This window comes from Phalacrocorax carbo, chromosome 18, assembly GCF_963921805.1.
Source record: "Phalacrocorax carbo chromosome 18, bPhaCar2.1, whole genome shotgun sequence".
Lineage (NCBI taxonomy): Eukaryota > Metazoa > Chordata > Aves > Suliformes > Phalacrocoracidae > Phalacrocorax > Phalacrocorax carbo.
The window spans coordinates 5,533,349-5,677,527 of NC_087530.1; the positions used below are offsets into that span (position 1 = coordinate 5,533,349).

The 144,179-nt window shown below is 41.7% G+C and overlaps 1 protein-coding gene and 1 long non-coding RNA gene across 3 annotated transcripts; both read left to right on the forward strand.

Annotated features, from left to right (window-relative positions):
- The first annotated feature begins 24,473 nt into the window (after positions 1 to 24,473).
- On the forward strand, positions 24,474 to 119,597 carry MED27 (mediator complex subunit 27). 2 transcript variants are annotated; one of them, XM_064468624.1, is made up of 8 exons: positions 24,475 to 24,713; positions 27,402 to 27,546; positions 62,271 to 62,401; positions 90,539 to 90,632; positions 100,759 to 100,866; positions 107,786 to 107,827; positions 116,442 to 116,519; positions 119,094 to 119,597. In XM_064468624.1, exons 1-8 carry the CDS (start codon positions 24,508 to 24,510, stop codon positions 119,226 to 119,228), a joined length of 939 nt encoding a protein of 312 aa, XP_064324694.1. In that variant the 5' UTR covers positions 24,475 to 24,507; the 3' UTR covers positions 119,229 to 119,597. The 2 variants fall into 2 exon arrangements, with proteins under 2 accessions (XP_064324695.1, XP_064324694.1); XM_064468625.1 differs by lacking the exon at positions 107,786 to 107,827 and having other exon boundaries at positions 24,474 to 24,713.
- LOC135316214 (uncharacterized) lies at positions 69,429 to 71,000 on the forward strand. Its single transcript, XR_010375649.1, has 3 exons — positions 69,429 to 69,620; positions 69,762 to 69,813; positions 70,657 to 71,000. It is a non-coding gene; the product is annotated as an uncharacterized LOC135316214 (long non-coding RNA).
- Positions 119,598 to 144,179: the final 24,582 nt, after the last annotated feature.

A 144,179-nucleotide genomic window follows, 5' to 3' on the forward strand; every position in this document is an offset into this window, starting at 1 on the left:
CTTCCACAAACGCTTTTTAACCTGAGGAAGGAACGTGTCACTTCTAATGGAGCTCACAGCAGCAGGGAGGGTTTTTAGGTTAGTGGTTGAAGAACACACTTGTAATGAGTGAAGTAATTGAATAAATGCTGACAATTTGATGCGGAAAATGCATAATCAGCTAGCTCTGGAAGGTTGACTTGTTCTTTTTTCTCCCTTTCCCTAGCACTGGGATAAACACGTTTATTCTCTTCCAAGCAGGTGATCTGTTTAGCAGCACAAAACCAGCAGACAGATGAACATGCTTCCCTCCCAGGCACACATGTGCTGATTGCCAAATAATTGACCCAGTTATGCTAATATGCTGTTTGCATCACTGGAACTTAATAAATACATATATAATCAATCTCAGCACTTAACTTTTTCTTGAGTCATGTGCTGGTTGAATACTCCCTTCAGTAGTTTCGCTGGCTGCAGCCCAGATTACCGTAGCTGTACCTGTACAAGGGAGAAAGGTTGCAGTCCCTTGGGTAGACACAAATGAGGCCACACCACGTAGCACTAAGAGCTGATCATGCAGGAATAGCTGAGTCTAACTGGCTTTTCAGATCCCGAACACAGCTAATAAATTGTGGATGTAGACAGTGGAGCTGGCATATTCCAGTGCAGTGACTTTCCTTATCCAACCATCATCTCAGCTTTATGGAGATGGAAACGCAGTGAATTTCTTGTCATCAAGCCCCCAGTTTCAGTCTGACAATGGGAACAGCATCATCTGTGTCATGTATGTTGGGAGCAATGAATAGAGAGCTGAGCTCACTGATCTATTTGCATATTGAAGATATGGAAAAAACCTCTCTTCTTGCTTACTCTCCTGCCTCCTCAAATATCTGTGAAGAAAGCAGGAGAGCATGGGCCCTCTTTGTACTTCACATCTCAGTGCCCTTGAATAAAGGAGCGGTTGCTCAAACCAGCCTTCTGGGATCAGCGTGAGACTCAGAACTAGTTACAGTGACAAAAGCTCTCCATATCTGCAGGCTGGTGGACAAAAGGCAGTTCCTGGATTAAGAACACTCATCAAGATGGATACTTTGACTTTATGTCATCAGGACAATGACTCCGCTCCACATCCAAATCAGGACTTGCCTATCTCGGGCACGGAGGTTGGACCTGCCAACTGTTAAATGAATTGCGGCGTACTTCCCTCAAACCATTAGCATGGAACGGCACACATCCGCGGGAGAGACAAGCTAAGGAGCCAGCGGTTCACGAGAACAATGAGCCATGGGAGCTTTTCCTTTTGGATAGAGCTGAAAGAGTTATTACAGAAAAAGGTGAAATAGCAGCATTTAGCCGTCCATCCATATCCTATGGAGGCACTGGGCTATGACTCCATGTTCAAGGCTGAGCTAAAGTTTCGGCTTGAGTCTCCATTCAGCAGCTCAGGGTTATCTTCTTTTTGACTTGAACAGATAGTCCTCCTCTAGATTATAGCTGTCTTAAGCAGTAGAAGTGAGATCTAGATCAGGCTTTAAGGGTTGGAATTTACATGCTTTTTCTTGTGCTTCTGGAATAAATTTCATATGCAGTGGAAAAGTAATATCCTGTCTGTCACTAGAGAGGAAGAGATGTGCGTGCGTGTATACGCACAGTCATTGCTAACTGTTGAGCTTCTTCACTCAAATTTCGTTTTTGTGAAAATTTCTAAATTAAAATGAAAATCAGCTGCAGAAACGATGAATGTGAAATACCAATAAGGCAAAAGCATGAGATGTTTTCTCTTGTTTTTGTAACTCGTGGTCTTTGTGTGTAAGAGTGTATTGCATGGCAACTGCATTCACACTTCTCTTTAATAAAAGATCCTAGCAGATGGACCCACTATTAACGTGTATCCCCCAGATTTGCATATTTCATATTCATGCCAAGATGGCACTAAGCACACATGGGATGAACGAGGCTGATACAAACACAATTGCACCCGATTAATGCAGTGATCAAAGGGTATTGTCCTAGCATCCTCATTAGGAATCCAGTTTGATATTAGTTATTAATATTGTTAAACTCCTACTGGAGTCAAATTAGGGTCTTCCAAATGCAGTCAGACAGGGCTCTTAGGTACTACAAGTTGATGAATGTGTTACGAATTCCTGAGAGAGAGGGCTAAGAAACAGCATTTGCATCTGCGCTGTGAAGAATGCAGCGCTGGAAATGTGCAGACCTCGAGGTTTGGTCCAGCGTGCTGTGTAATTAGGACTCACTTGAAATTCAGATCTTACCCAAGATCTATATCTGAGTTTGTCAGAATTCAAGTGCAATCACATCTAGGCAGAAGACAAGCCTATCTGCACTATCTTATCAAATATTAGGCATTACAAAGTGGTATTCTGGAGCCCAAAATACATTTGATCCTATTGTTCCAGCCCATTAATCAAACACTGCGCTGCACATACTAATAGGATCGAGTATTAGGAAATATTTATGAATGAGCATTGTTGGGACTGCAAAAATTAAACACAGCAGGTTTTAAATACTCAAGACCTCAAAAAGGAAAACTTGAACATCTCCTACGTATCTGGTGCCAAATTCAGAGTGAATTTTAAGTGAATCTTAGGTAGCCTGTGCTTGAGTAATTTACACCTTCTTCCAGCTCCCTTCAGCGTGTAAATTATACCCACTTCCACCTATATTGAATCTGACCCATTGCACCAGGGACACTAATGAAATGATGTAGCACCAGATAATGTCGTTTCAGAGAGGCAGGGGCCTGCATGCGCACAACGCGATGGCACGCCAGGTGTGCAAAGCTCAAACCCATGTATGATATCCCGGTACGATGTTCTGCATCTGCAGCTTTCAGTGGAAATAAACCATTGCTTACCCACGTGAGCACTAGCACAACAGTATCCCCACTGCTTCTGCATGCCGGGTGGAATGTGGACATGGTAAAGTCCTTCCTGGATGCTGGGAGTTTTGTCCCTTACTTCAACGGGAACAGAATTGGGCTCGCTAGATCCAAAGGCAAGGCTTCGGCATAAGGTGTACAATAGCCCCACAGGCTGTGGTTCTGTCAAGAATAAATCGTGTGAAACCAATCTAATTTTCCTGTGACAGGGCAGCAGGTCTCAGAGTGGGGAGAAGCTGGAGATGTGATACATCTCGACTGCAGTAAGGCTTTTGACACTGTTTCTTATGGCATTCCCAGGAGCAACGTGGGGGAATATGGTTGAGGGCAAATGCTGTAAGGTACCAGACTGGCTGGGAAAGCATACTGAAAAGCTATCGCCTGTTTACTGTTGAAGTGGAAGGATGGCTTGAGTATGGCGCTGCAGGGGTCTGTGCAGGGTCTGGTATGACTCAATATTTTCATTAGTGACTTGGGTAATGGAATATGGAGTAGACTTATTGCATCTGCTGACAATATCAAGCTGAGAGGGGCTGCAAGTGCTCTCAGAGAGCAGGAGAAAGATTAAAAAATCTTAACAAACTGAAGAAACAGGCTGGAAAGAATAGATTGATGTTCGAAAAGGACAAGAGCAAAGCAGAATGTACGAGAACTATCGAAATGTGTGTCAGGAAATGGCTGCATAGGCAGCATTTCTAAGGAAAACGGGTAATATCATGGGCAAGAAATGAACCCTGAGCCAACTGTGGTACCCTGGTCTGAGAAAAGCAAACGGACACTGTGGTACGACAAGAGAGCGTGGTATGGTACATCTCCCTAAATGTAAAAGATGCCACAAGGGTAATAAACTGTTGCCCACATCCACAGAGGTGGGACAGAGTGGTGGGATTAAACTGCAGCAAACCAAATTTGGGTTAGACTTTGGAGAAAATGTTCCCTCTATAAGACTATCTGCCACCCAGAACAGGCTGTCTGGAGAGCTTGTGGAACCTCCTTAAAAACCTCTGGGAATGAACAGGTTAGAGAAACTCCTGTCAAGACTGATTTAGGCAGGGTTGGTCCTACCCTGGGGGAAGGAGATGGACTAGGTGACCTCTCAAGATCTCTTTTCCTCTTATTCCGTGTGGTTCTGTGTGTATTTCATGTGGCGGTGATATTGTGAGAGCGGAGAGCTTGATTCTGCGTATTGGGTAAACATTTTACATTTAAATTGGGAAGCCTTGTTTACTTGTCAGTCTGTTGTTCTTTCAGTCTAAATCTTACTAATTTAAGTTGAATGCTGAATTATAAATTACAGTGATGGGTGTATGAGGAATATCCGAGGAGACAGATACTGAAACCTATTAATCTATCGATCACATTGATTGGAGTGTTTAATTTAGAATAGCGTATTCCTATTTTTAAATATGTTTTAAAAGACTCCTTTAAAAACCACTTTGTTTTATCACAGTGCAGGAATTCTCCTGCTCTCTGATAGGTGTGTATCCTTCAGCAGGCACACAGTAAAAATTGATGTCGGCATATACAAAAGACACGGGATGAAACCTCGCACTACCACAATAAAAGGAAACCATCGGTTTTTGAAATGAAGTCAGGCAGCGGTCTGGCTGCCAATTAATGAATACATTATTGTTAAGTGATAGCTTTAAAAAAAGTTCCTGAGTTCTCATAATGGTTTTTGCTCCCCTGTCCTCCAAGGATTATACCAACGGCTCTTTTATGGGAAGCGGAGCCCCTCTTGCAGCGGGATACAGTAGCTCAGGGCCGGGCAATGAATAAGGTCCTGTCCTGTAACTGTAAGGGGGGGGATCTACAGCAGCAGAATGTAATTCCACGAATTAATTTGTTCAAGACCCGGGGGTTAGCACTAATTTTGCACTAAGTACCAAGAGAGCTTTAATGACTGCAAATAGCAAACACTTCAATTTTTACTTCGTCCCACTCGGAAGCCAAAACTGCCAGGTTTACAGTGCCCTCTAGTATCGCAGCGGAGCATTAGCTTTCATGTGCCACCTACTGAACTGGCACATCGCAGAAGCATTGCTCACTACAGCAGATTTTTCCTTCAGTACTTTTGCAGCGTAACTGTACCCGGTGCGAGAGCGGGAGCCTGGGCTGGCTGGAGCTGTGCTCAGAGCACCGCCTGAGCCTCTGCTGGCAGGCAAACAAGGTTCCTGACTTTTATCCTTATGCACCACTGTTTTAGGATAAAAATGCATGTGAAGATAAAAATGCATGCTCTGCTTAGAGGGTTGCAGTGACCAGGCTGCTTGGGAGAATGATATTCAATAGTTTGTGGCAATTTGGCAGAGGGATATTAATAATAATTTGCCTTAAAATGGTACTTTGCAGCTGTTGCTGCATAACCGCTAACTAGCAAAATGCACTCTGGTGAAGGAGAGGGAAGGACAAAGGAGAAAATCCTGAGTCATATGAAACCCATTAGACATTACCCGGTACCACATCCTAGCCAGCTGAGGTCACTTAATGCAAGGACTTCTCAGAGCTGTGACCTTGAGCCTCGCATGGACCTCTCTGTGGAGCAGATGCAGGAAAATTCCTTGGTGGAATAGGACGAGGCACCTGCTGTAAGAGTGGGCATATTTACAAAGCACCTCTAAAGATTTCCAGCTGCTGAAGTAGCCTTGGGAGGTTGCCTGTCTAAGACTGAGCCGATGTTGTGCAGTGCTATTGCTGCTCTGAACGGCGCTGTGGGAAAGGCACTGTTCCCATGGAGTCCCGGAGGCAGAAGGAAATCTTAAATTCCTGCTTGCCTCCAAAGCAGAGCGGTGCCGTACCCGGGAGTTCTTCCCCAGGAAACACTTTTCACATTGAACTTACACTGGTCTGTAAAAAAGCTGCCCAGATCATTGTTATTCTAAGAAATCTTGCCATTTCCTGGCAGTGAATGGGTTGGTTCAGATGATGCCCATGGTACCCAGAGATTTTTCTTATCGGGAGAGCTGGCGAACTCTAGCAGGCACAGTCAAGCTCTTGGTACATGGAAATTATTAAGTTACATTAACAAAGCCAATTTAGAAAATGAGTTGTTAACATCCATTTTCAGATTTTTCACATCACCTTATATGGCTGCTGCTGAGAAACTGTCATGGACAACAACTGGCATAAAGATGGAGCTCTTCTAGTACCCAGCATAACTGGTGTAGGCACTCCACATGTCAATGGAGTGCTCTCCTTTGAAATACATAATCACAGGAGAAAGCTGCCTGTCAACTTAGGCATCGACTTCTGGTTACCTCAGTTCCTGGGTTAGAAGATACTTGAGCCACCCTTTCTTGACTGCGCAGCAGAGACCAGAATCTGGTTAATAGCAACCACTGTTATTTTATGAAGCAAATAATTCTTCCTGCTTTTAAACCATGCGTGAGGGCATAACACATATTAAAGTGAAAATATTATGTGGAATAGTAATCAGTGTGTCTAACAGGTAGAAGTTAGGAAAAGTGTTAGTAAAGTGAAATAATAGTAAAAGTAGGAAGTGTAAAATGTAAACAGGAATCATGAGATGAAACCATTGGTATGTATCTAAGGGCCGGGTATCTTCTTATTCTTACTGACTTTCAGAAATCAGCCATTTGTGAAAGTTTTCTCTCCTTTGTATTGTAGATATGTACGGTACTTACAATTGTATTAATTTTCCTAAGTGTCACTGCTGAACAGCAAGACAAAGGATGCATGGGGATAAGCTGCATCCCAAACAAGCCTCGTCCCCTCACCCCCCCGCCCCCAAACTCGTAGCAGGCTAACAATTTCTGAAGCACGGGTTGGAAACGTTGTCGTATCTAGCCAGATTCTTTTTCATCAGAATATTTTCATGCCCTCTCATGTACTATGCATTCAATGTAAATGCTGAACTTCCATATTGCCAATGTCATTTCCGCACATGGAGCCACAAGAGTCTGAAATAAGAGGTCTAGAGCCCTTCTGCTTTAAATTCTAACTTCTGCAACTAGTGTGCTAGAAATGAAGAGCTATCTCATTGTATATGCAATATGTAAGTAGTTTGACAAGGATGCCTCTTTACAGCTTGAGTGTCAGCTCTGAATAGATGGATTGAGGGTCTTGAAAGACACGCTACACATCTCTGCATCATCGTTCGTAAAAACTTCAGTAAGTATCTTAAATTCCTTGCACAGCAATATAAGCAACTGTCTCGGCTTCTCAAGGGCACTATACCTTTGATAATGAATATATTTAAACAAAAGGGGGAAAAAAACCTTTGCTGAATATAATAGAATGCAGCTTTCTACTTTCATATTTCATGGGACATGAAGGTTCATCATTTATTGAAAATAAGATGTGGACCATGAGTAACATCCTGTCTAGATTTCATTTTCAGAGTAAAACGCCTTTCCTGTAAAATTACAAGAAACTGCTTTTCTCAGACAAAACCCTCGTGTTCAAGCTGTGTTGCAGTATTCTCTAGACTATTTTCTCCCTTTTTCTGTGCTCTCTGTTACAGCTTGTTTTGCCAGCTGAGAAACTTCTTTTGCAAATCCATTTTCTCCTTTATATTTAAAAATTATATGCTCCATGTGGGCAAATTTCCATAAGCCTTCAGGACTTCAGATTTACTGTTATTCCTCACCAGCCAAAAGACAAATTAATTTGACTAGAGCTCAACCCTCAGGAGAGAATTTTGAAGGAAGCAGAGTCCAAGCAAGCAGTACTTGGGGTCAGCTACCGAGCGAACACCCCCTCGGTAGTATATCCTCCCTCTTTCATGAGGTGAACTCACTGCACATGGGCAACATCTCCAGCTCCAGATGTTACAGGACATCTTCATTGCAGCAGAAGACCAGGGTGTCTGCTGCTGGAGAGGTCCCAGCCTACAGCAATGGGCGCTGCTGACCAAACCCCGCAGCGGGTATCGGTGAGCTGGGGTGGGTGAGGCAACTGAATGTCAAACCCCAGGCACAAACACCCAAGGAAGAGGGGTAAATGTGACCAACTGATGCCAAACAATAGGAAGGACTGGAGACTTTGGATGAGGCATAGAAATGGCAAATAGCATTTTCTAGCAATAGAAAAAACCAAATCAATGGGCTGCACCCGCATCACCTTGCAATGTGATATTTGCAGCTCTCACAGACTAACAGGACTGCTGGGTCAGGGGCTTGAGGACAGATCTCAATGGAAACCTTCTGTGCTGTAAAAAATTGTTTGGGTGGCTCTGTTTGGGAAGCTCTGTTTTCTTAGAATCAATATTGGATTAATGCAGAGGTATTAGATTGGAGGCACCATGCTCTGGGAGACGCTAGCTGTAAGATGAGATATGGAACTGAAGTGTACTTGTCATACCTACTTGTAATATTTTAACAATTCAGCAACAACTTTGTAGGGCAGGTTATTAGCTGGACTGCGTGAAGCAATTCTAGCCAGAGCAACTGAGTTCTCTCACTATGAACCTTGCCCCTGCATTTTTATTTCTGTATAACATTCCGGACTTGAGTTCTTGCATGGTGTTGCTATACATTATTAAACTCCCACTATTTTCCACTCCAGAAATGGCTGCGTTTGGATTTAGGTGAACTTTTGGTGGAGAGGTTAATCTGCAAAAATGCTATATAAGTGCAAACTATTAATTACTACTTCTGTATTTTTACGCTGAGAACCCATGGCTGGAGGGATAAAGTTGGGGCATTGGCTCACGAAGTTACTGAACACTCATACCCTCCTTTTGAAAGAGCAGTGCGCTCTCCGTCTTTTCTCTGTTTCTTTTCCTTCCCTCTCTCCCCGAAGAAATGCAATGACCAGATTGTTTATCCTTTTTCTCATTGTGAATGGTCTCCCAAACACTGAAAGAATGGCTTCAGGGGTTTGTTCAGAAGATTAGCATCTCTTCTCAGAGCTGGTCCCCAACTGTAATCACATTTATGAATCCATACAAAGAACCCTGAAGAGTAATATATAACCCGATGATGCAACAAACCAGGAGACAAAAAAAATAGCCCATTAAGAGGACAAAGCTAATCAATACTAATAGCAAAGACTAAGATTTTAAAAGCCTCTCAATGAAGTCAGGCACAATCTTACCAGTCAGTCAATGAAAAATGAAGTGTGCCTGGGGGAAGGCTGGGGTGCAGGTCAGAGAGAGAGGAGACCATTTTTTAGGAGAGGCTCGGATGGTGTGGTTCCCCGGGATGGTACAGCATGTCCTGGCTGCAGCTGGGTGAGGTGGAAGGAACAGCAGGGCTTGAAGGGTAAAATGCTGACAGCACATGGGAGAGGTCAGCCTGGTCTCCTCTTTAGTTCCTCCTGCCTCTCCTCCTTAACTCTTCCAGGTGCAGTTAGGATCTGAGCAGCAGGATTACAGACCCTGTGTCAATGCAGCTGTACTCAGCCTCTCTCTTCTGTTCCCCGATCTGCTCACTTTTCAAGACAGGAGGTATTGTGCTTTCATTCCCTACCTGGCAATAATTAATTCACCCAAGGAAACTAGCAGATTAGAGTGGTTCCTTCTCATTGCTCATCTCCATGATGAAGGTTGTAGATTCAGTATTTCCCGGTTGTGGAAAAAACATCTCAAATGGGCTTTTTTTTTTTTTTTTTTGCTTATTTTGACTATATTTGTTTGTTTTGACTTCCAGAATTCTTTGAAAATTTTCCTAGCCCCTTCTTGCTCTAGTTAGGCTCTTTGATACGTTTCCTGTACAAGTTCCCTTTCATGCCATTGAAAGCTCATCTGGTGTTCCCATAACGCAAATACCACAGACTTTCCTTCATCAGCCATGCCAATCCTTCACTGAAGCCTGCCACAGTGCCCCATCCGCCTTGCATCTCCCACCCTGTCCTCAACTCCAGTTTAGATCGTACAGATTTTTTCTGTGTAGCATCTCTAAAATGTAGCCTCTGATATTCATCCACAGAGATGAAATCCAGGCCTAGACTTCATCCTGTGGTTTGTATTCCTGTGTGTTGGTAACGCCAACATCCTTTCTCTCGGCCATGGCTGGCTCAGCCTTCTCCTCACGTGCTCTTACAGAAGCTGCTGGTAGAAGTGTTTTCCTACCTTTCTTTGCACCCTTCTCTGCCTTCCCAGTGTATCCCCAAGAGGGAAATTCCTCCATGAGTGTTTGAGAAACCACCTCATGCTCTTTACACACCCATTTTCTATCCTGCTCCTGCCCACCACGCTGATGAGTTGCCTTGTATCCTCTCTGCTGTGTATTGCACTGCTCTCTCCAATACTGCAGCTGGAGGTAATCCCCACCCAGCAGCACCCTCTGCCTCTCACCCCAGCCCTGCTAGACAGCCACTGGCCCTGTGAACATCCTTCCCTCACCCCTTGCCAGCAGGCAAGCTGGCGAACAGGAGGGAAAGCAGTGTCCTTCTGCAGGGATGGGCTTCCAAACACAGCTGCCACATCAGCCAGCCCAACTGCTTCCAGAGCTGATCGTGTAAGCAAGTCCTTAACTCGCAGAGGTAAACTCTTTGCCCCACGATTGTGTGGTGCACGGCAGAGCAGAGCCCAGGTCTAGGCAGAGGCGCTACAGAATTAGCAAGGTAAAATGGCAACCAAAGCTTCCCACCCCGTGCGTCAGCACTGGTGCCTGGCTGTGAGCTGCCTGCGAAGAAGAGGAAGGTTGCTCAGCTGCTGTAGTTCTGCCAGTCCTTGGTCCCTCTACTGAAACTGCTACAAAGGCAGAAAATCACTTCAGCTAAGACTAAAGGAAGCAGCAGTGCTACGGAGTTGCACTGGGATCATTAAGGTGGTTAATATTCAGCAGGCATATCGCTAAAAAGACAGTGCGTGCTAAGAAAAAAAAGCAACAAAACCCAACACTGCACATAGGTCTTTCTGCCGGATATATTAACAGTGACGGTGTTTTTTTGTACAACAGGCAACTAGTATCCATTAAGACCGGAACCACTGCTCTACCACATCTCACTGAGGTCATCGTGGAGCAGTTGTGAAAACAGTCCTGAGTATCGTGGGCTGTATGTAAGCCCATGAATTAGAGATTAAATGCTTTTTACTGCTTTACTGGTCCTCCAAAGATGACTTCTCTTCTTTGGCACAACATATTCCTGTCAAACTGACACCGTGGCTTTGGTCAGGGGTCCAAAATAAATGGCTCTAAACAGTACCCAAGGTTGCATGCACACATACAGATATATATTTTGCAAGAAATCTCATTTAATTCATTTAAAAAAAATCAGAACTCAAGGAACTCTTTGAAAAGGCCCTCAACTGGAGATAAAGGCTGTCTGTCATCTTAAACGCAATGTAGGTATAAAAGGAATTTTCAGTGTATATAGAGACTGTGTAGTCCAAAATGTGTTATCAGCCAGAAAAACCAAATCCCTGTAAAGGGCCACCTCTCGCTATAATGCAGGTCTTTTCTATAATAGAGTCAGCTCTGATACAGGACTATTGCTGCACTGCAAGCTGTAATAAATATTAATGTGTCAAACCGTACGCTACCTCTATTTCAGGATGGAGGCAAAAGACAGCCTTACAGAGGATGAGTCGCAGCCCTGCCAGGGAGTTAGTGCATTCCCAGGGCTTTTGGCAAGGAATTTTTCTCTTTGCAGTGGTTGCATCCTGCATTTCTCTCAAGAATCACCAAAACCTCCATTTTACTCTGTCAGAAAGGCATGATTCTGCCTGTGCTTGGGGCTATACCTTGGGGGAGTGATATTTGCACTTCATACTGTGTTCATTGAAAATCTGCCCTCATGCCAGTCCAGCATTTTGTAACGCAGCCCCCCAAGGTCATCCCCTACCAACTGACAAGTCGTATGTTAGAAACCCAGCATCTACTGCCTTGCAAAGAGATGCTGATATTTACATTGCATTTGTTTCTTGTAGTGCAATTACTCTTCAAAGAAAACTGAATTTGCTTATAGTTGTGTGCCTGTGTATATATCTTATAAACTAATCCTTTCATTTTCTTGCATGCATCATGACACTGTATTAAATACCTTACCCAAGCACATATCTATGAGTAGTATTAACAGACCAAACATTGGAATGTATACTTGTCTTTAGACACAATATTATTCTGAACATAGGATATAAATGTAAATAAATATTATACTAAATATTTATGTTTACTATCCCATGCAACAATAGTTTATCAAATATTTACTAGCCTGCTTACCTGTGCTCTTGTGGGCATAGCTGCGTAACTACTTATGCTACAGAGTGTGTTTGTGGTTGATTAAAATGCATTTGTATGTACATCTGCAACGTTTGGTAGGCCCAGTTAAACAGCCACTTACAGAAGCAAGCAGAGAATGCTACTCCTTTTAAAAAACTGGAGCTTCTTGTTACAGATTCTGCAACATCCCTTATATCAAGCTCTTATTAGCATCATGCTAGGTACCAGTGGAGCAGCAGGTTATTTTTAAAGTGTCGGGATGCCACACACAGTGTTACTCTGCATAAAAATGAAAGGAGAAGCAGCCTCTGTTTGTAATGAGCCCATGTCAGATCATTAGTTCCAGCTCACAACACGTTGCTGAAAGAGAACTATTTTCCCTTCATAGAATGTGTGTTTCTGTCCAGGAATAATCCTGTTAGGTTAGGAGACAGGAGAGATTCGGAAGAGTATCCCAATGTTTTCTTCAGCAGAAAATGGGGTAACATTAAGAATGGGATGACGATCCCACTGTCCCATATCACAGGCTGAAGAGGAAAGGAGGGTACGTACTTCCACTGCAGGAGGATTCAGGCAGCATTTATGTTTATTCCACCCTTGTCGAACTCACTGCTCTCCAGGCAAACACTGTTGCTGCTGTTCACTCAACACACATTCCTGCAGGAGCAATTTGCCTGCAATTAGTCAGCAATGAAACTCAGTTTCTCAGGCAGCCTCAGGTGGCAGCAATCACAGTTCTTCCTCCCCCCGTTCTCTCTCTAAGCAAAGTTTCACATTCTCATGATGTGAAAGGACTGCATTTGCCAACAGGAGATGACCAGCCCTGCTTTTTGAGAAGTCATCGTGTAAGACTCCCAACAGAAATGACTGCTTTGGTTCAAATTTAATGGTAAAAAGGTACTTTGAAACCTTGCTCATGAAGCTCATTGCTAGCTAAGTTATTCACAGAAATACAACAGGGATGAGGAAGAAGCACAAGTCTTTGCTTTTTATGGTAGATTCTAAGCAAATAACCTTGAAGGTGATAGGCCAATGTGGTTGCAATTTCATTAATTTCAAAGAAATTAGCTTTTCTGGGTCACGTTATAAGCTGATGGCAGGTTGTTACACTGGAGAAAATCTGGCCAACTACTCCACACCCACGTAGTAGCAGCCAGCAGGGCTGAGGGAGGTGAACTCTGTAAGGAAGAAGAGACTGCAACGAACACGAAAAAAAAAGAAGACCTCAAAAGAAAGCCATTAAGTGCTTTTTCATCCTAACTAAGTTCATTGTGAAGGGTGGTTGGGAAAAGGGGTAATATGAGACTTTCTTATTGAAAAAAATATTGATTGTTAGGAATCAATAGCATTAAAAAGCTGTGTCTTAAGCACCAAGCTTTGAAGGACTCCACAAGCTTTTCCGTTCCTTGTCTGTTCTCCTGCCAGAACTTTGATAGCTTTAGCCTGCAAACCAGCAAATGCAGTGATTTGATGGTGACCAATATATATTAAAAAAAATTAAGGTGTCAAGCATGAATTTTATTACATCTGCAATCAGATGAACTTCCTTCAGTCAGCTCATTTGCAATTAAGTCCAGCTGTTCTCAGTGGAAAGGACTCGTCCAAGGAAATTGCTGTAAAATTTAAGGGGAGGATTTTCCTTGGGGCTCTGTTGTAAATATTGTTTTCCTAACAGGATTGTAAGGGGCTTTGCTTTTTTATTCAATGGGAAGGAGAAGATCTGTAATTTTTCAAGCATTAGAAAATTAATAAGTCACTGATAGAGCTCATAAAACTTAAACAAATATTCTCATTGTATAGCAACAGAAAGAGCTTTAATAACTCAAAGAAGAGGAAGTTTTTGAAGATTTTTTTGGTCTGCGTGTTTTTTTTTGTTCACATTTGAAGGGCTATTTTTTAACTGACACATCAGACAGAGTTTGATCATGTGCTTTATTGGGTTCCTTCTGTCTAGTATCAGGTGTGACAGCCAGAGAGGGGCACCAGATTGCAGACTTCAGAGTATGATCCTCCATTTCAATATTGCAATATAACACCCCACAAGGGCCAAAATATTGCACCATGAACTCATGCTAGTGCAGTGCTTTGGTTTGCTGGGCTTTAAGCAAATGATGAACATTAGAAACTTTTTAATCTCCTTGCTACTGTGTCCAAAGAGCATCTCTTTCCTTTTTACCACTTAGGCAAAGCTTAGATGTGTTTTTTCTATCTTCCAGCAATCTTTTCAGCAACATTTTCAATCTGTGTGCTTCTGTCACTCCGGGAGAACAGCACCTAAAATAAACCAGTGAGATTTGTAATTATTGACATTATTTTAAGATGTAATGCTGAAACCTTAAATATAACAAAATGTAACTATTTTGAGGGGGAATGTTGAGACATGAATGATAGCAAATACTGTTACTGTGGATTTATTTTCACCCAAGCAAAAATCAGACTCCTTCTCTAATGGTGATATATGACCTGGCTCTTGCAGAGAGAGTAATTTGCTAATTTGTTTAACGTTGTTATCTCTGCAGGAGAGCTTTGCAAGAAAAAGAATTCAGAATGGATCAAAAGTGCAGGTTATTTTGGGGAACAGAATTAAGCCACTTTTTATTCTTTAAGAGAGGGATCATATTCCTTTTTTGGCAGCTGTGAATACTGAGGACAAAACAACTTGTCCTGGTCAAAAGCTGCGTTATTGTTGCTGTATTGGTTTGAAATGCAAGAGGTGAAACTTAATTCCTATCAATAAAACCCTTCTGCTGAGGCAGTGGAAGTCCTTCTACTAGTACAGTCTATTTGGAGAACGGGAATGAGCTATACAGCAGGAGAGATATCCTTTTGCTAGTATACTCATATAGCTACCTTGGCAAATCCTCGTGGTTTAGAATCCCATCTCCCATGTCTGCAAATAGCAAGAGTTAGCTGGCACAGTTTGGAACAGTTCTCCAAAATAGTGTGGCGGAGAAAGTTATACAGGAAATATCTGCTGAACATGTATGTTCCTGTGTACGGGCTTCAGAACAGATTGATAAACCTGTTAAGAGATGATTAATCAAAAGGGTTTGGATCAGGAAATGACAAGGGAGTCAGAGCTAGCTGCAGAGGAGTGTAAAAAGATTAGGTCTCTGTAGGAGAAGAATGTCTTTCGTAGAAGTGATTAGAAAATGAACCTCAGCGCGTGATTAACAAGGAAGGAGAGAAGGGCTAAAACATCGGAAAGTTCATACTTGGGGTGAACCTATGTATGTGGTTTATCTGTATAGCTTGCTTGGTTTTGGTTAAGTCACTGCCTCTGGAATAAAGTATGTGATTTTCATCTCGAGACTGTTCCTGCAGTTACAATGTTTGAGGCCTTTTGCTGTTGTATGAATTAATCTGCTGGGTCTCTCCAGCAGGAGTGGAAGGAAAAAGCAGGGAACGCAAGGAACAGAATAGGTCTCCCTGCCCAGGCAGCGGCCAGTGCTTGCCTCTCCCTTTTCTAATCCATGTGGGCAATATCCAAAAAGGGAGCGACGCAAAGTCACAGTGGGGGCTGTGGATAAACGGCGTCGCTTGGATGAGAAAGCTGCGAATAGTACTGAGGTGCCGTGGTGTGTTCATTCACTGAAGTTCTTGGTATGCCATTTTCCAGCCTATATTCAAAACTTACACCTGACATATAGATATTTTAAAGTGTCTGGGTCACATTTCAGCTAGTACCTGGTAAGAGAAACAAACGCAAACACACCTTTTAGCTCCATAACAGAGCAACTGCTGTAGGAAGCTGAAGATCTGGTGCTGACTGCTCCCCACATTAAGTGCATTTATGGTTTGTGAGCTGTGATCCATCAGGGAGATGCATGACAGCTTCTAGAGAAAGCTTTCTTGGTCTCTTAAGGATTCCCGCAAGCATTATTTAGCCATCAAATTCACAGCCTCTGTATCAGCACTTACCGATGTATTTGGCTTAAGCGAAGAAGAGCGTATACAGAAGTCTGGCTCTGTTTGAAATAGAAGATGTGTTTGAGAATGGGAGTCTAGGATCCAATATTGTATTGCTTGAGAAAAGCAGGTTCTAACCTGCATCTAAATGTTTTGGGTCTTTTTCTCCTTCAGCTTCACACTAAACTCAGAAGGTGACCTGAACTAATCCCCGTGTCTTAAGTATAAAATTTGTTCACGGAGCATTGGAGTGCTCCAGACCCTCAGGATACTACTTTCCATTCTCTGTGGGCTTCAAAAGGCAGAAGGAATCTTTCCATGATCCTCTTGAGAGTACAAGAGAGCATCTTCACCACAGGAGGTCACAGGAGGTTTGCTTTAGGGACCCAACTGGCAGTCCCTACTTTTCACAAAACACCTGCCCCTCCAATACCCGAGTTTTCATTTGCATCTCGTTTCTTGATCCCAGTTCCCTGGGACACCTTGAGACTGAGCCACACAGGGAAACTACGTCTGGATGCTGTTCCTTTTGTCTGGCAGGGACTGCCCGTAAACAAATTATCTTCTAGCAGCTTATCTCACCACTTAAAGGGAGGTAATTAAACAGTTTTAGAATGAAAATAAGATTGTTCGTTCCACTCCTTTTGCACTTCTTGCTGCAGTTCAGAAAAGATCCAGCCAGGCACTTGCAAACAGCTTAGCCCCACATACGATCAATAGCAGAAAAGATAAATCTGCTGCAATTGACTACAGGCTGTACTGTCACTAAGTGACGATGAAAAATGATCGCTACTTGAATACACTGCATTTTTATCTTTAAATCTTTCAATAGAAGCAGTGTCAATAACAGAGCACTACATAATCTCTAGACAGAAGGAAAATCTTTCTTTCTTTCCTTTTTTTTTTTTTTTTTTTTTTTTTTAAGAGAGAAAATGGATGTAACTTTTTTTGGAGACCTTAAATACTGAAGTAAGAAATTAGACCTGCAAATTCCAGGAAGCGATTGTCTGTTTAGACAATCTGTGTCTCATTTTAGGAAAGACTGGCTGGATTCTGCTTGAAAACATAACTCAATCCCACAACATGAATGCACCAGGGTAGTGGAATATGCAGAAATAAAATAAATATGGAATTTTTTTCTCATGTTCCTTTGGGGATAATATATCTCTCTGAATTGGATACAGCTGCCAGAGATGGCCTTTCTTTACTTTAAAATATCTCTGACCTTTCCCTGAGCTAACTGGATGCAGTTTACCATATTGGCTGAAGTATAAAGCAAAATCTTTTTCAGATAATAGCCTTTGGAAAAAAATCCACTCTGTTCCATATGCATTGACCATGTCACGCATGGCTCTGGTCTTTCCCTAGCCCATGGACGCTGTCAGCTGGCACGCCAGTGTGGCAGCAGGCCAGCACCTACAATGCATGCGCCTTTGTGTCGCTTTTGGGTTTGCTGGTCTTGGTGGAGCAACACCCAAACGGGGCAGACACTCGCTGGGGATGCTGGTAGCAATGCAGCCCCACTGTGTGCGCATCTGCTCGTGTTTCTGGCCTGACAAAATGAGGGTAGTCTTTTATTCAAAGCCAGTTTATTTCCACATCATATGGTGCCTCCACTCTCTCCAAATACCGATGCCCATTTTATCCCATATTATGAGACAGCAAGAAACACACTAGAATGCCTTTGACAACACCAAACTGATTAACTCTTTTTTTTGCTCATGCGGGACACTTTCCAAGCAATGTCTGTGGTGGGAGTAGAAGCTTCTGGGTAAATCCAGTCTGGTGGCAATTTGAGCAAAGCCCATTTTGTCCTGCTAACCCACAGAGTGCTGCAGTGACTCTAGGATGCTCTGCGCAGTTTTCAGATGCGTGCCTTCCACATGAGGCCTGCTCCAGAGGAAGTGCTCTTTTGGTTGCAGACTCCATGAACTGAGTTCAGTTTAGCTGCCCTTCAGATTCCAGGAACAGGTCTTGAAGCAGGCAGCAGGGCTGCAGAAAGGCTTATCGATTTAAAAGTCCCTTTGTATGTACTCCAAGTTTGGTTCAAATGTTTTCTTGAATAAAGGTCAAGATGAAGTACTGAATTTCTGAAATGCCAAAGTAAGCTCTGAATATCCTAGAACTTCAATTTATTCTGCCTGTTTTGTCTGGATTTCTGTTAAAAAGCATGGTTGTCTGTCCTTCTTAACGGATTGATGAACAATACTGAGTGTGAAACAGCTTGAAAGAAATACTGACCTATGCAGCTGCTAGAACTGCTTGACTTGTCTGGAAAACTGCAGGTTTCCATGTCCTCATTCAGCCTTAAGCATATTTAACTAAATTTATTTTTGTTGTTGGCCTCTCTTACAGCTGGAAGAGAGATGAAAGAAAGCATGCAAGAAAAGCTAAAGAGTAAAAAAATAAGACCTCCTTGTTTCAGGATGGCTGGTGCTTTAAGGGGAGATCAGCCCAGTTTCATCTGTTAAAAATCCTGCTGAGATGGATTGGTTTATGGAGAGGTGATTATAAAACCAGCAAGTAGCTTAATTAGGATGGACAGTTATGAGAAGTAGCTTGGCTTTTGTAAGAAGTACTGGAGCAAATGACTCTTGGCAAGTGGCTGGGGAAAGCTAAGCTCAGGAGTCAGGCGGGATGGTTGCTTGGCATGCTGCACTCGTATTTAGAAGGAATAAAGCTGAAGATTGCCAAAATCATGCCTGAATCTGGCTCATGTCAGGCCTTATTGTCCTGAGATTACACTTTTCTTAAATAATATTTTCTAATCGGGAACTTCAGAACACTTTGAGCTTGTATCAGCGATTGTTACTGTGTCAGGTTTTTTAAGAGCCTGGAGAAAAGCGACCTCTGCTTTTCCAAGCTGCACGTTAGAGTTTGCTCTTGGCAAGAAGAAATACCATATATCGTACCATGAACTCCATCATATATACTGTCATAACAGTGGATACACTGCCATCTAAAACTTTCATGCACCTCTTCAATGAAGAGCAATAGCTAGTGGATGTGCTCAACAATGTATTGAATAACCATCATGTTTCAAGCTTCCCCTTGCCTGCTGCAAAATCCTACCTCCGCAAGAAACTGGTGAGGAGTAGAATTCAAGCATTATATATGCAAGCAAATTCTGCTGACTGCTGCTAGGCAGTGAAGCTGGAATGATTGTGCCAAATTCTGGCCCTTCATGATAATGGAAGTGGAATTTTCCCCAGAGGAAACCAGTGTCAAGACAGAAAATCCAGGGGACAAGACAGAATATTTGAAAATACAGCCCAGGCATTAAAAAAAGGCAAATAGGCTTTAACTAGTTAAGTTACAGAATTCACAAATATTCCAGAATTATGTAAAAGCCTGATCCTGCAGTTGTTGGATAGGGAGAACAATGAGTTTAAGTGACTCTAATACTGCAGGATCATCAATATAGTCAAGAAGGAGCAACTGGGTCATTCTGTCTCAGCCACTTGCATATTGCAGAACTACTTGTCTGTTCTTGCTACTGTCTCATCCCTCCTAATGTCTTATTTAACCTGCTCAGGATAGTTGTCATTTTGAAAATGTGCAAAATATATTACATTTTAACTACATCATGTAAAAATACACGTATTTGCGCAGATTTTTCAAAGTGACTAGGATCTCAGTGTATAGGGCAACAGAACACGACTCAAAGCCCAATTTAAAGAAAGTATGTTTTGAGCAGGCATCAACAGATAGACTGAAAAGCTAGGCAAAAGCATAGGTTTTTTTTAGATGTTGAGTGGACTAAATGCAATGTGAATTTATCCGCAAACCATCTGTGATTTCTGGTATTTTTGATGCCTTCACAGCTCTAATTTTAAGCAGTTATCTAGCCTTTAAATAATGATACTTTCTCCCCATTCGGTTTTACATCAGATTCCACACTTGATCACTGAATGTTTAAAGAAAAGAAGTGGCTGAGTATACTTCTCTGCAGATTGCACACATACAGAATAAAACAGCAGCCTTTTATTTTTGCAAGTAAAATTTGACATATTTTGGGACAGAATTCCGCATGCATAATATAACACCACGAGTTTTGCTGGGTACGGTTTACTTTTTGTATTTTGCTTTACACTTCTCATGTAAATTCAGTGCTGGAATAAGGTGTTAAGCTGACTTCCCTGGGGACCGAAACTCCAGAAACAGCACGGCATAACAGCAGTTCTCTTTGAATTATCTTAAAACTGATTTCAGGGGTGCCGGTTTCATCAGACAAGGGGGAATAGAAGAGTCATAATCCATCCAGTCCCTAGTGGTTCTGCAGACAAATCTGTTACGTGCTGGATTTTCCGTGCGTGATGTGGACACTTTATAACCATAAACTGTAACAAAACGCTCTGGCTAAGGAACTGAAGAGCCACCCCAAAATTGTAGTTCTTACAGTTACAGGGATGCCCTAATGGGACTGGGAGGCCTCCGGGTCTGTCTTCCAGACACCATGATGTGGGCGAAGATCCTTTTGAATGTGAGCGAGGTCGCCTGAGAGCCTGAGACAATACTAAGCTAACTCTATTCATCCCACAGGAAATCTGATGATAACTACATCATTGTCAGTTCAGTTCATTATTTCACTGTTTCTTCTGGCAGGAGTGTTCAGATAAGATTTTTGCTCGCTATTGTTGGATATAGAGGGAGATCCTGATTCAGGGAACAATAGGAAAGAAATAGCACTGAAGATCAAGGCTCCCCCACTTTGAAAATGTCTTGCCATTCCAATATTGTCTAAAAGGAGGCAGGATGCATTCACTTCTCTTGGCAGAAGCCTCAACCATGAGTCGATAACCCCCCAGCTTCTCTTCTGTTTCAATAATGCATCATGTAGTAAATTCTGTGGCTAACTGAAGACTTAAAACCTGAAAGAAATTAATAGGAATGTAAAAATAGCAAGAATATCCTACCAGTTGCACTATTGAGCATCACAATTATTTGAACAACAAAAAAATCATTTTATTATTTTTATCTGAAGTGCTGTCAAGAACACAGCAATGAAGTATGAAGAAATGAAGAGGCCCTGCTGATGAATATCAGTCCAGCTTGCCGCAGAATAAATATCAGCATTCTTCTATCTCAGAGGAAGACAAAGATAATTTCTTATGATGTCAGTAATTCCAAATGTTGAGTCCTGTCCAGACATTTCACAAGAGATTATCTGCACTTGGTATGAAACCCCATAGTCGCCATTAGTTGTCTCTCCTGACAACAAAATTAATTTCTCTTAAATGAGAATGCATTTCTAATTGCACATTTTCTTCCCTAACAAATTGTTTACAGCACCTCTGCAAGGATTCTGAAATCATCCCTTTTCTTTGATGTTGCTGATTAATTACAGCCCACTTGGTTCTTAGTAGCTGCAATTTGAGTAATATTGCCATAACACACTTCGCCGTGAAAGGTTCATCTTAATTACATGTGCCTCAGCCAAGCTTCTGCTTCAGAAGGGAACTGTACTGCTCTTGTCAAGCTGCATGTGACACCAGGTTGGATTGTTACTTTTTTCCCCCCCCTTTCTCTCCAAGTGAGTTCAGGGCTTATGTACGTTACCAGACTGACAGCACCCAAAATGAAATTCTCTCTTTAGCCACAGAACAGATCCAGAACTGGCAGTTCACTGCACTCTTCTCTATGCCATCTCTTAGTCTGTCTACGTGGCACAGTGCAGCAGTGTGTGGAGATAACTGGGCTAGCTGTAGTATCACCGTGTTAGCACGGTGGTCTGCCAGAGCTCATTAGCAATGCTGAGAAGCAGGGTTTATTAGTCTGGTCAGAATGCTGAACTAACAGAGCAGGCTGCTTCCAGGACTGCGGTTGCTGTTTGCATCTCTCTACGCGGCAGTGCATTGTGCGATGTGGATATAACCCATATGCTCCAAACGCAGTCTTTTTTTGGAGGGAGATCGCTAGGTCCTTGAACTTCTGGTGGAGAGGATAAAAGGTGTCAGTTCTGATGCTTGCTCAGAGGCAGATACGTGTCCATATTGGGCCACCCAAATAATTTTGCAGAAGCCCACTCAGCAGCTGTCAGATAATAAGATTTTTGGATGTTTTGAACGTCAGCTGGATTCTTGCTTTTATGTTTCACTAGTGATTTTAACGCAAAAAAATTTTTATCGGTATCTTGGAGATATCCTGGTTTCACGTATTTTCTATCCACAATGCCCACCTACAATATACCTATAATGAAGATGAAATTAGCATACTGCCTTGGTTTGGGCAAGCTGCCAGTTAAGGAATATTGCTTAAAAGAAAGCAGTGAGCAACTAAGGCAAGGTGATGCCGTACAAATGAGCACACCAAACTATGTAGTCTTTTCCTTCTAGCTGTGACAAAACAGGAGGAAGAATAATAAGAGGAACTGAAACTCCTGCTCTCCTCTTTAGCCATTACCTTTAGGTGTTGAAGCAGAGTCTACCTTAACTCCCCACAGATCCAACATTGCCTGTAGTCTGTTCAGGAGAACTTGGCGGCTCATTTATGCAAGGAAAAGCAGTCTCCTCGAGCAAAAAATGTGAATGCCCTCCTTCGAGTTTCTTAGCCAAAACTATGCAATGCTCTTTGCTCTTCACGGTCAAGTTCCAAATGGTTCCTTATGTATTTATGGGTTTTTTTCAGGCCACTGTTTTGTCATTGCTGTTTAAAAGTAGTAAAACAACTGTCAAGCCCTTTTACTATTCCAGCTAGGATGTAAAATCAGAAATCCTTGCACTTGGGCACCACAAGGGCAGGGATCTTGGAGATAGTTAAAATAAATGTGATATTAACAGCTGAAAAAATATATGTTTAAAAATAATAAATCTTAAATCAGAGGGCAAAAGTGGAAAAGAATCATCCATTTCCAAAAGATAACATATAAAACAGGTTACAGACACCTGCAGTGTGCATCCAGAGTCTGCACTTTGCAAGGAGAGGAAAAAAGAATAATGCCATGCAGGAATGATCCTTCACTCTACATGTATTCCCTTATAATAACACAATACCTTCTTGACCAGTCTATTATAGTCTAAAGAAAGGTATTTTCTGTCTAACATAACTAATATTATAGATCCATAAACAGTTTAAGTTGCCATTCTGGCAGAGGTAGTCCTGTGCTTTCTGCCTCTGGCTGCTACTCTTTGATTCAGTGTTTTTTTTACATAAAGAACTGTTCCTGTCTTGTTCATATTTGCCTTACTAAGTGTGCTCAGTCCGTTGCTGATTCTTTGAAGTACACCACCATATATTTCATTGTTTATGTAGGCTGAACTACATTGCTTCAGACTATATTGCTTTCAGGTTTGCTTTACCTCCGCACTTAGATACAACAGCATTACTAAGCTCAAGAGAAGCAGAACCGCAGCCTTTTCATTTTCTCATTCTTCATGCTAAGTAATAGCGTTTCACTTATCAATACCTCGCATGTTGTCTGAGAACATTTAATTGATCAGATGCAATTTTCAGAATCCGTCGCATGATAGACAGGGAAGTGTGACTGAGTGGAGGGCAAAGCCTCGCTTCACTTGGCCACTGACACATCTGCCAGTCCTTGTTGTATCCATTTCCATTTTATAGATAAAAAAACCAAAGCACCCCTGACTAAAGGATCTGGCTGTGTGGATTGTGCATACTGAATTTAATGAATACCTTTACGAAAGAGGTTGTTATTTACTTTAGAAGTTGAGAAAACAGAAAACCTAGCCCTGTGCAGCAATTTGCTCTGTGTGGAGTGACTATTGGCCTGCTCAGCGCTTGATTTATTTCAGCTCCGTTTATTTTAGCTGCACTCTAAGGGTGAAGAGGGCTGGCGGTGGCATCAGAAACATAAGCAGCCCTACAAAATCCAGCTAGGACTACTTAGTGCTGTGATAGCAGCCTCGAACTTTGCAGTGCTTTGCAAACATTCGATAATGAAGGCCAGGTCCTCATCTTGTTGATTTTGGCAGTAATCATGACCGAGACATGAGCTGTAACACAGGGCCCAACCTTAAAACATTAATTCAGTCTGCCCATGAGCGTAAGGCTTATACAAGTATTCTTGCCTGCTTGAAGCTAAGCACAGTTGCAACAGGACGGGGACCCCAGGTTCCTGTTTTAAATAGTTTTATTTCTGGCTTTATGCCTGGAAAAATCCATGTAGAGCACCCAGGGGAGAGAATATAGCCTGTATTATGAGCAGAGAATGATGCACAGCACAGAAAAATAGAAGAAAATACGACATTTGAGTGGAAAAAATTAATGTGAGGAAGGAGAGAGGTATTTTAGAGATGCACATGCCAGTGTTCGTTTCTTTTGCCCCTGGCTCCCGCCCCGGGGCCGGGCAGACACCTCAGCCGCTCCGGTCACGGGAGGCGGGCACGGGGCAGATGCGGAAGAAGTCCCTGAGGTTAGAAAAAGAGGATAAAAGCCGTTAAAGTGCCCTGTTGTATCGGTCAGCCATCTCCCCCCGCCCGGGGCAGCCCCCGAGGAAGCGCCTCTCCTCGCCGCTCGCCCCCCGCCGCCTCAGAGCCCGGACTACATTTCCCAGCCTGCCCCGGGCCGCCGCGGCCTCGCCGCGCCCCTCACGGCCCGCTGGGCGGAGGCCGGGCCGGGCCGGCCAAGATGGCGGAGGGGGTGCTGAGCCCCGGGGTGAATCTGGAGGCCTTCTCTCAGGCCATCGCCGCTATCCAGGCGCTGCGCTCCAGCGTCACGCGGGTCTTCGACTGCCTGAAGGATGGGATGCGGAACAAGGAGACCCTGGAGGGCCGCGAGAAGGGCTTCGTGGCCGCCCTCCAAGAGAGCCTGCACTCCGTCAGCCGCGACCTGGGGTGAGTAGCTGGCCCTGAGGGGGCTTCCATCCGCCTCGGTGCGCAGCCGGGCCCCTGCCCCGAGGGGTCCGGGGGACCCCCGGGCTCTCGGAGGCGCTCGGCCTGCCCTTCCCACTCCCGGAGAAAGTTTTAGGCAAATAAATGCGAGAACGCTCCGGTTTATGCCTTCCAACGTTGTGCGCGTTACCCCTCGCGGTGTTTCATTCCGCAGCCTCCGAAGGGATGAGTGCTGCCCATAATATTTACCTGGTTTTTGTTCTTGTTTTGATTTACAAAAGGAGCTGGCGGTGGGATTGCCTTGGCAAGCTGAATGCTGTTGGTTGCATGGAGATTTTTCTCTGTTCTCTGAAAACTAAAAAAAAAACCCACAACCTTTTTAGGCTCTGACTATTCAGTAGCTTCCAAGCAATTAAAGAATGACCACTTTATTGCCAAAACTTGTAAGGCTGGAAAGTTAGTGCATGTTAAGTGTAGTTGTTTAGTGCCAGCAGGTGTGTTTCACGTAAACAGAGACAACTGTGGAGGCTGACGGTCCGTGTGGGACCTGTGGACTGTTGGGTTCAGTTGTCTCCTGCCAGAAGCCATCGGCGCTGTCCAGGGAGGCGTCGGAGGGCAGGGCAGGCGCGTAACCACCCTTGCCCAGCACACCTTCTGGCCTCCTGAGATCTAGGGTTCGGGGTCTTGTGTACAAGAATTTGTTTCTTGCTGGCTAATAGGCCTTGCTGATTGTTTAGTTCTGATCGTGGTAATATAATTTGTTACCTACTTCTTCCCTTCTATTGGGAAAGATGGTAAATAATCATTCTTATGAATTATGTACGCACCTTTGTAGACTTCTCTTGTACCCCTTTGGTTTTTATTGTTTGCAAGTTGAGGAGGCTTCGTGGTTCCCTGCATGAAAGCCGTGCCATTCCCTTGGTTATCCTTCTTGTCTTTCGCGGTAGCTTTTTGAAGAATTATCTGGTATAACCGCAAAATCTTGTTCGCAAACAATAATAGATAGCAATTGGTTCTGATCTATGTTGTCTCATGTGTAGTATTTTATACTCGTCTACTTTGCAGTTTATCGTCCAGTATTTCAGTGCTGTGAAGTTCTTGTGCGAGTCTTCGCAGTCAGTCCCTGTCCTTACTACCATACTTGAGAGTAGCTTCATCATCAAACTTCACCAGTTCCTTTTTTACCATGTCGTCCATGCCATTAGTAGATATGCTTATCGGTGCTTTGGTGACCATTTCTTTCCTGATTCCGTGCAAGAACTTTTTTAATATTTTGGAGTATATTTAATTTGTCTTTTTTGAAAAGTAACTGCCCCAAAATATTGTAATGTAAGTGTTACATGTTCCATTACATGTTTGGGAAGCACAGATTTCAAGTAGCAAGGGAATACTCCAAGGTGGATTAAGGTTAATGATATCAGTGGACTTTGGCTCATGTCATGAAAGTATTGACTGGGATCCCTCTTCAGCATTTTCTTATTTGTTATGTCTGTTCATGTTTATTTTGTTGTATTCTTTTGTCAAGAAATATTAAGCACATTCATGAGTGTTCACAGCACCAGAGGCTTAGAAGGAATATAGGCCACGGAGACTTGACGGAATGGTGATTAATAAAGAAGAATTTTGTGGTAGGAAAGCATGCAAGTCTCTTAACTGTCAGGTCTGCTGGCATTTATTTTTGTAACCTTCATTAAATGCAAATTGAGATATTTAGGGATTTTTCTTTGCAGAGATTTTCCAAAGTCATGCTTTGAAGGGTCTGAATCCTGCTTTTAATCTAGTAGAAGTTCTGAGGTTCAGAGTAGGATGGAACATTCAGAAGTCAAAAGGAAAGGCACCTGATTAGTCATGCCACTTGAAAAAACTGCATTTTATATCTGTACAAAGCGGCCAGTCTTTCTTCTACAGCTGATTAATGCAAGTTTTAAAAATTGCTTAACTTTTGTTACTATTAAATGTAGTGTTTGACAAATGAGATATGAAGCAGTAATAGATCATTTCACAGTGAGCTTTTTTCATGGGAAAAGTGTGCTTATTATGCTTTAGTTGAGTATTTTATACACGTCTACAAATGTACAAACTGCTTATGGAAAACAGAAGATGCTTCCTTGCCCTGAGAACTTGGAATGTGTATACTTGCTGAGAGTAACTGTAGTTTTTGCAGGGCTATCTCCAGGCTTAGGACTAATGTGAATTCTTCTGTATATTTTTTTGAGGACAATTTTAATTTCTAGATCTTTAATGAAATGATGAGGCATCTGCTTGCCTGATTGGCGAAGACTATGTCTAGTATTGCCCCTAGTATTGCAGCCAATGCTCAAGTAAGAATTTTGGAGTTTCTCAGGGTATGCGTTGCTCAGAAGATGCTGTGGGTTCTGGAAGTGCTCGTGAATAGGACCCACATAGTTTGACTCTTTCGAGATTGTCTTACAAAGACTCTTGACTTGTACTTTCTCTCCCTAGAAACACTGAGCTTAATGACTAACAGACCACTTTAAATTGTTTGGGTAATGACAGTGATTAAGGTTTTTGTTTCTTTGTTTTAATTGAATTGCGTGGGTATTTAAAATTCACATAGGTATTAAATTAGAGTTCATGCATGATTGCCTTTGCTGCAGGGGGATTGTACATCTTGGATATCTGTATCTGCAGATCTGACTTAAAAAAAAATGCCATTCTGTTTTCTTTCAGTGAACTGGAGCGTCTGAGCAACCTAGTTGGTAAACCCTCTGAGAACCATCCCCTGCATAACAGTGGACTGTTGAGCCTAGATCCTGTTCAGGACAAAACACCTCTTTACAGCCAACTTCTTCAAGCCTACAAATGGTCAAATAAGGTAACAGAATACATCAATGTAATTTAGTTGTGCATTCCTACAGAATGTTTGGTTTGTGATGCAGTAGACCACTGACTGCTTGAGACTGTCAAAATTGCTGAGTTTGTTAGGAAGTTGAGGAGCATAATATGTACCTAAATGTACTTTTAAGGGTGAAAATGGTGCTTTAATTGAGGGGAGACTTTTCTGCAGTACTGAGGTGTGCCGTTGTTTTTGAAAGCAGGTGTTAATTCCCAAGCAGAATAATAATAGAATCATAGAATGGTTTGGGTTGGAGGGACCTTAAAGATCACCTGGTTCCACCCCCCTGCCATGGGCAGGGACACCTTCTACCGGACCAGGTTGCTCAAAGTCCCATCCAACCTGGCCTTGAGCACTGCCAGGGATGGGGCATCCACACCTTCGCTGGGCAACCTGGGCCAGTGCCTCACAGTGAAGAATTTCTTCCTTATATCTAATCTAAATCTACTCTCTTTCAGTTTAAAGCCATCACCCCTTGTCCTGTCACTCCATGCCCTCCTAAAAAGCCCCTCTCCAGCTTTTTTACAGGCCCCTTCAGGTACTGGAAGGCTGCAATATGGTCTCCCTGCAGCCTTCTCTTCTCCAGGCTGAACAAGCCCTACTCTCTCAGCCTGTCTTCACAGGAGAGGTGCTCCAGCCCTCTGAGCATCTTTGTGGCCTTCCTCCGGACTCGCTCCAACAGGTCCATGTCCTTCTTATGTTGAGGGCTCCAGAGCTGGATGCAGCACTGCAGGTGGAGTCTCACAAGAGCAGAGTAGAGGGGGAGAATCGCCTCCTTTGACCTACTGGCCACGCTTCTTTTGATGCAGCCCAGGATACAGTTGGCTTTCTGGGCTGTGAGTGCACGTTGCTGGCTCATGTTGAGCTTCTCATCAACCAACAGCCCCAAGTCTCCCCAGGGCTGCTCTCAATCCATTCTCTGCCCAGCCTGTATTTGTGCTTGGGATTACTTGGCCTTGTTGAACTTCATGAGGCTTGCATGGGCCCACCTCTTCAGCCTGTCAGGGTTGCTCTGCATGGCATCCCTTCCCTCCAGTGCGTCGAGTGCACTGCACAGCTCAGTGTTGTCGGCAGGCTTGCTGAGGGTGCAGTTGATCCCACTGCCCATGTTGGCAACAAAGATGTTAAACAGCGCTGGTCCAAGTACTGACCCCTGAGGAACACCACTTGTCACTGGTGTCCACTTAGGTGTCAAGCTGTTGACCACAACAATTTTAACTGTGACCATCCCATGTCAGCTGTTTGGCATCTTATGTAAATACAGAAGTATATTGTGTCCTTGCATCTAGTAGTAAACACTGTAGCAGAGGACAGTGGGGATATTAGAGCAGAGATCAAGCGCTTACGTCACTTCCAAGCCTATTTCTAGGAAAGAAACTTAGAGGGAAGGTGTCATCATCAGAAATCTTGATGCCTTTCTGTACAGTTTGCTGCTGCTAAAAGCATCTGCACCTGGTCTCAGAAGTAACTTTGTATTCAACAGTTTTAGCATACCTAGTGTTTTCAGACTGTATATATTGCATCAAATTTTAAGTAATGTGTAAAAAAAAGACATGTATTGTTACTGCATTTTTTACATTTTTTAAAAATTGTTTTTGTTGAAACTTCTTTCTCATGAGCATAATTCAGTTCCATAAGCCTGTATGCTGACTGTTACCCAGAGACAGAGATTGGATAGGTATCTTTCCTTCTCTGCTCTGAATGTAGTCTACTCGTGGGTCAAAAATATTCCTTTTCTCACATCTGACTTTATTAAATAAGTAAACATTGCATTATCACAGTTATTACTGGTCTTTGAGTGTTTCAGGTTGCCTGTTCCTTTTGAGTAACCTTATTACTTTTTATAGAAATATTTCAGTGAATACATATTTAAAAGCTTTCTTAAAATTATCTTTGAAATACTAATGAGCTGTTACAACGTGTGAAAGATGGATTCGTATCTGTTATGGTAATTGTTACTAGCGAGAGATTCCAGAGTTGTAGATTTAACAACCTTGTACAAGACAGCAGGAGTAAACAAGAATAATAAATCTGAAAATATGTAGGGCATTAAAAGAAACAATTCCACTTTAAATTATTTATTGTGATACATGAGCAAGGAAGACTTTCAGACTACACAAGTCTGGCAAATTCTTGCTATACGTTGAGCCAACCAATCTAATATTATTCAGATTTAAAATAGAATGCTACAATAATATTTGTATGAATACCACAATACTGCTTGTACAGTCACTTTTCAGAATACAAGTCTGTGTTAATGTCTTCTAAAATCAGTAGAGTTCAGCATGGACAGAAGTTTTATATGGTTGGAAAATGGGGGACAGGAAAGATTTTTAAGTAGAGATTTATTAATTGAGAAAATGTTTCAAGACTGTGTTTCTTGCTTTTAGCAGCGGATTACTGGCACTGAAGAAAAGACAATTAATTTGCTACTTTCAGAAAAAATAAAACCATCTAACACATGAAAACTTCTAAACTTTTAATGCAGTTAAGTCTTCAGTGATTTAGTTACTTCTTTAGGTCATTATCAGAGTAAAATCAGCTGGTGATGAAATGGCTTTGGCAGAGTTGTTCTAGTGGAGTTTTCTTATTAACTTAGAGTGTTATGGAGCTTTGAAGAGCAGTTTTTTGTTTTACTGGATTCTGATTTCAGAAAGAAAGTTTTAGCATCCTGTGCGCTGATATACACAGTTCAATGTTCCAGGAGAAAACTAGTGGATTTTTTTTCTTTTATCTCTGTTGTCTTTGACTTTTGTTTTACAGCTAAAATAAAAGATACTCTTTAAGTGGTATTTAAATAGCTACTTTCTACCTGGTGGTTCTTCTGAGCTTGGCTAGCAACCTCTCTAGGGTTTGCAGTAACCAGGAGGCATGGATAGGTTGCCCCTGTTCCTAACAGCAGATGTGTTGCCTGTGTGAGGGTGTTAGCTGCTGGATTTACCATTAGCAGCAAAGACCCTGTTCATGCTCATGTGAATGGCTGCTTAATTCTTCATTGCTAAATAAACTTCCTGAGTAAGTGTTACTTCATTATATCTTTTGGCCATCTTCTGTTCTTATTATGTGTGTCTGGTGTTTTCTGTTGCTTCAAAGGGAGGATTTAGATGTGGTGACGTGTCAATACACTTTGTCTGTCTGCATTTCATATTTAATTTGTGACCCCTTTGTGGCTTGCTTGTATTTTTGATGAGCTGAGATAAGGGCATTTTCCTCTCTCTTTCATTGTTCATTCATTACTGATGGCATGAATAGCCACACGGCTGCCAGGGGAAGATGGATGGAGTAGAGTTTTGGGGCTGTGGTGCAATTCAAAAAGGGCATTAATGAAATACAGGGAAGATGAGCGCACAGACTTTGTGTTGCATGTTTCAGTGCATTCTGTTTATTTTTAAAACGTGGGGAGGGTAGTAGTAGTAGCTTGTAGGACAAGGATGAGTGAGGTTGGTAGTAATAACTGGGCTATCTCATGAGAAGCAAATTATTGTTCAGTATATCAAAGCACTGTACATACATAGTACTGTATATTTAAAAAAAAAAGCTCTGCTGCATTTTTTTATCTAAAATTGAACCATTAGAGGTAACTATTAAAAAAAGCTGCTTAATTGTAATTCTTGTTAAAAAAAACAAAACACCAAAAACCCCGTAGAATTTCAAAAGTTATCCTACGTAATAGTCTGTTTAAGAGCTGGGGGTTTAGTTGGTCCACTTACCAGTATTTCTGCGTTGGAAATTATAGTCTTGGCCACTTTTTGGAGAATAAAGTGACAGTAACCTTCCAAATACTGTAAACCACATAAAGCTCTTCAAAGCATAGTACTACCAAATTAGTTCTTTTAATTTTTTTTTAGTGTATTAATGTACCTCAAAATTCAGCAGTTTTGCAAAACTGGATAATATCTACCTATCTGACTGACTTTTTCCGGCAAAATTGGTTGCAAAAGTAATAGCTTGTTTAGTTTTCTTTTCTTAAATTTCAGCTGAGGCTGTATTAATCATTGTTCCTTGTGGTTCACAAGATACTGGATGTTAGAACAGTTATTTATTTACATTTGCAGCTTTGTTTCGATGCTAAGTGAAGCAAATACCCAATTTTGATCTGCTGTTGGATCAATAGACAAGCTGTTTGGGTTAAGTAGCAGTGCTGGGTAGGAAGTGTAGTTAGGATCATACTCGCAGGCATAAATAAAAAAATTTCTTTAAGATATGAATGTTAATGTAGGAGATTAGACATACCTGACGCTTTTCAACTTGTTTTGTGTACCATATTTAATACGTGTAGCTGTGGCTGGTTACGTACTATGAGGAGACTTTTAGGTGCAAATTTACTGACCTCACTCTTTGGCTTAGTGCAGGAGAGATTAATTGCATTTAATTGTGATTTCAGAGATATTTGCTCCAAACCTTATTTTACTGCATCTGCAAGTCACAACTCTAATTCCTCTGTTTCTGAGTATCTTAAGTTTGCCTGCTCCAGGGGTATAGAAAAGTCCAGTGGGAAAGATTAAAACTTTCCTTACGGAAGTGTGTTATCTTGGCAGCACTTGCTATTTATTAGCACCTGCTATCCTGGTATTTACTTACTGTAGTTTACCCAATAGTTCTGCAGATGGTAAAGTTGTCCATATAATGGAAGCAGCTGTTTGGGAGCACGACAGCTTGTCAAATGCATTAATTACATACTCATGCAGCTGTAAAGGAACTTTACTTTTCCAGGTGTTTAACAGAGCTTACAAGCTACAGCTGAAAAACTCAGGAAGTTTAAGTTGATCTTACTGCAAGCAAGAGCTAAGTGGTTTTTCTTCTTTGCTTTAGCTTCTTTTATGTATCAGTAGAAATCATACAAATAAATTACTTTTCTGACTGTGGGGTGCATGGAGGCATGTAGTAGCCATGGAACAGTATTTAGGTCTACTTGATAAATTTTTTCCCCCTCCTCTTCAATTTCATTTAAGAAATGTTTTCATCACTGCAGTTGAAGTGCTCCTTCCTGGAAGGATCCATATGTGCTGTCTAATATAATACTGAAGATACAGTATTAGAGAAGATAAAAATGAGCTATCGCTCTGTATGGGTAATGCAGATAAAGTATTATTGGTAAGTTAGGAAGTTTGTAGCAATCAGTAGAGGTTTTTTTCACGTGGACTGTCTCAGTTTAGAAATTGTAATTCCTACCCTGACCTTGCACTAACTTAACCCCCTGGTTTTAGTAGTTATGTACATCTTAGCTGTTGAATTTTTTTGTAATATGATTGTTGTGTCTGAGCAGCTGAAACTTAAGATGGCAGTAGCAGTCAGAAGGGATTCTGGTGTATATGTACATGGCCTGATACTACTTGGAGGAGTCAGGACTGGACCTGCCTGCAGGGTGCTGCTGCCTTACCTCTCATTACCAGCAGGTGCCTGCGTCTTGCATTATATTGGAATTCAAGAAACTACCGCAGGGGAGACTGCATCAGCTATAAGTTTAGATGAATGGAATTTTAAAAGTCACTTACTAGACTGAAATACAGATTAAATTTTTATTTAAAAAAAAAGATATGACCTTATATTTGTGACAGGGCACTGGAAGAACTCGCTTCTGTTCCTCTTCAGGACACGTCTATAAGAAATGCCCTTACGCTGGCCTTCCTTGTTCCTGGTGCTTCTTGTTTTCTGCAGTAGATGAGACCATGATCTCATGAGTAACAGCGTCACTTACTAGGCAACTGCATGTTTCTTGATATTGGTTCTCAATACTGGGTGACAAAGAGGTTTTGTGGGGGCAAAAATACTTGTTGATGATGTGATTAAACCAATATTATATACTTATCCATATATAAAATGTTTAATAAAGCTTGTGATAGTGTGGCTGCCTGATCCAGCTACAGTAATGCTGGCAGCCAGGGTAGATACAGGTTTTTGGAATCCTGGAGTTTGAACTCATTCACTGAGTGGGATAAACTTTTTGTTTTCCATCTGCAGCTTTAGTGAGGTTGGTTATTGCCTGTAGCGTCTATTTGTTCATCCTCTTTGCCCTTGGCAAAGCATTTGTATAGCCTAGCCCCCTGTGTGCCCGAGGCAGTATCTGTTAAGGTGTTTCCACTGACTCCAGTGGAACAGAAAATATACAGCGTATTATACATCCACTGAGCCAGGCAAATGCTTTTATAGGGCAAGCTTCCCCTCTCTTAATGGGGTGCTGTTAAGTAGTTCATGCCCAACATTTGAGCTTTAATCACTGGTAGAGCTTTTTTGCTTATTTGCTTTTGTCTGTTTATTTGAAGGGTATATGCAAAATGGATCAACTACCAAACCAACACTATAGAATAACTCTTTCTACCAAATTTAAGAAACATTGAGTTTGTTAGATAGCAGCAAAGTCTTCCTGGAGTTGCTGAGTGATAGCAGTATTAGCAGAATTTACTTGCCCAACTGAAAATATTGTCTTCTAGAAGTTGTCTTTCCTTTGTTCCCCCCCCCCCCCCCCCCCCTTTGGAGTAAAGGGTTTGTTTTCAGACTTTCAAATAATACTATTAACAGCAGTAGCAGTGGAGGAAATTTTGAACAATGGTAGTCTTGAGCAGGTGATGTTATTTTAATTTTTTTCCTTGATTTTTACCTTCACTGAAGTGCAGTGTTGTATGCTGTACTGTTTTCAGAATTGCACTTTTCCGTTTGCTATACTCCAGTTCCAATGCTTCTGTAGTTTGAACCGATGTGTGTAGGTGTGAGTGAGTGGTGGTATTGTTTTATCATCATGAGATGGTACTTAATAAACATGATAACCATGTGTTTGGAAAGGCTGTCATCTACCACTTCAAGCAGAAAGCAAAAAATCAACTTTTCTGACTTTGTGACTCTTGGTGAGTAAGATTTAGATCGAATTATTCTACTCTGTGAAAGGAAGATTATGGCAACTTGCATAAACTTTATACTATCAGTGTGTTGTAAATTTTCCAAGGGAACAAAGCTGGGCAGGAGTTGTCAAAAATTTATTTGGAAGTAATACACTGGCAAATACAAAATGCAGAAAATTACTGTTGATCTGCATGTTGAAATACACTAAAAATATTTGGATTTAAGTTTGTTACTTCATGGCTTCCTCTTGTTTTTACATAAATTTAAAATCGAACTGTTGAGATAATTCCCATTAATTAGTTAAAATGATTTTCTGTCACATGACAGAAGTGAAAAGGAATATATAGTTTTTGTTTATTAAATTAATTTTGTGTGTTCCCTGATAAATTATTTGTATAAATTGTATTTGTTGTAGGTCTCAAAAAAGAAATCAATAGAGCCTGTAGAGAAAGTCCAGACTTGTTACAACTGCCCTTGGTAGCTAAGTATTGATTAGACACAAATATTGAGTTTCATGACAATAAATGACATTAAATGTTAACCATAATAGTAGAGGAACACTGTTGAAGTAAATTTTTTTTTTTGTCCAACTTGATTGTAAAACGAAGTGTTCATTCCCAGGAACATTAATTTTAAATTTTGGATGCACTTGAAACATTTTGAATTTAATGTAGTTTTACAGTAGCATGGACAATGTAACTGAATTATTATCTTGGCAGTTCTTTGGAGGTTCAGGCAGATGGCCAAGATTTTGTCCTTTTAGGACTTTTTTTCCTACAAAGATGCGAGGTTGTAATATTGTGACATACTGTTCCATGCAGATCCAGCTTCTTCTGCTGAGATTTCATCCACCCATCTTGGGAGACATTTTCTTTTCAGGTCTGCTGTATGATCAGTTGCAGACATGTGGCATGGAGGAAAAATGTGTCATGATAACTGGATCATCTGCTTGCCCAATTGCTTTTGAAGATCCCCTGTGCTTGCTGGGGTGAGAGTGGGAAGGTCAGTGGTGCAGCTTGAGCTACTGGTATTCTCAGTGAGGAGGAGCTCTGAAGAAGTTATTTAAAGAAAAGATTTGAAGTGACCAAAATCCCTTGGTTTGTTCACAGAAGGGAACAAATGAAAAAATAAGATTTTAACTGAAGCAATGTGACAAGTCCCTACAAGGATATCTCTATTGCACTCTGAAGAGCACATTTTAATCTGCTTTGTAAGAGCAGAATTGGTGCTTCATCGAGGGAGTGGGAGTGGAAAGGTTCTTAGGGATTACTGGCTGTCGACTCCTTTCCTGTGCAGATAAGCCGTGGGAGTTTATATTCCTGTCACTAGAGAAATGAATGATGCACGAACTGGTGTTTTCTTGTACACGGGGCACAAAATAGGAGCAGGGCCACTTGGATTCTATTCTTGCTTTTCTTATTAATTTTTGTTGTAACCTTGAACAGGATGCCTGATTTTTCTGTGCCTCATTTTTCTTACAGATAAAACAGGATAATAATACTTAACCTACTTCTTGGGAGAGTTTCTAGTCTAAATGTGTCTCAAGTGCATTGGATTCTTTGGACAGAAATGCTTTGCAGATGCCAGGTATTATACAGCTGGTGACTAATGTTGTTTGCCTGGCAGTCTGGGAAAATGCCCTTTATGGGCTTTTAATTTTGTGTGATTTTAGGCAAATGTTTTGGTGAAATGCCCTTGGCTGTTCGGAGTTACATTAATGTGGGTTTTTTTGTTTGTTTGGTTTTTTTTTTAGATATGGCTAGGAAACAGGTGGTCACCTCTTTGCCTCCAACTGCCATAGTTATTAATTATTGCTCAATTGTCTGCCTGGAAAATCTGAGTTTTATTATTGCAGAGTAGATTTTTAGTGACCAACTATGACAGGGGTGGCAAATTCACATAATGTGCAAATTATCCTTGATCATAGAATCATAGAATTGTTTAGGTTGGAAAAGACCTTCAAGATCATAGAGACCAACCGCTAATGTAGCACTGCCAAGTCCTAAACCATGTCCCTAAGCACCACGTCTATGTGTCCTTTAAATACCTCCAGGGATGGTGACTATTACAGTGCTGTGGGAAGCAGCACTGGAAAAGCTGAGGAGGAAAACAGAGCTTGTACCAAAATGCAACAGTGGGCCAGGAATTACGGTAGCCTATGTACACTTTATTGGAGAAGGAAAAAGGTGGCACAAGAAATTTTTCTGAGCGTCTCTGAGCTATGTAATGATAGTTTAGTTAAAAAAAAAAAAAGGGAATGTAGTAAAAAATATTGAAAAGCTTAATGAAAACAAGGAAGCTTATAAAAATAGCAACAGTAAATGTAAAGGCAGAATCACCAGCTATTGTATGTTGGGTGGGTTTTAATCTCCCTAGAGATCCTGCCTAAAGCAGCACATGGAGATGGATAATGCTGGGTACGTCCATCTTCTTTTTGGAGGGTGCCCCTTTCCTCCTCAGCTGGGAGTCCCTGGAATCTGCAGCTCTTGGACTCTTGTGTTTTTGTCTTTGATTCCTATGCTGGTTTTGAACAAAAGTCCAGCCCAGGGCTATCCTATCTATTTTACTGTTAGCATGCATAACTATGAAAGTGTTTTTGACACCTAATAATTGGAACAAAAGGAAATGAAAATTACTCGTTTCTTTTTTCTTTGCACTGCAGAAAGATGCTATAGCAGGTGACAATTTGCCACCTTGTGCCAGTATAATTCCCTTGGTTAGTGGAATTTCATTGACATTTTAGTAGACTGAGTTTAGTTTCTTTCTTCAGGAAGGGAAGAAAATACTTCTGTTGCTAAAAAAAAAAAGAGAGAGAAATAATTACCCTTTGGTTCGGGCTTGTTTGTTATGTAGTTGGATGTTTTGTGTCTGTGATCTTCCCGGAGTGATAATAGTAATAAAATTCTCACTAAAATGCTATTGTGAGTTAAGGTTGTATGCATTCAAACAGAGTTTGCCTTTCTTACTGAATTTTGCTAGAATACTTAATTTCAAATCTGAAGCAGCCTGAGAACATGATATGGTGTTTTTATGTTGTTGTGCCTGGTGTTTGTTGTTATTCAACAGGGTTTTTCAATAATGCTGTAAGCTGTACCAGTCTCACTTTTTCTAATTATGGGAAGTGATATATCAATACACACTATTATAAATCACAGCCCTCTTGTCAGCTGGTGGGAATTATTTAATGCTTTACAACACCTTTATTTGCTAATGAGTGGGTTCCCCCCCCCATTTCTTTGATAAGTATTAATGTTCTAGCTGTTAGCCTATTTCAGGATGGAAATGATTGATGTTGCTCTATTTTAACCAAAACACTTCTACCCACTCCCGGTTCCTCCTCCTCGAACTCCTTTTTTTCATCTGCAAGAACTCTTCATACAGTTCTTGTTGGATGGCTGGATTATGTAATTTGTAAATCGGTGATCACTTTCTGTTTAAGATGCATAATGTGGTCATCAAACCAAATTGGTTAAAACTGCATTGCTTTAAGTTAATAACAGACTTTGAATCAAAGCAAGCCATGCACAGGCACAGAAATGCAGTATGTAACTGAATAAGTCATGGTACAACCGTTAGATTGGAAGAAAAGGCCTTCCTTTTAGAAGTTGAGAAATACAATAAAGTAACTGGAAATCTGTGTTGTCTGGGGATTAATTGAAGAATATGTAGCACTGCAGAACAAGAAGAGCATTGTAAGAAACGCTCGGACCCAGAACTCCTTTGAATTTCATACTTGCCTGCTATCTCAGCTCCTGGTAGCTCAGACTGACTCATCTTCTAGTAGATGGTGGCCGCCATGAAAGCACAGAGGATGTTTTCAGAGTCTAAGTTGTGTCTTATTTTCTCTGAGGCAAATTAAAGATGTTTGTAAAGCATTTGGGGACCTTCATATGAAGGGCATTCAAGGAATACGAACACTAATATAAAATAACTGATACAGGTGATAAGCATCCCATTGATATTCTTTATATGGAAAAAAATTTTATACCTTCTAGAGGAAATAAAAAAATGGAAAATTTAATGATGTCACGCTGTTGCTCTCTTCTATTGTTGTTGTCAGGCCTTTTTGTGTGACTGTTATTTGTTGGTTTGTTTTTTTTAATGTAGAAGTGTGCTCATCTCTATCCTTTTTTAGAGTTTTCCTTTGGAGTTACTAAAGTCAGTCCTCTCAGACAGTGCACAGAGTGATTTGTGTGAATTGCATATAAGCAATACTCAATTCTATCCCATTGTATCTTAATCAGATAGTGTTGATAACTGAGCTACAAAACATGGAAATCATCTAAAAGCGAATAAAATTGAAAATAGTCTCGGTAAGGAGCTGTATCTAATCAAAGTGCGGTTCAGGTCACTGGTTTGGCTACTGCTTCATGGAAATGTATGTTTGGCAAAAGTGTGGCAACAGTTTTACATTCAGCAGTAGTTAATACGGCGCTTCTGACGTTGAAGGCCTGTAACCCAGAAGGTCTATGGTCATTCTTGAAACCTCTTGCCTCTTGGGATCAATGCATACTAATTTTTATTTTCCTGGGAGGAAAGAGTAATCCTGCCCTGCTGCAGGAGGGTTGTTTTGTGGCTCTGATGCTGTGACAATTGAAGAATGTGAATAAGGAATTCCAGACCATGGCATCGGTACCATTACTATTCACATCTGTACCTGGTTTTTAGTTTTAACATAAAGGTGTATTTAAAAAGATGTGCAGTTGGTCTCAGATGACCTTTCAGAGTGAATTTGCTCTTTCCAAAATATTCCTGTTAATAAGATAAAATTTTGCTTGATAGTTTGAAGCAAGTTGTCTTTTCCCCAAAGCTTAAGGTTTCACTAGTGATGTTAAGCTAGCTATTAAGGAAGCCCACGCTTTGCAGTAGATGTCATCATTTTATGTTCTTCTGAAAATGCTTGTTTTTGCAGGTGAACTTTGTTTCAGATCTGGCGGGTATCTCACCCAGCTTTTAGGGACACTTGAAATTGGTCTTCTGCTTTCTGCAGGAGCTCTGATGAATGACTCCTCCTACAGAAGACCAATACTTTGCTTCTGTTGTAAAATCCTGCCTCTTGAGAAATGGCCTTGAGCTTCTTTTTCTTCCCCTCTACCCCCTGTAATAATTTTCTTCTGTCTTGGGTCAGCTGGGAGTAGAAATGTGGAAAAACAATATTCTAAACGTGGTAGTAAGAATTGTAGCCTGTGTTACTTTATGGCTGACTGTCGGGCTTGTTCAGTAGTTGCAGAAACGTATCTTGGCTCTCAGAGAAGTTTGAGTAGTGTCACAGTTGGGCAGGTTTGGGGGTTGATAGGAGAATAGAGACAAGAATATGAACATTGCACTCAGAGTTACTTCAGTCCTAACTCCATTTGTTGTTGGTGCATATTCTTTGTGTGAGCTAGCATTTAAATTGATTAGAACTGTAAAATCCTGAAGTTCTGGAGATAAAGATGACTTATCAGTACATCTTATCGCTTTCTCTGCCTATACAAGATTAGCCCAAGCACGTGTAGCAGTTCATTTTATCTAATTTTAAATGCCTGAATATAAGGCTTCTACTTGCATGAGAAACAAAAAACATGAATAAAATCTTTTAGCCACTGACATTTGTTCGGTTATAGTATACCTAGAAAAAGATGTCCTCTGAATTTATGAAAGAAGATTTAATGAAAGCTGACTGATTCTACCAGATGCTAGCCTTTCACATTTTTGATCTTTTCACAGAAAGATCAAAAGTTTATGTATCCTGAGCGCAGTTACCTTGTTGCACTCTTTTGCAAGGTTCTTGGCTTAGTGTGAAGTGTTCAATCATGCTCTGGTGCTCCACTGAGTTTGCTGAGATCTCAGGTACTCCAGTTTAATGCCTAAAGCTAGAATGTGTGAGTAATCTGAAAGCTGAAATGGCGCATGACTGCAGTTGCACACTTGCCTGGCGTCTTGGTGAGTTAAAAATGCATTTCTTGGAGTGTGCATTTTTTTATATGCTCAAGAGTCGGCTTGGTCCCAGCACATGTACTGAAAAGCTGACAGTAATAACTAATACACTTATTGGGTAGAATTAGTCTATAACATTATTGTGGAAACATGTAACAAACATGTTGAAATGCTAAGGATATTTTCAAGTTTACTTCAGATTTGGTTGGAAAGCAGATATAAAGTCTACATCTTACAGCATAACAGAATAACAGTTAAAATCACAGGGGTCTTTGATGTTCAGAGTTGAGCTTTGGAACAAATAGTTCTGTTCAAAACCAGAACTGGTCTTGATTAATTTGGTGGTTGTATTTGAATTCTTTAAGTTTCTGTAACTGACAGCGACATAGTATTAAGTGGTGCTCTGTATCCTGCATGGGCCATTAGGCACAGAGGAATTATATCTAGATGTGACATTTTACAATATATTCTAAAATAGATGTATTTACTTCTCATTATGTGAAACTGCAATTCCTGAGGAAATCAATATTGAAAATACCCACTAAAAGCTTCCTAGAATCTGCAGGCATGCACAAAAAGGAGTTGTACGTGTGTACTGTTACTCAGAAGTGATGGGCTAAAGTGAATTCCTTTAATCTCTTCATGTCAACAGCAACTGAGTGTATTTTCCTTATTGCAACATCCTGTTACTGCTACAGAAGATTCAGAGAATGTGGACTAGAGCAGAAAGAGTCCTCAGGTGTCTTTAAACTGTTTTAAGCTGCCCATGGTTTGAAAATATTCAGGAATCTGTGATATGAGCTGTTTGACATTTTTCCTATTCCAAATGCTCAAAGGAATAAATCTACATAAAGAGTGTTAAAAATGAGAGAGTCTTTGCAACAACGTCTGGAATCTCAGAATGTTACTTTATTTCTCTCTTTTGGCTGACCACCACGATAAAACAGCTGAATCAAATACATTCTTTTATGTATAAAATATATTTTTTAGGTCTTGACAGCTTGTTTCCAGTTTTAGTCTAATTCAGTTTGAAACAGCTGTTTCTAATCTCTGCAAAACAGTTTTTTGATGGAAATCATGACATTCTCAACTACTGCAGTGTTCCTGGGCTCTATCTCAGTTCAGAAGTTGGCTTTTCTTTAGGTTAAAAGAATTCTTCATTCAAAGAAAATGTCACTTCTGTATCAAATAGGCTGCAGTTAAAAGAATAATAGCTGCCTCCTCCCCTCAAGGTTATCTCTGAATGAGGTTGGATATATGTTTCTCTTCCTACATGACTTTTAAGAAAAAACATCACTATGTGTTTTACCATTAGTTAGATTTTTATTCTAATGTTCCCTGCCCTACCCATATGCTTTCAGTTGGGTTCTATTTAGAGTTTTCTCTGCAGTTGTCTCTGCACTCAGACTTAACAAGTTCTCTGGCTTGCCTTATGGTTCAGTTTTACTCTGGAGTCAAATCTTGTATTTTCAGAATTTTCAGTGTAACATTTTCAGTTTGCTCGGTGCCATCATCTTTTTTTCTTTTTTCTTTTTGGTTGGCTGCACTGCTTGGTGCCTCTTCCAAAGCTGGTTGTAGAAATTTCATAGATCACAGAGCTGATCAAGTCTGTAAGCTCTGTTGTGCCTGATAAAGGACAAGCTAACCTTTCATTTCCAATTTTCTGGTTCTTTTGGACAACCTAGCATGTAATATGGGGTGAAGTTAATGACTTTCTGCATAAAAGAACTTGCCATCTAGTTGTGTGAACACAAGTATATGATGATACCATGCACGGACATTTCAAAACATTTCTGATGGGGAGGCTGAAGGTTTCAGGAGTGGCAGTGTTGTCAAGTTTATGAGGAGACTGGACAGACTCTGGAGTTGCACATCCTCTTTCCTCTGTCCTTATTTTGGTGGATGAGGTTTCACAAGTCATTTTGTTATGCATGTTGTTGTTTTCCCATCTATAAAATGAGGACTGTGCTACAGAATGAGTACTCTGAGAAATCTGAGACGCTGCGTCTGAGTAGGATCACTAGTGGTTGCTGATCTTGCTCTGAGCCCACTAGGGATAAATACCATCTTGAAGACCCTTTTGGGTTATTTTATTAAAGCACAGTTTATCAGCTGAAATAAAACTAACATCTAACACAACACAAAAGCTTTACTATTTAAAGAGCTGTTAAATAAGTTTTCAGTTCTAAATTCAACGTTTTGCCTGGCAAATATATAGGAGTGTTTATTGTTTTCCTTGTGTATTTTTTTTCCCACAGTCTAAAGAACCTGACTTGGGGCTGCAATAGGATTAAGTGAGATTGCTAGCATCTTCTTTCCATCCCTCTTGTGTACCTGGTATGAATACATCCTAATAACTATTGATATTGCATTCATCCTGCAAGAAGCTAAGACCTTTAGTGTCTGCTGATGCTGCAGTTTTGATGTTGTGTTTTTCTTGCAAGTAAAATCAATTGAGACAAATCTTGGTAACTTTTACAGCAAAATAAAATGACTATGCCAGGCAGCCATTGGAAGTTTTTAAAGTACGGGTATGCTCATAGATCACATATGCAGGGTTGTTCCAGCAGAATTGATTGGTTGATCTACTAGATTTAAAGGTCAACTGTAATCACATTTCAGGAAGATTGAAGAAGATAGAAAATTGCTACTGTGCTTTTCTGGGTTGTATACCCGCTTCTGGTGCTCTTTGCTTTCCTCCTGTACATCTTAATTTACTCACCTCAAGCATCAATACATAAAGGGCAGGAGTCAATCTGCTTGCTTTCTCCTGTCAATGAGGGAACCAGTTAGTTGTATTTCCTCCAAGCCAATACCTTCCCTCTGGAAGACCCGAAGCAGAGAGTAGTCCACTACATTCTACAGAAATGGAAGAAACAAATCCCTTTTTCAGGGGAAGGCTGTGAGGAAAGTTGCAGTCTAGCTGGTTTGTTAGATGATCCGTTCGGTTCCTAGAGTTGATGCATCCAAGGGATGATATAGTCCATTCAAAGTGCGCACAGATGGGGGAGAGAGAGATGGCGTAACCCTCTTAATGGGTGGAGACCTTTGACTGTGGGCAATCAAAAGAACATCTCATGAGTAGTGTTTGATGTGGCAGCTTGGTATTACACAGATGTCCATAGAGACCAACCATATCTGCATACAGAGGCGAATAAATGTAATGTTAATTTTTTGCAACAACGCAAACGACAACTGCTTTGGTGTAGCAGGTAGCGTGAACTAAAGGCAACAGGGACGTAGAATACTCACCTGCTCAGATACAATTCATTTTCCCTGCAACAAAGCAGGAGGAGTCCTGAAATGAAAAAGGGGTTGATGGGGAAAAAGAAGATTTAATTTAAGCTGGTAAACCAAAACACATTATTCTTCAAGATTTTTCCCTCATGAACCATATTATTGCTATATTAATTTGATAGGACTTTGTTCATTGTTGTTTCGCTCTTTTTCTGCACTGACAAACTTGCAGTCCTTCTGTGTGGATCTATTCCATAGAGCAACAGAGGAGAAAGTGTTTAAAATGGAATAGACTTCAGTGGCACGGGAACTGTTCCTTAATCAGAGAATACAGCATTGCAAATGCTTTTAGCTAATCTTCAGACAAATTTGAAAGTAACTTTATGATTTTGTGTGGCTAGTAAATGCATATTTGATGATGGGCGTGCTAGACTAAGGGTTTTGTTGCATTAAGAGTCCACAGAAAGATGGGTCTTTTTAAGAGTCACTATCCGCCAAAAAATCCGGTGTAGGGGATGTTAACTGTTTTACAGAGGTTATTTGTAGTAGAACTCCCAGAGTCTATTTAACTCAGAGTACTGTCCTTAGTGCATTTTCATACGTGCTAACTTGCAAAATGTACTAATTCCCAAATGCGTAGAAACCAAGAGTCTGTCGCTTTTCTGTAAGCGTCCATGACCTGCTTTCAAAGTAGATGCTGACATACAGCAGTGGCTGAAGACTCTGCTTGAGTGGACTGAGGAGACATTTACTGTGTGTTTGTTTAAAGCGGCCTTTTCAGAGATTCTTGCTCTGATGGCCATCTAACTTGAGTACGCGTTTTGCTTTGTCAGCCGCAACGTGAAGTCTGGGAAGCTAATGTCTCATGTTCACTACACTTACAGTAAATATGAAAATAAATTTTTTTTTAAATAAATAATGGACTAGGCAAAGTTTTCAGAGGCTTGCATGATCAAATCAGAGTAGCAGCAAATCCTTTGTGATTTTCCCAGCGGCTGATGAAGTCCAACAGTGCCTTGACTGACTCATTTGCTTTTTGTTTTCTTGCAAGTTGCTTAAATCTGGGGTTTTTTTTGTTTTTGTTTTTTACCCCTTCATGATGCCTGCCTTCATTGAAAGGGTACTTATGGAAACAAGGAATTTTCTAAAGTGCAGTAGTAGTGTGGTATGGTACTAAAAACGTGATTGCTCTTTTGGTGTACGCAGCTGCTTGTCATCCTGATCAGTAGGCCAGAAAGACATTTTTGCAGGGACTTCAAAGAGGTTAAAAACAAGAATACCTGACACATTTATGAAGCTTCCAGGTTACAGGGAATTGTCAACTTATCAAAGAATGATTCTGTGTGGATGAAAGTTTGCAGGGTAAAAAAACCTGTCAGCAGGACTGTTATAGTGTTGTGGAAACTTTGTCTTTCTCTGCTCTTGTTTTCCCTTGAAGTCACAGGGCTCCAGCATCCCTCCTTTCTTCAGCTTGGTAGTTGTAGTAGCAGGTTTCTGTTTTGAATGAAAACAGTTTAATACAGGATCCATCAGTTGCCAATGTAAAAAACCTATTAGAAAAGGGGAAGAAAAATCCCTTTATCAAGAGTATTTGAGCAAAGTAGGTATTTAATCAATCTCAGGCATTCACTTTATTGAGAAGAGCAATACCAGTAGCAGCATTCATGGCAGGCAAAACGCTGGGAATATACATGCTGGTAATTTGTTTGCAGGTTCTGTTCTAATTCCTGTTGTCAGTGTACTCATCAGGCTTAAGTCCAGAAAAAAAGAAATGTGTTAGAAAGCATCTTCCTTAAAACGAACTCACTTTTAATTTCTTACTTGATTATTACTTTAAAGAACAATAATATTTGGTTGCTCACTGAGAGCGATAATAAACTTGTTTTTTCATGTTTCTTTTACAAACTAAACACAAGTGCAGTGTTTTAATGCTGACTTCTTTCAAAACACTGCTGAGCTTATGCCTTCATCAGCGTCCGGACAGTGCACTAGCCCTGCACTTTGGAGATGCTTCGGACAAACTTACTCCTTTTTTTTTTTCCTGAACTCCAGTTGTCACCTGTAGCAACATGTACGTCTGGGTGTATTTACTTAGAACAAATTGCACTTTCCTCATCGTCAGCAGGGTTTATGGTGGGATTTGCATTCCAGAGGCTGTTGCAGCCTCATAGGGAAACATTTGGATTTCACGAAATACTGGTAGGTAATGTTATTTAGTAAACAATACCTGAAGATTGCTTTAATCAAATTCCTGAACTATGGAAAGTTTGGATTTGAAAAATATTTCACAGAGGCTGGAGGGGCTGATGCTTCGGCATAAGTTTGCTGGCTCTAAACCATATTGCAAAACTGCGTGCTGAGGCCTTTGATTTCCACTGCCTTATACCAGCATCACCAATTGTGTCAGTGAGCTTTGATTCAATAAAAATAATAGACATATTCTATAGTAAAACACTTGTTTTAATGGACTGTTTTAAATTAAAACAGTCTTGTTGCTAAAACAGAATATGTCAGCATGATCTGTAGCTGAATAACATCACCTGTCATGGTGTGCAGGGCAAGATGATGCTTCCTCTGTTAACTCCAGCTACTGACCTTGCCCTTAAACAACCTGGTTTATTGTAGGAAAGTTGCAGAGGAAGAAGAATCTTACACTTGGCTTTAAACCTAGGTTTTCATCTGTGCTCCAACTCCTTAGAGAGCATATATATATATGTATTTTAAGAGGTTCCTGTGGTCAGAGAGTTTATAATGATTTGGCCTTTCTGAAAAGTTGCCGGGTAAATTTTTAGATTATTAGAAGTCCTTGCATGACTGATACATTGCTTAGTCAGGATGACCTTAAAATGTAATAATATTTGAAAGAGCTCGAACTAATTTGTTTTCTTCATATGTTTGTCAAGAAGTCCTTCACCTGTTCTTCGTGTGTCTGTGTGCATGTGCACGGCGAGTCCCTTGCCTCCCAAGTATGTCCTCAAGTTCTGAAACAGGACTTCCATTGAAAGCAGCCAGCTGCTTGTCTGCTCCAGCACGTGGTTGGAAACTTCCCTTGGCGAATTTTCATTTTGCTTCACAAATTGAATAAGTCTGCCAGAAAGAAGAACAAAAAATAAAACTCCCACAGCTTGGTAATGCTGCCCAATTGCAGTCTGTGCCATCTCCATGGTTTTGAGCCTTCATTATGCAGCTTATACTCGGCACGCTTTTATTTAAAGCAGAACTAAAAGTAGAACTAAATAGCTGACGTTCATAGCTGTTTGGTATGATGCAGAATTACTGGGAGGGGGACGGGACAGGAAGAGGAACACGGCTAGTGCGGTGTGGATTAGGCTCATTTATTTCCACAGAACTATGCAGGACTGTCTGAAAAAAAACTAAACTAGACCATGCTTTATCAGGGAACATCAGCTTACTGAACTAGGAAGTTCCATCTTGGTTTGCCGTCGTTAAGTTTTGCTTTGGTTTATATCCTGAAATGATGCAAATCAGTTTGATGTGGCTGTTGCAACAACCAGATGAACTATTGCTACTACGTTATTGCAGCATCCCTGTGCCGGTTGCTTTTCATGGACCCATCTCCATATTGCAGAGCCATCTGTTTTCCTTACTGTCCAAGCATTAAGCTCAGTAGTATAAATTACTAACCGCTCCGTGGCTTTCAATTGTTCCTGTTTGTTTAGTGTGCCAGCAGCGAGTCTTCAGCTCTTTCAGCACCATTTATAAGTTTTCCTTGCTCTTTTTAATGCCTCAGGCAAAAACTATAGTTGACCAAGTTGTCAGTTGTTCACGTTGCTGAATTATTGGCTCGATAAAATAAACTTCGGGTGGTAGGTAGGTAGTGTCCTCATTTACAGAAGATTTTGTAGCTAGACAAGTGATAGTAACAAGTCAAAAAATCATGGTTTGTGAAAAGCAGTATTTTGCTCCCCCACCACCCCAGGTTCCTTAAATGCACACTAGTTTGTCATATCGCTGGCGGTATGATCTCAGACAGAAAGATCCTTCTCTGTGTGAAGTAAGTGCACAGTAAGGAGGCTGTGTAAGTATGTGCACTGCTGAAGAGTTAAGGATACTTTTGGAAAACTTAATGCTGAGTTTATCAGCTTGTGTCTGTTTCAAAATTTAATTGTAATGTAACAATTGTGTAGGTTTTTTAATGTGATTTTCTTGTCTATCTTTAAGACCAAAAAGATGCAGGTTGGGGTTGTTTTTTTGGGTTTGGTTTTTTTTCCCTTATGTATAATATGTTCTTACGTTCTCAATTTGCTGTTCAGACTGAACTTGTCACTTCCACTAGTTCTCTGATGTTCTGTGCCCACCATAGCTGCAGCGGTGGGTGCTGTGAGTGCTTGGCTCTGGAAGGTGTTTGCTTCTGGGCAGCTCAAAACTGTTGGAGGCGAAGGGGTTACTTTGTTTTTTGAGATGAGAAAGGTAAGAATAAGTGAGAATATAGGGTGCAGCATTTTGTGGCTGTTGCAGATTGGCAAGTTTTGGAGGGTGGCAGAACATGTATATTGGATGCGTTGTGCTTTTATGGGAGGCAGTTGATAAGGTGGGGTGAATACCTGTTTGTAATAGGCTGGTACTGAAATTTTGGTGCAGTGGAAACTGTGCCTAGGGAAGCCGGTGCTGTTCCCATAAGTCAGATGGACTTCGGAGTTTTCCAGCCCAGGTTAGAGGAGTGATTTTGATAATACACCATAAAATGAATTGGACAGCAAGGGAAACACTTCTGCCCTCTCTATTTCAGCTATGTCAGGCAGCTCAAATCTAGCTGAAGGCTTTGAGTCTCCGTAGCATCTGAAGCCTCGTAAGCTGCTGCTGCTATTTCAGTCAGGCTGTGAGGTACGGCGGCGAGGAGCGTGGAGCGGGGCAGCCTCTGCCGCCGCGTGCCGTGCCGTGGGCAGTTCTGCCCTTCCCTGGGGGGTCTCTTCTGGGGAGCTGTGAGCTGGGTGACAGCTGGGTGGCAGCTGGGTGGGGAAGGAGAACCTCCTCCAAGCCGTCCCAGATTTTTTCAAGAGACTAAGTAATAATATAATTTTTTTTCCCTTGATAATGGGAAGCATTCAGAAAAAGAAAAGGCCAGTAGTGTCGATTTTTTCTGACCAGTATATCCTCAGGACTTGTTGGCAATGTGGCCTTCAGTAGAGAAGGGTGAAGCAGCTGAAACAATCACCGAAGTTTTGTCTTATGATTTGAGGGAGGAAACACAGCTCTTGGTCAGATGAAGCTGTGTAGGAGAATTTTCTATTCCAATCCAATGTTATTGCCTCACTTGTAGCACTGTGGTCATTAGTGCTCTTAATTTACCTTCCAGTAAATACGCCAGATAAGCCACTGTGGCCAGCCACATAGCTTTATTTTTCTTATGATGGCCACCTGAAGCAATAGATTGATGTCTGCAATTTTTACTTCATTAATAATTAAGTCCACAAAGCAGTGAGAGGAGTGTCTGTTTACTTGGTGCCTTAAACTGGGGTATTGATGAACTGCTGGTTTTTGATCCGGTCAGGTTTTCTTAGTGATTATCAAGATACAGCAATAAGGTATGTCCAGATTTAGATAAGGAGCTGAAATGTCTGTGGGTTAGATGGTAGATTTTAAAGTGGTAATTGGGTTATTGAAGAGTGCCTGCAAGATAGGCAATGCATGAAGAGTCAAATGTTTGTGAGTCTCCTTTGAAATCCATAAAAATTAATCATTTAGGTTTTCCTGTGGTTTTAACTGTCCCACAGCAACTTAAAAATGGCTCAGTCTCAAAGTCTTAAAACTCTTTTGATAACATCAGTGTGAATTCCTAGCACAATAAAGAAACTGTAGTGTTTGTTTTATTATTTTCAAGAAGTAATTTTCAAATTCTTTTGTGGCAGTGAGTGATAGGAGTACTGTAGGACTCGTGTGGGTGGGGATGTTTTGTGCTGAATATGGTGACAGCTGCAAGTCTGGTCTTTATAAACCTGGGTTTGGCCCTAAGTATCATTCTCTTTCCCCTCTATTTCTATTTTGGGTCCGGTAAAGAGAAGCATATGTTTTCTTGCATCACCTATATTGGTGTTACCTTGAAGCATGACAAGGTTATGTGTTTGTATGGTAGAAGAGGAAATCTCAAATTGTGTTTGAGTTGTCTTAGACCTGCTTTTTTTTCCTTGTGATGTATTTAAAGATTTCTGTTATATACATGGTTAAATTCCATTCATGTAGATACACGTGTGTTGATGCTGCAATGTTGCTTCTGAAATTGGTACTGTTATATTATTAACATTGCAGATCATGCCAAGAAGGTGTCTTGCATTTCATATAGAACGTAAGAAGGTTTGCTTATTCCACATGAATATCTCAAACTGGGACTGAAGATGCTATAAAAATTTAAAAGGGATAAGGTCAGCCTGAAAAGCACATATTTTAAAAAGCAGAAAATCATCAATTTTTAACAAGCTTCCTTACCTCTTAGTACCTGTACTAATAACATTGTCAGTTATTAAAGCTTGAAAATGGTTTTAAGCATTATTTTAATGTAAAACTACTTGGTTGCCATTTGTCTACATGCCTGTTACTTTTGGGTTTTCTAGTTGAGAGACATGAGAACTGATCAAAAGCATTTGGGTTCCTATGCTCCTTCTGGATGATCAAACAAGTTCATTTTATTTCACTCATGAAAGAAAAGATAACGGATGACTCACTTTGTATCAACATCTTTATTGAGGGGGGGAAAAGTGAGTAAGAGGGTTCTTCATTATAGCAAAACCAAAGAAAAAAAAATCAGTAATTGAAAATAGAAGTTTAATAAATTCAGACTACAGCTGAGGTGCATTGTTTAAACACTCGTGATAATTAAGCACTGAAACAATTGGAAAGGAATGCCATGGGACTCAGCTTCCTTGGAAGACTTGAAAGGTGAGCACGTGCGCATTCTGCTTTTTTCTAACTGTTTGCTAAATTTTAAACAAAGTAGCTTGAATTAGTGAAGAGGCAAGACTAAATGTTACAAAGGTTATTTTAGATTGCCTTAATATTTCCTAAGGAGTTTGTGGAAAGGATTGACTCCAACTGTACAGGCTCTTAACCATAACATTTTTAACTCTTTTATTGTCCTTTTTTTTTCTTCCTTGTTCTGTGATGTGATCACTAACTATATGCCTTCTAATTTGAGGACTCGAAAGGAGAAGGGTCTGTATCCATGAGAACATGATGTCCTCCAAAGTGCAGAATTTAGTTCGGAAGTTCAAGATCTCAGTTTTTAACTTATTTCCAGACAATAGCAGGCAAGATGTGCTTCAGTTCCAGTTAGTGGCTGATCAAGACAGAAAGTAATGGTGAACAGGTGAACAGCTACCAACTAATCCTTTGTTTCAGGTGATAGAAGTGGGGGTAGAGATTCCAACCTTGCCATGACCTGACTTTCTGGCTGCTTCCAGGACTTCCTGAGCACCTGACTGCAGTTATCTATAGGAAGTATACTACAAATATAGTAAGCAGTAAAAACGTTTAGTGTTCTTAATCTGAGAGTGCTCAGATCCACACCCAGCATGAGTAGAATAAGAATTGTGAAGGTAAATTTAACAGTATTTGTAAAGAAGCAAGATAAAGCAGGAGACTATAGAAGACATCTGAGAAGATAAGTGTAGATGTGCGAAATACTGTAAATAACATTCTGTGCATGAAAATGAGTGCTGAATAGCTGCCTCTTCCTCCACGCGATCCTGCAGGCTGTGGTAACTTGAGGTCCTTTGGAAAGAAGTGCGTAATCGGTTTGAATCCTTACCATAAGCAGACTGATTCAGATTGCATAGGCAATACGAATTCAGTCATTTCCTAGCTACTGAATTCTTCATTTGTAACCTTAACCATTTCAATATAACTTTTTTAGCATATATAACAATACATGAAAAAACACTACTTCTCTCCTCCTGTATGTTAGCCTTTGGATATGAAATGTTTCTTGGGTTGGCACAAAAGCTCAGATCTTACTGTAAACATTGTGTTATAAATACCTAGATAAATACAATAAAAAGTGTTTGGAGAGGGTTTCTTCCTTTTGGTTCCAGTGAGAGAGCAGTAAATAAAATAATTGATGTGCCCTGTTAGCTGATGACCAAGTTTCATGTGGCATGTCTTTCCTTTGGCATGCACATAGCAGCAGCGCATTTTAGCACCTCGCCTACAGCATCCACCTCCTGACAGCAAAACTTGCCAATAGAAAAGCATTCAGCACTTCATTATTTCTACAACCTGAGTGCATTTGCAAATTAATTGATGTGTGGGAGGAAAGGCATCTGCTATTGTAGAAGACCTTAACTGTTGCAGTAAAACTAGAAATAAACTGGTTAGCTGTAGTGAGCTGCTATGCTGTTGCAGGTGTTGAAGCCTCTAAAGTGGCATCTTGTCCATTTTTCTTCTGTCTTAAGTATTTTCTTAAAAAAACAAAGCAAACCGCTCACTGGATTGTGAACATGGAAACAAGCAGCATGGTAGAGATAATACCGTATATAATTATTATATAGGGGCATTAGCAAGTAGTTTCATACTTCTTGCTGGCTCAGCACCAAAAGAGAGTTTTAATTAGGCCTGTAATGAATGACTGGGAGTGTTTTAAAGGCTATTAATCTTGTGGTATAATTGAGTTAATTATAATATCATTATAAGCTCCCATGAAAATAATATGAAGTGTATTCAATTGGTTTTACTCCTAAAGATATTTCTCAGGTCCCCTGGCTTCATCTGAAATACTCCTACTGGAAGTCACCAACACTGACAGAGAAAAATGTAAAACCGCGTTATGTGCCATTCCACCAAATGTTTCCGTCCAGTTCATCATCCTGTTCCTGGCCTTGGGCTCTCCGAGCTGCTGCTTTACCTGTAAACTGCGGGTAACTGCTTGCAGTGGAGTGTGTCTTTTTTAGCTTTCGTTGCACAGTGTAGTAGTTCCTTGTTTCTCTGGTTTCTCATCGGTTAGCTTACCCGAGTGCGGCAGATGAGGGTAAGAATATGTGATCTATTTTCAGAAATAAAGATTACAGCAGCTTTCGAACTGTTACTCTTTGTGCTGTGGTAAAAAAATGTGTAGCAAAAGAGGTGTTTTTGCAAAGCATATGGCCTTTACACTGGTTCAGACTACAGCAAGTTTTGGATTTGGTTGTAAAACATCCCTGTGCTTTCTGCACTCTCTAGTCAGAGTGTGACATCTTCAACAGATGGACAGATAAACTTTCCATAATCCATGTCGTTCCTTTCAGAAGAGGAGATGAGGCTCTTATTTGCAAAAGTTGTTGAGGAAAACCTCATCTGTATAACTCTGTTGTATGCTTAGATGTCGGGTGTGAAACTTTGATGGGTATGCAGCTAAGCGCTGGAGTTACTGATATTTTTGGGGCTGCCTTTTTGCAGATGCAAAGTCAGCCCTGCTTTTGTACGTACTTCAAGCCTTATTAGAGCATTTGCTTTATCTATTTTCAGAAGCATGTGCTTAATTGTGGAACAGGCATGTTGCTCAAATCCACCTTCTCTCTGTTTTGGCTGATAAACTGTCTGGTTTGCTTTTTGTAACCTTGTGTTATCAGGTTTGTTTTGCTTTAGTATTTTTAAATTCTACAATCAAGGGTTGTTTCCAACCTTAATTAACCCTGCTGGGATGGTAGAACTGCCTTTTTTCTTTCAGTAACTTTGCTGGTGACACTTCTATATTTTCCATCCTCTTGACTATTACAGATTTGTGTAAATAGTTTAGAAATGGCAGCTTGTGATGTATGGGCCTCTTTAACATTTCTATGATTTATGTGCACTGTGCTGAAAAAAAGCAGAGGAAGCATATTATTCTGGAAGAAATGTTGCCAGTCTTCAGTTTTTTCAGTCTTAGTTAAAAGCTACACTTTTATCAATCAAACCTGATAGATTCTTATTTCATTCCTAAAAACATTCATAACTTAACTCTTTGAAGTCTAAAGAAATAATTTGACTAAGACTTTAAAATGTCTACCTATTTTTTAAATGTCTAACTTTGAAATATCTTTTAAACTGATTTTTCAGAAGTTGGCTTTTTTATGCATTACAGCTTGGTCACCTGAAGTAGAGATTCAAAAATCAGAGTTGTGGGGTTTTGTTGGTTTTGTTTGGTTTTTTTTAAATAAAGTTTGGCCATTTGTTGCTATTATCAATAGTGCATTGCACAGACTACTGTAGTAGAACACGTTTTGGTCTCTAGCAGTATGGAGTAAGATGATTTCGCTACCTCCTGTACAAATGACAAGGACTGCAGATCTATGATTATCCAGCTTCTCATGTAAGTGTCCTAATGAAATGCAGCAATTGAATTTTTCTGAAGGCTAGTATTCTCTTTCAGAAAAAATTCCTGAAAGTCCATGATGTAAGCCGTAAATGGCTATTCTGAAGGGTTTTAAAAAAAAAAAGATAATTGAGTTTTCATTAACTAAAAACTGTTAATTAATAATATTGTTTCAGCTGGAGAAAATTTTCAGTGAAACTTCTCAGAGAAGGAAGAGTTCGCGCTGCTGCTGCTGATCGGCGGGATTGTTCTGTCTCCCAAAAATCATTGAGAGGTTGAAGACAGGATTCAGATACATGTCGTTAATTTTTGAACACAGAAAACTTGAGTTAAAGGCAGAAAAGCTCTTTTTGAATTGCCTTGTTGGGGGGAAAAAAGTTTCAGGTTTTGTTGACTGTTACATTTCAGCATTCTGCTTGCGAGTACAATGGTTATGGTCGTCTTCTCCAGCAAGTGTTCTAGAGATACTGCATTCAATTCTGAATGGACATGTTTTAAAGGGGAAAAAATAAGTGCTTCTTTTTGATATTTATCCTCCAGAATGCAGTTGATCTCGAACTTCCAGCCACCTACGGTGATTCTAGGGTTTGTCTGTGCAAAAATCCGTGTTGTTACAAGCGAGGGTGAGATTTTAAACCTCTTTCTCTAATTGCTTATAACAGTGACCTGTGTCAGTTGCTCTTACTTGTGTATTTGTGCTTTTTGTGGGTTACTTTATACTGTCTTGGAAGGAGTATAAATTAATCCAAGTATGAATATTCTGAAGCTATAGTAGGAATGTTCATATAGGGAAATAGGTCACATGCATTCTGTTCCAGATCTAACTGTCCTGCTTCAAGCTTTAATTGGTTGTCCTTGCTAGTGGGCTGGAAATGAGCATTCCCAGCAGCATTTCTTTGGGATGCCTGCTAGATGTAAAGAAAGAGGATATTAGCAAAAGTAACCATTTGAGGAAGAATTCTCTCCTAATTTGGCAAGCTCAGCTCAAACAGCTTAAACCGTACTCATGCAACCCCGTCTGCTGGCACAGTAGTGGGATAACCTCTAGTAGAAGAGATCGGTGATGTCTGGTATAGCTTTGCAGAGTGTATCTGTCTGCCCACGGCATACCTGTGTCGGGGTGAACTGTATGCTGGGGTTCTGATCTTTGAGTACACCTTCCCTTTCAGGAAGGCCATGGAGACTGAGTAAAGCCAGGTTTCCGTATGCTGGAAGAAAGGCCCACTGCTAGGCTAATAGCTACAGCCTGACACTCAGTGTGGGTATTTGCTAGTCTAAATATATTGTGCATTTTAATTATTGTGCAAGTGACCAAAGCTAAGGAAAGGCACTTAACAGAAGTTAAAATGATTAAATTTAATGAGTTTAGAAAAAAAAGTAATTTAGCAGCTCAAGTACCAGCCGGGGTCATTACTGCTACATTGCTTATCCACTAACGGATTTCCCTCTCATCTGTTCTTTGACTGTCTTTTTCCCATTTGTCTGATGGCACAACTGGACTAGTTGGATTTGCGTAAGCAGCACCTTATAGACATTTTATTGAAGAAGAGTGTTTATTTCTCTGTTCATCTGAAAAAGTAGTTTGTTTGCTATAGTGGTAAAGCCAACCACAGTGCTGCAAATCATGCATGCTGCTAGACAATTTGAAGAGTGTTGCTGAACCTGATTCCAGCCCTTTATTCTACCACTCAGTTTTAAAGTGTCTTCACATTTCTTACATAAGCACCTGAGCATCCCCTGTCACCGAGACAGCAGGCCATTCTTTATACTGACATCGCTGCCACCTGAGCCCTTGACACCAAAGATTAAGTCTAGGGCTTTAGAAAATATTAATTTTAGTGTGAGAGCAGCATCTTCCGTTCAAAGTTCTGGTGGCTGTTTAAGGGAGCACAGCAGCACTGGGGGAAGGTACTAATTGTGCCCTTACTCAGTCTTGAGTTTTAGTGATGACTTCTCCCTGCTACAGAGTATTTGTCCTATGCAAAGATAATACTTTTGTCAAAAAGGAACTTGGATTTTCTGTCAAATACTGATCAAGTGCACTTCTTGGGTTTTAGACTTTAATGAAATCCATTAAATGAATATATCACACAGAGTGACACTAAGACCATTTCCGTATCAGTGGACAACCTCTGTACCAACTACTACCCTTGAGCTCATGGTTACTTGAAAATACTGCTGTTTTACTGCATGTGGTTTTTTGTCATTTAGATGCTGAATGCAGTGTAATAGTTTTACTCTGCTTTTTGTGATTCTGTTATGTGTCTGGGCTGTAGCTGCATATCCAATGAAATGCCAGTTCGTTTAGTTATCTTTCAGGAAATACATATGTTCAAGCTCTTCAGAGCACCCAGAAGTGTTTATAAACATCTTAAGCATAAAATAAAGTTCTTCTGAAGAGGTAAATAAGGTAGTGTGTAGCCCCAAATTATGATTGCTCTGCCTCATTATCCATTTCAAATACTAGATCTCTTTAAACATCAGAGCCTGTTGGCTGTGTAGTGTCCCTTTGTGTTGACATTATCCAAAAAGCAAGAATGTCACTGATGTAACTATTAAATGGATTCCAGAGTACTTTAAGTTAAAAAAAAAAACAAACCCCAAAAACAAACCCCAACACCTGGAGGAGGAGTAGTGGCTTTTGCAGAGACTCAGCACAGATAATTCCATTGGCAGCAACGATGCCGATGCTGAAGTTTTGACCAATTCCTTCAAGAAAGTGCCACCAGATTTGCCATCTCTGCATAGTAAAAAGCCAAAGACTTGCAGGCAGTGTTGGAGTGAGGGAACATTGATGCAGTCATTCATTAGCAGAACTTCAGTGTTTTCGAAAGAAAAGTATGGGAAGAGCACACTTTAAGGCAGAAATCTGACACTAATTAAAACAGTGCTCTCAGCAAAAATAGGAATTCAAAAACAATGGAATAAAAGGGGTAGTGAAGACAAGATGTTAAAAGAAACAGGGATAAGTATCAATGTATTTCTGGCTATTGTAGTTTTTTTTTAATATATATCTATGTATAAATGTCTAAACTTGTTTTTCAACACCCTAGCCTTGGGAGGGAGGAGGAGAGACCTAAAGGAAAAGACTCTGCAGGGGCATGTGCATGTAGATGTCCTCAGAATGCTCCACACCTCCAGGTTTATTAACCAGGGGGAGGCAATGGTGCTGTGCATCTCAATGCAATGCAAATAAGACCTGTTGCACGTGAGAGGTTTTTAACAGAAGTGCGAGCTCATTAGTTTCATAGTTTAGTCAGATCAGGGTGTTTAGGAAAAGATCCAGTAACTTTTGTACAGGGATTTAAAAATGAATGAAATGGATATAGCCTTTGTTCCCATCACGAAAGGTATTTATTACTTAAATATTCTTGTGAACTGGAAAGTGTTTGGGGGGCATAAGTGCTTTGAAAAAATAGAACACAGTGTCCTAATTAAATTGTGAACTAGAGCAAAGCCACAACGTCTAGCTTTCCATTAATTGAAAAGCCAGTTCCACAAGAGGAAGACCAATGAGTAAATAAATTGGAGATTGCTCTTTTGGTTTATTGATGCTGTTTTGGCCAAGTCAAGAATTCAGCTATCCTAAAATGATCAAACATTGTTTGGAGAAAAAGAGAATTTCCAAACCGGCCTCATTATCTGAGAGAAGCTTAAAAATATCAATTAAGGTAGTTTAATTTCTCTCTTGCCTACTTTAGTCTGCAGAGATGAAACTGTGGGAGTGTCCTGCTTGCTAGCTCATTGCTCTTTTCAAAAGAACAACTAGAGTTTTATCATAATAGACAAATCCCTTGTTAGCTGCAAGGGAGAAATAATTTAATGATGAGGGGCAAAGTACTGTGCATCTTAAAAGGAGGCACATGTGCATGAGTTTGCCAGCATTACAGTGAGCTCAGAAAAATCTGTGATGGGCAAGTATCTCTCAGCCGCTTCTGTAAAACACCATTTCTTGGAGGAACGGAGGAACTTTTTTTTTAATATTACCTGTATCTGAGAAAGTACTTTGTATGTGGTCTGTAAGTGTTTACATGAGAATGGAAAAATATCACAACAGGGTAATGTGGTCACAAAGAAAAGTCATGCTTCTGATTTCACTTTTTAAAGAAAACCTATTGGTGCCTAAAAAGCTTTAAATAATGGAAAAATCTAAGTTCAACGTGCAACTGTGCGTTATGATCGATTGTAAATGCCCCAAGTGATGGGGCTTTTTTTGGGTGGTGGTTCTACACCCCCACCCCCCCCACCCACCCCCCCCGACTCTTCCCTTCTTCCTACCTGACCAATTTTTGCAACTTTAAATGGCCTTGTAAGTAAGTGAAGTGTAATGACTTGTTTGGTCAGCAGTCAGCACATGCAAAATCTCCAGTCCATGAATTATGTAAACAAAACACCTTTAGACCCAGCATGATTCTAAAGATGAAGCTTTAATTTTAAAAGTTCTAAATTAGCACTGTGTGCATGTTTTTTGTTTCATAACATAGATTGTCAAGTAATCCTATAGGCCAAAACATAATCAGTCATGGTACGGTTGGTACATTTCTGTTGAATGAAGGGGCTTCACTGCATTGGTCTGGTTTGAGCCCTTTGGCTGTAGCAGAAGTTCTCTCTGTGCTCCAGACCTTAAAGATCATCTGCAGACAACTGTGATCTTGCAGGGGGGCTGGAGGGGTTGTTTTAGGGGGTGTGTTGCCTCGTTTCTGACAGGAAGAGAGTGGGCAGGGTAGAATAAACAAAAGATATTAAGTGATTAACTTTTTTTAAAAAAATAATGCTTTTGGAACTAAATCCAGTCTGTATTTTTCTAAGACACGTCCTCTGTTTAAATAGTTCATGCGAAAGCCAAAATCATCTAACACGAATGAAGAAATTGCCCTCCTTCAATTACTACTGTGAGAAAAGTGATCCCAAAGTGCTATCCCTGCTATGATGTATTTCAGTTTGTGAGGAAGATTGAGAGCCGTTAATATATGAACATAGTTTTCATATACTCAGGAACACTGTGAAAATGTGAATTACGGCACCTGTAAAACATTAGCGATAATGTTTTCTAGACAATAAAGGCCATGTTGCCATTAACATTGAAAAATAATGAATCTCAAAAACAATGACATTTAAAAATAATCCAAGTTCTGTTTTTATTTACCTTCAGGTAGAGCTTTTGTATGGATTGAAGTGTTAGTTTCAGTACTTTTCCTACATCCTTGAGAACTAGATTCTCCTTTAATTTTAAAATGCGGAATTCACACATCTACTTGGAACCACAGTTTTAAGAAAAATATCAGCTATCATGAGACTCATCCTAAAACTGTACAAGTTGGCACTGGCATATATCCTAGCTGCTAAGTGTTATAAATTGATTTTTTTGTTGTTGTTGTTTTTTTATTTCTTAGTTTTCTGAAATAGATTTTATGTTTCATCTGCATGTATTTGGGAAGAAAGATCAATCTTGTTGAAATTTTACGGAGGAATATTTCATTAGGAAGTAAAGAGCTTAGCTTCACATAAACCAGTTGGAATTCCCCAAAGCTGAAAGACATGGATGCTTGCTGTAATAAAGCTGCAGAATGATGGGGAATTCCTTAGCGACTGATAAAGAAATGATGTGCAATACTACCTAGTGCTGCACCAATATTCAAGTTCGGTGAGTATTTAGCATATTTTGTGGATAAAGCTATTGCTGTTTACCATTCTGCTGGCTTAAATGAGCACAGTTGTCAAAAGCAGATGGGAGGTTGTTGGGAAAAAACGTAAAAAAGGCAGTCGTGCCCATCCACGAGTGCCCAACTCTTGGCTGCGCTGGGTCGCAGGCTCTCGCAGACCTGTGTGGAGCACACCTCTGTAGACACGAACTGAAACACACGACAGCTCTGCTGGGTCAGACCAAAGGCTCGTGTAGCCCCATGTCTCATCTCCAGCAGTACCTATAAGCACATGCCTGTTGTCCTCCCCAGGGTTCTTCCGGCCGTCAGGAGTCTCTGGCTCAGGGACTTCTTGAGCTAAATGTGGTTTCTATGTGTTCATTAACCCTCAAAGGGTTTGTGATGCACAAGCTCATCTCAGCTTCCCTGCATGAGCCTTTTAGGACCCGTGATATCCTCTGACAGTACGTTTCATGTGGCTTCCCTAAGGTGAAGATAGTATGTTAGGAAATGGCGTTCTTTTGTTAGTAAACAAAAACTTTGATGGGACTGGTATGTTTTTAGCTGAGATTTGCTGTCATGGCCAATGCTGGCAAAGGTGTTTATTTTGCAAGAGGAAAAATTAATGATGTGGCACGTTTGTTATCCACCAGGACTGTTGAATCTCCTGGCTATAGTTTTGATGCTAGTGGTACTGCTTTGGCACTATTTTCAATCTTGCTTCTATTCCTCAGAACAAATGATTAAGAAACAATTCCCCAATTTCTTCAGTTAACACCCCTCTGCCCCCAAAACGGAATGCATTCTGTGCAATACAGTAAGTGTTACTTTAATAATGTATAAATCAAGTTGGACAGAAACTGCCTGTCAGTTTTATTAACTTTGACCTTTTCTCCCATTATAAGGATGGTTTGGTAAATATTTAATGGCCCTCATAGATTTTGACAGTTGGATCTGCATTCCTGGGAGCAAAGGTAGATTATAAGCTATTTTCACTAATTGTAAGTATTTCTTTAATCACCGGGAGAGAGCCTTCAAGGACATAATTGTTTTTTAGAATATTTTTAATTCCTTTTTTTTCATGCCTGACCACAGAATGTCAGACTAGCCGGGAGGTTATGAAATATTTTTAAAAGGTTGCATTTAAAATTCATCTCTGATTAGCACCTGTGATTACCTCTGTCCCTGAGCAAGTGTCCAAATGATGTTGTTTACTTTAAATACGTGTCAGTGTCATTCTGTGCAGTGAACATAAGTGAATGGTGTCAACAGCACAAAATGGCTGAAGGAGGGCTGTTCGTAATGAGATGCAAGAAGAAAAGGGAAAAGTGTGTTCCTGGAGTCAGAGGGGTCTTCTGTCAGAGCTGTCTTTCCCTTTAATTCCCTGCATATTGCACTTGCTGCAAATTCTGGTAGTGAAGATTGAAAACTAAGCCCCTGACACTTTGAAACATTGCCTTTCAAACATGTACTGTCCATTGCTCTCATTGATTTCCACCCCCCCACCCCCTCCAGGAATCTGTCGGAGAAAAAAAAATTTGAGCAGAATTCATTGGTGTAAGCGGAGCCACTGGGGCAATGCAATGCCCCCCTCCCTGGCAGGGCACGGTTCTCTTCCCGTTAGGAATGCGATGTGTCTTCATGTTGTGCCACTGCCGAGATCACGTGGCAAAGCAGCCGAGTAGATCAGGAGCCTGTTAAATGGATGCTCTGAGCACTGACATTTGAGTCAAATTGGCTCACGGGATAGCTTCACTCATTTTAATAGCTGTCGTCGAGTAGATCGCTTTACCAAGCTTTGTCTCCCTCATTTTTCAGAACAGCTTTGCCTAAGATTACTTTATTTTCTGAACACTTGTAAGTCATGGTTTCCTAAATGTAACCTTTTTTATATGCAGATCATGGAAAGAGAGTTGTTAATTTATTAAACAGCTCACCTTTTTCAGAACAAATCTTTAGATAATGAGCACATTGATGTAGGGAGTGGAATGGTGAAGAAAACTGCATTTGTCTGACACTGAATCTTGAACTTTTTTCCACCCCCTTCTCTTCAAAAATGGGGAACTAAGAATGTAAATTGAAAGTGTTCACAGGCGAGTTTGAAACTTGTTGCACTCAAAGCTGATTTCAGGACTGACACAGCACTGTAGCTGTTCTTATATCTGCGAGCAATGGGAGTGTGCTCAAAATCTTGCAGATTCACATTGTGTCCTTCATAAATCGGTCTTTCATTGGCAAATAAAATAAAAGGTTAGAGGAGAAAGCTGCTGAATGTGAATCTTTCCGTTGCAGTGCTGTGGAGATGTGCTGGCAGGTATTTTAAAGGCTAGGTTTTTCTTTACAGTGGTAGAAACTTTGTGAATGTTTTGTGTTTTTATGTTTGAGAAAAAGATGAGTGTTCTTTCACTACATAAACCAGCTATTTAGAAATGGTTGCGTCTTTCTTCCTCTTATCCTCTTCAGAAAAGTAAGAATGCTTGATCCTTTGAGAGGAGAAACAGTCTCAACATTTAAAAGAAAGCCCAAGTTTCAGGAGAGTTAGGACTTGAGAGGATTCATCATCTTACTTGCCTATAGCGTGATTTCCATGTAATGCTTATTTCACACCAGTCATTTTAAATATGCTTTTGTTTGAATCATCTTCCATCCAAGCAATATATATGAAATACATACATTAACTTACTGACTAGCTGTAATTTGAATCAGATGGTACAGATAGTAGAGGTCTGACATAGATAGAGTACTGCAGTGGTGTATATTTTAATATATATATCTTTTTTATTATGCAGTTGCAGTACCATGCCGGGCTAGCATCTGGCCTTTTGAATCAGCAGTCTTTGAAACGTTCAGCCAACCAGATGGGAGTATCTGCAAAACGCAGACCAAAAGCCCAGCCAACAACTCTTGTCTTACCTCCTCAGTAAGTAATGGAATATTTTGAAGAGTTTACATGGTGGGGGGATTTTTTTTTTAAAACCTTTTATTGTAATTATTATTTCTTTAAAAGTCATTATATTAGCAGCTTGGTGCTTGCATTTTTGTTTCATACAAGATGAATTATTCTTGTTGGAAGGGTGGGGTACTCTATGGAAACAGTATTTTGCTGCTTCTGTTCATGGAGGCACTGTGACAACAGAAAAGTTGCAAGGTTCTGCTTTGTAGCAGGTCATAAACGTTTTTGCAACACAAGATTGTCATTGAGGAATGATGTTCCCCTGATTAGTATGACTTGGAGCTTCAAGTAGGACTTTTCTGAAGGTCCTGAAAGGCTGAAGCCAAAAAGTCTTTGGTGTGAGTACTTTCTCGACAAAGTCTCTCTGAGTCCATCTGTTCACCATATGTTAATTTTGCATTGGATCTAAACCTCTTTTACAGGTGACAAGCAATTATGAGGACACTTAGAAACTGTTTGAGGACACAGAGTATCAACACTTTAGGCAGTCTGTGTACTGATGCCAAAAACACAGAGAAGTCCACAACTAAGCTTATAAATTAATAAACTGCTTAAAATATTTAGTTACATATAAGAAAATGATTATTATGTAGAAAATGAAGTACTAAGCAATTATTCATTGTACTGAGTATCCTTGTAGTTTGTGGAAACTGCCTGCCTTTTTCACAGAACAAGAATCACTGATGTATAAACACTGTGCTACTAAAAACTTCATAGTTGTAATAAAAAAAGTCCCTGTTGTCACCAAAGTCCCCAGGCCTAAGTTGATAAAGGAATGAAAGGAAGTTTAGAGTTTTTTCCTTATATGAAATGAGAAGAAAAAAATCAGTGAACAGAGCTTGTATATTAACTTTAAAGGGCTGCTAATTCAAGAATTCATAAAATGACCTATTGTTTTATTGATATGTCAGACAAAGCAGAATGGCGAGAAGGGCAGCTCTACCAGAACTACAGGTTTGAAAACCAGATGTTGTTTCTCTTATATCTATGAAAGAACAAGGGTATGTTGTGACAAACTGGCTAATTCAGTTTCTTCCTTTGTTTTGGTATCAGGTTTATCTGGAGCTTACAATTGGAATTCTCCAAGAAGTCTATAAACTAGAGTACTGTGACGCCAGTGGTCACAGTTTTTACTCAGAGGTCTTAAAATATTTCAGTGTTTTGGCTTTGGGGGGTTTTGTTTGTTTGTTTGGGGTGTTTTGTTTTTTCTTTTTAAATTATAGCTTCTCTGGTTACTAGAAATATGTATGGTGAGACAGAAAGAGCTAGCTTCCATTTTTGCATAGAAAAGTCTGTACTTGAACAGTTGCAGCTGTATAAATCTTAGTATGAGTATGTAATGTACACATTTAAAAGTATTGTATGTCTTTTTATCTGCAGGTGATTTTTCCTTCAGTGCTGCATTTAGCTAGAATTTGCAGATAGAATGAAATTTTAGTGTGCTAACTAAACTTGAGCTAGTAGTTGAATTATGTTTCAGTATCTTATTACCACTTCAAGCATTATTCACAGGGAAAATATGTTTATGCTGAGCTGGCCCTTTATCTGTCCCCGGTTTCCTCCTCTCTGGCTTCTCTTTGACCTTTCCATATTTGTCCTTATTTGTTATCTTGGTGTGTCTTAAGAAGAGAATAATAGTTATATTAAATCAAATCAAATACCTGTTGAGCTCAATATCATGTCTCCAACACAGGGCAGAAGCGGATTATGAAAAGACTTATGCAAATAGGCTTATGAAAAGTATTAAAAAAATACAGCAAATGGATTTTAATATCTTGATTTTGCTGTAGTTTCATGCAAATAATGATGAATCATGCTGTGATTTTTTTTTTTTTCCTTTCTCTTCGTTCCCTCTAAAATGCAAAAGAAAACATCCAGGTGCAAAACTACATATCTTGTTGAAAGGCATACTGCATACTAATTTTCCCATGGCAATTCAGGGAAAATTTTTTTTTTTGCGTTATTGATTAGTCAGGGAAGGGGTAACTATTCCGTTGTCCTTTTTTTGCTTTGATGTATGCAATTAAAATTAAGTTCAGTGACAAGTCTTTGGGCTGAGTAACAATGTGCTATGAGTTGAGTATATATTCAATGTTGTTCAGAGTAACTATATTATTTAGAGATTTTCTTAAATGTAAGTGGTTAAAACCGGCTGTATGCCAAAATGTCATTTTAGGGCAGTAGATTGGAGCAAGTAGCAATACCGCAGTAATCCTTTTCGGCCAGCAAGGGAGTGAAGGAAACACGGTTGCCTGGGAGGTAACATAGGTGATGATTTGGACAAAGAATCTACTAAAAACTGTTCTGTTTTTATACAGATTCTGCATATGGATAGTTTTGATATTAAATAGGTCTTAATTTGAGTTAAAGGTGGTGTTAGAGAGCAGGTTACCAAATTATTTATGTTCCTGTTCCTTGAAGAAACTGCATGGGTAACTTATGCTATTGCACATTATGTTCTTAATGGCAATGATGCAAGCTGAGCAATTATCTTGCTAATCCATATCTTTGGCCTTCACTGCTATGGTGAGAGTTGAGTTTCATTCCACAGACTGAACATATGCAAATGGGGGCTTTTCTCACAAAACTTGATTCTTGTGCTGTGTCAACTCATCGTTCACTTGAGCCCTTCGTCTCCCTCCCTGCTCTGCTTTTTCTTCTCCTTTCCTCTCCAAAATGGCTTTAAAAAAAGAAAAAACAAAAAAAGCCCAAAACCAACTAAAGAAAAAAAATCCCAAACCCCTCTCAGCCTGTCCTGGAGGCGTGGGTATCCCTTCCTGCCTTATGCCAGAAGGAGCCAGAGAAAGGGTTTCGCTAGTGGCGAAGCTCGCTTTTGGTGGGCCCACTCATTTGTCTCTTGCTAGCCTTAGGCTGTCTCTTGATGCGATCTGGTTTGGGAGTGAGAAGCTCTAGCTTTTCACTAGTAGATACCTGAAACAGCAGCAGCCATTTTGAATTAAGAAGTTATTTTTAAAACTTGAAGCTTTGTCCTGTGCAACCACTATCAGTAAAATTTTCATTTTCTCACTGTTTTTATTATCTGAGGGCTTCTAAGGGTGCTGAACAGTTTTGGAGGGAGGCCTTTTAGTGTTCAGTTTTGCTTTTCAGTATTGGTTTTCACTGGCTCTGAAAGTGCAGAAAGGAATACTAGATTGATATGCATCTCATATCTAGCCAAATGTATCTGTATGAGAAAATGACTAACTGCTGGCTTCTTTCTCTCCCTGCTTTGTCCCTCCTTCTGTCTTCTATTAACAAGACATCTCCCTGTACTTGCTAATAGATGCGTTCCCTCACATGCTTCTCATCTGGCTGCTGGTTCCTTCCTTCTGTTAAAGAATCTCAAAGCAGTGTTTGCTGAAGTGCTGAAAGCTGTCAGCTCCTTCCAAGTGACTAGGAAAGCATATATATGCAACCCTTCTGAAAACCAGGACGGCTGTTTCTGGTTTGAAATAAATAAATATGTTAAGGAATGATGGCTCTTAGGTTCTTTTCTTTTTTTATCTTGAAATGTAGTAATTGACACCATTAATTAACCTTGTATTATTCTGCTTGGCACCACATCTCAAAAGCAAATTCCTGGTTATGAAGTTGGGTCCATGACCCCGCGGGAGCCGAGCGCTGTGCCCCAAAGAGTCTGGCGTGGCTGAGAGCAGTGTGCCCACCGAGGTAGTTCCTGCCTGTGCACCACCCTGCTGATAGCCCAACAGATTCTGGTATGTCACTGTCTAGCTGAAAAAAGTCAGCAGCAAGTTACCGTGAGATGAGGAGGAAGAAAGAAAAGAGAAAGCACAGGATGTTAACTATATTCTTGCAGTTATGTTCATTGGCACACACAAGAGGGTCGGATAGTTTTAATGGGAATTTTTAGGGGTCTCAGCTGAGAACCCTGTGACTTTGATAGCTCTGTTGTGTGGGGCTTTCTCAGTGCTCCCAGATTAATCATCTGTCTTCTGGCAATTTCCTTCCAGACAGAGAACAAGAACTCACTCACTCACCACAAAAGGTACTGAGACTCTTGCCCTTTGTGGTGCCTTTTAGGGTCATTTGTTGTGACATTTGCGGGTTTGGGAAAATAAGCACACTATAAACAAGTGGAAGTCTGGTTCTTGTTTGACAGCTTCAGGCTCAGTGGACAGAGAAGCTTGAGTAAAAGAGTCCAATTTTTTGTTTTAGGGCTCTTCAACTCATCTTGTAAATCTCTTGTGCTCTGATGTATGCCCTAACCTGACAGTGAAAACATTGTTATAGCTTGAGTAAAAATCTCTGAGTTTGTACTCTGTTGCTGGGAGCAGATCAGCAAAATTACTTTTCCTTTATTTAAAAAAAAAAGACAGTGCTTCCCATGATATTGCTCTAGATAAAAGAGCAACAAAGCTGTGAAGATAATTTTTCTTTTAGGAGATAATAAGAATTTGAGGATAGAGTGCTGGCCAGAGACTCAGGAGGGCCACGTTGTTCCTGCCGCTTGCTCTGGGTGAGATGAAGGAGGTCTCTATTCTGCTGGAATCCATCTGGATTCTTCTTCTAGAGAAGACGGATATATTTAAAAGTCCATCCTTGCTTCATCCTTTGGAGCTACATTAGCAAAAGATGCTTTTCAGTGAGTGGTCTCCTTTAAAAGTTTCATTTTCTGGCTCAGCAGGTCTCTGTTCATCTGGATTTGGAAAATAAATTTACAGATATCCCAAACTCCATGTTTACTGTAGCTTGATTCAAACCAGCGTAGTCAAAGTGTTGTTCTTCCATAGCATTAATGGCCTATCAGTTTTAGGGGTTCTGGCATATAAGTAGTACTGTAAACCTTCTATGGTGTTTGTTCAAGAGCTTTTTTCAGGACACAAGTTGAGTCTTGATGAAGGAATTTAATTTAAAATAGTCTGTGATGTAGTATTCAAAAAAAAGTTGCTATTTTTACCTGTTAACTGAAAGGTATGTGTGTATATATAAACTATACACCCAGTCATCAGATGTGCCAGAATAAATTATTTGGAACTTAGCTTGTGTAATTTATCATTTTTACATTAAGAAAAATCTTGATGAGCCCTTTGCCAAGAGTTTTTGGAGGAAAATTCTTTTTTTTTTTAGCATTTTGTTTTATAAACAGCATCTAATTGCTTCCTAGGTTCAGGGATTTTCATTACGAGAGGTGGGGCAGATGATTCTAGAGATAACAGAAAAGCATGCTTAAGCCAATAAATGTTCATAGGTTTTGTATTTTTTAAGACTGTATGTTTAAATGATGTTTGTCTAGTCTGACCTCGCTGTGTTATAGCAGTCTGAAACTCCAGCCGGGGGATTCATACTTTGAAACCAAGAATCCAATTTACCAGTTAAGTATGACACCTGGCATATAGGCTGTGGGGAATTTGGCTGTTGAACATGCAAGTGTTGTTATTGCAGTGATCCCATTCAGTATTACGGGCTGTATTCTAACGTTTGGGCCTCTGCTTAGAAGTATTCAGGAGTAGAAGAGCAAAGTGTGTGGCTGTGTTTTCCATTGTGAGAAAAGTCATCAGAAGTTCTTTGTACAGTTCTAAAATTCTTCTTTCCCCCTACTGGCAAAGCTGCATTAAGTATCAATATTCATTAAATACCACAGAGATGATAATGTAATAAAGTGATAATCCTCAGGCCCACATCTGTACTTCTCTCCAGAAGAGTTGAGGTTGAGAATATAATTAAAGATTAAAACTCTGTTTGCATTCTGGAACATGGAGATATCTTTTTGTACGTGGTGGGGAATTGTATTAATAAGGAAGAGATCAGTTTCCAATAACTTTCGATACTAGGAGCTCATTTAATATCCCTGTTCATGTTTAAGTTTCTCACGGTGTTCCTTTAGCTTGACTTGAGCAAGGCAGTTCAACAGGAAGTGTAAAAGAACATGTTGCTGAAATATGTGACCCTTTTGCTCCGCAAATTAATCCCTTTTTATAAGAAGAAAAAAAGATTAAAAATCAGTTCTTTATATTGTAACAATAATATTTACATGAATAAGTTTAATTACTTTGCAGCCATGTGCCATGTAGATCAAACATTAATTTTAGTATTTGGTAACTTGTGCACAGTTTGGACCACATTGCTGTACTGTTTTCTTTTTATTTTTAGTAAATTGGTGAACACCTGTTCTGCAGATGTTTTGTGAGGCTGTTCTGGTGTAAGTTGCAGCGTATTGCCATACAGTGAGGTTGCATCAATCCTTAACCGGTAGACTGATTTTAGTGTCTTCAGAGTTTATGTGCATATCTTGCAGGATGTTTTGATACTCAAGACTCTAATGTTTCACCTGGTTCAACTAAAGAGAAAGTTTCTTTAAAACTTTCTATACTGTATTTCATCAGCTTGTAAAATAACTTACTTTCCCTTAAAGAATCTTAGCCAATTGGTTCTTTGCTCTTTTATTTTTTTTTACTGCCCATGCGTATGGTTTTGTTGTATATGGTCAATCTTTGTTAAATACTACTTTGTCTTGCTTTTTGTAAGGTCCATAATTCTGCACAGAGGGTCCAAAATATTGGCTTTCCCCCCCTTAGATACCGGTATTTGAACTACCAAAGCTAATCTAGCTCGCTAGAGTACTAGTTCTTCGTAACCTCTGATGAAAAGGATTGTGCCTCATTAAACAGGTGCTTTTGTGAGTGTTTGATTTCCCTCTAGGGAATGGACAATCTAAATTATAAGACCCATGCTGTCCATTCCGTTCTTTTCTAAATGTAGTGGTGCTGGCGCGGTATGATGTAACAATGCTGTTCCATGGTATGCATTCCCTCAAAATTTTTCAAAGGAGTACAAGTAGTGTATATGTAGTCCTTAGTTTTTAAAGGAAGACTACATAAGAATATGAACCTGTTCAAACTGCCGCCTACAACGCTGCTTCAGAGAATAGCAATGTCCCCAGGCAAATTTTTCAAACCATATAGAATATAGAGAGTAATGAGCAAACAGGAAATGACTATTTTGACAGCTTTGTTACAGGAGGATAAGTGCTGACAAATTCAGATCATAATGAATTTTAGCAGCTATTGAAAATATGATACTTGAAAGTTATTTTAAGATACAGACATGTTTTGGTTTGTTTTGGGTTTTTCTTCAGGTTTCCCTTCTGCCTACCAAGCAGAGATGCCAACAGTTGCTTTTAGACAAGTTGTTTTGGGGAAATGGGACTGGACCCTGTTAGAGAAAGGTACACCTTTTGTTTTGGGTTTAGTGAGACCTTTAGGTACTTCTGGTTACCTTAAATACAGTTAATATTAAAGTTGTATCCCAGGGCATGGGAGGAAAAGTTATTGATATAATCCTAATTTCCTTGTTTTCTTCTCAACAGTGTTTCCCCACCACTGAAAGCTCAGAAACCTGGTTGTGTGGATTACTACGAAGTACGTTGCCACTGCAGTATTAGAAATTCTGATTTAAGTTACCCTTAACCTCAATGCCAACATCTAATAGACAGCTCAGAGCTGATCTGGTTCTTTTCAGATTCAGTAGCCAGGACACTCTGATCCCAAAGCTGGGGAAGCATCTGCCGTGATTGAACCCATACCGTATTACAAAGGAAAATTCCTAGGTGATAACACATCATTAAACGTCATTGGACTGAGTTTTATCAAGGGAACAGCTGTGCATGCGGGTGTCATGTTCTTTCTGGTTTTTGAATGTAACACGAGTGAGTTAACTAGTCCTTGTCATTTGGATGAAAGATGAGTCTAAGCTTTTAAAGAGAGGTGATTTTTTTTTTTTTTCCTAATGGCCCATGTTGACAGCAGTGACAAGCGGTTCGTAGAGCTCAGTGGCCAGCTGCTCTCAGGTGCAGAGCGGTGATGGGCCTGCTGTTGCTTTATCCTGTTTCTTTTTGTGTGTTTTGTTTAAATACGGGGGGAGCAGCAGTCTGCTATCAAATGTAATAGCAGTCTGTCTCTTTTAGTTATGTGTTTATTGTTTAACAGTCAATATAATTTAACTTGAAAGAAAAAAATCCAAAATACTGTTTTGATTCATGAGGGGCTTTATTAGACAACTCCAATGAGATCAAATCCAATAACTTACCAGGGATAAAACATTGATTAGTCATCTCACTATCTGTAGCCAAAGATACTTAACCAAGCACTGCTCCAAAAAACAGAGAAGCAGGTAATCCAGTTGAACTTTCAATTTCAGTGTAAGATGTAAACTATAAAATAAGGTGCTGCAGATTTGTTTTGTCTCTGCTTTGTGTTCACTAGATATCTCCAGTTATCTATCATGTTAACTTTGGAACCATGCATGTGTTTTGTAACCTGTTTAGATACCGGAGATACAGAAGGTAGGCAGATGATTTTCCCCCCTTGCCTTTCTTTCTTTCCCTGTTCAGTCTGTGGGCCTCTTGAGGTCAGCCAATTGTCCTTTCCTGTGCTTTATTAAGGGTGTATGTGGTTTCTTTAGTTAGGGACAATTCTGAATAGTGGACCAACACTGATTTAATGAGAATCTGAAATTTGAGGAAAAAATGTCATTTGCTTTTAAAATTTGTAGCTAATAAAAATATACTATAGCACTCAGCCCTGCAACAGAGAGCTGCTGGGACACATAGCCCACTTCTGCATCTCTGGCTTCTAAATTTTTGTGTGGCATATTGTAATACAGTACAAATACAATTCTCTTTTACACTGTAAACTTGATCACTCCAACAGTATTAAGCCAGCATTCAGACAATAGGAGAAACCCTCTTCCAGTGTTAATGTGTCAGATTTTCGTTCGTTTTATCTCCGATCAGTAAAGGTGTTGGAGCACCTGATAGAGCTGTACGACTTGGAGTTGGCTAGGATCCAAACTAGACCCTTATCCTGGTTAGAGGGAGCAGTTCCATAATAAACTGTTGTGGTTTTTAGTAGATTTGGCCCCAGTATGTGTGAGGAGGCGCTGCTCTGCTCTCTGTGCCTTACCCTCCTGCAGTAGTCAGTAGGTGTGTCGTAGGGTGACTTCTACAGAAGCTCACCGAGTGTTGCCAGAGGTCTAGAAGTCATCTGGGTACGCTCTGCGTTGCCACTTCTTGCATACAATGTGACTTTGTGTGGAAGGTTGTTGGGTCGTCTTCTGTTTTTTTGTAACAGCTGCCATTCTTGAGTCTGGTGATGCTTGCTAGCTCAGTACTGAGTCGACACCTTTGCTGTTCTATGCATCTTTAGACATGATTCTCTAAAAAACTTTAATCTTGAGCTAATCTCCTAATATGTTGGTATATCCGACAGCAGGGGTTTCTGTAATCATCTTCTTTGCTTTGTTATATCAGATCAATGCTTTTTTTTTGGCTATAGTTTCATGCGGAATTTCACTTCATTCCATTAAGGACTATACAGCTGCCTATTTTCTTACAAAGCAATTAGAAAAAACCAGCAGGCATTGATCAACAAGATTGTCCAAAGAAAAGATTTCAACTAAAAGCAAATGTTCCTTATGATATTCATTAACAGGATAATAATTTCTGTCCACACAAGTACAAGAGACAAGGGTCCTGGATGTTGCTTTACCCCTAGTAAATTGCTGAAATGTGCGTTAGTTGTAAAAGTTCACAATGTGTTTTAATACCAAAGAAAAATCTATTTTATTTATTCACTTTTCAGCAAATATTCTAATCAGCCACTGCGGAAAGAGAGTGCATGTAATTAAGATTTCATCGTTTCTTTACAGTGTATAGAGCTTTGCTTACTAGTGTGTTGTGAGCTGTTATGGGCTGATAGCCTTAGCTCAGATGTCTTTGTAGTGAGCACCTCCATCAACATCTGTCTTGAAGACATTAACCAAAAGAGGCCTGAGGCTGATTGCTGTTGATATTTTGGTGTCGTATCCCACAAACTAATCCCGCAAATAGGATTGCTCCCAGTGTGATGTGCAGCCCTGTGTGACTGAGCACAGTGATTTGAAATAATTCCCATCTACTTTGCTGAAGATGAGCTGGAACGCTCCTTAGTTGGGAGATGAAAACGCTGTGTCTCTTTGGAAACTTTGGGCTGCGTACTGGCCTGGATCTGCATGTTCTTTCTCCAGAATATGCACAGATCTGGAGCCATGTGTAGCCCTTAGTGAACGTCAGTGTTACTGAGGTTTGCAGCTCTCTTGTAAAAGAGCAAATTTCTGACTCTTTGATGTATGTTTGCCTTAAAGGTAATGTTTGTGTGAGAACCACGCCGTTAAAAGGTGGCAATTAATTAAAAGTTGTTCCATAGTCCCAACTGTTAGAAGATGCCCTTGCAGAATTTAGAGCAGAACACTAATATTGTACTGTAGGGAATCCCTATACTTTCAGTAAAAAAGAAAGTTAAGGATGAAGATTTTAATGTGTAATTAAAGACTGCAAATACTAGTTTAACTGCTTGTTTCTGTGTCAAAAAAAAAAAAAAAGGAATACCCACTACCAGTGGTTGGACTAATTAGATAGTGAAGAACAAGCTAGATAAGAGAGGAAATTTGTATCAACTTAATAACGATATCAAAGCTTTTGCTAAAGCTGTGATTTTATCATATGATTGCTTTACCCCCTCTTTTTTTTTTTTTTAAACTTGATTATTTTGGGGAGAGGGATTAGAGGCTGCCTTACTGCCACAGACAATCCAAAAAGAATAAATTAAAACTGCCGCTTGCCAAATTCAGAAACGCATTATAGCAAGTGTTTCCATCTGCATTGGTTGTATATTCCCTTGTCAAAGATGACAAGCAAAAAAGCAGAGCCATAGTAAGGTGGAGGGAGAAGGTCTCTCTCTTTTGGTGGCTTAGCAAGAATGGCATTATTGTATAATCATGTTGTCTAATGTGGTGTGATACGAACGTATTGTGAATGTATTTATTAATGACTTTTATTTCTGTACCTCTACATGATTCTAAGTAGCCTTTAGCTATTAGAGGAAAACTAAACAGCTATACTGTGAGGGGGGAGAAAAGTACGTTCAAATGTGAAGGTTGTGCTGTTAAGGAGAAGGAAGCTCCAGGTGAATGACAGTATAAAATGTTGAAAAGTAAGTCGTACCTGAAAATAAAGGCAATTGGAAAGCCCCCTGTAGTTTTGACAGTAACTCTACAAAAAGGGGAAGTTTTCCCAAGTAACAAACTGCAGATGGGGACTTACCTGGGGACGGAAGTGGCCGTTCCCTTCCCTGAGGAGCGCAGTGGGTGGTGGGCTGGCCGAGTACAGCGCTGCCGCGCGCGGCTGTATTCAGCACCCATCAACCGACCCAGCTTCTGAGTCTGAGAAAGGCAGTTAAATGCCCTTTCTGTCTAGAAAGGATACAGAGTAGGAGAACTGCTTTGTTCTGCTTTCGTTACTTCATGTGAAAAATAACTTATTACATTTTAATTTCACTTAAGGGCATTCTCTGAGGGTTCCTTGTAAACACAAGAATACCATGGATGGGTTAAATGAAAAGAGCTTGGGTAGCAAGTCTAGCTGATGACTTCATAGAGTTTTCCTCTAAACATAATCTTAGTTTGTAATGATACAATTTTGATACAATTATTTTGCTTGTCCAATTTTCCCAACTGCCAGTGGAAAAAATACATAAAATGCAACCATTAGAAGTTTCACTGGGTGAAGCAGCTTGGTTTCATCCCTTTATAGATGCTGCTTCTCTCTTACTTTCGTTCCTGGTGCTTTAATTTTGCAGAGCACTTCCTCTTTGCTGTATAGGTTTTTCCTAATAAAGTCTTAGCACTGTCTTTGTAACTTCAGTAATGTTACTCAGTAGCGTATGTCACTTTGAAAACAAGTGTGTTAATAGTGTAGCGCACATTTCTAATTAGGTATAGATACATTTGTCTCATTATTTTAGTTTATTTCCCTGATTCTTACTTTTGCACAGGTAACACAGTGAGTGAAACACTGGACAGGGAAGATCTTGTTAACATCGGCAGGCTTGGTTTTGATTTTTTTTCTGTGACTGCATGAAAGGTCCTTATTGTTTGTGAGTCACGGCCAGGAGAATCCTATATGAAGTCCTCTAATTTTAGCAACCAAAAACATCTTCATGCAGCAATTTTTGTATTGAAATTAAAAACTTTTTGTTAGTTTTTCAGGGTTGTTCTTACAAATTTTATTTTGGGAAAGAAAGTCATAGTCTGGCATAGATAGCATAGTAAAGTAGTTACTTAATAGTAACTACTTACTATTAAGTAGCTACACTTAGCCTTTGCTAAATTTACCTGGACCCCTCAAATGAAATGAAGTAAAGATTACATTCTGTGTATGATCATTGTGCTCCATTATTGCCTATAATATTTCATTTGTATCCCTCACAGAAAAGGATTGTGGAATAGTGTTCAGCCTTTTCATGCTGTACCTACATGTGTTCAAAAGCACTTAAAGGTACAGAGGTTCCCGAGTAAGTTGTTGCAAATTTCTGATATTTTTAGTTGGTCTGTGCCTTGGTTTCCCCATGTGAACTGTGTGAATTGTATCATCTGGGAATTGTGCAGGAGCTCTGAGAGTGACTTGAGTAATATTTGTACAAAGCTGGGATAAGAGAAAGCATTAACTGTAAAGCAGATGCTTTCATCCAGGGGAAGAGTCTGGATTTTTGTCTTTTACTGTCAGTTGTTCAAAACCCGTTAATTTTTTTACAAAATTCAAAGTCCAGGAGTGACACGTTGTGAAGAATGAGTGACCCTATCATCCCTACTTGCAAGACCTAATAGGAAGAGGAAGCTGTAACTATCCACTGTCAGCGTTTGTTCTGATAAATGAATGGAGAGGTGTTATTCTGTATCCTTTGTGTTCTTGCCTTTAGGTGTTCGTTTCAGTGATGGAAGACAAAGTGCAGACACATGAAATAATTACACAGCAAGCTTGGCTGGAGCCTGTCAGTCTGTGTCAAGCTCCCTAGACTTCTTGAACCTCTGAATTGTTGAGCTCTTTTGCTGATAGTTGCATTCAGTGTTTGGTGTTAAAATCAAATGTGCTCTAGAAGTGGCAAAAACACCCTACTGTTTTGATGTATTTTAAGTCAAAATTTAATAGCTCTGTCCAAAATAGCACTATAAAACTGAGCTCCCCTCAAGCCAAAAAGGAGGATTTTCTGCTTTCCTATTTTACATGCAGAATGTTCTTTCATTTTGGCTTTTGCATTTTGACAGTTGCTCAGTGAAGATGATGTTTTTGCTCATGACAAATCTGTATGTGCCTTGTAGACAGGTCTTATAAAAGAGCCTTTTGTGAAGGACTGAAAGAGAAATCAAACTTGGATCTAAATTTGGGGCTAATCAGCTACATGGCAGACTCCTAGTTTGAAGAATCCTAGTCATATCTAACAGTACCTTACCTTTTTTATAAATAAAATCTAATTTTAAACTTTTATTGCCTTCTAACTTTTATTATCATTCAATTTTAAATTTAAGTTATGAGAAGAGGGTGTTAGGCTGATTAGCCAAATGTCACTGAGGTGTATTGTTAGCAAGTAACCCATAAATCTGAAAGTTTAGAAAATAATTCCTGGTTGATAATCATTGGTTTGGTGTTTCAGTTACTGAAGTGCGATCTGTCCACTGAGCGCACTGAATAGGCTCCGTAGTTGTAATTCCTCCAACTGTTCTCCTGTGTGTTTATTCTTCAGGTACCGCCTCTGCCTACCCTCTGCCTGCTGCAGCTTTTTGTATTTTCTAGTCAAGTAGGCATTAATAGAAGAGTCTGCTGTGGCAGAGAGTGCTCCAGACTCTCAACTCTGAATTCTCTTTGATTTCTAGTTGGAGATTGAGTTGGAAGGGACCTCGGGAGGTCGTGCAGTCCAGCCTCCCGTTCAAAGACTGTCTCTTGTCACAACTAGATCAGATTAGCCGTGGGGTTGCCTGGCTGAATCCTGAAAACCTCCAGGGATGGAAGACTGACTACACTTGTAGCTATCATCAAAGCAGTTCACCTCCTTCTGGAGGTCCAGTTAGTGCTGTTCTTGTTTATACAGGTCTGCTGAAAACCTCCATCTTGAAAATAAACCTGTTCTAAGGAGGGTTTGAGGGAAGGTGGCTGATGGAGAGAGAAAGCAGATATTTTTGGAGAATCTGCATTAAGTAGTAACGTAGATTATAGTAGCCTGTTTAAAAAACAGTGAGAATCAGGTGAGTTAACTAAAAGGAGGGCTACAAGGAGGTTTGCTTGTGTTTTAAATAATATTTGTACAATTTCTTTTCATTTAAAATTTTGGCTTAAAAGCTGTTTACATGTTGATGCTTGCATGATCCTTTCTACTTTTAAATTTGCTCTTCGTTGAGACAAAAGCTTACTTCAGCAATGTGCTTTTTACAGCATAACAGACAATAAGGGAATTTAATAGTATCTAATCTTAGGTATTTCTAAGGAAGTTAAACAAATTTCTTGACACAGCAATTGTGGCTCTTGTATGATGCCATTTCTAAAATGAGCTTGTTGACAGAAAATGCCAGGTAGAACTATTTTAACGTGTGATTATGCTTTGAAAATGAAAACTTATTTCCAGTGCAAAGATAGTGACTTTAAGACCACAGACAGAAAATCAATTATAATTTTTGTTAGTACAGCTAAAATATCTGCTGCTACTAATTTCTTTTTGTTGTTCCACAGTTGCTGTCTTCCTTCTGTTTTTAAGTCATCAACAGGGATAGAAACTCTGATATTGGAGCCTGAGCGTTGTAGTGTATCCTTCTTTCTCTCCTGCTATCTACTTTTGCATCTGTCTGCAGTACCGTGGTTGAATCACCTATTTCTATGCTTGTATGTACCTAAACCACTTGATTTTTATTGTGTCTTAGGCATCCTCCTCCACCAGCAAGCTCTTATGCAAGTGAACCACTCTTTGGTTTTGCTATTAATTGCTTTGTTAAAGTGTAAGTATATACTGGACCCTAAAGATCTGCATTTTGCAGATCTCAAACACCTTCTGCTGAAGTTCTCTGCACATCTTAAAATGCTGGTGTAAACAAGCTTCGTAGAGAACCTGGTTGTTAGGCGGTGCTTAGTTTTTAGGTTGTTTCAAACATTTCCTTATCTGTTAACTTGTTCTTTTTGGTTGTTTCAGAGGATTTGAAGAGGTTTTCTCTCTCACATAAGGTCTGTCCAAATAGTTGACTTCCTTTGCTTTCAGATCCTAACTAAGTAGTTAATTTCCATCTCCGGAGTGTGAAGGATAGGATATATTAAGAAAAATTCAACTCTGATTTGAGCATAGAGCCTCTCCAGATGCGTTGGTTAGCACTGATGGATACGCTGTGGCATGCGAGGATAGCAAGTGCTCCTTGACTGCTCTGTGATACTGTGAGATATATGTACACACACTGTATTTAAGGTAATGTTTTAGGGGTTGGGGTTTGGTTTAAGCCCTTGAAGAGTAAAACGAGCCCTATGTTTTGCCCATATTTTCTGCGTTTTGCTGTTGCTGACTTCTCACTAGTTGCAGCTTACAAAGTAGTCTATTTTCAGTATAATGGGATGGGCTGCAGAAAGACAGTCAAAGCAGCAAACCTCTCAGTAGTGCAGCTGAGGATGTAACGCTAACGACATTTGATTTGTTTTCAGTCAGTCTTTTTCAGCTTTCCCATCTTTGTGCTTCCTTTTCAGAGATGTTGTGCAACGTTGGTCTCGCGTCTTTTGCCAAGTAGTTATACGATATTGTCTCCTTTTAAAAAATACCTACAAAATGCTATTAAGAATGTCTGACACTAGATCGATGCAATTGTATTTTGTGTTTGTGTTTTGAATCTACAGAAAACTTGATTGCAATTAGGCAAAAAGTGAAGAATAATGAAATGATTAGGCAGAAGTCAAATAGAGAAATCCATATCAGTGCAGTGAGTACTGAATGCAGAGTGAGCTTGAATGGAGCACTCCCTTGAAACATTTGCAAAATCACTGATGTTTGGAAATATAACTGCAGGACAGTCTTTTGAGGTGATAGATGATGTTTGGTAATATTTTCACTGTTTCTGTAGGGCATCAGCTTCAACTAGTAGACTCTCAGTAGCTACATGTTAGCTAATTAATCATACAGTTTTCTGTCATGTTACTGGGTGAACCTGTATCCTGGCAGCAGCGTGAATTTGAGATCAGGGTTTCCTAATGATCGAAATAGCTGTAATAGCCCTGGCCCCCGTGGTTGACTTCAACTTGCCTCAGGTTGCTTTTAGAAAAATCTTTGATATAAGGTTACTCAAAAGTTCTGTCTGCTAACAAAGATAGTTTGCAGCTGTATGTATTAACACTGAGTCCCATTCGCTTCTTTATATGGTATATTTTTAATTAAAACACCATACTACAATAATACATTGGTATATATTGTACATGTGTTTGATATCAAACTATTCTGTAGCATCTGCTCTGTGATGAAGCGCAGGTTTTTGTTTTTAATTGGCTGTGGTATTTTGCTTATGCTATCATCAGACCTTTTCCTAGGAAAACAGTTCCGTTGGGCAGAATACTTCAGATTTGCCTAGAGAGTTTTTAATCAAAAAAATTATGGAACTTTTTTTCCCAAGAAACCTTTAAGCTAGACAGTGTAACTGTGTAATGTGAACAGCGTCTCAAGGAAAGGGAAAATATAAACAGTAAGTTTAAAACAAAAAACCCAAAAGTAACCTTGGCTTAAAATACACTATCATTTATCTGCATATTTTAAATTTTGTGTGTGTGCAAGGAATGTCTTTAGTCAGTGTAAAAATCTAATTAAATCTTCTCATGGTAGTGATTCATAGCTGACCCTCTCTTTATTGCAGCATCTTATTAGAATAATAAACCACTCCCTGCTGAGAGACACTGTCATTGACAGACAGGCGAGTCACTTCGGCAACTGATTAGGAAAGGTTGATCGGGCTGGTATTGTCTTCAGAGTCTGCATTTTATTGTCCCTTCTGTAGCCCAACTTTTGAGCTGCTGTTTGGCAGCGTCTGAGTTCTCACTTGTGACCCTGTGCAGTCCCATCCGGTGCTGGATTATTTCATGCCACTCATTCATGTTACAGAGGGCAGTCTTTTTTTTTTTTTTCCCCCCTCTTTAATTAAGGACTGTGAGTGCAGAGAGGCTTTTTAAAAATCTGTACCTATTTACTATTAGAAATTAGCTGACAATTTGAATCTCTTTACTTTGGGTAACCAACTTGACATTCCTTAAAGGAACTTGCTTTTTACAAGTTCTGAGCCCAATATTTGTGAAATGGATGCTCAGAATTAGGGAAATGTATCTAGGAACAAAGCTAGGCAGCATTAGTAATCATATTGGTATTTACCTAAGGAGATCTTCAGTCCTTGTTTTTCACTTAGGCAGTTTTCTTCATAAGTATACTTACATAAACAGAATTGTATTATTTTTTTTAATAGGCTGAACGTTTCTCCCTGATAGCCCTGGACACAGTAGTTCTAGAGCGGTTTATGTTTTACTTCTTAGGGAAGCTCTGCAGGTCATGTAAAGCGATGCAGGTGTAAGGATATACTCATGAACAGAACTGTATTTGCATACTGTGGTGGTACTTTGGCTTTAGTCCAGGTTTCAGCCCTGAGAAATACTTCAAACTCTGCTCTGCCTGTTCTGCACAGTGCAGGAACACAGGCAAAGCTGCGACTCCAGCGCTTGAAAAGCCACAGTGAACATAAAGCCTGTCTGATCTGTGCTGTGGTTGCACGCTGATCCTCGTGTGCGAGGGGAAATAACGTCAGAGGGGAAAGAACCTGATTACAAGAGTAGGGAAATGGCAAAAAAAGCGTAGCAAATTTCTGCAGTTGCTTTGAGGTGTCTGGGCTGTATTTGGCAAGGCCAGAGTAACTCCGTGATAAGCCCATTCCTTTCACCAACTCTGGTGTTTAAGTGGTGGTGGTGTTTAAAGTGAAAATTTTTGGGGAGAATTTGCTGAAGGGAATTATTGACTTGCAGTGGAAGCCACGCAATTAATTTCTGTGAGCCCTGTAAAAATCCCAACCTAAGGAACAGCTTGTCATGTTGGAGGAAGAAATGATGACAGTGTGTTTTTTAGAAAATAGTATTTTGAAGGGCTTCTGTCTCCAAAACGTTTGTACAAGAGAGTCTTGAGTTTACAAGTCTAATTGTACTTGTGCTAGAGTGTAAAGATGACCTTGAAGGAGTCTTTAAAAATCTATCTGAAAACTCAGAGGTTTATCAAATCTCTAGTACCACGGGCAGATCGAAATACTTGGTCAGAGCATAATCCTGAAGAAAAAAAAAATCAGGACTAATTATGAAATTCCCTCAAGAAAACTTAAGTAGGGGATCACAAAAGTTTAAATTGGTATTTGGTAGGAGTTTGTGTAATAAATTGCACTGGGCTGTACAAGCGATCATTTGTTACTGTATTTAATCTTTTCTGGGTTTTTTCTTCACCTTTACATCCCTATTAATTACAGAAGAACAAATTGATCTTAAGTGTTGTTAAAGGCTGATATCAAGTATCCAAAGTACCCTTAGAACTAGGGCTATTAAGATTTGTCTGTTTCTACCATAGTTTATAATTTAATAAAGCACTAGATCTTGAAGTGGATGCTCTTTTTGAGTGGCTGCTTGAAGTCTGTTGGTGAGGCCTAAAATCTGAGTCTTTACTTCCTAGTCCTGTGTGTTCCAACATCTTGTTCTATAAGAATAATATAATTCTAACAGAAGAAATCAGAAATATAATAATACGTCACTGTGAGGACTTGAATGAAATAACAGAGGCCATACTTTTAATGCCTCATGTCTGTGATAGTTTTTTTGGTTGTGCCTTTTCTCTTGCCTGGGGCTCCTTCAGGCTTAGATGTATTTTGCAAGCAGATTTCAAAACCTTGTAACCGTGCTAACAAGAGTCCAGTGCAGATTCCAAGGTAACAGACAGCACTGAGTCTTAGCTTTAAACCATTTTGCATAAAAGTTGACTGTCTTATCCCAGTAGCTTCTAACAGGTCATGAAACATTGGATATGATAGAGTCAATAACTGTACAACACACTACACATGCATTAAATAATGAAATAAGTAATGAAGCTCTGGCACGCATGCTGGTGCCTTGAGTTAGGTGCTAACATGAGAGAGACAATAAGCTATTGTATTTTTAGCTGAAGTTAAAAGAAGCATATGTTACGGATGAGTCAGGTTTTCAGAGTATTGAGCCATTGTGAATTTAAAGAATGTTTTAAACACACTCCTGCAGACTATCAGAGTGTGATTTAAGTAGGGCACACCTTTTTTAAAAGCAGAAAATGGCAGGGCTTTGGTAACTTAACTGATAGAAACAAAACCTGTCTTATGAAATGGTCTGCTCTGCTGTTTTGATATGTTAGCCATTCCCTAGAGGGTCATATCCTTAATCCTCCTTTCCTCCCATCCTCTGGAAGTTCTGTTGCCTTCCCTAAGTTGTGGGACTTGATGTGCCTAACATAAAGGATTACTAAGTTCTCTTCCTTCCAGCAGTGCTAGTTATATGGTCCAGCATAGTGTATAAAAAGGTCTAACTGTGCAAAACATGGTATGTTTCCTATTCATCAATCTCTCCACCCAAAGGTAAAATCTCACTGTTTTTGATAGGTATGGAATATATAATAGGTATCATGCATCATCTGTTGCTTTTCATAAAAAGAGGTAAGTACTGTAATTGCCCCTCTGTTGAGGGAGAAATAAAGCACAAAGAAAGAAAGAGAGACGACTTTGCTGTTGAAGTAATTCTTCAATAGCAGAGCTGAAAATAACATGTTACAAAATACTGAATTCTAGCTTTAGAAGGTTCAGTTCAGAAATGACAGCATGGAATAATGTGCAGCATCAGGATCCCATCAGGTGGCCAGTCCACACAATGGGACCTTCCCCATCTGCAGGGAGCCCCGTTTACTTCGTTTGGGAATCTGGCTGGGCAGGTGGGCTGGAAACCGTCACCTTGTCTGGAAGCAGGACTGAACTTGATGTGTTATTTTGAGGCCTTTGTCAAAGCACCGTCTGGTGTTTACTGAACATCAGCATGTCACAGTTTAACCCTCTCTCCCTCGCTGCATGATTGACTAGAGAGTGCTGGAGAGGCGGTCTCGCCTTACAGCACAGACCCAAGCAACCTCAGATGAGCTCTGCTGAACCACAGGTGGTAGAGAGGGTGGGGATTATCCATCTCTGAAACCTCCTGGGGTGGGACTGTGTGTAGTTTGTGCAAGCATTTTTTTCTTTTCTTTCCTTTTTGTTTTTTGTTGAAGGCTGGCTGGATCTCTTGGCTTGAGTTTCCCTGAGCACTTTCGGCACAGCTTTGTTGTGCAGAGTCATGTATGTGCGTGTGCAAATTTGGGCTAACAGGTGGGGCATAAATTGCTTGACAAGTTAGGAGTAATTCAAGAACCATCTTTGTAGGTAAACACTGATATAATAATTCTGATTCTCATCCAGGCCCCTGAAAACTACTGTTCTTAGCATTTATTGTTGGGCTGTGGAGCAACATCTAGTTTTATGAAGAGGAAGTATAAACAATACATACGTGCTGTGAAGTATTGCTTCTGAAATTCTATTGCTACCGATGCTGCATAGTTAGGGAGGGCTGTTTTTCCTCTCGAGGTATATGTAAAAGAGTTAATGTTTTCCATAAAGCACAGACTAGTAACAGGCTCAGACAAGATCCTGGTGATGACTGTAAAGTAGATGCATGCTTGTTTTGTTACCCAGCTTTCACACATTCTAATATCCATATTCCTCTCTTGATTGCTGCTGTGAATTAAAGACGTTTTGAAGAGCGTTCCATATAAGTACAAAGAAAGCTATTTCAACAACATGATAAAATACCTATGGGAATTTGACTGCAAGGTCTCTATTTGTAACATAAAGTTTTCCTTATTAAAGTTACGCTTTTTAAGGTGGTGCACTGGAATTTGATATTGTGAACAGATGTCTTTTTGCTCTATCTTAAAAAAACTGTGCAGTGACAAAATGTGTGTTTTCAGAGTGCATTAAGGAGGTATTCATTTTTAACTTATATGTGCAGATGTCCGGAGACTTTGATTCAGGGCCAGGTTTGCATTTCCCGAGCATTCAGCATGAGAACCTGCGTGCATTTGTACCATCACTGTCAGCTCATGCCTTTTGAGGGCATTCCTCGCAGGTTTACACCACATCGCTTATCAGTGGATTCATAGTAGCACTGAAGAATTCAGAATTGTTTTGTTGTATAAACAATACAGTATAAGTAACACATTTTACCATAAAGTATTTTATTCTTGAAATAGAATGACCCCAGTGTACAGGACGCCTGGCCCAAGGTGCACAGTCCTAGCACGAAGTGTGCTGGCACACAGTGTGTACAGCCGCACCAGGGAGCTGAATCATGAAACTGGTTTAGATTTAAACTAATACATTTTGCCTTTTTTTTTCTTTCTTTTTTTTTTTTTAAACCAGATCAGTTGTGTGATCCAGCTCTCCCAGCACAGCACAGTTGAGGGGGATGTACACTGCAGCGCGCGGGAGGGGATGTGTCAGTGCCTTATGGCACTATTGGTGCTGAAGACTGAAAATTGTTGAATCACAGCCTTAGGTTTCTGAACATCTTTGTAAATCCAACCCTTAAACACTCTGTCTTGGCTTCTAGAGAACTGTCCAAACGGCTTCACATGCATCCTTAAGTGCTGTACCAGGTTTGGCCTTTTGTGAGTGAGAAGTGCAGATGGTTAAGTGTTTGATACAGCTATATGTGCATATGCTTTTGAAGCAGACCACCCTGTGTTTACATATAAACACTTCTAGACTATTTAGGCACATAACTTAATCTTTTGCATCCACTCAATAATAAAACATAATTCCTCTATGACCAAAATAACATCCTTAGCAAAGTTGAAAACGAGCTGACTTGAAGAATAAATGGAAATCTGCCTTCTTTCAGGTTTGGAGTTGAATCTTCCAGCACTTTCAGATGCGTGTTGTCTCACTTCTCCACTGCAGGATTGGGCATGAATCTTAGTGAATTTGTACCTTAGGACCTTTGTCCAAGGTCTCTTAGCAAATCTGTTCTTACAGGCTGTGCATTCTGCCTTCTTCCCACACCTGTGACTTCATATTACCAAGACGTTCCAGTGCCGAAACTCCCTCATGTTGATGATATGTTGTAGCCCCAAGATGGAAGAGCTGTGTATAACTGGAGAGACTCACGTTTGCCCCTTCTGCCCTCAACTTGCCTTATGGTAGTTGGAAGTCAGTTAGTTATTTGGAAAAGGTAACATTTTTCCTTCATAATGTATCATGAATAAAGATTTCACAGCAGGACGGAGGCATTGGAGGAGTAGCAGAAGACCGAGTTAGTGTGCAGATGAGAAGGGAACAGAAGGAAACAAGATGAGCCAGGAGGAGCCTGGCTGGAGTCTTCCACCAACAGAAACTTGGAAATTGGGTGAGAAGAGAGAGGAAACCACTGAAGCACCTTATTCAGAAAGGACAGGAGGACAGTGTTAACAACTCTGAGAAGTCAGCCTGGCAAGGAAGTTTATAGATGGAGGGGAAGTTAGTCAAAACAAGCAAGTGATTTTAGTACTGGAGCTGGGAAACACTGGCATTTTTACAGAGGCTCTAGAGAACAGAAGAGCAAGAGCCTGAATTAACAATTTAAAAAAACCCCAACAAAACCTGTGGAATTTTGGGAAAGAAGCAGACACTTCCACGATTGATGTACAGATGTCACGGATTGTGCCAGCTGTCTCATTTAGTCTTGAGACTTGAAGTCGCTTTCTCAGCGTGAGCGCTGTTGAATTTCTTTTCACGCTCTTCATTGCCTATCCAAGCAGGAAGTGTCTTTTCACAAAAGCTGACAGAGGTCACTGTTTTAATAACTATTGTTAATTGATGCTTCTGAAAAGCCTTCTATCAACTTGAATTTGCTACCTGCAGAGACTTGCTCAGCAGGTAGCTGACTCAAATTAAAACTTTAATTCATTGATTAATAAATCACACTGGAACTGTGACTACCCTGTATGTTTTATAATACAATATTTCTCTAATCAGGTTGCCTGAAAACTATTTAATCTCTGTATAGAATCTATAATATTTAAAATCCTGCCCCTGCTAAAAGCCTTAAGTTACATATTGAGCCTGGCTCTGCAAAAAATAGCTGTTCCATAGATCTTAGTAGAGTGCAAGCAAGCTCTTTGCACGATGCCTTCATTAGCAGACACTACATATGCTAGCAAAAGCCTGCAGGGCCAGCCCATGCTTCTGAAATATCAGGCATGTGAAAATAAATTATTAGCTGTGTTCAAAATAGTGACTGGGGAAAAAAAAATCTGGGACCAAGCAAATACTGTGCTACTAAGTGAGAATGTGTGGAGAGTTTCCCCTATTGCTGTCCAGAATATCGTGAATCCAGATTTAACAGAATCGTAGAGTTTCTCATAATCTCATATGTGTTGTTTTCCACTGAGTGTATAGGAAAGATTATACTCTCTTATATTACAAATGTGGAGGGTTTTTCCCCTCTCCCCCTTCTCTGTCTTCCCAAGACCATTTAGCAAAATTTTCTTTCTTCCGAAAGAAAAGTATTGTTAATACCTATAATTCTAATCTTTAAATTGTTGTATTGAGTGGAAAAAATGAACAGCATGCAAGTTAAACACTGTGTGGGATAAATGCTATTTAAATCTTGTCTAAGCTGTTAAACATCACACTAACATTGGATCACTGGATCTAATCCAGTAAAAATTTAAAAAAAAAAAAAACCACACTAAAAAGAGAGGTCACATTAGAGAACGAAACCGTCTGCCCAGTGTGGAATTGAAAGACATTTATAATGAATTACTTTTCTAAATTACTGTCTTTGGGGGGGCCTTTGTGCGAATCAGAGAGTTGTTACCAGGCCGTTCATCTGCAGAGATGGTTCCTAAATTATTTCTACCATGTCAACCTGATGTTTTAGTATGAAACTTCTCATTTAGCATTTTGCATAACTAGTAAGTCCCTTATAAACAGTATTTTCTAACTGGCTGCAAAAGTATCTTCTGCCCCAGGCATTGTTTCTCTAACACAGACAGAAGGATTTATGTATGCGCTTCTTGGCAAAATGGCAGAGAGATTTTTCAAAGAATATTTCTGTTCATTTATTCTAGGGTTGATTTTTTCTGCATGTTCATAGTAAGACTTCATTTGGAATACAAAATTTTGAATTCATTTTAGTCCTTGCTAATGTTAATGAAGTAGATTGTTGTGTTTTAAATTCTGTGGTATTAATGAAGTGTTTCTGTAGAAAAGGTATTCTACTATATTAAAATGAAAATAACAATTTATAGTGTTGATAGCCTTGAAGAGCATCTGATGTCAGGTCTGATCTTACTGGTGGGTTCTGTTGCACATTCAGATGCATACCTCTGAATGATACTAATTATCATTTTTAAAATAAAGATTTTCTGTCCGAAATACAATTTTAAAACCTCCTTAAAGTTATGAATATGTGTCATGAAGGAGAGAGGGATGAGAAAAAAAATAGGAGAGGGAAGTTGGTACAAACCTGCTATTAAAGCTTCTTTAAAAATCTTCCCTCTGACCAGTAAAATTACATTAGCAAAATTGCTTTAGTATTTGATATGATTTAATGATCGGAAGTCCTGGTGGTCAAGTCTGTTGTTCTGTTCTGACTAGGGTGCGTACAGGTCTGGATTAGGCTGAAGGTATTGATCAAGTTACTTGAAGCTTGTTTGAGTGGAATGGGAATAACTTAGGATGTTGCAATCGTAAGGGATTAATGGGTTGTCTTTTGAGGCCTACAAGAATAAGAAAGATGAAATTCTGTCTAGAGAGTTTAAATACTGTGCTGTAATTGAATATGTAGTTACTGAGTATGACCTTTGGCAGTGGTTTGCGATCTGTCTTCAGACCTTTTTGAGCATCCTTTGCATGATAGGGAAGCTATGGGGAAGGGGTTTGTCTAGACGCTCTATTCAACCCTTTGGAGGTGGAATAATGCCTGTTCTTGGACAAGAGGGGAAGCTGCTACCCTATATATATATAGGGTAGTATATATAATATATATATTATAATATATATATTATAATAATATAATATATATTATATAGATATAATTTCAGCTTGTATTGAATTTTAAGAATTCCTTTTTTTTTCTCTTAAGATTAAGATATGCCAAATGTTTGAGCAAATTTATTTCCAATTGCTTTTCCCCGCTTTGCGTTATTTCTCCAGGGTTTGTAAATGCTTGTTCCAACCAGCATCTTTTGTAAGTAGGAGAAAACTGAGACGTACGTTAAAAGTTAGAAGTGCTTATTGGCAAAGTAAAATTAGACTTTTCTCCATCCTTAACTGCTGCGCTTCTCTAAGACTGTGTAAGAGATTCTGTAACATACATAAGAACTATCATCTTTTTGAGCTAAAACTGATTGGACAGAGATGTGTAAGTTGTGACTCTGCTTATTTTGGCACAAAATTAATGTATTTCAGTTCTGTAAAATAAGTTCCAGACAGCAGCTTTTTCTCTGACCCTCTTTGCAGACAGCCTCGGGAGTGCACTTTATCTTGTCTTTATCATATGTTCTTCAGTTTTCTCCAAAGTCGTCACCAGTTACACTTCTACATTACTTTGCTGCATCTGATTTATCATATCCATCCTTTTGCAAGATGTTTTACCAGATGTCCTCTCTGAAGGGCATATCTATAGAAGAATTTTGCCTAAGATTAGGTTGTTTGTCATTTTATATTTGAGGCCGCCGTGTAGTCAGGCTAATTTAGTAATTATATATGCATCTTTTGAAGAATCCTTCTGTTCCGATGATTCCTCAGGAAACCCTGATGTCTACTTGAAAAAAGGCAAAGGGGCAAAACAATGATATGTGCATCAATGCTCTTTTCTCATATTAGCCTTGGATTTTCTCTCACATCCTCTTGACTGAGAAGAGAAGGAAAAGGCTACCTGTGTGGATGGTCCTGATACAGCTGCTGAGCCTTGCCAAAGTAAAATGTTCTGTTTCCTTAAGTGTGTGGTTTTAATTTTCTTTTTTTGTCACCTGACTTATGAAGAGTAGTACAAAATTAACAGGCTTCTAAGCCCAAGGTATCTCAGTAACTCATCTTTAAGTTCTTTCAGGAGGTGGTTAACACATTTTCACATTTCAGTTTTGCTGGACATGTGATTTCACTTAAACGGAAGGCTTCACAAGCTCCCTGTGAATTCCCTGTTCTGCCTTCTACTGCTCAGGGAGTAGAAGGTGACAGTCGGGTTTGAGTCAAGTCAGGCACACAGTGAAGACAATTTTTACATTTAAAAAATAATCAGATCTAAGAAAGAGTTGAAGAATTGGTTACCTCCATCCATCCTGGATCACATTTTTGAAGAATAAATGTACATGTCTCCTGGGGTTTTTCAGAAGCAGATTAAATGCCTAAATCCAGCTGTTGTTTATATGTTTGAAAATAACTTGAATTTTGCTTCCTTAATGCATATAGACTCTGTTGGTGTGTAAGCAGCCCTTGTTTTATGCAACTTCATATTTTGACATTTTTTAACTTATTATTGCCCTAAGTTTGGAAAATTAGAAAATTTAAGTTATGCAATAATCTGCATCATAGTGTGCGAGGCTTTAAGACACGTTCCTAACCACCTACTTATCAAGAGACACAGAATCTCTCCTTGCCTGTTTCTCAGTCACCTCTATTCATGCACAAGCGATACCGGAGCCTGGAGTAATTGCATTTATGAAACAATATGAACTCGAATGCTGTATTAAAAAAGTATGGGATTCAGTAATGTTTAAAATCAGTTAGGTGCGTACTGTCGATGTGTCGCTTACTCATCCTGAAGCACTGCTTATGCTTTCCTCTCTCACCGGCTAGGGAGGTTCTTGGTTTATGGATGTTTTGACTTTGCTTATCAGCAAGCAAGCTGTTAATGAGTCACTCACGTGAATGGGGAAACTTTTTTTCCTGCACAAAGAGAAGTGCGGATTAAGATTTTTATGCAAAATTGTCATAGCTAATTCCATTCTTTTGTTATTTTTAAAAGTGGATTGACTTTACCAGCTGTGTAAGTGTAGCTTTCTTGATTTTCTTTTTTTTCTGATAATTTTTAATCCTTTGCAAAATAGTAATTGGAGCATAGCATCTCACTGGTTTTCGGGCAGGGGGGCATCAACTACCATTAGAATGGAATAACTTTGAAGAGTAAGAATTCCACTTTTTTTTTTTGCCTTTATTTAAGCAGGTTAAAGAGAAATAATTAGATTTCTCAGTTTTACTGTTAATCTAACTGGGGCAGCCGATTTTTCCAGAATCTTTTTTTCAGAGCATGTATGTGGGCTAGCATGAAAACAGTTCTATCAATAAATTCATTTGTGGGTCTGATCAAGTTGCAGAGTTTGTAGATGCATATGATAACAAGGCAGCAGTGCCCCTCCCTTCTGCCTCCTTCAGGAGAACTGGAGGTAGTACCGGAGGCCAGATTAGGGCATAGATGATACAGATTGTCTTGTAAACTCTGCTAAAGCAAACACTGTGCATTTTAACAAGTCCAGGAGAATGGCTGAAGGATGTGAGACATGTCCGTGGGACAGGGAAACAAGGTCTCTGAAAGGAAGCTTTTGCTGTAAATGGATGTCAGCTCTTAATATGATACCGGGGAGCCAAGACACAAGTATGCCGGCTGGCTTTGGCCTGCACAAGCAGAGGGATTATACCCAGCAGTAAGGATGTTATCTCACCTCTGAGTTTGATCACCCCAGAGAAACTCCTGGAATGTACTAGCCAATTTGAGAGTCACCAGTGCATGAAATAAAGTCAAAAGATTAAAAAAAGACCTCTGTAAGAACTGGTTGAAGACTTTGAGAAAACCTCTACCTGTTTAGTTCATCAAAGAAAGGGTAAGGAGGTGACCACCTATGAATTCCTACGCTGTAATAATGTATCCTTTTACCCTGTGAGGCAAAAGTATAGAAATATGGTGGCAAGATTTGGAGGCTAACAGATTTGGACTAAGACTTTTCAGAATTAATTTTCAGAACAGCTTACATAGGGCTGTGCTATGTTTCCTCTTATAACTTCGAATTTTCCTTGCATGTGTTTTTGAAGAATATGGACGTATCAAAGAGAAATTAACTCAGGGAAGTCCTGTGAACATTGTTAAAAAGGAGTAATAATCTGAGTCTGTGGCAAGGAGCATGTGTGTTAATTCTGTTGTTTTGGTTTGTTTGGTAGATATGTTGATGATGTGATCAATCGCATTGATAGGATGTTCCCTGAAATGTCAATCCAGCTATCACGGCCAAATGGAACCTCGGCAATGCTTCTGGTAAGTTGGATCATTTAATCCCTTGAGATGGATTTCTTAAGGGATTTAATTACTGTTCCTAAAATTCAGGCTATTAAAGATTTTTATTTGGTTCGGAAACACTGTTCTTCATTTGTCACAGCAATGTAGGATCTTTCTTGCTCTTAGGCAAATGAGTGATAAAAAGAATTTCATCTTTAAACAAAAAATCTATTACTTTTTATTGTTAAATGTGATTGTAGAAATAAGAGTGCAAACTCAAGTATTCCCTGCGTTTTTCAGCAGTCTTTGCGATGATTGAGTCTTAATCGTGATAATTAAGGAAAAGGGTGGTCAGAGGAAGAAAAGGAGGAGGAAACCAATATGATTTAAATTTGTTCAAATTGTTCCTGGGTCAGTGAATTTCTGTTTTATGATGAAGTCAAGAATTTGCCTTTGAAGTAAATGCGCAGTAAAGGCTGGATTAGAGATAAACAGGTCCAATACATTTGACTTACTTCTGCCTGACCAAGCAAGATTTCACTCCAGAAGAAGCTATTGTTCACATCAATTTTCACAGGCAGCTGTTGTGCTTGTAGCAAGAGAAGTCTTTAAAGCTTTTACTCTAAGACAGCAATAAGACAGCAACATGGAAGTGGAGTCTGTAGCTTAGCAGTTGGATGCTGATTTTCCTCTAGGAGGATGAAAGGCAGAAGTTGCATCTTTTGCCAAATTTTAAAATAAAACTAGAAAATACACTGTATACACAGGTGGAGATTTTTATATTGGTTTTAGAGTTTGTTGACTTTAAAAGACTATTAGGGTTAGATTTTTGCCTGTATTTTTCAAAGGTTCTGTTAATTTCTCTATAGTAAGTATAGCTGTGACTATATTTAGTTTTGATTAATCAACTGTCTGACATCCTGTTATTAACTTTCTTTGAACAGCCCCAAATTTGCAAGAGATTAACTGAGTCAGAGGTTAAAATAAACAGCTGGCATTAAAACATTTAATCTGCAATTGTTGGATTCACCAAGTGGAACAATATATTCCAGAAAAGAATTGAATTAATTAGTGCAGTCTTAGGAAGCTGTAAGTCTTGGAAGCTTTTGCATTTCCTCTTAAGCTGACTTTAGTTAACTGTTTTGCTATAGAAAAATCTCTGGCTTTAATTCCTTACTTTGAAACCCTTTGCACTGTCTTAGAGCCCCTCTTTGCATATAGTAAGTACCTTCCACTTCTAATGGCTTTTTGAGGTCAGAAAATAGATGATGCTTTTCAGGACTCAGGCATGATTAGGAAATCAGGTAAATTATTTTGGATATGACTGATAAGGAATAAGGTAGGGTGGAAGGGTGGTAACTGTAAAAGAAGCCCGTTTTACAAGCAGTAGTAATTTAGTGAATTCTATGTCGCAGTTGCTCCCTAAATCAAGGACATTAGTTGCTACAAGATAGCAGCCCTGTATTGAACCAGTGGAATGCATATTTTCCTTGGATCAGAGATCAAAAAGATTGTTTTTAAAGTATTTTTGTATGTGATTGTGTGATGGGTTTATCATTTTTTCTTTTAGGCAGGTTTTCCCTCTTTCCCATCTGTCTCAGTTGATGTTGCCAATATGGCACTTTCCATCTGGCCCTGAATGCTACAAAAGCTTTTGCTGTTTTCAGCCACAAATCGCTCAGTGAAAGGTGCTGCAGGATGGGCAGTGTGAAGAGCACCTCCCCCAGAAGAAGGGAGTTTTTTTCAGTACTTGTGATTTCTCACTCTGAACTTATCCCAAGTTAGATTTGGAGTTGCTCCCATGCAGCAGCGTGGTTTACCACAATACCAGAGGATTCAGATAATACTTATGTAAAAATATTTCACAACCATGCTGTTTGCCCAGAGTTAATTAACTAACTGTATCATCTCAATGATTTCATCCTCGGACTGTTCATATCGTACCTGTTGCTGCTTTTGAAGGTCTTTGACGCAGAGGTCTAGTTGTTATATTAAAGCATCTTTATACACTATCATTCCGTTTACCAGAAAAAAACCCCATGTATTCATCTTCAAAGGCACTGGTAAGCACTGTAAATATTTTATGAATGGCAAATGATCGGAAGGAGACTGGGAAGAAGGGGAAGGGATTGCCTGTGAGATTCTTTGAAACTTCAGAATAGCTGGAGACTTTGCCAAACAAGTCATCTTTAGGAAAAAGACCTAATACAGAAAGTTTCAGCCCCAGACACTACAACTGCATGTGCCCCTGTAAATCCATTTATGTCCGTAGCTGTAGAGGTGGGACTTCATTGGTCTAAGATTCATCTGGTGTTTCAAGAGGAATAATTAGCAGCCGCATGAGCCCGCTGGTCAAACTCTTCTGGCGAGTAACCTTTGTGCTAAGCTGGGTTCTCCCTAACCAGGGTACAGCTTTCACATAAGCCAAGAACTTAAGCAAAGAGAAAAATAAACTATTCCTGAGAGCATAAATGCTGTGACTTGGAAGGTTGCTACCTCCTAGTCCTTTGAGGCTACTGTTTCATCCAGACAATAAGGAGGTTTTTTATACTTTAGATTTATACACAGCAATTGTACCTCATTAGTCTGGATTTATGCTACACAGACCAAACACATAAATAATTGAAACCTTTCAGAGCAGTGTGAAATCCTCAACTGATTTTAAAAGCAGTTTATCATGGCATTTCAAGGTGCTGTTTAATCCCAATCTTCACTAGTGATTTTTCAATTAATCTTTTAATTGCACTATGCATAAAAAAGACTAAACATAGAATTATACCAGCTTTAATAACAGTGTTATGCAAAATTAATTTGCAGCAGCAGCGGAGGGAACTGCAGACTCCTTAAGGTTTTTGTGAGCTTTTGTTGGTCAAATGCCAAGAACTGTAAATAGATAAACATCATCTTATGTTAAGAAAACATTAATTGATTTTTAATTAATGAAAAATACCTAGATTTTTGCTTATTTTGAATTATTAGTTGTATTCCTAGATACATACTAATTTTTTTTCTAATAAAATAACTTGATGGTGTGATTATTACACAATGGTTTCACACACTTTGTTTCCATTATCAAAATTCATAATATTTTTGTCAGCATGAAACACTTAATTCCTGTGTACAATTCATTCATTCATTAATATCAGAATTATTTTAGAAAACAGTAAAATTAGCCCTACTTTTCCAGTTGACAAACATAACTTCCTTAGGGTCATGTACCGAGCCAGTCCTGGTTGGGTGTGGAAACTTACCTTCTTGTCATCATCTGGACACCACTTTGTCTTTAAAATTATTTGTCTCCCCAGTGTTTGAAATGCTATAGGGAAGCACTACTGTAGAAGTTACAAACACTGGGTAAATATTTTTACATGTCATTGAATAGTTTTCTGTAATTTGAGCAGTTTCTAAAGGATAATTATACATATAACTAACTTCCATTTGAAAAACTAAATTGTTTCTGCCAAGCCAAAGCTCATGGCAGAAATCATGATTTCTTCTTTTCATATCATCTACAAATTTTCAATGCTAAATTAATTTTATAATTTTATACTGATGTCTAGATTTTTACTAGATCTTTCAGAAAGAAATATGAAACATGTTTTTATCCAATTTTATTCTTCCTCCATAAAATCACACACATTTGCATTTCAACTTTCAAGTCTTGTTCCAAGCATTTTAAACAGTCTGATTCTATGGAAGTGGGCTGTATTAATTGCAAATAGGCTAGACATCTGTTCGCTAAAACGGAGTAATTCCTCGTGTCTCATTTTTGTTTATCAGTGTTTTACGTAAAATCATTATTATTTTCTGTTGGAAAAATAGATTCTGAAACTTGCCCATTAAGAACAGCCACCAAACTGATCTTTGTTCGGGAGACGCTGATCTTGAAGAACTGGGGAGGGAGGGGAAATTTAAGTGGTTTGAAAGCAGTGTTGATATCATACTTGAATGAAAACAATTTAATGCTGCTGTTTTCAAAACAATCTCTTTTTCTCCAAAACACTTAGCAGTGTAACTGATCCTCCTTGCGGGTCTGGTGGCTCGTTAGGAAACGAGTGCAAAGTGGCCACTGGGTAGAGGTAGGCAGGTTTGTGAGGGGGTGTAGGTTTGACGGCTTAGGCACCTAATTTTGGACACATATGATGAACACTAATTTAGGGTTTACTGTCTTGGAGACACTAGCTAGGTTTTGGTCTTTGACGGAGGTACTGGGGTGTTTAAGGATCTCGGGTGAGCTGGATCTTGAGGAGTCACTTCTGAGCTCATAGGGGGACTGTTGTTACTGCAGTGGCTTCACAGTTTCTCTTGAGAACCCACATTTAAAAAGCATTAAGCCAGCATTTGGGGTCACATATGTGGAGGAAGAATGTCTTGAATCAGCAAAGTATGTGAGCAGGGAGTGGTAAGTAAATTGTAAATTATTCTCTGTTTGTCTAATATAAGAATGAGGAAGGGTCTTTTGATGGGGAAAGGGAGCAAAATCAGAAAAAGTAGAGGAAGACCCGCAAGAAATTTCCTCAGCTTTGCTCCCTCCACAGGGTTACTGTACCCCAAGGTTGCTGTCCAGTCCCAAAGGCTCACACGTCTGTGTTGATCTTGCAGAATATAAATCTATGGGAATATCAGACATCATCTTCATCCCTGTAAAATTCCTGGTGTGCCGTAATTCAGAATGGAAAAAGAGGCAGAATCCATTTAGTCATCCATAGCAGTGCTGGACTAGGGTGACCCTTCTCTAAGTGTGACTAGCCACTGGCAAAATCAGTCTTTTAACCTTTGAACAATACTCTGTGCAAGTTTCCTCACTTTATTAAGAGAATATGTCATGTTACCAGGGGAGAAGATCACCGGCTCATCCCTAATATGGCAAAATCATTTCAAGTCCTTCGTTTATGTTGATTTTTTATCATGCACTATTGCAATTAGGTTAGATTAATGAAAGGTAAATTCCAGCCCTTACATAAAAAAAGAAATCCTTGTAAAGAACCTAATTAGTATGTTTGTTTATTTAGACTCTAATGGCTTAATTGCATCTTATCTTGCTATTTACAAATAGGCATCATTAAAAAATAATGAGCATGTGAGGGAAAGTGCAGCGTTCATACCAGCAGCAGACGAGACATAAGAAAAAAAAGAAAAACTAGGTGAAAGTATGGGTGGGTTTTTTACTTTATTTTTAATATAAAACCTTATTTTTCAGTTGAGAGATATATACACACACCCATGTATATGGTTTCCAGGCATTGTACGGATTAGTAAGATAGATACACAAGTGGGAGGACAAGCTTATGGCTGGCTGTATGGCAAGGAGCAGGTGTCTGGCCTTGCTGGAAATAGGTACAGCTTGGTTACATCTCAGGTTTGATGTTGTCTTATTGTTTTCTAAGGTGAATAAAAAATGCATACATACTTGTGCTCATTTTATACAAGCAGGGAGGTACCCATGTTAACCGAAAATAATGTTTTCTTTCTTTTAGCTCTGCATTGCAGAGCATCTGCAGCTCAAATCAGCAGCAAATTCCCTGGGATGCTGAGAGGAAATCTGGAGCTTTGGGATTTTTTTGTGAAGTGTTGGAGCTTGGCGTTGTCAGCATACGTTTTCCTGATACCAAACTTCTGAATAAATTTGAAGAAAGGGTGTTTGTTAAGGCAATTTTAGAAATTGTTTACAAAAGGGCTTTTTGTTTGGTATCAGTTTCAGTGAGGAGGCAGAATTGAAGGGGGGGGATTTAAGCTATTTCCTCCAGAAATTCTGCAGTATTCTGGCATGGCAAATTAATTTTGATCCTTTAAATTTCGTAAATTAATTTTGACCCCAATTCTGACTTACTTGGAGAGGTACTTATTTCTTTTCCAGTCATAAGGGATGTTAAATAGGAACTTTTTTAGCAGTCTTACAAGAAATTATCTAAGCCATTCTCACTGATTATTCTGTTTCCCCCTCCCCCTTTCTTGGCATACAGTGTCTGTCATATGCTCTTTGAGAATTATCTTGGTGATAGACAAAATATTTTTAAAACTGGGATATTTCAAGAACATTTTTATTTTATATATCTTTGTCAGAAAAGCTGCATAATATTGCAGCTTTCAATCAGCTGGAGCTTGCCATTTTAGGAAGCAGGGGATTTATGAATAACTTAACTGTCTGAATTTAGTATACTTTAGTTAAAACGGAGTTAGAAGTACATTGTTATTACACAGACCAAAACAGAAGCTACAGAAGTATTTAACTTGCAACTGTTCCATTTTCAGCTCACAGAACTGTGGGGCATATTTTTTCATTCATATTAATTGAATTTTAAAGTGACCTTGTACATGTATTGATTTGAATTAAAATTTTCTACATCAAGGACGAGTTGGCATATATCCTTCAGGCGAAATATTAAAAAGCCAAGTGCTGTCTTAACAGGATATCGACAGAAGTTGCTGAAATTTAATAGGAAAAGTTGGCTTCGCAAGGAAATTATTGTCTTTTTGCCACAATTGAAAGGTATCTTTCCTGTATAATGAAAGGAGTTTCTTTCAGTTGATATCTGTGGAAATGCAGGGACATTTTAGTACCCATTAAATAGGGACCATCTGGGTGAGTCTTGACCTCCAGAGGAGAGACCTGGGCTGCTGGAACTTAGAGCAGAACTACCAAATTACGTTTTTACCAGAGCCGTTAGTTTTTTATTACGTTCTTTCAGGTGATCTTTTGGGACACAGTTGTATGACTATAGGTGTAAATTACATTCCATACATAGATCTTTTCTGAACACGGACTCCACTTAGCTAAGTTGAGCAGGCATTGAAAGAAAATGATTTGCTGGAAAACATGATTTGTAAAATACAGTTGAGGTGAACAAAAACATTAAGGCCTGAAAACAGTTACCAGTCTTGATTATTAGAGAAAAAAATAAAGGATATCCCATTTACTTTGTATAGTACGGAATGTGCTTTACCCTGAAAATAGCTGTGGAGCATAATTTTGGCTTCCAAATCTAACAGCGTCCTCCAGCCTAGTGACAGGCTGTTGTTCATTCTTTGTACTACAGGCCTCATTCTTTCAATGCTGTTAAAATGATGAGCCATAATTTCTCTGAGCTACGCTTAGTTACAAAATTTCTGCTTCTGTCAGCCTTAACCAATGATACAGTCCTGCAAAAATCATCTGAAATTCCCAAACTCTCTTCCAGACAGTGTAAAATCTACAGGAATCCCATGTCAAAACAACAGCAGCACAAAATAGGAAAGCTTTTCTGTTTCAGTGCCAGAGCACTGCAAGAGCTAATTCGGACAACCTATCCAAAGTTGCAATGTATTCAATTGTTCATTTGTATTCCCGTGACGCCTGGGTGCCCCTGCTCCTGGAGAGGACCCCCTTGCACAAACCATTGTTTAAGCTGAGATTGCAACAGTAGTGCCTTCCTTAGGGAGCTCAGTCTTAGGTACCTGCCGAAGGATGGCTCTACACTGCTCCTTACACATGTGGGAGACAGCGTAACCTTGCTTGTTCGACCTTCAAGCAGGTGGGTGATTGAGGTTACTGTCCCGGACCAGTCTGCAGAATCTGACCTTTCAGTATTGGATGGTGGATGATAGCTGGGGTCTGGGCAGCTGTGGCAGATTCTGAAGGTGTGGAGTGAATCATTGGAAGGGTATGAAAACAGATGACCTGGGGAAAGGCAGTGAGCTAATGCAGAAGCATTTTGAAAGCATTTGTGCAGGTAAATCTTGTGGGGAGGTTTGAGGCCAGCAATAAGTATATTCAAGCAAGCCGGAGTGCCAAACATGAGGTTTTTCAGCTTGTTATGTTCCACTGTTCACTCTGAGGATTTTCAGGAACATCCCACACAGGCTTCAGATCAACTTCATCCAATTTTTTTTCCACCTGGCAGCAATGTGGGTTATCATGAATGCAGAAATGTAAAGGAAAAGGAGGGAAGTGAGCATCCACTAAAGTGTGTGAGGGCAATAGAGATATAAAATATTATATATAAAGCTGGGTCTGGGTGTTTGTAGGGCAGCCTTTTTGCTCTTCCATTAAGAAGATTTCTTTTCTTTTTTTAAAAAATTTCTTCTTCTCCTTTTAATTTTACCGTGTATGGTTGATGCCTAGTGTAAAGTTATGAGTCGGTTCTCTCAGCAGACCTCTATCCTAGCAAAGTGCCAGTCTTGCTAAGGTAGAAAAATAAATAAAAAACTGTTAACTCTAGGTGTGCTGACAACTTTTTTCAAAACGACTCCATTTCCTCCTACTAGCAGTTAGGACAAAACTGTCTTCCTAATTCTAGTGGGTGATCAGCATCATGGATCGGGCACCTCTGGGTCGTGGTATTTTTAACTTAATTGATGGAGTGGTAGGTGCTGAAATAACTCTGCCAATTTCCTTTATTTGCAGACTAGCTAGGTCTTATTACAGAGTATCACAGCAAGATACTACCTTTAGATGCAAATTCACAGTACCTGATATCATGATATCATGTTGCCTGAGAACACTAGGCAGTTCCATACACGTTCAGGAAATCCCAGTCTATATTAAGAAGGTAGGAACCAGTAAAATCTATTCACTGTATGTGCATGGCTCAGGCCTTGGTACAAGTTCCCCTACTTAAGCCTGTAAGATTTTTCTTCAAAAACTTACCTGTTCTTCCAACCTGCTTTTTCTCTTCATGTTCTTGCAAAATTATACCCAGCAGCCTGTCTTCTTGAAGTCTGTCATTGACTCTTTTTCCCCTTGTCGTTTCCCTGTCCTCTCTTCTGCTGTCAACTTGTTCTTCCCTGTTATTTAGACTTTTCTGTGCTAGAGTTGCTTTCTCCATGTCCAGTGCCAAAGAGTTGTCATCAGTTCTTCTCAGGATTTGTAACTCGGTCCTGCTATAAAGTGATATAATAAGCAGCATTTAGAGTAGTTTGGGTAACTGTTCTGCAAAGTCCTGTATCGTCATCTCCTCCCTACCACCATTCCCCCTCCTAACGCTCCTTCAGCAGCATGATCCCTGCATCAGCTTTGAGATGCAGTCTTTGTGCCAGATTTTCTGTCTTCCTCCTTGAGGGGAAAAGCATTTTGGCACTTCCGAGTTGATTTGCCTGCTAGTCTCCTAGTTAGTCAGCATCAGGCTGAGGTTACTCATGTTGAAATGAGCTGGTGGTTAGGAGTCATTAGCAGGAGTTAAAAAGGAAAAACATGTAACAAATCAATAAAGATGCATATTGACTGATTTCTTTGGGTGTGGATTTGTCTGCTGAGGTTAGGAGTGAAAACACAATTATTCTAGCCTGTGTTAATCTATATTGGAGGAAATGTTGGAACACAGACAAAGGAAAATGAGCCGCTGCTGGTTGGGAAGTATTAAAATGAACAAATTGTTTCTTTTTTCTCAGTTTTATGCTTTTGTGGGTGAGGAAAAATCTGTAATAATCTCTGTATAACAAAACACGACAACAGAATTATTGTTAGACACACATCTTAACAATATTGAAGTGCAAGTTCATCTTTGAAATATAAATTGATTTTTAGATTAAAATGCCTTTATTATTGCATTTTTGTCAATAATATAATTTAGTCTTATTTCTGTTGTTTTACTCTGACTGACCCTATATATTTTCCATGGTACTAGTTTTATTCTTCACATTTACTTCTTCCACAGAAGAAAATTAAACCTTTGAAAATGTAACATTTTTACTCTTTAGCTGTAGTTTCCTTTTAAATAATTTTACATTTTTTATTGGAACTAAAATGTTTTCCATTAAACTCATGGCATGCTTTTAAAAGGTAGCATTAGAAGAGTCCAGTTCTTTCAAATTATTTTTCTCTAAGTGGACTTCTATTGGAGAATGTCAAATACATGGAAAATAATCACATTTGCTCATTGTTTTTGACAAGTTATTGAGTTGTGGTGTTAATAAAATTGAGTTGTTTGGCAGTGTCATGTCTACACAAGGGAATTCTGTGAATTCATACATTTTCAGTTGCAAATGAATGTTTGTTTGTTCTACACTTTATAGTCTTATCTGTTCCTCATAACACACACAGTGGTTTTAGACCTCTTATTTTGGTCTGTGTATAAAATATTGAAAACTGAAATTGCACCAACTTAAGCTGTTAACTTGATAGTTTTGTGAATTCAGACACCATCGACTCTCCTTCAGCCTGTTTTTGTCCTTCTCTTGTTCTTCACAGGTTACCTTAGGAAAAGTGTTAAAAGTGATAGTGGTGATGCGGAGCCTCTTCATTGACCGGACAATAGTAAAAGGGTACAATGAAAATGTCTATACTGAAGATGGCAAGGTAGGTTACTGTATATCCAGCAACATTAAATTTTATTTTCACCTGGTATTTAAATGACAGAGAACAGGAATCCCATCACAAGTATGCCAAAAACATAAAGCTGTCAAAAGACACTGTGGATGTTTTGCAGAATGCTCTGGCTTAATTTGTCGTGCTTTGCTTGGATTTTTCATACTCAAATGTCTGACTTCTTTTTAAGCTCTGAAGCCCTTGCTTGAATTCCTAATTTATCACCTTAGACCCCAGTTGCCTCATTAATAGTGTCTACTGAGAAAACATTTTCTCAGCGTACCAGCACAACAGTAGCCCAAGGTTCAGATTTCTCTTTTCTGAGAACCATTGGGAAACCTTGGGCTAGTTTTGTGCGCAACTTGATAAATGCAACTGAGTCGTCGGTAGGTAGTCCTCAATAATTTGCTTGTCAGTAATGGCACAGCTTGAACAGCAACTATTAAAGCAAGTGTTACCTGTTTCCACGAGTGATTGGTTTTATGAACAATTCACCCTGCTTGAACCCTCAAATTTCGTCTGACTGCACACACTCCATATGGCTCTCTTTAGCGCATCGGAGATGTTAATGGGACCTGACGGCCTTCAGCTCAGCTTGTTTCACTTTTCAGGGTGGAGTGGTGTCTCTTACCAAGACATCCGCCAGGACTCGCCTTTGCCAGTAACAGTACTAAATACCTCCGTGTTTCGCATTTTCTCTCTGGAGCTTTCTCTTCTGATTATGAAGCCTATTAAAATAAAAAGTTCATTATATCAAGATGAGTACTTGGCACCCATAGGCCATGTTATAATGAAGTGAGACTTTTTTCCCTTTCAAAAGTGATAACAGTGTTTTAGCACACAGAAGCACGTTGTCTACTGACCCAGAGTTCAGCAGCTCTGAGTCGGAACCTCTGTTGTCTAGAAAAGGCCAGGAGCTGATGTGCTGAAGGAAATAGCACAGCTGTATTTCCCAGGTGAGAGATTCTCACTCGAAGGGCGGGGGATTGGCCTAAGAAGTAGTAAAATAAAAACTGCCTGATTTTGATTTGCATTATTCAAATATTCAGGTTTAAATACCACTTTGCCACAGAAGCAGCTGCACTATACTCCCTGTATATTAGCATATAAATACAGACTTATAGCACCAGCCCCTCTTCACCCCAAGTTCTGCTTGGAAGTGAAATGATAGTCTGCCTAAAGAGCGCTGACGGTGCTTGATGGATTCCTGTGTCACACTTCATTTTGGTGTGCTCATTTTCTCTGATGAATCCAGCTTCCTTTGAAGCTCCCTTGAAATATAATAATTCTATATATGCTGAAAAGCTAAGTAAGAGAGTTCCTTTCTGAAACTCAGCATCTGGCGTTGGGCTTCTGTTTAGCTCAGGGTTAGCTCTCTTGAGAGCCGTATACTGTTCCTCTGTCATTGTTTGCTGTGAGGGGGAGAGCCGGCCTCACCAAGGCCAGCTTTGGGCACGGGGCACTAACCTTTGTCTGCTGTCAGTGGGGAGCAGTTCAGCTTCTCCAGAGCATCGGTGCTAACACCTGGCGTATTTTCTTGCTTTAAGCCAGTCTGCAGGGGAGTCTGTTTTCTACCGATTTAGCTTTCTGTGTCCAAAGTTAGCCTATGTGACTGCTCCCACGAGGCCACATGAACCTGTGACCTTTACGTGGCAGTTTGCTATTCCAAGGGCTTTTGCAAACTTGAAGGTCTGCATTTTAGGTATAAATAGGAACATTTAATTTGACTGTCATGGTTTAACCCCAACTGGCAACTATGCACCACACAGAGCTTGCTCACTCCTCCCTGGTGGGATGGGGGAGAGAATTGGACGGGAAAAGAGAAAAACTTGTGTGTTGAGATAAAGACAGTTTAACAGGTAAAGCAAATGCTGCGAAGGAAGCAAAGCAAACCAAGGAATTCTTTCCCTCCTCCCCATGGGCAGGCAGGTGCTCAGTTGTCTCCAGGGAAGCAGGGGTCTACCACATGTAACGGTGACTTGGGAAGACAAACACCATCACTCTGAACGTCCCCCCCTTCCTTCTTCCCCCAGCTCTATGTGCTGAGCATGACACCATGTGCTGTGGGACATCCCTGGGGTCAGTTGGGGTCACTGTCCCGGCTGTGGCCCCCCCAGCCCCTCGCTGCTGGGGTGGGCTGAGGGGCAGGAAAGGCCTTGGCTCTGCGCAAGCCCTGCTCAGCAGGAGCAAAACCATCCCTGGGTTATCAGCGCTGTTGCCAGCACAGATCCAAACCACAGCCCTGTACTAGCTACTATGAGGAAATTAACTCTATCCCAGCCAAAACCAGCACACTGATTTAAGTAGAATTGGAGTTGCAGCCACTTAAGTAATGAGTAAGTTTGGGTTGGAAGATTGAATAAATGCGTAGCTTGCTAGTTTTGCCAACTGCAGCACATATTGACAAACAGTGAGCTCCCTCTTTTTCACTAATTAACTACGCTGGTAATTGGAGAATAAGAATAAGATTGTGCTCTTGCAATGATTCGCTTTACTTATTGTGCCTTCTGGGAATGAGCGATTACAGTCAATTGCAAACACAGTCCATTCCAATTCCTTCTCTGTCACAACAGATGCTGTTGGGAAAGTACTCCAGTGAGGTTTTACCATACTATTCTGGCTTCTCAGTTTCTAGCCTGGTAGGGGAAGAAATACACTAGTGTTCAGAAGAGACACAGAAGAGTATGAAAAAGGAGATCAGTGAGTATCTTCTTTATTAAATAACAAAAATACAGAGAACCCTCAGGATCACAGTAGGTGGTGATCGTTTTTCCAGTGAGCAGTTTACACAGTAATTGCTGATTTGGGGGGTTGCTTATGTATTCCTAGGAAGCATTTAATATTTGTAAACAGCAGAGATAAGAATAACTAGATGATATTATAACAATATGGCAATTTTGAAGTTCCTGTCTTTTCCGTAAGCCATGTTGAAGAAGGGACACTGTTTAAGTTGTGCTTCTTTACACTTAAATAGCTGGATGAGGGACTGTTGAGTCACCCCCCCTAACTGCGCAAGTCAGAAGGTCCTTTCAGTACTAAAAGTGAAATTCAGTAGAGCTTTCTCCAAGTAGAGCAGGGTTTGGGGCAACAAAATATATTCAATAGTATTCAGCAAAAGAAGAAATGGCCATCATCGGGAGACTGAATGGTCACACAGGCAATAAGTGAAAAATAGACTGTGCACAGAAGAGGCCACTGATTTGCTTGTGGGTCAGGGGAGTCATCATTTATCTCTGAAAGTACAACTGTTTTAGCAAATTTCGCATTACTGGCAAGAAAAAGGGAAGAGATGAGTGCGAACAGCAGAGATGTTGATACTCTTCTGGTCCATTAGTCAGGCAAGTCTAGAAGAAAACCAAAATGTGTGTTTCTCATAGTTGTGGAACAGTGCACAGTGGCATACTAGCAGTTACACAGGAAAGCTGACAAGGCGTTATCCAGGTTGCTTTAGCTTGCTGTGTGCTAGTACGTAGTGCTATGTAGGTTGACAGGTACTTACGGGAAAGCTTCACGTGGTTTCTGCTGTAGTGAAGTCTAGTTAATTGGGTACTCCCTCTTACAGATTTAAATACTTTCAAAATTAAGGTGAAAAAATAGCAGTCTAAAGCTTGCAGTGAGTAAAATAAGACACTACATTCTAGGGTTTTATTTTCAAGCTTTGCTTATACAGATGAAGAATCATTGCATTTCTTAAGTGCTTCATGTACTTCTCTCGTGAATTATTCACAAACCCTGCAGAGTATGTCTTTGCCAAGTTGCCAGCTGCATAACTTAGACATTTTTGGTGACACTTTGCAAAAACAATAGGTGAGATCTGGCAGCCTCTGTCATGTCGTGGATTCTGGATGCTGATCGCTCTGCAGTCTCTCTTGCTTACCGTACTAACCCATTGCGTCCACCACATACTGATGCATTTTAATTAGCCCCGTGGTTTTAGTGATGGCACTGTGCCACCCTTAATTTCAAACTCTGACACAGTCATTGTGCGCTGGAATTTAACCATGGATAGTAATTAATTACTGGTGTTGTCCTGATTCCGGAATAAATGAAGCTGTGCAGCTCACCCTTGCAGGGCAGGCTTATTGTCAGCTGAGCTATTAGTAGCCCTTGTCTGCCAATAAAAATAAAAACGTATTGGGATTTTTTGGCATGGTAATCCCCTGCTTTTCTTTGGATGCAGAGACCAAGAAACACCTTGACAGGGCGTATTTAGAGTGGGTACTTAACATCTCTGCCTAGCCAAATTCCTCTTTTTGTATCCCTTAGACTTAACTAAAGAAACATAAGTGTCTCTGTTGAATTATCATGTTAAGGAACTTGGGTTATGTTAATGCTATGGCTTCATTAATTACCCCATATCAATAAGAAAAGGCAGCTTTTAGCCTCCTAGCATAAAAGAGGAAAAGAAATAGTAGTATCAAAGGAAAGCTTCAAAGACAGGCAGAGCTGTCTCTCGGGTAATTTCTGATCCCTACATTCTTTCCACTTCAAAGCTGGATGTGTGTGTGTTTGGGTGAAGCGGGGGTTGAATCCGATTTCTCTAATAAGTGTTGGCACCGGACCTGTTTGATATTAGATGCAGGGAACGTTCTGATTTGTTATCGCCTTTGAAATCGTTCAGACGACCTTCAGAAAATGGCCTCTTGTTACTTACGCTGGGGGTGGGTGGGGAGAGTGGGGCATTGGGAAAAAAAGCCCCAGTTTAATTCACATGCAGAGGATGCCCTGAAATTGTGCTTTCAGCAGTTTTTTTAGTTACAAATGTGTCTCTTGATTGAAAGTGAAAAGTTGAAGAGTAATAGACCTATAACAATGCATTCTTTAATCCGCCTCTGCCTTCATCCTCAGTTTCAGGGGGAAAGGTGGGCAGTCATTTAGGATGTATGCATGTGGTTTGGGGGGTTGGTAGCTTTTCCTTTTTGTTTCTTTTTTTTTTTTAACTTGGATAACATCGTGTCTGTAAGACACGCATTCATTACTTTTTCAGTTTTTCAATCTTCATGCCAACTAATGAAGATTCAGAACCTGTTGGACTCATCTTAAGGCAGCATCTGAAGTGGACTTTTCTTTCTTTGAGTCTAACTAGAGAGGATCACATACTTGGTTTGATCACTAGAGATTAGCAAAACCATATATACATTCCAATTACAGCAACTCTCTCTGGAGTCAAAGAAAGCCTTAAATTACATGAAAACAGTTTTTTTAAAATATACATTAATTTTTTATTTGCAAATGTAGGCTTTTATAATAAGGAAATGCAATGCTTCCTTCCTGACAAGCACAGGTCTATTATTACACTGTAAATCAAGCTTAGGTCCAAGTCCAAGCTGAGCTGCCACTTGTGGACTCCAGAGCACGAGTGGTGTTGCTGTTCACACCGGTTCTTGATCCCACCTAAGAGCCAGTAAATGTAAAAAGGTTTGTAGGTACGTGCCTGAGGGTACTTCTGACTTCACCTAACCTGGAAAAGGCATCAAGACATCAGCTGCCTTTTGTCTCACGGCAAGGTCAGCAGTACTAAACCATGAAACATCTATCCTGAAGTGATTGTTAAATTCTTTAACATCACCTCCTGTCGCGGCTGCGGATTGGGGATTCAAGAGTCACCCTTCTGCACCAGTATTTAGAATTGGGCCACTTAACAGGGATACTCCTAAAAGAATGGGAACTCATAGCATTCTGAACCTTTTTAGCTATGTGAATTAATTGCTTGGGTTCAGCATTCTTCCTCCCTCCTTCATCACCCCCCTTTAGTGTGTTTTACTCGCTTCATATGAGTTCCCTAATTTCAGACTCTAATTTTTCTGCCTTTTAGCTGTAAATTCAGCTAGAGCTTATGGGCACTACCCTAAGACAGAACTAAAATAATCAGGTGTACTTTAATAGTAAAGGAGACGAACCCCCATTGTGGGAAAGTGTGTCTGACTATGTTACCAAGCACTAGAGGAGCTATCCCTGCTTCATAAATTCACTTTAAAAAATTACTTCTTTTGGCTAGGCTGAGATTCCTGAGGTTAGTGCTGTAGCAAACACCTTTTCTGTGACAGGTTTTGCGCGTATGGAATTTTTGAGTACAGTGGCATCTGTAGAAAAAAAAGTGATTTGCAAGTCTGGGATTGAAGGAAATTCCTCTTGTTTTTCCCTGCTGCTTTTCCTTGACAACGATATTCCACAGGGCTGGACTAAAAAAGCATTAGCGTCTCACTTGATATTGTTTAATGTGCAAGCCATTTGGTTGTTTGACAAGGACACCCTTCCCTTCTGGTTTATGGGGTTAATAAAACTTATTTCAATTTTGTTCTTTTAGTTTGTCTATAGTTGAGCACACATTTAAGTCATGGATATGTGCAGTTATCTACAACCCTAAATCTCTTTTAGTGTGATTTTTGTCTGCAAATGTAAATGCAGTTTCCTAAGGGATGTTTTATTTAGCCCCAGTAGACTAGTGCTTCGGCTTAATTCAGCTAAACGTTCTTTGTGTCGTTTGTAACTGAATCACTTATTCAGACACAAGACAAGCATGAGCTTAGTAAAAATGCCCTCATTTTAGAAGCAGACTGAAGTTGATGAATATTTGCATAGATCAGCCACAACCCCATACAAATGAAGATTTTGCTTGTTTTAAAGAGAACAAGTTGATTCAACAGGTCTTGTATATATTATTTTTTATTGAAACTGTGATGAGCTATGTTCATTCTTCATTGTAATACAGAGGAAATCTTACATTATTAATTCCCTTTCTTAGATTGCAACAGGTAAAGGCAATTGGTCAAAATAGTGAACTGAGAAATATGCCTCCATAGCTCTGTTTGCCTGCTCTTTTAATCTGAACAGCTGCTTAGCTTCTTTTTCTCCATAATCACATGTGGTAATATATAACTCTCTCTCTCTTTTTTTTTTTTTACTGTAGCTTGATATATGGTCTAAATCCAACTATCAAGTTTTTCAGAAGGTAAGGCTCACATCATTTCTCTCTACATAATGCGTATAGGAGATACACAGAGTTTATTTTAAATATCTAGGTCCTTTTGTAAAAGAATTCAGAACTATTCCTTTGTCATCACAACTTGCAATTAACAAACAATAGTCTGTAATAATAGGAAACTGTGAGTAGAAGAGGAGATCGCTTCTGCTATTATTTAATTTGGATTTCTTTCCCGTCACAGTTCCAGTCCGTGGTTTGAAATAGGAGATTGAAGATTATACTACTCCAGCCTTAAAATTTCATGAGGACTCTTCAAGTATTCTTTTTTTAGTTTAAATCTTTTGGGGAGGGGAAGTACTGTTTCAGGTTCATTTGGATTTTGTTTTGTTGTTTTCATTGGTTTTGGTTTTCCCCCTTTCGGGGGGCTTGAGTTTAATAAATCAGTAGAGCTCACTTTCTAAAATGAGTTTGGAAGCTTTTTCCGTGGCGTTATTTTGCCTGCTTCTCTTTCCATGATGGTGTAAGCGAAAGGAATAACTTAGTGAAATCAATGCCATTCCAGAAAGTAAGAAAAAACCCATGAGAGAATGGGAGCAGTAAGCATAAAAGTACTAAGAAGGTTAAAGTGTATTTTGGATAGATCTATATCTTGCTATTTTCCAGGCAGGGAAGAGATTTCTCTTTGAAGGCCTTTTGTCAAAATGCTGTATGTTCAGATTGATCTGGGTTTGAATTCCTGTTTCCTTACCTCCAAGCCACAGTTCAAGGAGCTTGAGTCTCCAGCTAGTGCTCTAGCTTCCTTTCATCTGCTTTTGTAGTTTGTGTAACAAATTGGGGGTCAGGGACTCGAAAGGGCATAAAAGCAGGGGTCAAAAGTATGGCATATTGGCTGTATTTGTGCATCTTCCTACCAAGATTTCAGATGCAGTCAGAAGGGAAGACGTTTGACCTATGATATTAACCTGCTAGAGATCAAAGGACAGCTTTTGGGGTGGTTGGTCGCTCTCCCTCTCTGCCTAGCATTAAAGCAAAATTTTGCTGCCGTTGATTCTTCACCCCAGAGGTTAGTGGATTAAATATTCTTCCTTTTTTTCTTGCTCCTCAAAAATATTTGGTGTCAAGTAGGGTAATAGAGCGGGAAGTAAAACAGCGTATATCTTAATAACTTGTTTATCGGTATGCTTTAAAGTGATTTTTGCAATGGAATAAATATAAGGTTCTGTAACTAAGTGCATTATCTCCATTTCCCCATGTGTGTTTGGTTGTAAGCTCATTTGGGCGTAAGAGTGTCTTCCTGGACGTTTTGGTTTAGAATAATTTGGAAGGGTTAAGTCATATTGCCATAATTTGTGCTAAATAATAATAAATCATAGGGGTTTGATTATGTAATTTTAATTGAGTATGTGCGAGATAATAGTAGAGTAAATGTACAGTTTGCTTAGAAGTCTAAGTTAAGGACTGGGGGAGCATAAATACGTACAGTAAATTTCTCTTCAGGTCCAGGTGAAGACCTTCAGACCAAAAGTGGAAGAAGTCAGTGAGAAAACATGCAATGTCCTTCTTAGTGCTGCCTGTGCGGCTGCATTATGGATAAATAAGAATCTTTATTTTCTTCCTAATTCTCTAAAATGATGTGATGCAGCCTGAATATTAAGTTCCTGTTCTCCAATTCCCTCACCAAATGCATTAATATTTACCAAAAAAAAAAAAAAAAAAACCCAGAAAGAAAAGACTGCAGGAGAAAAGTGTTGCCTGAGACCAGTTGAACAGCTGTCTGCATTTTTTGTGGTAGTTTTATACATTATGTTCCCAGCTCTGTCACTGTGTTACCTTGGGCAACTTAACCCCTCTTTGGATCAGTTTTCCGCATCCCTTAGCCCGGGGTAATACTTGCTGGCTTCGCAGGAGCTATTGCTGAACTGGTTGCATGGTGCTTTCAGATTCTTGCGTGAAAAATGTGATAAAAATGCAAGGTGATGGGACTTTCTAATCAATAGATTCTGTACGACTGAGCTGATAGTTAAAGAAGTTAAGGCTAGGACCTAAGTCAAGTTTTCAAACAGCTGATAGAAAATGCTGTGGTTCAGCATAGTAAGTTTTCTCTCTGTGGAGCTGTGCTTGGTTTGGTTTTCTCTAGTCTCTGAAGCTGCACTTTCATCCATTTATAACACCCGAGAACAGTGATGTCGCAGTAGGAAAATAAAGGAAGTAGATAAAATAGTATTAGAGGAACCACGGTACCCTGTTACTAGTGTAGGATCTGTACCGCAGCATCTTCAGAACAAATGTTTTCATGCCATTAGAAAATCACCAGTAAATGTGTCAGAGTGTAGCTCAGTGTTCCTGAAACGTGTTTCTCAGGGCAGTCAACAGTAACACGATGTGGAAGTGCTGTGTTGTGAAGGGAAAATACAGATCGGTAACTGCCCCCACTGAGGAGGCTGGGTAGCCTTTAATACTCTAAAATCAATCATCCCTCCGAAGGGCAGGGCTGTTTCTCTTTAAAAGCTGGACCAGGTTCTCCAACTCTGTCTTCAATGATAATATAACAACATCTGGAGCTCAGAAGATACCTGCCAGTGGTAGCTACAGGCCTGTCAAATTCTCACAGGGTTGCAGCATGACTTTCTAGGTTAAGGACCAGGGACCTCTGATCTTCAATCCAACCCTGTCAAACAAAGCTAAATTTGTCCTGACTTTTTGTTTGCAAACGTTGGCTGTGTCAGCAAGCCTTTTCTCTCTCCTTCTTATTAGGCAGGATACCCGAGTGTGTGTAATTTGAAGGGGGACAGCTCCCGGAGGGCCCATTACTGTTAAAGTGTACAGTCATTTTCTAAGTTCCCTGGAGACTCCTTGAATCTGGTCCTGGGGTGAATAAGCTTTATAGGCATTGAATCCACCAGCAGGGTTAGGTTCCGAGAATGGAGCTGGGAAACGAGAGAGGGAAGGCTGAAAGGGCAAAAGCACAAGGAGCAAAGAAAAGGGTTTTCAGACTTCCATGTTGGTCTGACATTTAAACTCCACAGGAGCGGCAACTGTTTTGATCTTAAACCTCCTTATTTTAACACCTTGTGTCTCTTGATCCACTAGTGCAAGAGGAGGAACAAAACAGGAAATAAGGAAGTATTTTGGGGCTTAAATCTGGGTGGGAAGGAGTCTACATGAGGGCTGCATAATTCCAGGTCGTTGTGCAGAGGATTAAAAAAATATGTATTGGAGAGAATGGTCCGATATTCATAACTTTGCATTCAAAAAAGAGGCAAAAATATAGAACAGTGGAACTGCCAAAATGGAAGATGGTGTCAAACATTAACTGTTTTGTTTATCAAGCCGCTCAGTTAAGAGCAGCGTAGCTGGTTTTGCTGTGTAATATGATCAGTTTGGCTGTTTTAAGTCATATGTGTAGGCTTTCAACCTGTATATTTTTTTCTGATCTCGGAGTTTCCACCTAAATGGACTACCGATTTTAGCATGCCATGAACTGGTTTTGTTTTGGCTTGATATGCTTCTTCCCAAGGCATGTTTTAACCTAAACTTTGAGAAGCTGTTTGTGCCTGTCCAGCTGTTTGTGAGCTGTGTGATCCCAAAGCGATGGAACTTGGGAGCACAATTTTCACAACTACAAGGGCACATAAGTATTGTAATGTATGAAGATGTATTCTTGTCAATAATCTCAGAATAACATCACATGCAGGATGAATGCATGCATGAGACAAACACCGGGCTATTGATGATGTCTGTTCAAGGAGAGGAGATGGACTGTTCCAGGGTCACCTGCATGATTGCTCCTGTGCATGATCAGTGCTTGGCCCTGTTCAGAGACCTGCTTAGGCGAAATAAATCTCTGTGACCCAGTCCAAATAAGCAGCACAAGCGAAATAAAAGCTTAAACACTCTGTGAGCTCTGAAAACAAGTGATAAATCCTACGCTTCAGAAAAGTGTGCTTTACTGAATTGGGAATGGGGAAGGGTGTGTAAAGGATTTGTGTGGAGTTCATCAGTGCCTGTTCATGGAGGTACCATCTATCATCCTCCCGAGCGCCTCTCGGGCGCTGGGTTCCGTGCACCGGATTCCCTCCAGAGACACTCATACATGGTCCTGGAGAGAAGATTGAGTAATGGGAATCCTTGGAAATGAACAAAGGTCCTCGTGCAGTTTTCCACACTATAAAAGGTGTAAACACTAATAAAATAACTTCCTTTTTTTTTTCCTTTTAGTGCTGTGATCATCCCCCAGAACTCATTGTTACAGGCTACTGTTAAGGCCATGAACTTAGCAAGGTTTAAAAAAAAAAAAATTTAAAAAATTTTCAGGGGATTTAGAGAATCCCTTTATATTAGATGGAGTTGTCAGTGCCATACTTGAGGGAATAAACCAATAAGTAAGTGGTGAGGAAAGTTATGTCTCTTAAAGGAAGTTTTGCACCTACTTTTGAAAAGCAGGTTTACTGGCGGTGAGATAAAATACTAGGAGAGAGAGAACTTCTGTAATTCAGTTGTGTGACGTCTGTATTTCTATGTTTTAGTTTTTATGCCAGGTATAGCTTCATACACCTATGGAACATACCTAGTCTGTGGTGGAGCAAAGCTATACCATAGGTCTTTGCTTTTGTGCTTCTCACTCCAGTTAGAAGCAGCACGGGTTCAGCTTTTCAACCTGTGAATTGCAGAATGCCTTTTTTTTTTTAAATGAATTTTCAGCTTTGGGAATGCTGACTGGTGTTGGCTCGGTTGAGACAGACAACAGGGATTTTGTTTTCTGCTCATCGCTGGGTGTTGGTCTCATGAGCTATTTATAACTTCACCGAGCGGGCAAGCTGAGCAGTCGGCAGCGAGGGGAAAGTCAGGAGTCCGTGTCTCCCTGCGCTGCCGCAGAGCAGCGGCGTGGGCTCAGCAGGTGGTTTCTCGCAGCGGGCCGGTACCCAGACAGCCCTGCTCGCCTGCTGGGGCCTGGTTGTTCGCCAAGAGCAACAAATACGTAGGATTTAATTTGCCCAATGTCGCAATGAAGATTAGGTTTGATCCAGTATCAGTCTGTTTTGTATTCCTGATATATGCGGTGCCCTAGACAAGGGAGCAGAGATGCATTTAAAAGTACATGGTTACAGTCAACTTGAATTTAGAAGCGAAAAGGAGAGGAAAAAAATAGTCGCAGGTGGTACAATTAACTATTAACAAGAAGGGAAGTTTTTGTGTTCAAACTGACTCACTTTGCCAGAATTTTTTTTCCCATGTAACTGAAGTCTGTCTTGCTCTGTCTCAAAGTGCTTAGTTAAACAATAGCGATTTTATTTAGGAAAATTGTGCTTCAGGAGATTTCCTTGTCTTGACTTCTTTTCAGACAAAAGTTCCAAGTGCTTTTCAATATATGAATTGTGAAATATTGAGCTTTTCTGCAAGATCTCTTGAAAATCTATTTCAGAGCAACAGAGCAACAGCTATCCCAATCAATGTGTGCTCTTCTGAATATGCTCCCATATAAAAAGAGGTAGAGAAATTAGAAAGTGACTGATAACTTAGATAGCAGTAGGTAAGGTAGAGCAATAAAAGTGAAGTTAATAAAATAAACCCCTGAAACGTACAAAATGCCATCCTACACCCAGAATAAATTAGTTTGTGATTCCAGCTTGGCTGGAAAAAGAAGTGTGTCCCTTAAGTGAGCTGGCGCATATGCAGTTTGTTTTGCTTTGCTTTGGTGTGAAATCGTATTGCCATTAGTATAGCTGGGTATTGATCTTCTCTCCCCCACCCCTTTTTTTTCTCTTTTTTTTTAATCTTGGCCAGTCTGTGTTTTCTCTCATCATCTCTGTTATCTTGGGGGGGAGTTTAATTCTTCCTTCGCTCCCGTGCACTGGCCAGTTTATCATTTGCCCAGCTCTTTTCTCTTCTGTTTGACATCAGGTTCTTTGCTGGGCTGGGTGGGGTTGTCATCCCCTACTCCTCTTCCTCAGATTTGACACCCACTTTGTTCTTTTTTAGAAGGACTTTATCAGCGCTTGCTTATGGTAGAAATGGCCTCCTTTTTGTTTGGAAAACATTATTAGTGTTCTAGCAGGGCTGGGATGGCTTTTATCTCCCTGTGGAATCTCATTAGCTTTACATTACAATAGGAACAGCATATGTGCAACTTTGCCAAAGTGGCCAGTCAATTTAAATTTGTTAATAGAAGTATTTTTTTTTAAGCAACTTTCTTCAGTGCCAAGAGAAAACAACTTTGTTGTTCAGGAAACAAAAATACAGTTTGTTAGAAGTAGAAATACAGCAGAAGGAGAGCGGCTGCTCATAAATATCTTCAGAACTTTCTATTCTTTGACATGTCTGGTACTGTCCTATAAAGGCACCATCTTTAAAAGAAAAAAAATCCACATAGCTACTAGGGCTTGGATTACAGTCATTTCTGAATGCTACATGAGATGTGCTTAAAAGAAATGACTGGTTTGAGTTATGCGGTGCTATTAGTGCCCTGTTAATCACATTATTTCTTTTTTTTTTTAATATGGTAATATATAAATGGCTTAAGCGGGTTGAGGTCCATTTTGTGAATATTTTTGCAAACTCGCCAGAATGTGCACAGCCCCCAAAGTTTTCCCTTCCAAATGGCAGAATCTGATGTCCATATTCGTGCTGAATGGAGCTGCTTTTGGAGTTAGGCGTGAGCACGAATGATGGGGAGCAGAATCTGTTTCTAAAATTGTAGTATAACTTAAAACTGGATTCAGCGTAGGGCAGACTGATTTCATGTAGTGTTCTGCGGAGGAAGTTTGTGTGGTGTGAATTAGAGCCTGTCTACACATGGATTTATTCAAGAATATCTTTTACAGATTCACCTCCCTGAATAGCTTCAAGCATAAGACTCTCTCCAGTGAAAGTTTTGGGCGCTTGAGCACAATTCACATTGCTGAATTAGACTAAATACAAATTAGGAACAAGTGGAGTTAGCTGGGAATAGCAATTGTAATTTCAGTTCACACTTTATCTTACTCAAAGTTTACTATAGTTTATAGACAAGCCCTGGGACATATATCGAAAAGCCCTGAGAAGAGCACTACTTCTCCATGTTAAGACTAGAAAATGCAATTTAATCACTAACTAGACAATCACGTTGTTAGTTGGATGCTTTGATATTACTGATGAGGACCGTTAATAGATTTCCAAGTTACAAGATGCAAAAGAGCTCTCATGGTTGTGTTGTCTTGAGTTCTTTCATAGTGTAGCCCAAAGAATTTTGCCAATAATTTCGGCATTAAGGCTAGAACTTCTGAGAAGCAGCAAGCTGTTGGCTGTGCTAACAACTTAGGACGCTGACAGGCTGCGTACTCTTAGTGAATTGTATCATAGCTGTCAGGAAGTGCCCCCTTCCAGAATAATTTAAAAGTAGTAGTGATTTAAAAAAAAATATTATCAAAGCATTGGTTGGTTTTCCTGATTTTTTTTCTTTCATTATTCTTGTTATTATAAATATACATTTTATATGTATTCTGTCTAGCCGTAATTCCCAGATGTAAGATATTGTTACGGCTCTGTCTGGGAAATTAAAAAGCTTTCTATCAGAAATCTTTTTTCTAATGTAAGTATTTATAAACCATAATCGTATTAATTGATTCCTGGTTTCAGAGGAAATGAAACTGAGAGCTTGATTCCTGCTTGTTCAATGTAAGCAACCTGAAATAGGACTACAGGAGTTAAATATTTTTAATTTTCCCATTAAAAAATGTGATTTCAATTCAGGGTATTTTATCCCATAGGGAGGGGGGCAGGGGGGTGTTTTTTGGTTTGGGGGGATTTGTTTGGTTTTTTTAATATTTCCTTCACTAAAACAAACCAAAACCAAAGCCTTGGGGTTGGTTTGTTTGGGATTTTTTTTCAAGTCTTAACCTCTGTTCTTATAAGTTAGTCTTCCAGAACTATTTAATTTAGCTACATTATTGACAGTGTTTTTTCTTTTGTTAAGCAAATCATCATAGAGTACGGGAATATATTATCTTAAAAAAAAAAAAATCACCAGAGGAAAAATGGGAACATTTAAAGAGAAAACTGAAGAGCTTTCCTCTGATAGGATTTGTTTAGTACCTGCTTGTTTATGATTTTACACAATACATAGGATTTCAGTCAGAGAGCACAGATTCTGCTCTGATGCTGTAGACACTTGAAAGTTAGGCAAATTATTTGCTATGGATGTTTTTATTTTATATGGTTACAGAAGATTATTTTTTTCTTTTTACGGCTGGGTTGTTAGTCCAAAGCGGGAAGTGAAGCATATTAGTTTAGTGTTGTTCCATGTAGCGTAGAGCTGGACACCTTCCTCATCACTTGGCTCACATTCGCTACCAGTCTAGAGTCTTTTACCAACACTATTAGCTTTTATCATGTTTATGAACTTCCAACTGTGTGTGTGATTTTCCTGTATGCATAAGAAGTTACTTATCATGATTGCTTCAGCTGACTCTTGCATGAAGTTGGCAGAAGGAATGGAAGCTAGCTGTCACAAGCTACCCAAAATTACTTTGAGAGTGTCTTCATAGTGATGTAATCCTTGGTTTGCTGCTTCCCCATGGAATTTATACTATTTTCCTGCAGATTAATGCTGCTTGGTCTGAAATACAGAATAAATAAGTGTGTATTCTCTTTTTGTCTGGTACAGGTGACAGATCATGCGACCACTGCTCTATTGCACTACCAGCTGCCTCAAATGCCAGATGTGGTAGTCAGATCTTTCATGGTAAGTGTACTGGAAAATACATTTTTCCAGACAGACTTCAGCATGCTTACAGTGATTGGCATTAGGCAGTTCTGATGCAGTTGTAATTTCCCCTGTTTAAACAAGCTAGACAGTAGAGAATGACTGTAATTCTTTGGAGCTGATACTTGGACGAGGATGAAGAGCTCATTCTCATTACCCTGGGGTAATTGGTGCTGGAAGACTGAGCTGTGTATGGTTCTTCTGTCACAGGTCTCAGTGTTTGCTTGATGATTCCTATTTGCAAAGCTACTCTCGGTCATCTCTAAAGACAGTAGGAAAAACTCTCTCAACCCAAATCTTTGCTATGGTCCAGCCCTTTCACACTGTGCAAGGAGTTGCGTTCTGTGTGTAGAAAGTCTGCTCCCCTGGAAGTTCCCCGGGAAGCGGGAACTCCCAGGTACTGTGTTCCAGCTGAGGCGGCTTGCTTGTCAGCTTGCCCAGTATGGGAAGTGGTGAGAGTTACTTGGAGAATGATGAGAGGGAGGAACGTGATCGGGAAGAGTCCGTTTTGCTGTATCCACATTCAGCCCCAACTTTGTTCCTAAGGAGTTGCATGTACTTGCCCAGCACAACAGCAAGTAGTTCTGGGAATCAAGGAAATGCTTACTGAAGTATTCCCGTTTTCTTACTGAATAAAATTAATCAAATGCTGCTCTACCTTGATATGCAGTTTTATCATTATCACCTTTAATTCTGATTGTATTTAGGATTTTATTTGTGAAACAAACTTGCATATAAGCAGCCCTGTTAATCAGCAGGTGAGAACAAGGGTTTATGATTCAAAATTCCTTCTACCAAGATGAATTTTGGCAGTGGAGACTCTTGCTGTTCTCCCTGCTGCGGTTTCCCACAGGAGGCTTTTGGGAGAGTTTTCTCTGCTCTTCAGACTTTTTCCTTCATGTAACTTCCATTACGTTACCCCTTCACCTGGAGCAATGTAACTGAGGCTTTTAAAAACAAACATCTGATTTTGCCATTCACAGTCTTCAGGTGTGTTCAGTAGCACTAGGTCTTTTATGTCTTTAATTTCCACTGTGTTACTTCAGATCAGTCAGACTCCCTTACCTGCTGTGCTGCTTTGTTTATTTAATAAAAAGGCCACTAAGGTGAGAGGTTTGCAAAGATCTCTTCTCTTGGAGTGCATTTTAAAATAATAGGTTTTGCTTTCACCTTTCAACTCTTACTGGTCAAATCCATGTTTCAACATGTTTCTGAAAATTAATGTTTAATAGAATGGGTAGCACATTTGTTTAAGCCATGGACCTGCCTCATTGATTTGATAAAGCACTACTAAAACTTCTAACAAAGCCAAACCAGATGTACACCAGAAGTGTCAATACGTTGGTCCTTTCACATGTCAGTTGTGCAGTCCACATGACAGGAGGTAGTGAGTGAAGCCTTAATTTTCTGATGGGAGTGAAGAAGGCATTTGTTTTGGTTTGGGGTTTTTTTTTTTCTTTCAACGGATGTCTCAAGAGCACCATTTAACTTCATTTACCTATTTTTGCATTAAGGCTCAGAAAATTCGATTTCTCTGTGGTGCAGACAAAGCCCATCCAAGCTGAAGTAAATAACAGCAATTTACTTTGTAGTGTTCTGTTGCCCTTGTCCCCATATTTACTGCCAAACCCAGAGAAGATCTAGTTCTTTTGGAGGAGAGTTATTGACGGCCAAAGGCTCGGTTGCTATAGAGAAGGCTCTGATGAAGATGGAAGGATTTGTTTCAATAAACTCGGCTGACCTCTTCTTCAGAGAACAATTTTCTCTTATCGTTGTAATTCAATAGGACTTTAAATGACAAGATTCATGTGCATCCTTCACAGCATAAATCTGCTGGTCTAGGTGTTTTCCAGTTGTGTATCCCCTTGAGTTGGGAATTGAGTTATGTAATGCTCAGTGCTATGTATGACAATGGGAACGATCCGCTTTTGAGGCAGGAACTTTACCGAGGAACACCTGATCTTACTCCGTGTTGTTCGGCACTAGCCTTTTGTGTATGTAATTATCAGTGTAATCAGATTTTAAAAGGTACAGTATTTTTATGACCCATGAGTATTGATCTTAAAATTGCATTAGAGAGGAAGTTAGTTATCTTGCTGTGAAAGTCCTTACATCTTCGGCTATGAAGAGCTCAGACCGATGGTTGCAGCAGGGGTGTGATAGATGATCATAGGAAGAGACAATCCAATATTCGGTTGAAGAAGGTACCCATCAAGAACAATTACGTTCCAGTAAAAATATGAGGAGCGTTACAATACTTGCCTTCCATCGTGATTCTGTAGCTGTGAATACCTCCTGCTCAGAGTGCATGAATTTCTATTAACAAATTTGCTTAAGTGACTAAAAAAGCAAAAGATGATTAATAAAGTGGGAATTCAGCTATACAGTGACCTTGTAATCTTCGGCATGTTTCTGTTTATAAAATCGCTGTATATCTCACTGGGGCCTCGCCAAAGTACATTCTCTGTCCTTGCTATCACTGTTTGACAAGAATGATGACAAAGGGGAACATCCATATCCAGTTTTCTCAATTTCTCTCTCTTTTCCTTTTAGACCTGGTTAAGAAGTTACATAAAGCTGTTCCAGGCTCCATGCCAGCGCTGCGGAAAGTTTCTGCAGGATGGCCTGCCGCCCACGTGGAGGGATTTCCGAACACTTGAAGCTTTTCATGACACTTGCAGGCAGTAGTAGCCCAGCTCAGCCGTTGATAGGCGAGGAGTGAACAATCTGTCGGGCTCAGAAGAGAGCTGATGGCTTAATAGGTGGTGCCATTTCTGAACCTTCCATCCTGTACTAAGTAGTGAGGTTGCGCTAATACATTTGGCTATTTAAAAGACATTTGTCTGCAAGGTACCTGTGAGACTAATCTATTTTGAAGAAGACGGTAAGAAGCCGTACGTGATCGCTTGATGCTGAAATGATATGTCTGCAGAGATCTGACAGTAATAATCATTATTTTAAACCTAAATAAAAATATCTGTGGACAGCTTGTTTTTGTGACAGAATTCACAATGTTGAAGACATTTATAAGCCTGAAATAAATTTTATATTCCAGAATTTGTGCTATTTATTTCATTATTTGATCAACAAAATCCTTGGGTTTGGTGTGGATTTTTCAGCGCTGCTCTTTTGTTTAGAAAAACTGGAAACATTTAAACACGCGTGCTGATATGATTGGGGGTTTGTTGTTGTTGCAAGGCTGCTTATCCGAGTGCTGGTCTTTTTCTGGAAGAGATTATGGCATTGATTAAACATGGAATTTCAAAGGCATGTGGCAGCTTGGAAGATGTAATGTACTTTCTAAGGCGGGGGGAAACAGATGTTTCCCTTTACTAAAATTGTAATGAAAAATGTTAACAAAATCTGCATGTATTAAGTGGTTAGAAAACGCGTGATGAGCAGTGGCAGTGTGTATAATTCGTCATGTTTTAGGACTGAAAGTAGTAAAATAATTCAGCCCTAACGCACAGCTTCTGCAGCACAGACACATACAGCGTGTTTCCTAAATTATTTAAAATTGACATGCACCGTGCCAGCGAAGGGAAAGGTCCTTCCCAGTAATTGTTGCGCTTGGAATGGGTGGGAGCGATCAGCTCCTCTGGGCCCCAGCCATTTTTCCTTCACCCAAAGACCAGAAAGGTCTCCCTGGTCCTGTCCCAGCTGAACGCTCGCTGGCCTGGGGCTGCAGCGGGTTAAGTGTCTTCTCTGGTATTTTCCTGAGTACAGCATGTTTCATCTGTCATCTCCTGAGAGCCCATTTGATTAATTCAACTGTCATTCCCGCTAGTGCACCCTTGTTTCCTTTACAAGCCTCAAAGGCTTCGGTAATAAGCTTGCTTTTGGGAGCGGGTAAGGGGAGGTCTGGAGGAGCTTTGTCACTCGGTTAATTTTCAAATAAATCGACATTCAGGTATAGTGCTGCAAACTAATTTCTGAGGTTCCTTCTGCCGGTGTGAAAAGCTTCTGGTGCAGAAAGAAAAGACGCTGTTCTCGTTGGCTTGGTGGTAGCAAGGCTTCGTTTGGTTTTCAGCAAGGAATGTTGAGTTAAGTTTAATAAAAAGAAGGGGCAGAGGGGAGAAAAAACCAGGGCAGGAAGGGGAGGGTCTTGTTTGGTTTGGTTTTGTCTTTTCTCAGCTGATCGAAATAAGGTGCTCAGAGATTTTTCAAGCACTTGTTTTAATTTGAACCTACAGCATTTATGAAATGGCCCATTTCAGAGCTGTGGAAACTGAACAATGAAGGAGCTTGAGTATCACCCTGTTACTTGTGTGATACTAAACTCACTGTGTTTGCTGGTAACATAAAAAAGACTGAGCTCCCAAAGACAACAGCTCCTTCCTGTGAGGACGGCGTGTGATGTGGGAATTTCAGCTTTCTAGGTAGAGAAATCCATGCAAGACCGGCTCGTGTAAAAGAGAGAGAAACTTGAAAGAAAATACATGTTTATGACTTCCTTTGGAGGCACAGCACTGTGTATGAAAACGAGCGTACATCTGTTTGAGGACGTTGGTAAGTGAGATCTTTCTTTCAACTTCTTTTTTTTCCCCTCCCAACCACCGAACCATCTGTGCCCATGGTGGTGGGACAGTGGCCGTTTCAAATCCAACTGCAGTTGAATTACCTGATGGAAAACTCATTGTGCTATTATTTGACCCAAGTAGCCTTGTTGGTACAAAGATCACCCAAGACAGAACAATGTGTGCATCTGAGATGAGAGCGAGCCTTGTAAATAAGCAGCCCTGCTATCCGTCCCGTTACTGTACTAATTAGAAGGCCTGGGTTTCTGATAGCATAAGCATTTTTTTTTGTTGTTAATGAAAAGGTCATAATATGGTATCCAGCCTGCTTGAGGCGCCGCTGTCTGCTCCATTCTGTTTATACTTAGATAATGGTGTAGAAAGCAAATCCTGAAGTTCACAAAAGTATCGTATGTGGAATCGTGTCTTGGCACTTGGAGGTAATTAGTTGCAGAAAACAGCATCAGCCAGTCTGTGTGTTAATTGAGCCTGAAATTTTAAACCTGTAATTGGCGAGCCTGATGGAGAGTCATAAAATTCACTGTAGGTACCTCAGTACAAAAATAATTGTCTTACAGAAGTGCGATGCAAACCTGTTTGTCGCGTTCCTTCCCCCAGGAAACTGCACCGGGAGGGAATCTTCTCCCCTCGCAGAGGCCCTGACAGCAATTTCCATCCCTGCAAGCCTGAAGTGCAACGGGTTGGGATGTTTTCATTTTGGGGAGTGGAATTCAGCTGTTTAAATTTTTTCTAAAGCTCATGAATTTCAGCAGTTTGGATACAGTATGTCCTTGTCTCCGCTTATTGTCCTGGAATTGGGAGCGCTGGGTGGCCAGTGCCCAGTTATCACTGAGATGTGGGTTTCCAAGCCGAGCAGAAGCTCGCTCTGAGTTTTGAATGTGAATAGAAACAGGGAGGTTGCTTCTAACTAAAAACACATTCTCACAATGCAGCATTTTGGTGTTCTTCCTCAGGTTTGCAGCTTGGTTACTGGACACAATTATTTTGCTTTTCCACCCTTTTAACTAGGGGTGGGTGACAAAAAGCAGTTTAATTGCAGGACGAGCAGCCTTGCTTTTTCTTTTTTACCGTTAGAGTTTGTCACAGCTTTCCAAACAGCTCAAATCTTTAAGGCAGACAGCAAGGACCATGATTCCCGAAGAGTCGTCGGCTCTCGCCTCTTCTAGAGCATCTTGTAGAAGTGCATTGCTCCTGATACTTATTTCTGCAAGGCAGGCGCCACTGCAGAGTCAGTGGCAGCCAAATTCATGAGAGAGAGTGTAAAGGAAACTAATCTACATGCAGAAACTACAGTGCTGCTTTTAGTGGCTCGGGTTGTGCGTGTTATAGAGCTGCGCCGTTCCAGCATTGTTGTTTATAGCGCAATGATACATTAATCTCACCCGACTGCACAAGTGCGTTGCCTCCCCTGGTTGGTGTCACCGGGGTATCACTCACCCTGCCCCGAACGCGCCGTCTTCCATTGCATCCCCGATGTGAAGAAATCCCATTTTAGTTTCTCGTGTGCAAACCCCACCTACTGCGCTGCCGGCGCTCGCAAGTGCTAAAGGTTACAAAATCCATCTTTTTGCTAAGAAAGCAACTTAATTAATGTGAAAGTTTCTCTCGTGAAGGGAACTCGCAGCAGATATGCAGTGCATATTGCAGCCAGCTCCCCTCTTCCCTCCCAGCACCCCTCCCCAAACCACTTTAATTTCTCTGCCAATATTGGACAAATGTAACGGGCTGACTTTTTAATTTTCTACTCCCAGGTCTCCCTTGTCCCCTCATGCATTTTTCATCACAGCTCATGGCTCCCTCCCTGCCTGCCCTGTGAACAATATTGATCGACTGATTAAGCCATCAAGCCATGGCAAACAACTTTAATTTTCTAACCAAAGCCTTTTATTTCTCTTCCCTTTCTTTTATATTTTTTGCGTTCTTACGAAGTTTTTAATGTCTACTTGGAAACAAATACATTTTTTGAATTAGTCCCCTGGTTAATTGGGAGCTACGCGCCACCGAGAGCAATCCACATCAAAACACTAACCCGTAAAATGTAAAAAGGGAGAGTGGGAAGTGCTGGGTTCAGTCCCCTGTTTCAAAGCCAGAATCATTCCTGCCCAAGCTTTTGGAGAACGGCTTAAAGAAGGCTTACAGTGCTTGCCTTTCCTCTTTGGTCTCTCCCAATACCCTTAATTTTTACTGAGAAGAGGAGGAAGCCCACCGCAGCAGTACGGCACCCCTGGTGTTACCTACAGTGCTTGGGCTCTGGGTACCAGGCTGCGCTTCTGCAGGTCCTTGGACCACAAATCAATGTTCTCAGCTAAACCCACCAAAGGCTCATCGGCTTTCACACGTACCGCTGCCTGCACGCTCTGAAAACGGTAAGAGTTCCTGCAAGTATGCGTGAGACCTGGTTTGTCTTGTAGAATGTTTTCAAGCGATGATGATGAAGAGGAAGGAGATTCATCTGACCTGAATCCCAAGGCTGGCAGGTGGGTAAAAGCATCTTTCTTGCAAACTCAGTACATGTGGTTTCAGTGAGGTCTGTCAGAACCGCTCTGTGGGTTTGCAAATTGCTTTTCAAGGTAAGAATGCAGCTTAAATATCAGGGTATTTCTCTCTCGCTGGAAGCCTTAGAGCTCTGCATTGTGCCGTGATACGATACCAAGCTGGGAGGAGTGACTGATGCACCACAAGGCCGTGCCGCCATCCAGCGAGAGCTGGCCAGGCTGGAGAGCTGGGCCCAGGGGAACTGATGAAATCCAACAAGAGCAAGCACAAGGTGCTGCCCCTGGGGAGGAACAGCCCCCCGCACCAGCACAGGCTGGGGGGGCCCTGCTGGAGAGCGGCTCTGCTGAGAGGCCCTGGGGGTGCTGGGGGGCAGCGAGGGGACCCTGAGCCAGCACCGGGCCCTTGGGGCCAAGGGGGCCAGCGGTGCCCTGGGGGGCATGGAAAGGCGTGTGGCCAGCAGGGCGAGGGAGGTTCTCCTCCCCCTCTGCTCTGCCCCAGTGAGGCCACATCTGGGGTGCTGTGTCCAGTTCTGGGCCCCCCAGTTTAAGAAGGGCAGGGAACTGCTGGAGCAAGGCCAGCGCAGAGCTGCCAAGGTGATCAGGGGCTGGAGCATCTCCCTTAGGAGGAAAGGCTGAGAGACCTGGGCTTGTTCAGCCTGGAGGAGAGAAGACTGAGGGGGGATTTCATAAATACCTATAAATATCTAAAGGGTGGGTGCCAGGATGGTGGGACTGGGCTCTTTTCATTAGTGCCCAACGCCAGGCCAAGGGGCCACGGGCACAAGCTGGAACACGGGAAGTTCCACCTGAACATGAGGACAAACCCCTTTGCTGTGCCAGAGCAGGGGCAGAGGCTGCCCAGAGAGGCTGTGGGGTCCCTTCCCTGGGGACATTCACCCCCCGCCTGGACGCGGCCCTGTGCCCCTGCTCTGGGGGTGCCTGCTCACACGGGGGTGGGACGGGGTGAGCTCCAGAGGGCCCTTCCAACCCCCACCAGTCTGGGATTCTGTGATGTTGCAGTCCTGTCTTAGGTGCTGGTCCTTTAGGTAGCACTGAGCCATGAGAGCACAAATGGTGAACCACAGCATGTGTCGAGGATCCTCAACTTGAGTGTTGGCTCGGCTGCTTGTTCTCACATCTCCAGATCTGTGAATTACAAAGATGAGAAAAACCTTCCAAAGGAACTGGGCCACTGTCGCTGGAGGGTCTGTGTAAAGGCAGTGCCAGGACGAGGCACCTGAACCCTGTGACTAGTCTTTGTGCTGGTATTTAGCTGAGAACCGATTGCTCCTTGCTCTGTACCAATACACACGAAGAGCCGAGCCCCTGGAGGTGGGAGATGTGGCTCCACGTGCTTACAGCGGAGCGGTTGAGTGGGGGGCTCAGCTGTCTCGTTCGATAGCTGTTACCCACCGCTGCGTGGAGACCCGAAACGTTTCTGTCGCCATCCGCACCTCTGCCCGCGTGACCTCGGTATGGATTCATGCTACGGATTTAGTTCAAACGCACGCAATAGGGTGTTAGACTGACCTCACAGCGGGCTCTTCGTGCAGATTTCATCAGTGAGTTTAGCACCTTAATCCATGTCCCAGACTCCCCTCCCCAGTTCCGCGTGGGCACCGGCTCCTCCATCGGGTTTGAACCTCACAGCCCGTGCCCAAGTCTCCAATTCCCCTGGTTTATCACGAACACACCATGGCCGGGCAGGGCTTTTGTTTTCCTGAGCTCACCTGGTGTCCTTCAGAAGAGATTTTCTGCAAGTAAACGGGAGGTGTTGGCTTCGGCTGGGTTCCCTTACATCAGAAGTCGGCTGTCTTGCCTGTGGTCGTTTGTTGGTCGGAAGCAGCCGGGGTACGGACGGAGCTGGCTGTTTTGTGAGCAACGGCCCGGGAGCAAAGCTGGCTCGGAGTCGTCGGGTTTGCGTCACCTCTCTTGCTTTGAGGGACTCTGATTTCAATATCAGAGAATCAGTTCCTATAAAGACATGTATGTGTCATGGACTTGTTAGAATTTTTGAGTTTGTCTTTTTTCCTCCCCTTTTAAAACCAAGTGATCAAACAAAAGAGCCATCTCCAGGTGTGCTCCTTGTTAACATGAGGAGAGCGGCGAGCCCTCTGGGAGGCCGGGGCGGATGCCTTTGCAACAACTGGGCTTTTATCATCTGGCATTTTATTCTCTATAAAGCTCAACAGTGGCACTAATACCTGATTACCAGGTTTGTGTCATAAAAATGAAACGGGATTTAAAAAAAAAAGAATGGGAATGTAAATGGTCTTTTATTGTACATTGAATTGTGAGAACTCAGGGACGGCTGAGCATTTCTCATTTTATTTACTCTTTTATGTTAATAAGGAGGCTAATTTAAAATAAGAGTCCTTGTAGATGGTAATAGAGGGGTTTGTGCTGATCAAAAAGTTGCTCTGAAAACCAGGGGGATCAAGGACAGATATGTTTTGTTGTTCAGGTGCTGAGACTAGACATTTTGGGTTTAAAGATGCCTGCGTGCACCACGCTGGGGTCTGTCATTGCTCAACACCTCCAACAAGTTCCTGCAAATCAGCTGAGGAATATTTCCAGAAAACAACAGATACATAAAAAATATTAATGGTGAGATAATTTTGAATTCATGAGAACAAATATTTGCATTGAGAACGTGATTAGAAGAGTTACACTCGTGAAACAGCAACGCAGGCTAGGATTTATGTACCCAATTAAAATTAACCCTTGGTACCAACATTTCAGCTATTGAGTTTTCACAACAAGCTGCTCATTCGGCGTCCGCAGGTGAAGCATTATTAGCAGGAAATTTCACCGTAGCCTTGGTATAAAGATAAAAGTGATAGCGGGGAGAAGCAGCCTGTGCTCGTGCAGCGCTGCCATGCCCTTGTCTCTCACCATCTGCACTTCCTGCATGCATTTTGGTTTTATTAAGGTATTTTTAGCCCTTTCTCTTTCCTTATAGCCTCGCTACTGTTGACGATCACTCTTTAAAATGCTGCAAAGAAAGCAGGAGCCTTGTGTTTAAAGGCGCTGAAGTGCCATCAGCCAGAGCTCGGGGGTGACAATGGGGCTGTGGCTTCCCCTGGGTTCAGAACAATGTACAGAGCAGCTACAGGGAGAGGTGACCTGCGGACACCCTTCATTTTCTGCTAGATAAAGAAGTCAGCCGACAGCCGTTGGTTCCTATGGCTGAAGAGGCTGGAGCCCGCCGGGGGACCCGAGGGAAAGCGAAATGTCAGATGAGAATGGCAGCTCAGGGAACCTCTGCCGAGGGGCCGGTTGTTGTCTGCATCCCGCCGGAGGGAACAAAGCTGGTCCCCGGGCAGGGATGAAAGAGCCTGCCCAGCCCCTGGGGTCAAGGTGAGCCAGAGGCAGGTGAGGTCTCAAAATGCTGGATTTGAGCAAGAATTGCTAAAACCGGACCTTCACAGGAGGCTTAATTACATTTTGTTTTCTTTCTCTGAATTTTTACCCGGCTCTTGTATAAATCCTGCTCTCGTGATACATTTTTCCTGAGCCAAGAGGTGACTCTGTTCTGATGAAACACTCACGCTCTTCCAAAACCCTTCCTAAATTTCCCAAAACCCGGTTTTCTGACTCAGATGTGTCCCAGCTAAGGGAAGGGAGAGAAACAGTACCGGTCCCTCACGTAAAGGTCTGTTCTGCTCAGGCGCCGGGGGGATTCACCTGAGTTTTGGATGACAATTCCCCCCTCTCTAGAGAGAGGAGTGACTGATGCTGATGTACGACGTGCTCATAATCTTACCCTCCCACTCGATTCAATTTCCACGACTGCACATGTTTTTGAGGCAACAGCCGTGGAAGATTACAGTCAAATTAGATTCTTTGTATTAAATATTTTTCTCCTACTGAAAAACATGAGGAAATTAAACTGAGGGTATTTAACAAAACATGCCAAAAAGTAAAGCTGCTAAGCTCTTCAGATTTTCCTTTTTGTTTTTACTGTGCTCCTCACTACACTCGCATAATTACAGACATCCGTGAAATTAAAACTGCAAATTGCTGATGTAAGAGAGCGGAGAAGCTGTGCTATGAAACATTTAAAATTACTGCCATGTGACATTTTCTCCATCCTTAAAGGAGCAGTGGGTGATCAGTAAGGATCCTGCTCGAACTCTGCTGGCACCGGTGTTAATTGTACTGGGAAATTAGAGGCGAGCTCTCAGATACCATTGCAGCTGATACCACAGAGTCTGCGAGAGGACAGGGGTTACTGCCCTCTGCAAGAAAGCAACCCCCAGACTTGCTCAAGACGCTTTAAAACTGTACATTTTCTTCACAAATTTAGCTCTAATCCTTGGGTGTAGTCCTACGTTTGACTCCTCAGTTTCCAAACCAATTTGTTTGCTGCTGTTAATAATTCTTTTGGCTGTTTTCCTGTTAATGGACTGGTACAAGATGCAGCAGAAAGGTTAGTATTTATTTTGCATCTAAGAACGTTTGTAAAGGATTTTCTTGAGGATGGGGGAAGGGGGGTGGTTCACCACTACTTAAAAAGCAGTCAAACACAGGCCTTTTCCTAGCAGGCTCCGAACTAGAAAAGAGCTGAGTTGTCTCTTTTTTTTAATACAAACCACCTTATAGCACAAGGTAGAGAAATCGATACATCTTCATCCAGGTTATCAGAAGCGCTGAAAATATTTATCATTAAATAGTGGTGATATAAAGAAAAAGTAACACCTTCAGCTGTTGAGATTAAAAGTGGATGTACTTTATTTTTCCCAGGTATAGTGCGTATAGTGCGTAAGAGCTCTGCGCAAGCACTGCTCGGTAGGGACGCAGCATGGGAAAAGGAAAGCTTCCAAAGGGCATTCACAAGGCAAAGTAATTGAATCAAAGCGAACCCCCACCTCTAAGTCAGTGATTTGTAAGGTGCATTTCAAATTGGTGCTGCCAACAAAAACCTTCTCTTGAGAGACTGTTAGCATGAAGTAACATGGGTTTGGTCTATTTTAATGCCATTTTGATTCTGCTCTTTTTCCAGATTTAGATAAAGCTGTTCCTTTCTAGGCTCCTATTCCAAAGAAATAACTCACACGTTCGGATACCTGCCATTTTGTCCTCCTCCTCCATTATTTCGAGGAAGCCACAAAGAAATACGGTTTATTTGCTATTCATTCCTGTTGCACTCGAGGCCATCGGTGCCGAGAAGAATCTCCTGGCTTTAGCGTTCTTCAGCGTGCGTTCAGAAGTGGGGTTTGGCACATGGGCTCCACTCCGCTCTCCAGGTCTGTGCTTAGACTGCAGCAGCTTTCCCCCCGTGCTCCGTGTCTGTAGGACGAGAACAATTTCCTGATTTTCATTGCAACAACCAATGCTGGTTTTTTATTGGTCATGGAAAACTGGATTTCTTTAAAATGTAAATTTTGAAAATAGTCATATTTTTATCTTTCATCCCTGAGGTATCACATGCTTTACAAACCCTTTTTAATCCTGGATTGATTGATATCAGTGGGAGTTTTCCACTGGCTTCAATAGATCTTGGACCAGTCCCAGGGTGCAGCAACGCAACGATCTCTGGGAGGGAATGCAGCAGCTGTTAAACCTCATGGGGTGATGCTCTAGGACAAGTGGAGATGCTTTATCAGGCTGAATAAAATAGAGGTAGTTTGTGGATAGGCACCTGTGAACCCCTGAAGCAGTAAGAGATCGGAGGTGGGTCTGGGCACAGAGCCTGGATCCCACTGTCGATTTAATAACACCTCCAAGGAGGGTGTCCTCTGCGGTCTCCGAGTGCGGGACGTGCGGGGGGCCGAGGCTCAGCAGCAGGGGGATGCCTAGGGCCTCTGGGATGGCACAGGGACACCGGCGAGGTGACAGGCCCCGGGGGGTGTCCGTGGCGTCTGGGATTAGCGACGCTGGGTGAGAAGGGGTGAGCTGTTTGATGCTCACCTCACAGTTGCATTGTGTGGGAAGAGGAAATGAAGCCTGGTATTGCTGCGGGAGAAAGAGAGGGAAGAGGGGGTCCAGACACCAAGAAGAGGGCTGGGGGGGGGTCACTCCATGGGGATCCCAACAACCCTCATGTCACCCCATGTACAGCACTGGGGCAGGGGACGTGTCAGGTCCCCAGTACAGGCTAGGGGTGCACCTCTTTGCCAACCACTGTTTGTAGGAAGGTGTTTCTCCCGCCAGGATTTAATTATATCCCGTTAAGTATCTCCACATGGTGTTTACACAGCTAGTTAAAGAAACAATGCCATTGTGTGCGGGGCACGTACTTGTATTTGCTCAGGGACCGGCTTATAGAAATATCCTAATATGTGGTGTAATATAGGCATAAATCACCTCACTTTTTTGTAATGTGCTTGATCAATCTGTGGTGCAGATCCCCCCGCTCCCCCCGTCCATAATGATCTGTCCATCTGTGGTGCAAGATTAATAGCAGCCAGTTGGAGAGCATTAAGATGACATTACCTGGTAAGAGAGCAAACACCGTTTGTGTTAAGGATTGTAATGGGATTGACATTCCCAGTTTCTGTGGGAAAAGGTGACTGACTGCTTGGGCCTGTGGAAAAGCCCCTGATGCACAGATTGGCATTAAACCTGGCCCGCACAGAGCGCGGGCACTTGTGTTTCGCTCGGAGAGGTGGTGGTTCAGCCTCGGGGCCAGGACGCTACCGGAGGGGCCAAACGGTGGCACAGCTCCATGAAATGCTGAAGATTACCAAGCGCATCACCCCAGGCTTCCTGAACACCACGATATCAGACATGTGGGACTAACAGCTACCTTCCCACACACAGCCCTGCGTGAAAAGCTAATAGATTTTCCTTTAAAGATCTAAAAGCCAAGGGGTGAGACCCCAAGAGATGCTTTAAAGCAACCCTCCTCCTTTCACACTCTTTCAAGCAGCTCAGCGCAAGAAGCAGCCGAAGCCGCCGCAACCTCCTCTCCTCAGCTCCCTCGCCATTTCCCAGCTCTCCTTTGAGGACCTTTGCACAAAGGTAACTCCACGACATGCGGATGTCCTCTACTTGTCCTGCTCTGAACTGTTCAGTTGCAGCTTTTTCTCCCAAGCTCAGTGCTAAAAATACTTTAAAGCTAAACCCTGGGGTGGCTTTTTCCACCGCTTCATTCCCCTCCTGCCTCCTCTTTCCCAGGCAATTTCCCCCCACAGCCGAGCTGGCTCTTTTATCCCAGTGGAAACTGGGCATTGATCTCACCACTTTACAAAGGGAGGGGAAACACAGCCCCTTTCATCTTCTCCTTGCATAGACTGATCCCCTTGTCCAGTTTGTGTTTGATGGTGGGAGAATTTTAATCCAGAAAGACTGGAAATCTTTACCTGATCAAAGAGTCCCCCTGCACGGCAAGGGCTGCAGCTGCAGCAAGCAGGTGGAAAAATAGGGAAGCAAAAGGGATGCCCGGCTCAGGAACTGGTCTCAGGTGTTTCTGGGGATGTAATTGCAAAACGAGCTCAGCCGAGCATCATGTGGCATAAACCCTCACACGGGACGGCTGCTGCCATCTCCTTAAATGAAATTCAAACTCTTGTGTGTTTGTTTTAATTTCCCCCCTCCCTTCCACTTCTTCATTAACTCAGTCATTTTTGGGCCTGAACACCCAAGCTGTAAATCTGAGGCCATTTAGCAGGTGAGGTGAACTGTGAAAAGCAGATTTGCACAATTTGCAGATTGCTTGTTGAGGTGAGAGCTAATGCTGCTGACTCACAAGCTGATCTGATGCTGCTGGCAATCCCTCCCCAGTCTCCAGCTATTTCTATCCAGCCCTTCACCCCCTCAGGTTTTGGCAGCATCCAAAGTTTATCCCAAGAACAGAAGTTTTCTGGATCCAGCAAAGTTACCTGTTTTTTCCCAGATGATGCAAATACACCATTGCCTTTCCCAGACCCTGGCCCCAAAGCTGCATTTAAGTGGTCTCATCTTAGACTAGCAATTAGTATTCAGGCAGGAGAGCCGGCTGCTGGCGGGAGCGGGAGGGATGCCTCGGCTCGATCTTTATTCATAATCCGAAAGTCGTGTTTGCTCTCCCGGTTTGGGTTGCTGCAGTGTCGGAGGAGCCGGCTCCGGCCGAGCCGCAGAGGACCCCTCAGGCGCTCCAAGGCTCTGCTGGTTTTTAGCATTTCAGGATCATTTCTGAGCTCAGGCTCTTGCCCAGCCTGGAAGGGTCAGAAAGTCCTCCCGGCTCGGCGCTGGCACTAGCAGCACTCACCCAGGGCGAACCTCGCCGGCGCCGGCTGGCTGGGCACCTCCCTTCATGCCTGCTTGTTTTTCTCTCCCCATCACAGCCATCTCTTGCTGGTCCCCATGTCCTCTGCGTGCTGACATAAAACTGCCTCCAGGTACGAGTTTTTGTGGTGGTTTCCACTGATCCCTTGGAAATCTGTTTCAGCAGTGGGGATAATGGTTTCCCTTGCGCCAAGCACCTCTGCTGCCGACCCGTCAGCTCCAGGGCCTCCCACATGGGGGAAAACCACTTGTTCTTCCAGCCCGAGGGCCTTTAGTCTGGGCTTTGTGCAGAAATGGGGAAGATTTTTTACTCCCACTTCTCACTGCAGTTTGCATCCTTCTCCCAGAGGGTAACAAGCTCTGGAAGTTTAGCATTCGCTCCCAGGGTGAAGCCTGCACCCACTCTGCCCAGGGCTGGGGTTTACTGGGAGAAGGGGATGAGGGACACGATGCTCTCGGGGAGCAGGTTTTCGCCATCCCTCCCTGGCTGGAGACACCACCATGTCGTCAGCAGCCGCAAACCAGCTGCCACAAGACAAACGTCTCGTGAGCTCCGTCCTCATGCTGCCCAGGGAAAGGCAGTGATAGATTAATCTGAACAAAGATTAATCAATAATTTATGCTGGTGTTTTCACTCATTGGGGCTTAGACAGACTTTGATATGATTTGATGGGGTCGCACCCACCTTGCTTTAATTAAATGTGATGGTGAAAATTAAAAGGAAAACCTATTAGCTACTGGAACTGAAATCAATCTGTGATCAGTAACGAGAGACTGATTAAAGAGGTGATGCCCAGGAACGAAAGGACAGATTCAGCAGACACTTTCTGAAGGCCAGATTAGCGGGACATATTGAATGTAAATACACCTATTGGCGTTTTGTCATGGCATGGCCTTTAGCGAGCAAGCTGCTCGTATGTGGTGATAAATGGCTTTGCACCAGGGAAGGTGCTGCGGGAATTCAGGGCTGCACGGGATGCTCTCCTGCAGCTTTGTGGGGGTATTGGCTGGGGACAGCATGGAGGGGGGGACCCTTCTCCAGCAGAAGAGCTGAGCCCTGTGCACCCACTGCCTCTTGCTCGGTGGGGTACCAGCAGGTCAAGGCAGCGGGAAATGCAGTTTGCCTGGTTTTTTGGCAGTGAGTTGCCTGCCAGCAGGCTTGGGCAAAGGCGAACTCGTGCAGGACCCTGGGCACGGCAGGGGACAGGGTCTGGGTGCAGCCTGTGCCTCCTCTTTCCTTTCTCTCAGCTGCCGAGCTGCAGTTGGGCTTTGCAGAAGTGGACCTGCAGCGGCACCATAAAACGTGCTCCAGACTGGGAGCAGGAGGGAGGTTAATGACGGACCCAGAGCTTTGCAGGGGCATCCACCCTGGGAAATGGAGATGCTCTAGGAGGAGAGGTGCTGTAGGAAGGAGGTCGAGACCGGTGCTCTGACAGCACGAGGCTTGGTGTTGGGAAGACAGACCAAAACCAGTGTTTTCAGGAGGAGATGTCTTCCCCCTGAGAACGGGGCAGGGCTTTGGGGCTCGCCAGGTGAAAGCAGTTCTGGGAGCTGACACTGCACTGGGTTCTTCCCTGCTATCAGCAGAGTTGCAAAATGACCTGAAATTCAGAAATGATGGCAGGGAAGGATGTTTTCCTCCAGTGAAGCTCTCGCCTATCCCCAAAGCAACCAGGAAGACACTGAGTTAGCACGTTGGGGTGCTTTGCTGCGGCACGTTGGGCTGCGGGTTTGCAAGGGGCTCTGCTGTCCTGCCCCCACCACCCTGGCACCGGCATTGCCTCGTGCTGTTCCCCCTGCAAACCCTCCCGTGGGAACCAGCCTTGCCGGGGCAGTGAGCGAAGAGCCTGGCCTCCCCGTGCTCCCAGTCATGATTTGAAGCCTGGAGCATCCCTGCATGCAGGGCAGTTGCCCATCGGCGGTTGCAAGGCTACATTTTTCCTCTGAAAAGCAAAGAGAAAAATAAGCTGAAATGTTTCCTCTCTCTCTATCCCACCCTCGACTCTGTTCTGTACCAGACAGCAGGGACGAGCAGTGTTTTTCCAGTCCCCGCATGCCCCTATCCTCTGCTCTCCTCTGCATCTGCGGCTTCATGAAAGACACCTGAGGAGCCCTGAAGAGACGAGGGACAGCAGGGATGGGGACGGGGTCGGGGCTGGTTCCTTCCCTCAGCGGCTGCAATTGCTGTTTTTTAACTTCCCTGTCAATTTGCAGGGGGAGAGAGCTGGCAGGGAGGCAGGCGCTGGCCGCAGCAAGAGGTACAGGGTTTTAAGAGTTTCAGAGGCTGCAGCAGGAGCCGGAGTCGCTGTGGGCAAGGCAGAGTCGGGAATGAAGCACCCTCGATTCGTGCCGTGCTGGTGCAAATAGGCTGGATTTGGTGCTGAGGGGGAGAAGCCTCCCTAGGAACAAGGTGACTTGCGTGCCTTAAAATAAGCTTTTGCCATCAATTATTAATACGCAGGGTCTTGGAAGGAGCACAGGCACGGCGGCTGCCCAGGGATGGGGCCGGGGAGGGAAGGGGGCGAGGTGCAGCGTGGAGCCCATGGACCCGCTGGCTGCTCGGGGGTTTGGAAGCGGCTTCCTCCCCTGCCTGCCTTGTTGGGGCTTTGATTCCTCGCTGACAGCACGCTGAAGGATTGATCTGAGCGGGGATAAATAATTCATGAGCTTTTTCTTTTTTTTTTTGAGCAGCTGTGAATTTTGAGACGCGAGCTCTGCACAGCAGACGCTGTTGGGACTAAAAGAACAGTTTGAGGAGAGAGCTGTATATTTTTGTTGTTGTTGTCTGTTGCCATTTATAATTTCTAATCTCCTTTTTCTTTTCTTTTTTTTTTTTTTTTTTTTATTTTATCCCCCCCTCCCGCCGCCCCGGCCTGTTTTGTTCCTCTGGCTCTCGGCAGGTGGCTGTGGCAGAGGCAGCATCCCACACAAATGGACGGCTCCACCAGCCGAGCTGTGCCAGGTGATGTCTGGGGAGGCTCAGCGGGGGCTGAGGACCTTTCCTTGGTGGTGTTTGGGCACGGGGCTAGAAAAGCTGGATGCAAACCCCCCCGGGAACATCTGCCCGGCTGCCCAAAGGGCCAGTCAGGGCTGCCAAATCTGCCTCCAGCCCCTGGGCTAAACCCCTGCGACAGCATATGGGTGCTTTAACCAGTGTTTAATGTTTTCCAGGTTATCTAGTAGCATTTCTTAGCTGGATCTTTACCAACTGCTTAAAATCAACTGTGTAAAGCTGCGAACGTCGTAAGGAGAAGAGCTTCCAGCTTAACCCCACTGATCAACGCTCTCTGCGAAGCCGGGTGCTGTAAAACTGCGCTGAACACCCACGCGCTGACTCCAGGAGATCCCAGGAAGGGAAAACGTGGTTCAAAAGATTTCATAAAGAAAAATTAATGATAAAAATATTCTGTTGCAAGTCAGCCAGAAGTGGTAGACTCAGATTCCTGCGTTGGTTTACAGCTGGGTTCGCGGCGGTGCTGGAGGCAGGCGGTGCAGGGGGGGCACCCTGCAGCTGCATCTGACTCTGGGGTGGGGGCCGCTGATGCTGACACAAAGGCAGTGCAAAAAAATCTTTGCTGTAACAAAGTTTATTCAGGAAAAAGAGAACAAGAGGCAGCCCCTGCACTGCTGAGGCGTGTGTGAGGCCATCTGAAAGCCCTGGAGGGCAGCATGTACCGCCGCTGCCATCAGCCTGCCATGCAGAGGAGGCGGGAGGCGAGATGGGAGCTCTTTGCCTTCCTCTCCCCCAGATCGCCCTGAAGCGTGCTGGCCGAGCCCAGAAAGCCCCTTCCTGGAGGATGGGGTTTGCAGCTGGGCAAGGCAGAGCCGGGGGCTTCTGCAGCCCTCTGGGGAGGGAAGAGCCAAGACCAGAGACGTGTCCATCACAGTCCCTCGTGCTCAGCGCGGCCGAGGTCTTCTCCAGGGGTGCAGGGACAGACCCTTGCTCTGCCCCAGGAAGGTGCTGGGGTTGGGGCAGGACCCTCGGTGGCTCCACAAGCCCCTCTTTTGTGGCTTTCGCTTCGGGCTGGGATTTCAAACAGCTCTTGTTTGCCAGAATGGCAAAACTGGTGCAAAATGTGTATCGGGATATTCCCACGTTGTGGGGAGGAAGGTGTGTGGGCAGGTTTTGCACCACTTCACCCAACTCATCCAGGTTTTCATTCATTTGCTAAAGAGCAAGAAGGCAGGATGAAGCCTGCGCCGTGTTGTGCCCAGGAGAAGCTTCGCAGGGACTTTGGGGTCACCTTTCCCCACAAGTCGTGCAGGTCCTCAGCACTCAGGAGCTGCTGGGCATCCCGCTGCTGCATCTCCCGAGACGGGAGAGGATGCTCACCTCGATACAGGCACTTTGGGCTAAGTCTCATCAGTGATAAGCAGTTTCAGGCTGATGGAAATTATTCATGAACTTGTGCTGAATTAGATGAGGAGTTGATGAATTGGGGGGTTGGGGTTTGTGTCAAAATGTTCCTTCATAACACATAAAAACCAGAGTATCTTGACTCTTTGTTTTGAAATAATGTCAACTAAATTTGGCAAACGCTAATTTCATAAAGAGGGGCAACACCTAAACAGCGTGAGACATTAGGGTTGGTGGCAAACCAGTTTCAGTATTTTTTTCCATTTGTTTATTTTGACAGGGGAAGGAAAGGGGAAGCTTGGGTGGGATTTTTTTTTTTCTTTTTTTCCTGCAGGCCACAGCAGTTTTTATAACTCTGCCTTTTGCTGGGCAGGTGGAGGTGGTAGGGGACAGTGAAGCAATTCCTGCTATTTAATTCTTAGACCGTTACATAGAGGAGAAAGAAGATATTGAAACAACAGCAACTTATCTCCGCCGTGCTGAGCACACAAGGGCTTTTCTGCCGTCCCCTCTGCAGCGCGGCGAGCGCGTCTGCCATCCTGGCACCGTGCTCTAGACCCTGCTTCCCCTCGCTGGCAAGCAAAGCAACACAGAAGCCGCCCATGTTGGACACACGGACGGTTAATCAGCTAATTAATTAATTAGTCTCTGGGATCCAGCTGCGAACTCAGTTTAGCTGGGTTTCGCTTCTCTCTTTGGTGGCTTACTGACGTTCATGACAACTTTTCCTTTGGACCAGGAGATGGACCTGCAGCAGCAAAAACTTCTTATGTCAAGAGCTTGATCTGCTCAGTCACACCCGCCTGCCACGAAGGAGGCACAGCTGCGCCGAGAGAAGGAGATAAACACTTGAAACACGGGATGAAGGAGGCTTCAAACATCTCTGCTGCCTGCAAAATAGATTTGTTTCCAGCTCCCTTTCTGAAAGCCACAAAGATCACAGGGAGATGCTCAGAACAGGTGGAAATCTGCGGCGAGACATTACTTATTCATAAAATAATGTGTAATCATTCCTGTAAAGCGTTGGGGTTGGAAGGGTCACTGTAATTCAGACGAATCCTGCTTACTCGTTTCCATTTCAGGGGCGATGGAGCCTGGCGCCGAGTGGGACGAGGCTCCTCCGGCACTGGAGAGGAGTGGGGGAACTTGCATTTCTTGCAGTTGGAAAAACACAGAGAAAGCTCAGGAAGGTGTTTTTCTTGGAAAAAGCTGCTTGAAACATGGTCTCTGTTGATCAGGAGAAGAGCCAGAGCAGCCTCCCGCTCCGCCCCACTGCAGAGGGGCAAAGTGAGCACCTTGTCTCCAAGCTGTACCCACGGGTCTCTGCAGCATCACTCGGTGCTGCCTCCATGCCAGCTGCGTGGCCAGGATGCTCGGAGGTGCCTCCTCAGGGCTCGACAGCGGGAGGGAGCGGGGCTCTGTCCCACGCTTACCAGGGTACCTGCAGGAGCTGAGAGATGCTGCGGGATGCACGCCGTCCCTGGGCGCACTCTTCTCTTGCTGCAAGCGCCGGGGTGGCAATTGCTGCTGCCTCCGTCCCGCAGGCCGCTGCAGTTCCTGCGCCCTGGCTCTTCCTCACTCAAGTTATTCCTCTTCAAAAATGGTGGCACGAAAGCCAGCGGGAAATGAGACATCTTGTGAAAGGGGGAAACCTGTTTTATTAATCAATAGTAACTCAAATGCTCCTCGCTGGAGCGCTGCAGTGCAATTACAGTTATGAGATTCACGGGTAGTTATCACATCGCTGCTAATTGATTTGCTGTGTTAGAGTATCCGGCAAAGGGCTGAACATGGACTGCCAGCAAGGAGTCTCCTGCAATAATTCACCCAACGTAGAAAATGAACTGTAATGAGAACTGATGGACATCATTGACATGGAGGACTTCATCCCACATGGGAATACCGCTGCATCCAAGGCTGGAGCCAGCAGTTTCACTGCAGCAACTTCTCAACTGGAAGCAAGGAAACCCGTTTTTTTCCCAAATCTGTGCTGATTATTTGGGAAATGAAAATGCATTTGCTGTCAGCACCTTTTACTTTGAAAACGCACCATAAACCTGAACAACGCCCACAGCACTGCTGTCAGACACGGGCACCCCCGTCCTGCAGACAGGGAAGAGACAGTGGTGAAGGCGGGATCCCCACGTTCCCCCAGCACAGCAAGGGCAGAGGGCTGTGGGGGACCCCACATGCTCCCAGGATTGTCCAGCCCGTGCTGGTTCCTGCAGTGGTCACCTGAGATGGCATTCGGGCATGGAGACCCAGTGCCCACCTCCTGAGGACAGTTGCCCTGCACAAGGTCACCCACGCTGCACACGCGGGTCCTCGAGCATCCCGGCTCCTCGAAACACTCACTGCATGTCAGATTTTTAAAACAAAAAAATAGGAGACAACTGGTCCTGGATGCTAAAGGATGTCTGAGAACAGACTTTCCTGACAATCTTTCTCTTGCACATGTGGCCGTGACCTCGCTGGAGCTCCCATCCTGGCTGGGACCCTTGGGCTGGCTGCCAGCACGGACTCCTCCTGAACGGCCCCAGGCGCTTAACGGGGCCTTGGAAAAACGCCTGGTCTGCTCCTGCCCAGTGCCAGGGTTTCATTAGCTTGCAGTCAAATATTAGGGCTTGTGCTGCATGCTTGGTTGCATTTCTAACGCTCCTGCCCTCCCTGTGGTTGGGAATCACTTCTCCACCTGAAAGCTGAGGATGCACAGGGACTCCTGTGCAAATTAGTCCAGAGAAGAGCCTGGAAGTCCCAGGAGGGACCAAGGTGCTTCCAAGGATGGGGCTGGAGCTTCGCTTGGGTGAATGTCACTCTGGGGCATTGGGCGGCAGCTATCCCAGCTCTCTGGATGAAGCTGCCCCTTCCACCCACTCCCAGAGGCTCACTCTTGGTCCTTTGATCAAACTGAAATACTTCCCGTGTCTCCTCAAATGCCGATAGCAGAGCTGTGACATGTCACAGCCCAGGTCTTTGGGACAAACCCCGGTTTTCCTACAGAGCAGGTGCTCCCCGTGCCCTCGGTGCGACACGCCGCCCGCGTTGCGCCAGGCTGGACCAGGCTCGTTGCTGCACTTTGCCTTCTGTCCTCGGGTAAGTTATTCGCACGGTGGGTCCTGGGAAGGTTCAGGCTGGACGTGGCCTCAGGTGGGGAGCCTGGGCTCCTCTCCCCTTCTTTTGTGTACAAAATTTAGGAGGAAAAAAAAGAAAAACCAAAACCAAAATGCTAACAAATCAAACTAAACCAGTTCTTCAGCTTCATTTGGATGGAGGCCTAAAACACAGTCTGGCGAGGCCTCGCACAGCGCAGATGGAAATCCTATATGGGGCTACTGACTCACAGCACTAAAGAAAAAAAAAACCTGTTAGTCAACACTCAAAAGGGCTGGAGCTCCTGAAGAAACCCTCTGTGGTCCCCGCAGGGGATGCTCCGCTTGGGGACGGCACCGCACGCCAGGAGCTGCATCCCCCTGCGATGCTCCCGGGGCCGATGGGTGTCGAGCGGTCGAAGCCTCAGCAGGGTAATGAGGTGGATGTTATCGACCAGAGCTTTTGCCTCCCCCTCTCCTGTTTACTGATTTCCCATCCCTCCTCGGCGTGCAGCGCTTTTTAATCCATCCAGGTCAGGGCCCGCTCGAGCGGGGCCAGCCACGAGGTCAGCACTAACGATATGCTAATGAGGCTGGGGCAATCAATTCCCCCTAATCAGGCAATCGATCCCCACTGCAGGTGTTTCTGATCTCAGGCTGTGCAGGAGCAGTATCCGGTTTTAATGTGGAGGGGCTCTTTGAAGCCGCTTGTCACAGGAGGACTGGACTTGGAGGAGACTTACAGGGCTTATAATAAAAAAAGTATTTTAAAAAAAATTTTTAAAAGAAGGTTTGAGGATTGGAGCCTCCTATTGAATCCAAGTACTGCTTTCTGGTCTGGTAATGAATAAAAGCTTGGTGGTAGCAGTGGGTCGGGGCACACATGGGTCTGGTCCAGGTGGAGGGGATGGGGATGCTGCGGCATCCAGACCCCAGGGGAGGGGGAAGGCTCCTCCCCGCTCACCTTCATGCCATCGATGAGGTCTTGCAGATGTGGCATTTTGTCCCTGCCCACGTGCACCCTCATGTCCGCCCCAGCAATTCCCGTATCTCTCTTGGCAGCAGCTCCAGCGCCTTCCTCACAGGAGATGTCCCACGTGCAGGTCCGTTCCTCCTCTGTGGGGCACGTCGTCTCTCAGGATTTGGGAAAACAATGTCAGCACTGCCCAAGCAGAGCTTTCTCCAAAGGGACACTAGAAAGGTAAGAGATTTCTGGGGTTTCTCTGCTGCTGCTGGTCTGGCAGAGCCTCGAGCGTGGAGGCGCTCAGAGGGATGGACACAGCCCGTCCTGCACCCGCTGCAGCACCCAGGGGATGCACAAGGATAACATCAGCGGGACAGATCCCAGATGCCCTCCTCGGTCACTGCCTTTTTCCTGCAAGAAAAGCAGCATTTGCTTTCCCTTTCCCTCCAGTTTTCTCCAAGGCCAGTGAAACGGGATGGTTTGCTCCCAGCCCTCCCTGCCATGGGGGCACCTTCGCCAGCACGAAGCTTTCGTGAGCTTTCACCCCACTGCCACCTGCGCCGCCGCATCTGAAGTGATGGGGAGAGGCTGTCTGGGACGGGCTCTGCGGCACGGACATGAAGGCAAGTAGCAAAGCCTCTTCTACAGTATAATTTCCCCTTATTAGTCATGCAGCTTTGGGATGTTTACATGCTGCTCTTATTTAGTTGAGGCAATTGCTTTTAAGGGCTGATTATTTATGGATCTATAGTACACAGTGCCAGCAGGAATAATCGGTTATTTTCCTAGCACCACACACTCCCCTTGAAATAGCTGCTCCCACCCACTCACCACCCAGCCCAGTGGGCAGCGGCGGGTGCCCACCAGCGCGGCACAGCCCGGTGCAGCTCCCACCGCCGCCTCCAGCTGCTCCACCACACTGGCTCGCCCAGCTGGGGTTTCCCATATGCTCCTCCCCCCTGGGGTTTGCTGGAGGTGCCTGCCACAAAACAGTGGCTTTTTAGTAGATTTTAGGTCTCCTGTATCCCATAGTAGCTATAAGCAGATGCACAAGAGTGAGCAGGAACAGGCCAGGGTGTTTATTCCCCATAATATTTTGTGTTTGAGTCCTCTAATAGTTCTTCAGTGTCAACTGTTTGTCACTCAGGGAATTTCCTGAGCCTGGTGTGGTTTGCCCCCATCTCTTCGAGCTCCTCATCCACTCTCTTCTTCAGCCTATGTAAGTTATTTTCCACCTGCATCAGCCTTGGGTAAGGATTTTAGCAGCTCAGCTAACCCCTACATGGGAAAACCCACTTAACCACCTCTAGTCCTTGCACTGGGAAAGCCTCTCTTCCTTACAAAGGGGAATTAAAATCCCCGTTTTGCCCAAATCCTCCCCTCTGCACCTGGAAAAGGAGGCGGCGATGGGAGGGCAGCTCTGCTGCCTGCAAACCCTGCACATGCTTCGCGGTTGTTGGGTTTCAGTGTCTCATTGCATCTGGAAAGGCTGGAATTAAAGTTGCATGTGTGTAATGTCGTATGGTCCCAGCGTGGGTGTACAGATGTGCATCCATCCTGGCCCTCCAGTGCGCGGTTTTAGCAGGAAACACTCTTACACCGAATCCAAACTGTTCCTCCGTGGCCCCGCGGCGATGCACAGCTCTTGGAACAGCCCTGCTCCTCCAGGCAAAGCAGGGACGGTGGCGGGGCTGGACAGCCAGGACTGCCAGCATTGCCGCCCGGCAGGCTCGTTAGGTTAATTAGAGGTATTGGGGTTTATGCTTTTGCTTTGGGCAAAACCCTCTCTCCAAACAACCCTGCCCCAAATTAACCCGGGCTGTGCTCAGAGCCCTCTGTGAATCGGCACAGGTGAGTTAACTGGGACTCGGATCCAGTAGCCTCACATGGTCATGCCCAGTTACTCCAAGAAAATTAAAATAAGGATCAAAAGAGCAAGAAATGGCAGGGCTCGTCCTGATTATGTACCCCGGCATAGCCCACGCCGAGGGTCACGCTCGGGTACTGGTAACCATCGGCTGTGCTGGGTCTGCCGGCGTTACTCAGCGGCTCCTGCCAGCACTGCCTCTGCTGAGTCAGCAGGTCCCTTATCCAGCTGAGTCAGCGAAAAGCATCATCCCACCCACCCACCGGTGCCGGCCTGTGCCCTGGGGAAGACCGGCGCTGTCGGAGGTGTTCCCCCAGGCACCTCCCCAGCAAACAAAGCCTCGGGTTCAATATGACATTTCTACCAGTTTGGTGCCATCTGCAGCCAGACGCTGATCCCAGTGTAACGCCGGCACAGCGGTGACCAGGCAGGCAGACGAGGGCAGGTCAGTGACATTACAGCAGTTTTGGTCCTGTAATCACAGCCCTGGGGCTGGATTTTTAGTGCTGCCTTGCTGGGCTCTGTGGTCCCCTGGCCGCAGACCAGGTGGGTGCCATCCCACCAAAGGCTGTAGGGCTTCACAGGCCAAAGCCGGTTCCCCAAATATGGGAGTCACACCAGCCATTGAGCTTTCCCAACCCACTGGGCTTGCCTGCACCTCCAGCACAGCCTCTGCCGCGGCTGGAGAGTGATGGGGCATTTGGGATGCTGAGCTGAGCACCACCCCCTCCCCTCCAGCCACCCCTGCCCCAACCAGACCTTGCATCCATCCCACTTCCCTCTAGCATCCTTCTCCCAGGACTGGCGTGTCCCTGGTCCCAGCTGCAGCCTGTCACTGCCACCGGTTACAGGCCGGAGTTGGCATCACCGGTCTCAAGGTCAAGAAGAGCTTTGGGGTTATCTCTGTGCAATCCCCAGGCTCTGCTTTCCCACCAGCACACTTCCTTCATCAGCAAGAAAACTGTCTTTTCTTAACACTTATTAAGCCCTAATTTTCATCTTATTCATTACTACCAAGTCATTAAGCTGGCAAGGAATTAAATGAGGTGAAATGAAAAGAACTGAAAGAAGACTGAAGGGTTTGGGGCGGTTGTTTTTTTTTTTAAAAAGAGAGCAGAAAATAATCTCCCAGGATTAAGCAGGTGAGAGCGACTAACCCTGCAGAAGGGCACGTAAGAGAGAAGTTTTCTAATTAAGAAGAGGCACTGAAGGACCCTGAGGGGTGTCCATCTGCCTCTCCCTGCCCGCTGAGGGGACAGCGAGGACAGCCGGGCACCGGCGGCTCCCGGACACCAAACTGGCTCCTTAACGTCTCTGCTCAGATAAAAAATGCTGCAGTGAGAAATGGGGGGCCCAGTGGACATTTGTGAGGCTGCCAAAAATAGCGTCTGCCAAAGTCACTGCTGTCAGTGCCAGACTAAGGCCCTGAGCTTGTGTGTGTGTGTGTGTATATATATGTATGTATGGGGGGTGTATTTAGGGATATTATTTAATATATTAGTATGTTAAATACAAACTTACTAAGATATTAATATGTTTAGGGTATATATTTAAATATGTGTCTATATATAAAGCCATTGCTTTCAGAAAATAACCTTCAACCTGCAGAGTTATCGACCAGCCCTTGCTGGGGGTTTTCTGCAAGGATGACTCTCCATCAGCCGCACTGAGTGTGCATATGGTATTTATGAAATGCTTTGAAATCAAATGTGAGAAGTGTCTGTCTGTCTGCCCCTGTCCTCCTGTCTCTGCATTTCATCTCCTGCTGCCCATGCACCCCCAGGGCTGCTGGCACAGCCAGGTGCGGCCCCAGGACATCTCCTTGCTCTGGGATGGGGCTTGAGTTTCCCTGGTGAGCACCTGGGAGGTGCTCGCAGGCCAGCTTTGGGGTGACCTGAGCTTCTCCATGGGTGACCTGAGCACCCCATCCCTCAAGGAGCTCGTTTCATCCCCGTTCCCAAACCCATCGCCCACCTGGGCTCTGCAGCCACCGGGCAAACCGGAGGAATCAGCTGCCGCCCGCGTGTGTCGCACCGGTCCGTGGCTTTTTTATTTTTATTGTTGTTTCCTCAGACTGAACAAAAAATTACAGTTATACAGAACAATGTCAGACCTGCC

What these genes read in the sequence shown, in the direction of transcription:
- MED27 (XM_064468624.1), top strand. Translation starts at nt 24,508, where the DNA reads ATGGCGGAGGGGGTGCTGAGCCCCGGGGTGAATCTGGAGGCCTTCTCT. An exon ending in CCTACAAATGGTCAAATAAG is followed by an intron (nt 27,547 to 62,270) that starts GTAACAGAATAC and finishes TTTATTATGCAG; the next exon opens with TTGCAGTACCATGCCGGGCT. An exon ending in ACTATCAAGTTTTTCAGAAG is followed by an intron (nt 107,828 to 116,441) that starts GTAAGGCTCACA and finishes TGTCTGGTACAG; the next exon opens with GTGACAGATCATGCGACCAC.